The 101,481-nt window shown below is 50.1% G+C and overlaps 2 protein-coding genes across 12 annotated transcripts; both read left to right on the forward strand.

Annotated features, from left to right (window-relative positions):
* The first annotated feature begins 10,407 nt into the window (after window positions 1–10,407).
* On the forward strand, window positions 10,408–21,673 carry LOC122366548 (S-methyl-5'-thioadenosine phosphorylase-like). 9 transcript variants are annotated; one of them, XM_043338928.1, is made up of 8 exons: window positions 10,408–10,658; window positions 18,370–18,428; window positions 18,581–18,732; window positions 18,993–19,160; window positions 19,309–19,460; window positions 19,834–19,937; window positions 20,527–20,736; window positions 21,009–21,673. In XM_043338928.1, exons 2-8 carry the CDS (start codon window positions 18,396–18,398, stop codon window positions 21,042–21,044), a joined length of 855 nt encoding a protein of 284 aa, XP_043194863.1. In that variant the 5' UTR covers window positions 10,408–10,658; window positions 18,370–18,395; the 3' UTR covers window positions 21,045–21,673. The 9 variants fall into 9 exon arrangements, with proteins under 9 accessions (XP_043194863.1, XP_043194862.1, XP_043194864.1 ...); XM_043338927.1 differs by lacking the exon at window positions 10,408–10,658 and adding an exon at window positions 14,356–14,487; XM_043338929.1 differs by lacking the exon at window positions 10,408–10,658 and adding an exon at window positions 14,364–14,470.
* Window positions 21,674–24,838: 3,165 nt separating this feature from the next.
* Window positions 24,839–101,253, forward strand: LOC122366542 (serine/threonine-protein phosphatase 6 regulatory ankyrin repeat subunit A-like). Of its 3 annotated transcripts, none has more exons than XM_043338915.1 (24): window positions 24,839–24,872; window positions 38,030–38,130; window positions 38,431–38,514; window positions 38,815–38,964; window positions 39,748–39,948; window positions 40,894–41,046; window positions 41,496–41,702; window positions 42,213–42,381; window positions 42,773–42,901; window positions 43,135–43,267; window positions 47,024–47,132; window positions 47,557–47,657; window positions 48,544–48,748; window positions 48,943–49,089; window positions 62,273–62,379; window positions 69,403–69,519; window positions 70,723–70,840; window positions 76,047–76,125; window positions 81,937–82,077; window positions 82,860–82,947; window positions 89,081–89,310; window positions 91,230–91,392; window positions 98,828–99,060; window positions 100,003–101,253. In XM_043338915.1, the coding sequence occupies exons 2-24, from the start codon at window positions 38,104–38,106 to the stop codon at window positions 100,092–100,094; spliced, it is 3,183 nt and encodes a 1,060-aa protein (XP_043194850.1). In that variant the 5' UTR covers window positions 24,839–24,872; window positions 38,030–38,103; the 3' UTR covers window positions 100,095–101,253. The 3 variants fall into 3 exon arrangements, with proteins under 3 accessions (XP_043194850.1, XP_043194849.1, XP_043194851.1); XM_043338914.1 differs by lacking the exon at window positions 24,839–24,872 and adding an exon at window positions 30,337–30,488; XM_043338916.1 differs by lacking the exon at window positions 24,839–24,872 and adding an exon at window positions 35,431–35,480.
* The last annotated feature ends 228 nt before the right edge of the window (window positions 101,254–101,481 follow it).

The following is a 101,481-nucleotide window of genomic DNA, read 5'->3' on the forward strand; positions in this document are numbered from 1 at the left end:
AGAGGAGAGAGGAGAGAGAGAGGAGAGACAGTACAAAAGATGTTGCGAATTTCAATTCATACCGAAATAACGACGTTTGACACGTTTGCCTGACAAAGATGACAGATTGAGATGGAATTAACAGCCAGCCTATAATAAAATGTATAAAACAAACAATGAGAGAGGCCTGTTCAAAAGTTAATATGTAGCTGTCTACACTAAATAGTCGGTGATTTTCCGTTGGAAATTTTGCGCAAACACCACCTTCATGGGCCTTCGAACAGAACCCCACAATTGAACAAAAGCGCCAAAAAACTCGAATGTTTGTTTTTTTCGCTCGGGAAAGATATATACGCTTGCATATTTACGTCTGGACAACGAGTTGCGGGGAAAAGTGCTGATTGTGTTGCAGTTTTAGGAGCCGGTAATTAGGCTGGATTTTTGGGTTACTTTTCGTACCGATTCATGTATTTCATAGTGTTTGGCTTTTGAATATTTTAGTTCTTTCAGATAAATATTACTTGCCTTACAACTTTTGTAAAAACGTTTCATTTTTTTATAAGCCGACGTTCAGAGTCCTAAAAATACATCAGCACTACAATCATTGTAAACAAACAAATGGAGCACCACTTGGCTCTGTTCCAAGGCCATTTTTTAGTTTATCTGGTGGTTTTCTTGCTCTTGTACGTCGTTTTGTTGGATGTTTTGAATCTTAAGATTGACTTATATCATATTTAAGAAGCATGTTGACTGAAAACAATCTGAAGTATCCAGGAGGCTGACAGAGAGAGGTCCTGACTACTGAGCAATATAAATATCAAGTTGAACAAGTTATGAAATTTTGGTTGATAAACGCAAGTTGATCGGGCTCATATATCACTCAGCAAGAAAAGGTAAAATTAAAAGAGCTTATTGTCCAAAAACAAGCTATAATATTGCAGACCTTGGAGCAATACTGAAGAGCACGCTGAGCAGGATCATGCCAGAAATGTTGACTGATGAGCGCATATTGATGTATTGGTATGAATATTGAATAATAACTTACAACAGCAAGATAAATTAGTGCTAACTATCAAGTTAAAATCTAGAATGAATGGACTTGGGCAGTTTTACTATGCTTAGATGCTATGCAGATTGTAATGTGCATCAGGTACTCAGTGTCTGGCAAATGAAACATGTGATCATTCCATTGCTACTGGAGGAGAAAGCTTGGATCACTAAATCCACTTTATGTTGATTTTGATGTTAATCATCATCACTGTATTTCTTGAAAAAGGATTGTCGTAAAATTGTCAATGTGACAATCCATGCAGCGATGTGATCATATTATGTGTTCATAGTCATTCGTGATAGTCATTATTGGTCCAATATACAATGGCAAAGCTCTCAGTTTCAGCATTTCTTCCTGTGGATGGCCAGCAGTGACTCCGAGCTTAGAAGCATTAGTTTTCTTCACAGGGCTGGGATAAAAAGTACTGAGGGTAATCTTCCACCAAGGAACTCTACTTTGACATGGTATGAGATGTAGGCACAATTAGGTAGGTGCTCAGTTCCTATAGTCAGTAGTTGTGTATGTTTAGTCGGGTTAGCTTAGATCAGATTGTTAGTTTTTTAATTTGCCAAATGTCCATAAAAATGTGACCTGAGCAATGAGCATACCTGAACCTGACTAACCTGACAGCTGACCTAACCTCAATCATCACACATATTTGCAGCCTACCCAAGACCTGCATGGCAGTAGCACCCAGTTATAGGTAGGTACTCACCCTAACTCAATCTTACCTGCTAACCTTCACCTTGCCAAAAGTTAGCTCAAATTGCCAAGCTGTGTCCAGGGAAACAGTCAACTGAGGAACTGGCTCATTGGGTGGCTGGTGTGAGTCTGTGCATTTTAAGTGTTTCTTCTCTGAAGCTGCTCTGCACTGCTGTATGTCATGTTAGATGCTCAGAAAATGTGGGAAATGATTACTAAGCTACTTTAGTGCTTTATTAATGCTCGAGACATGAACAAGTACAGATCCTGCAGGGTACAGCTATGAGTTAGGTGCTAGGTGAGTATGTTATGTGAATGTGCTGTTCCCTGTTTGACCGTAAGTATACAAACAAGCACAGGGTCACAGTTATATTCAATCTCCACATAAACATACAACAAAAACGGCCATATAGCCTAACTCCGATCACACCACAGATAACTTAAGCCTTTGAAGGCACAAAATGTTTTGATTGACAGGACAGGTTTACAATATATCCTCTGTCCTTGGGGGATCTTGCTGCCAAGTTGAGGTATGATGACTGAACTTCAGGATTGATCAACCTTTTCTTAGCCACTGCTTATACATATACGAGAAAGACCAAATGCTTGTTTGTTTTGATTTACAGGACATGTATACAATATATCCTCTGTCCTTGGGGGATCTTGCTGCCAAGTTGAGGTACGATGACTGAACTTCAGGATTGATCAACCTTTTCTTAGCCACTGCTTATAAACGAGAAAGACCAAATGCTTGTTTGTAAACTGCGTTGAAAATTTAATGATCCACCTTCAATTCTGACATGAAGGCACAAATGAAATAGTTCCCTCTCCTTTTGGAATACACAAAGCAAAATATTTAATAAATTTTAGTGGATGGACAAGAGCAATTCAGTAGGCGGAACTATGGTCAAGCGTACCCATTTTCGGGAACGCATTTTCGTTCCCATGTTTGGGAACGATAAACCCAAATATGGGAACGCCATGTAGGAATTATTTAAAACAAGAAAAAGAACCGTTAAATGACGTCCAAAAAATATTAAACGATCGTGAACCGCCTGATATTTGTCTCAATATTGTTGGGAAAGAGTTTGATATTGTAAGGCCCATCGTAGTTTCAAATTGTTCCCCTATTTCTAAAGCAGTCCATCATCCGGGCCGCGAGCCCAAATTTGGGAACGCTCTCGTACACTGGCGCTGCAAGCGTTCCTTATTATGGGAACGGCGTACCCAAAGTTGGGAACGATTTCACCGACGCCTTTCAGGGGCTCTTTTCATTAACAAGCATTACGTCCAACGCCGCAAATTATTGTTAACGCAACAATCATCAGATGACCTTTCCGGCAAGACCGTCGCATGTTTCGCCCGGTCTTCTGCGCTTTTATTCCCGTCGATCTCGCAGCGGGCACGCCCCCCTCTGCAGGATTACGTAATTCACAACGCTCAGCGATGTTCAACAAGGTCTTCCATACCTATATCCACCGTCCGCGCCGAGGGTGGAGACATGTCAAGCACCTGTCTGTTTATCACCGATAGTTGATGAGCACAAGGAAGTATCCAAAAATGGGAACGCTGAATATGTTACACCATCAAAACACCTAGTCCCAATGAAAATATAGTTTTTTCCTTTCTTAATGAGTGTAAGTGGCAAAAGGCCTGGTAGGATGGGCACGAGGAATGATCGAAATCAGCATAAAAATTATAAATAAGCCACACAGAGCGACCTATATAAGAGAAATTCCCCCAAAACGACCATGCTTAGAAACACGGAAGACAAAAACCACGCTCATGACGCTCCTTATAAAACAACGCTAAACAGCTAGCATCCAAATAAAATAGTCTTTCCGGGCTGATAAAATACAGCTGAATAATTTTAAACCACTCAAACTGAGTTTACAACAGTAGTTCGGTAAAATCACTGACGTTCCACGCGGTCGTGCGCCCCGACACCAAAAGTCAACAATATTACCTCGGGACTGTCCGCATGTTCGCTTGCATATGTCAGCATCTGGTGTCGCTAGTATGAAACTTCATAACCAGGCGAAAATTATTATACTTGACCTCAAAATTTAAAAAACGCTTCATTTTCCTTAAAATTGCATGTTAAATGTAGTATAACCCATGTTTTCACCATTCCGTCATTTCAAAAAATCATTAAAAATATCATTCCACGGTCAATTTCCTTGTTCGACGGTCAGATTAAAGATAATTTTATAGAGACTTAGTAGATACTTAAATTAGCGTGCACTTTTTTGAAACGTGATGCACTTATGAGTTTTAGTGGGCGAACGGCCGAAAAATTACCTTCCGTTCTCATAAATGGGAACGCCCGTTCCCATATTTGGGAACTCCGTTCCCAAAAATGGGAACGTTCCTATATGTGGGTACTCATGACCATAGTTCCACCTACTGAATTAGCACAGCTTTCCCTCAAGTTAACTTCTGGCACTGTTGTACATACACTGACGCTTATTCGCTTCATATTTTGTAACAAACGCGCTAAAACTGCAATATAACAGCACTATATGCTTCTTGACAAAATGCAAAAGTATTAAAGATTTAGCCCTGATGGCATTCATTCTTGGTGGAAACGTAATTAAAAAATATTTTGTAGTAACTATTAAATTCCGGCCGAAAACAGTGCACGGTTTAAAAAAGAATCATTCCAATGACGGTCCATTCTTGCGGTCCTGAAATCGCCACTATTTCCGGCCTCTCCAACGCAACTCGTTGTCCAGACGTAAATATGCTATACGCTTACGAACTAACTAGTGTAAACAAATACGTGGATTGGTTGAAGAAAAACGCTGCAAAACTATCAAGCAAGGTTATAAAACGATTTGAAAAACGTTTTCCAAATATTATATCATTGCAGTGTATTTCAAAAAATAAACTTAATTATTTCAGTAGCTGTAATGGTTTCATTAGGTTAAAGCAAGGCGGTAAAAGCCAAAAGGCATGTTTTAATGTTTATTGGAATTTTCGCAGTATCGCACCTTGGGCATTAGTACTTACCTACAGATCAATTTCGCCTTTCAAATACTTTCCTTGAACTTGATTGAATATTCCCTTGATTTTTTTTATAATTGTTTTCACTTAAACGTCGATTTTTTGGGGGAAATCTCATCTATTGAGCATAGGTGATATCAGGTGATATAGCATGGAAGTGTGATATGGCAGTGTTTTAACTAGGAGTTACACCCACTTGCACCTTGCACTTGATGGTATAGCTCACAGGGGAGCAATGCCGCTTCAACCCTATTGGCCGTAGTGTCTAACGGTGGCGGCCATATTGCGCAGACCAGAAACCGGCTGCCGCCTGTGTTGAGGAATAGGGAATTCGGGACCTCGATTTACGTTTGCGGCCGCCGTATCCGTTACGTTCAAGTTACGTAGATACGGAACCCGGCATCTTACGCAGAATTGAGTGGGGAACACGATCGTATCTTCAGAATTCCTCAAATTCACTCGCCTGACCTACATTTGCCCCGGCCGAGGAGGTTGATTGAACCCACCTCGCTAATGCACCGCTAATTAAACTAGAATTAAGCGGTAAAGTGGTCGTATGCGGCAAAGTATAATGCAGAGTGACTGATAGGAACCCGCTGTAAGGGTCTCAGGTCAACCGGTGACCTCTGAGGTCAGGTCAAGTGATATCCTTAGATATCTAAGGCACGGGTTCGGTTTTTGGTAAATAACTTCGCCAAAAATGGCCGTAGAGCCGCGATTTTGGCATCATCGTGTTCAGCTAGCTCAGGCGCATCGAGTGATATACTTTTTGTTCGGGTCAGGTCAACTTAGGGTGTTGACCTCAGGTCAAGGTCAGGTCAGCACCCCCAGGTCACGAAGTTGGTCGAAAGAGGTCATGTCGCATATCATTCGATTCGGCAGGTCTTCCTGAGTCCATTGGTGGCTTTCCCGACTCGCTAGCTCAATTTGATCGGGAGTTATTGAAGAAAAATGGTGACCCTTGTGACGTCACAAATGACGTCACGCAAGGGCAACAATGCAAATATGAAGCATAGAACCTTGCAAAGAGTGCATGAAATCATGATTTTATATGCTTGAGATAGTTTCAGATCATTCTGGGCGCCAAAATAACAATTTTCATATTTCCCCATTGACTTATAAGGGTTTAACGTATTAGTTCCTTATAGCTGATGATTTTTTAGGATTTCATCTTGTTCTCCACTCAATTCTGCGTAAGATGCCGGGTTCCGTGTCCACATAGCTTGAGCGTAACGGATTTCAGCGACCGCAAACGTAAATCGAGGTCCCGAATTCCCTATTCCCTAGCACAGGCGGCGGCCGCTTTCTGGTCTGCGCAACATGGCGGCACCGTTGGACACCATTTGGCGGCCGATGCGCATTCCACATTATATATCGGGGTTACATGAGCACAGTAAATACGTATTTAGCCGCTAATTCGAATTAGGAACGCATTACCGACTCATGTAGCCACCTGCTAGTACGAATCGGCGATCCGATCCGCGGTTACATGAGCAAAGCAAATACGTATCACGATCGGATTCACCGCTAATGCGAATCAGGAGCGTACTACCGACTCATGTATCCACCTGCTAATACGAATCGGCGGTCCGAACAAAATCCGCTGGGAAAGAGGCTTAGAAGCGAATAGGACCAAGATACGTATTACAGGAACTATTTCTTCGCAAAAAGAAACATTAAAATGCAAAATAATAGGTATTTTTTTCATTTTCTTCTTTTGAAATAATATTTAAAAAAATATGTTGGTATTTTGTCAAGTTTTCAACAATAAATATAGTGAAAACCAAATAGTAAATATCATCATAATTTCAGTTGAAACATTTTTCTGACAGCACTACAGACGGATCAAGAGAGGCAATTGCCCAATGAGTCAAAGCAAGACAATTTTATGTTCAACTTTTTTTTGTTAAGTTAATTGAGAATGTTTTGAGCAGATTTAATGCAAAAAAGACATAAGATAATAAATTTTTAATTTAGTCACCTCTATTGCTACGGAACTGCGCCACATTTGTATGCTATTCCGTTTGTAATGCGCATCGGGCCGGGCTCTGGTATTAACTGGATAATTCGCCAGCTGACGCCGTATGGTGGCGCTAGTGGAGCAGCACTGTATGACGTCAGCAGAAAACATCGTGAGCAGCTATGAAATGGGAGCGAGCACCACGGAAATATCGAAAGGTGATGGACATGTACTGACTTTGGTCATTCAAGTACCACCATTACCATACAAAAACCATATAATATCATCAAGACTGATTCTGGAATCGATTCGTTCGGGTATTTAAAACACATAAAAAATGTTTGCTACCGAATTCTGAAACAGTATAAGGATATTCTTGTTCCTTACTTTCACCTTGTGGAGTACTTCTACTTGCCTTCTAGTGCGCCCATCACTATCTTGAAATCTGGATTGCAACGCTGTAGGAAAACTTTTTTTCATTTGTCATTCCTTCCACTTTTGAGCAGTGATAATTTATTTGGTTTTATACATTAAATAATGAAGAAGGCTCCTAACTTTTTAGGGATCTGCAGTGGCCCAGAGAGCCAAATCAGATATTTTCTAGAAACTTGAGGCCACTATTTTCTTATTTGCTAGATAATATACAAATATTGACATGTAAAGAATGATACGGGTGTATAATTCTGCAGAAATATAAATTCAAAGTATTTAATTTTTCAAGAACCTTTTTAATATCTTCCATAATGACTTCTTTCAATACAAGGTGGAAGCAATTTCAGTTAACAATAAAGCAGCACAAGGCTGTACCTTGAGCTGCGATGATCCATAACCAATCGGCACCTGCAATTTGATTGATCTTCGAGATGTACCCTGCCTCTGTTCCCTGACTTTCCCTTTTCGTTGTACCGGGTGAAGTGAATATTCTGTGAATATTCTTCTGACAGTCAGTTTTTAGTCCTACATTATGTTGTCAATCAGATTTAATTGGTTCAAAAACCGTCGTATCATTCGCAGTCTACATCTCCACATGCGCACCCATACATGCTCAAAATTTTCACTACGTATGTACTATGTACGCTATGTACCCTGCAGCGTATCCTGATGAAAAATGTTTTGTTGAAATCAGAGACACTTCCCAAGGTAGGCCATAGTCCATGGCCATATATTTAAGTCAAAACAGATGAAACAGATAAACACGATTCCAATCATCAAGTCAACCAACATCGACAATCTGCACATAAGTTCTAAACCTATTGCAAGACTACTTTGTATTCAAACTTTGTATTGCAGAAGGGTGGAAGCTGCATGGAATTATGCGACAATTTCAGCGTGCATCCACGCTCGAAAGAGCAGGGTTAATTGTAACAATGTCAATACCATAACAATAACGTAATTGTAGGTGTTGTGATTCAGTTGTCTCTTGTCTGTGCTGGCCATTGCGCGGGCGGTCCAGCGGCGGAACTCGGCTTCGCCGCCGTGGCGCGCTGGCAGTTGCTTCTTCTTCTTCTTCTGCATCCCACCGCCAACCCGCTCAGGGGGCGGCGGCGCAGGCGGGTCGAGCGGCGGCTCGGTCCGCCCAACATCCTCGATGAAGGTAACGACCTTCGTCGCCGGGCCGCCGAGGACGTCGACCAGGCGAGGGTCGACACCCCAGCGGCGGCGGCGGGCCGCCTCATAGGCCGGACAATCGGTCAGTAGGTGCGCCGCGCTGTCGGGCTCCCCGCACGCGGGGCATTCGTCGTCGGCTTCCGGGCCAATCTTGTGGAGCGTGTCACGGGTCAGCGGTGATGTGCCGGTCCTCAGCTGGGACAGCGTCACCGACCCCAGCGCCAGGGAGTTGTGGCCAGGCGTGGGGTCCGGGTGCGGGTGGGCAGCGGTTGCCCTCTGTCGCGACAGCTCCCGGACATGGCGCGTGACGGCGGCCCGCGCACTCGACAGGTCGATCGGTGCGCTGTCTTGGTCGCCCGCCGTGGCCTCGCCAGCCAGGCGGTCGGCGGTTTCGTTGCCGTCCAGCCCGGCATGGCCTGGCACCCACTGGAGCACCGTCTCGGTGCCGTTCTCGGCGAGGGTGCTCAGCACTCAGCAGCCTCCACACCTCGGCGGCCAGGGCCATGGTCTGGTTAGCTGGGCCGCGGCCGAGTAGTTGGAGCCCAGACCTTGAGTCGGTGAGGAGGCGGACCGACTTGGTCGATGCCAACTCCCCGTCCTCCAGGCCGGCCACAGCCGCGAACGCCTCGCGCATGGCGGTCAGTTCTGCACTTAGGCTGGAGCAGACCGCCCCTGCAGGAGCGCGCACGGTCTCTTCTCTGTTGAGGTGGTGGAACTGGATCAGCGCATGCGCCGCCCTGTTCAGTCCGCCGCGAGCCGAGCCGTCCGACCAGATAGTGACGTCCGGATGCGGGAGCTCTGCAATGGCTCGCAGGGCAGCTTCCCTGCGGACTGCAGGCGGGTCCGACCGGCGGGTGGCCACGGGCAGGTCCACCCTGAAGGTGATGCCGCCGCGGTGGCCCAGCCATGGCGGGTCGCAGCTGTAGAACACCAAACCTGTAACACAATAGAATTGCAATTGTAACAAAGACCTGCATGGTCAGCACACATCTGCAGTGACTGTCATTCCAAGTTGGTATGAATTGGCACAAAGTTGGGTCATGGTAGCAGACGTAGCACAAGCTGTTGTGATATGCCATACCTTAGGACTTGTACTAGGTCGTAGGTTGTAAATTTTAGGTTTAAGGCTGTAGGTTGTAGGTCAGGTTAGGTAAGGTTTGGTTAGTAAGACGCATTCTCGTGCATCGGGCAGCTTGTGCTACATCTACCTTACCAATACCCAATTTGAATTCCCAAAATTGATGGATTGATGGCAAACAGGCTTTTTGTATAGGTAACAAGTGTGGTTAATTGTTCTAATCCCCGCTGCAATGTGAGGGTAACTGCTTTTCTACAATCACAATATTTGAATTCATATAGGTAGGTGTTTATATGTTCAGAAAATGATACAAAATATGACACAATTATAGCTGCAACTGGATAGTGGATACCAACCTCAACTAAAAGTTTCTGCAGCCTTATAACCTAACAAATGACTAAATTGCCAAAATAAATCCCTTAGTACAATAGCTTGACTCTAAAATAACAGAAATTTTGCATGCAGACCCTGAAATGGAGGGTTTATTAAAAATAACAAAAATAAACATTCACTAATATCAATATGTTGTTATAAATTTCATATGTAGCATAAGCGCCAATACTGCCTTCATTTACAATGTTGCTACTGTTTTCCACTCACAAACGCTGCCCTCCGTGGACAGCAGCAGCAGCAGTGAAACGTCACCCGTGGTGTGACATCATCACCCATGACGTAATGGAAATCCAGTTGTTACCAAGGCCCATCGGGCCGAGAGCCAAACTAAATCCGTTTGACGTCACTGATACGAATTTGCTCGTGTAGTCGGTGCACTGAATGCGTTCTTGGGGAGCTTATGCGAATTATCGTAGTGCGTATTTGGAACGGATCGCTTATGTAACCGAAACGTCCGAGGCACACGATTCGGGCCGTATTTCACAAGAACTATTCTTTGCTGACTGGAAGCGTCAAAATGCAAAATACTAAGCATTTTTTTTTTACTGGCTGCTTCGTAGAAAATAGCAAAAAAAATGTTGGTATTTTGGTTTAGTCTTTGCATGTGAAATAAAATGAATGAAATATTTTGATAGATAATTTTTTCTGACCACCCTGCTGTCGCTGCATGGCGAATCAGTGCCCACTGACTTAAAACAAGAAAACTTTGTTTTCATCTTTTGATTTCATGTTAATTTTAAATGTTTTTGAGCCTATCAAATGATATAAGTATTTAAAATTTAGCTCAGTCGTCCCGGTAAATGCCGCAACTGCGCCATGACTGTACGCTAATCCTATTCCGTTTGTGATGCGAATTACCGGCCGTCGAGGAGTCAGCCCGGGTGAGCCAAACAAGATCCGTTTGACGTAGATAAAACGAATTAGTCTCATGTCAGTCCCACGCACAAGGGGGAAAAGCTCAAATTATTGAGCGCTCAAAATATTGAGCGTGTGACGTCAGAGGCTCCCATAGGCGTAATGCTGAGGGCTCAAAAAATTGAGCCGTTTCAGGAACACGTTTTGCAAAAGCAACTCGCAACACCTAGGGAGAAATGGCAACACCCTAGGAGAATCACTAATGATGCAAAACAGATTAGGCTTTCATATTTTTCACTGCTCAAGCTTCAATGATTGGGGGAACACCAATTTATAGGTCGAAATCTTACGGCATACCAGGATGACTTAAAAACAGGCCAATATTTATGTCGAAATAAAAGTTATTTTTTGTCCATTCCCGTTTTTTACAAGGGTTCTGTTGGAAAGAGCATTTTTCATACTACCCAAAATGATTGCGATTCAATTTCACATTACCCATATCGGAGAATATTTTTCATTTGGCGGCGCCGTTTGTTTATTTCGTCGCGACGTCTCCGGTCGTGTGGTTGTTGTCGTCCTTGTGTTGAGGGTAAGTTTTTATCGTTTTAGTTGTACTTAGATGTTAAAAGGTACACTGAAAGGTTTGAATATGCTGTGATTTTAAATTTGGAAACACGTAAACGTCAATCAATTCACGTTTTCCTCGATTTGCGTGCAGATAAGTAACTGTCGACGAAAGTGGCGCCATCCGATATGATGTTTTGAAGGAAGGAGACACAACATATTTACGTGAAAATTTTTGTTTTTTAGTGGTCTAAGTGCTTCAAAGAGGCTGTGAATGTTTTCTTCACACAATTTTTTCATTAGTTATGATGAGGTAAAAGGTAGTTTCAGTCTTGACTTTCATATAATTGACATTAAAACATATGATAGTCCACTGCTATCAGTGATTGAGTACCTTGATATTTGGCATTTCTTATTAATTTGAATGTATTCTCTATCCATATGTCCTGATAGTAAGTGACAATACTCTGCCAATATGTTTCCATAGTTTTCACATTCATTTTCCAGTCCTTTACATAACATCACAATTTATAATCAACAAAACTCAACTCCTTCATTACTTCACAACACTGACAGCATGACAGACTGACAGTCAACTATTGTGTGGGTGAATGCTGAAACAGGATAGCTACTTTGCTGACTGGCTCGCTCATATGAAATAAGATAAAAATGATCCTTTATATCATTTCCATCTGGAGGATCGGAGTCAACGGAAAAGGAAGGCCACTTTCAAGCCTCAAGGTCTAGGCCACCAGACGCCAGTCGGCAGTCACCACCAAATTTATAATCGATTAATTCATTATTATACTTTGAGACCCTTAGGTCACTGGATCAGCATCACATTTTCAGTTTCAATATAGTAAAGGTTTTTATTTGTATGATGTGAAATATTTTCCTGAATCAGAATTTAATTATCCCTAGGTACCTGGTAGAGGTTTTGGATTTAATGCTCATTGTTGGTGTGCAGTCAGGATTTTTTGACAGGTCCAGATAGGGAATCCTGAGCAATTTTATAGTAAAGTGGTCTCCTTATTATCACCACACCAGTGTCCCAAAATCATATTTTTGCTTGGGTGTCAGAGGGGAAAATTGCTGACCAAAAAAAGGGTGAGAGTGAAAAATTGTCGGTCAGGTAAGGCCCAAAAAGAGTGGGAAAATGATCAAAAACATTAATCTATCTACAATTGTGACAGATGCAAAACAACCATTCACGCAATTGCTCCTTCTTGGTGGAATTGGGAGTGGAAAATTGGGCTTGAAAACTGGAGGTGAGAGTGGAAAATGATTTTCATTTGGATGTCATTTCCCACCCACATCTACAAATTTTGGGACATTGCACCACACATTTTATCAAAAGCATTTGCAGAATTCATTCAATGAAGATTTTATTAATGTTGCACCCATTTCTTAGACGACCTAGGCTGCATCTTTTTTTAGTTCCTGTTGTATGACGGTATTTTCCGTTCCACTGCATAAAGAAAAAAATCGTTTGAGATCACCAAACAGCTTTTCTTTTTCTGGCAGGTCTGCACAACCAAGCGGTCGCTGGCGAGGACGTCGGCCGTCTCTGTGGGTAAGGTCATCTGCTCAGCCTTTGTGGAGATCAGCAAGACGTCACTAAGATGAAGACTTCGCTGGAGCAGAAGCCGCTGACCCGTGTCCGATCGGGCAGGTCATGCTCGACGGCACGAGCCACAACTCGAACGACTCGGTGACATCAACAACATGGTGGAGCAGGTGAATGAGTTTGGCGACGTGTGCGACTGCAAGAAGGGTTGTCTGCGTGTTCTGGCCGGCGGAGCGGCGACGCTGCGCAGTCTGTGCTGGCGGTGAGCAGCTGGCCGTGGTGACCGCGCGCGCCCACATGCGCCGACAACCTGTGCGGCTTCATCGGCCCGGGACAGCCCGATGCCGCCCACTATGCGACGCCGACCGCGCACTGTCCGCACGGCCACATGGAGGTGTGCCCGCGCCTTTTGCCCGCACGCCGCTACCTCGCAGCTGGTCTGCAACCACGCCGTCGCCGCCTGTAGCCCGATAACAAAACGGCTGTCTGATAATGCCGCGTGTTCTTTGTGATGTTGCTACTGTGATCGTTGCTACTGCTGGTCTGAGACTCGATGTTTCCATTCGTCTTTTACATGTTAAGGATTTGATAATGATAAGCTTAGTCCGAGCTTAGGTCGTTTATATCATTTGTTATATGGCATATTTTGGATCAAAGCAGTACGACACTGCCTCCTGCTTTTGTGATGTATGCTGGCAAGACGCAGGTTCCGGTCGCAGGTCACCCGGGCCCGGTTCCAATGTGGTCGGGCTGGCATGCAATAATGTGATGTTGTTTTGCTCGTCTCTGTGTTCCACACTTGATGATGTTTGTGAATCTAACCCACATTGTATAGTATTTTTGTTTGTTTGCGGCCGATGGCCTTGTAAGTTGTAACCGTGGCAATACAGTTTTTCCTGCTATAATTCTCCAATATTCAAGGGTGGGTGCATATCTCTGTATTCACGTATTCCCTTCTCCCAGTACAGTCAGAGAATATCAATTACAGTATTCATACGGATTATTCAAGCCTTATATAATTATTTGAGGTGTGCCGAATCCGAAAGACCGATAAAACTACTAGCGGAAAATGTGACATGATGCCATGGGTTTGTGAAAAGTTTAGGTACCACGTAGCATTCAACTTCCTGCATTTCTGTTTCAACTCAGTTTAACGTATTTCAACGAACATAACATCAAAAATGGCAGCCAGTACCGGCTTCACCTGTCACGGAGAACGCTCAAAAAATTGAGTGTAGATGCTGGCCGGCACTCAATTTTTTGAGCGCCAGCTGACTGTCGTCTGTCGTGGCGCTCAATTTATTGAGTATCGCAGTCCCGAACGACAAGTGGCGCTCAAAAATTTGAGCGTCTTTAGGGCATTTTCTTTCCAAAAACACCGATATAAATTATCACGGCGAGTGTTCGAGAAGAAACCTTGTTGCTCTCTCTTGCCATTGATACCTTATTTGGATACGATATTTGCCGTAGTGTGACGCTAAAGGCATTGTAAAATACCATTGTTTCGCCTATTCCTTCATAATGGGGCCCGCTCAATTTTTTGAGCGCTCAATTTTTTGAGCTTTTCCCCCTTGTGCGTGGGACTGATGTAACCGGTGCCGTAGATCCGTTTGTGGGGAGCTGATGCGCATTAGCGTAGTGCGTATTTGGAACGGATCGCTCATGTAACCCCGGTAATAGAGTTCAGTGGTATAGCTGCAGAGTTTGGTGAGCTAACTTCACAGGTAATGGGATCAAGGGTGACTCTGACTGACATTGTCAAGATAAAGGACCATCCTGATTTGTGCAGGGCAAAAATCCTTGACTTAGACCAGAGAACTATCGTACTTGAAAAGGCAAAGTCACTGAAGGGATCACAGTTTGATCATGTCTATATTCGCAGAGACTTGACTTACAGTCAAAGGCAGGAGCTCAAAGCTAGAAGGGAAAATCAAAATCAAAATCAACACGTCCAGGCAGCCCCAGCGAGTGACCCTCAGACACTTGTAGCTGAGAGCACCAGGGCTAACGTCATTGAAGCCATTCAGGCAACTTCAGCACAGGATAGTGCAGGGACAGTGTCCCAGACCACCCCGGTAAACTAGGAAGCCAGTCTGCCAGCTCACGACACACGGCAGTTAGATGTTGCACTGTTAATTTAAATGGTGTTTGTAATAAACTGGGTTCGCTCATCAATTTTATAAACCAGCATGATTTGAAAGTTGTCTGTGTCACTGAATCTCATCTAACCTCAACTATCAGTAGCTCTTTCATAAATATACCCCATTTTCAACTTTTCCGGAAGGATGTCGTTGGTACGGTTGAGAAACATGGTGTTTGCATTTATGTACATGAGAATTTGTTAGTAGATATAATTTCTACCTCAATGGAAAATGCCCTTCTGTTTAAATTGACCAAATACAATGTGTATTTCCTGTGTGTTTATAGGCCACCATCAAATAGTGTAGCTGAAAACGAAATGCTCTTAGAAGACCTAAAACTCCAGATAAAGAATAGGGAAATTGTGATACTTGGGGATCTAAATCTCCCTAATATTCAGTGGTGCGAAGTTGGGAGTCGACCAGTGGGTTCCGTTCCTCCAATGGAGAGAGCATTTTTGGATGTATTTGAGTCTGCTGGCCTAATGCAATGGGTCTCAGAGCCCACTTTCCCCAGGTCTGGAAATATTCTAGATCTTGTACTGACTACTGAGCATGATAGAATGGGTAATTTAGTTGTCGAAGCTCCCATGCCAGCCTGTGATCATTGTCCCATAGTTTTTGACTATGTGTTCAGTGAAAGTAAAACAGAAGTGTTCTCAGGTCCTGAGAAGTTCGCCTGGCATAAAGGAAATTACACAAGATTGAATGAAGAGCTACGGGTAGTCGATTGGGATCACGAGTTAAGGTATTTGAATGCATCTGACTCATTTGATAAATTTAGGGATATAGTCACTGCTCATGTAGTTGAGAATGTGCCATTGCAAAACAAGAACAATCGCTGTGAACCTCCGTGGCCAACAAAACCGTCTAGAGGATTGCTTAAAGAAAGACATGAAGCTTGGTTGAAATATAAAAAGGTTCGGTCGGTGGTTGGTCGGACGTCCTCTGCGGCTCGTGATGCGTACAGTCAGTTTGCTGGTGTTAATAAGCGAGTGAGAAATTTTAATGTTTCATCTCAGGCGTCGTATGAATATTCTATGATTGAAAGATTTCGGGAATCGCCTAAGTCATTGCACTCCTACATAAGATCAAAGAAAGTAGGAACAATGTCGGTTGGTCCACTTCGGCAAGCGGATGGACATATTTCTTCGGACCCAAAAGTTATGAGCGAATTTCTGGTCTCTTCATTTGCTTCAGTGTTTGTCAAAGAAGTCCCTGTTTCGCAGGAGCCTCACCAGTGCTATGACGGTGAAATTGAAACATTGCGAATTACTGTTGAGGAGGTCCGCACATATCTACGCGCCTTAAACCCGAACTCCGCGATGGGTCCCGACTTCCTCCACCCACTGATCTTGAAAAACTGCTCAGATACCCTAAGTTACCCGATTTATGTGATTTTCACCCGATCGCTCTCGGAAGGTTTAGTTCCAAGCGCCTGGAAGAGATCCACTGTTGTTCCGCTGTTTAAGAAAGGTAGTCGCTATGACCCTCTCAATTATAGGCCAGTGAGTCTCACTGCTGTGTGTTGTAAAACGTTGGAGCGCCTTATTGTGAAGCACATCTACTCGTATTTAGAAGCCAACGAACTTCTGTCTGTTCACCAGTTCGGGTTTAGACAGGGTAGATCCACGATGGAGCAGCTTATTCTTGTATATGAGGATATCTCAGCCAAAGTAGATGCAGGGCAAACAGTGGATCTTGTGCTTTTTGATTATTCAAAGGCTTTCGATGTAGTATGCCACCAAGTTTTGCTTACAAAACTAGAACTCATAGGCATTAAAGGTCAACTTTTATCATGGATCTCTTCTTTTCTCTCTGACCGTCTGATGCAAGTGTGTGTTAATGGACTTAACAGTAGCACCAGAAATGTCTACAGCGGTGTTCCACAAGGCTCCGTGTTGGGACCTTTGTTGTTCTTAATTTATATTAACTTTATAGGTTCTAAACTGTCCTGTTGTTACAAAATATTCGCCGACGATTTAAAATTGTACGCTTCAGTTACTGTTACTGCTAACTCGATGTCGAATCCCCACACTGATGGAGTGTTACAGAATGACATTGATGTGCTGCACAAGACCTCTGTGTCTTGGGGCTTGAGGATGAACAAGGAAAAGTGCGTTGTGTTACGTTTTTCCCGCAAATCTAAAAATCAGACTGTTCCTATGTATACTATGGATGGAACTCCACTTCCTGTGTGCCGTTCACAACGCGATTTAGGTGTATTAGTTGATGTCTCGTTAAAGTTCCATGATCATATTGCTTCTGTGGCTCATAAGGCTTCTGGATTGTCTTATAATTTTGCTAAATCTACGGTATGTCGTTCTCGAGACTTTATGCTGTTTTTGCTTAAGACGCACATAAGACCTATACTGGAGTACGCTTCCTGTGTGTGGTGTACAGGCTTCATTGACGACATGCGTAGGCTTGAAGGCGTTCAGCGCAGATGGACAAAGCAGATAGAAGGCCTTGAGAATCTGACCTACTTGGAGAGGCTGAAGGAACTGGACCTATTCTCAGTGCAAGGGCGCCTTCTTCGTGCTGATCTCATTGAATACTGGAAAATTTTCCATGGGAAGAGTTCAATTGCCCCCGGGAATATGTTCGTTCAGCCTCTACATCGGGGAACGCGTGGACATAGTTTAAAGATTCATGTGTCGCGCACTCTATCTGACCTGCGTCAGCGCTCTTTCTCGCAACGTAGAGTCACTGTGTGGAACAGCCTGCCAGATGATGTCGTGACTTCAGTAGATGTATCCACATTCAAACGGCTGCTGGCCAGAGCGTTAGGCGATCTGCTATATGATTATGTTTAGTTACACCTACTAGAACTGATAATGCTATTGTGATATAAATGTAAACACTCCGTATTGATGCATTATTCCTGTATTACACACTGAGGACACACATTTCCAGTTTTGGAGTTGTGTAGTTGTATTTACCGTCTTGTTCATCTTGAAAACTGGCGTGTCCCTTTGTACACGGGTTTCCTTCTACCTCATCCCTTGCCTGACCTGAGCTGCGAGGTGGAGGAAACCCCACCAGGTAAGAATACCAGGTAAGCACCCTATTTTACACCCTTTGCTTTCTGTTTACACGTGTTACAGGTGCTTTTTTACCAGGGTATATTGAGTTTCTTTACGACATTTGGTTCACACGCCTGGGGATCACACCAATTTCACGCCAACTACTAAGGAAAACTTGCTTGTCGGTATCAGCCAAGGCTATATAAACCGTATCAGCATATCAGGTGTTTCTAACATTTGTATTTCAATTTGTGATTTGTGAATGGTTATTCTAATTTTGTCAATTTTAGATGTTGTGGTGTTGCTGTATCATTACTACTAGATATGTCATGTTCATTTTTATTTTATATCACATTCTATACAATGTCTTAGTGCTACTTGTATGATAAGGCCTGATGCATAAGCACTAGGCTGTGTAAACCATAAGCTTTTTGTCTTTCAGATCTTGGGCACTACATCTAACTCGAAATGGCAGGGGATGGAGCTCAAGCAAATATAATGGTGAGTTCTCCCCTGTGTGGTAAGCAACAAAGCATTTTGCAATGGGTGATGTGGATGGTACCCCAGGTATATGCTGTAGTGTGTAAGATTATTCAATATGGGCAAAATTCCGTTTCTTTGGCCTATCACTATTTGTTTCTGACTGTTGGCAGATCGGCATTATCGGCGGCTCTGGGTTCTCTGACCCTAGCGCGCTAGGAGTGGAGGACGCCAAGGACGTGGAGTATGACACGCCATTCGGGAAGCCTTCCAGTCCTCTGCTGACAGGCATGCTGTGTGGTGTACCTGTGGCCGTCCTGGCCAGGTGGGTGCTGGCACACATAAATGGATACCTATCCAATAGGCATTTGTTGATGATGGCAACATTGTGCATAAGGCAGTTGTCACAACAATGTATGGGTGCCACTCACTGCCAGGTGGTATTGCACAGCATTCACAGTACTTTTTTGTGGTTGGTGTTTTGTCTATTTGTGGTTGAAGAGGTAGCATGATTTGCCGATCAACTACTTTTCATGCATATTACTCAGCTCTCGCTCTCCTGTGACGGTCCACTGCGCCCCCCAGACACGGCCGGCGCCACACGATCCTGCCGAGCGCCGTCAACTACCGTGCCAACGTGTACGCCCTGCGCCGGCACGGCTGCACGCACGTGCTGGTCTCCACCGCGTGCGGCTCGCTGCGAGAGGAGTACCGTCCCGGCCAGCTGGTGCTGCTCGATCAGTTTATTGATAGGTCAGTCAGACAGACAGGCTGAATTCGAGAGGAGAAACACCTACATCGATAGATCAGATTCATCAGCGTATTCCCAGCTACACTCATCGCCCGCTGTTTTAGTGCCTACCTTCTAATCGGTGACCAAACGACCCGGTGCCCCTGCCAGGACGACCAAGCGTCCGCTGACGTTCTTTGACGGCTCGTGTGACGAGTTTGTCGGCATCTGCCACCTGCCGATGGCCGACCCGTTCTGTGGAGAGACCGGCGGCGTGCTGCGAGAGGCCGCCAAGGAGCTCGGCATCACCATGCACGATAAGGGTGAGCCGACCGCGCCGGCTCTCGTGGTCTTGGCCGTGGGATATTTTATCTAGATGTGAATCTCCATCGGTTATAAATATGACACCAATTTACCGGGTGACTCATGAACTGCACTGTTTTCTTCTACCAGGCACCAGCCATATACACTGATGCGTTTGGCAGAGAACCTGGTGTAATTCCTCGCCTTCGCTTTTTAGTTACCAGTGTACTGAAAGTAAATGTTTTTATTTGTGCTATTTTCAGCGAATGAAGAATGTATTGCGTCATTTTCTGATTAGCGTCTGTTTGTTCGTTTCTGCTCCCTGCACTGCCGTTCCTCCCTCCGTGTTGACCACTGACACCCTCTCACTCTCGTCCCGTCCCGTTCCGGCAGGCACCATAGTCACTATCGAGGGCTCCCGCTTCTCCACCCGCGCCGAGAGCCACATGTTCCGCAGCTGGGGCTGTGACGTCATCAACATGACCACCGTGCCGGAGGTGAGGTGCCCAATCCAACATTCACCAAGTCGGGAACATCATATAACATTTACTCCGTTTTTTTTTTCGCCTATTCGAGCACTGCGTCTTTCAATAATATCGAACCAGATTTCTAAAAAAAAAAACAAGTGTGACTTCCCTGCTGGTTAAATCTCTCTAAACCCAAATTCTCTAGTGAACCTCCATGCATGTATCCATGGCTTTAATTGGCTGTGTTTTGCGGTCGGACGTTAATACGACCTGCGCACGTGTCCCTAACATCTCCGCCCTGCTGTCCTACAGGTAAGATTAGCCAAGGAGGCCGGTCTATGCTACGGCTACCTGATATCCCTGCCCTCCCACAGGTGACCCTGGCCAAGGAGGCGGGTCTGTGTTACGGTACCCTGACATCCCCGCCGTCCCACAGGTAACCCTGGCCAAGGAGGCGGGCCTGTGTTACGGTACCCATGCCCTGTCCCACAGGTGACCCTGGCCAAGGAGGCGGGTCTGTGTTACGGTACCCATGCCCTGTCCCACAGGTGACCCTGGCCAAGGAGGCCGGCCTGTATTACGGTACCCTAACAGTTAACACCTCCGTCCTGTCATACAGGTAACCTTGGCCAAGGAGGCGGGTCTCTGTTACGCTGCCGTGGCCATGTGTACCGACTACGACTGCTGGAGGGAGGGCGAGGCCGGGGTCGGGGTCGGAGACGTGATGGCCACCTTCAGGGCCAACGTGTCCAGCGTGGTGCGTCTCTTCAAGGAGGCCGTGACCCGCGTGGCCGCCAGGGACTGGGCGGAGACGCTGCAGAAAAATCAGGTGGGTGTGGGGAACGGAAACTTGGAGCGTGTTTACATATATCGTCATTCGTCATTGAGTCGATGTTATCTTGTGTTCGGCTGTTGGCTTTGATGCTCTGTTGCACCATTTCGATGTTACGGTAGCTAGTCATAATAACCTCGATATAATTGTATCGATGTAATTATGAGTATGACCGGTGACCAGTGACCATCCGTAGCTGAGCTGAAAGTGTGCGGCGATTGCGGTCTTTATGAAGACTGCCCACTGACCGTCCGTTGTCCATTCCGCAGGAGACGGTCACTTCCAACGTGATGCTGCCCAGCTGAGTAGTGGAGCTGGGCCCAACCTGAACGGTCCCTGGCCGCAGCTGAGCGCTCAGTGACCTCGGCTGACCTCTCAGTGACCCCAGCTGTCCGCCGTCCCTGATACCTGACCTCTGGCTCATATCCGGCGGACTCGGTCGGCGGGACTGCGGCTGCCGATGTAGACGGGATAGATGACTCAGTGCTAGCGGCATTTGGCTGTGTTGGTACAGCCTTATTGGACGGGTTGCTATTTTACAGAGCTTTCGTAAAAATTTGGGTGGTATTGCCTAGTTGCGCGCTTATAAGCATTGGTACCTATGGAAGATTCATTCAGTCCAGTTTGTGACTTTGTGCTAATCGAGCGTAGTCTTTTTTCGGGTGATTATTTGCCGAATTGTATCATTGTGAAAGGAGAATCTCCATGTGAAGAGAAATATTGTTTTTGATTCCATTCCAGAACTTTGTTATTGTTACGCATACTCTTTCTACATGGAATATTTTGATACATTGCCGCTCGTGTAATATTTTTGGTGATTCAATATCACAACAGCATTCGCCATTACAAAGCTGTGCATTGTAAAACGTGTGTGAGGATCGCTTTTTGTTCAAATCTTTTCGCAGTGCTGTGGGAATAAACCTGCTTGCATTGAGATGGTTTCTTGCAGCGCTCTGCCTGTGTTATGCTTTTCTGGTTTTGCAGTGAGCTGCAGCGGAGATTCGGCGAAATAATGTCATTATGTAATCCGTTATGTCATTTCTCCCAATATTGTCTATGTGGCTGTGATAGGTCGTCGCCCGCCGGTACTTGGTACGGAGCTCTCCGTGAAACGGACGCCCGAAGTGTCGCGGCCTTGGCCACGTGGCCTTTCATAGGTGCTACTTTGCACAGTGCTGCTTTACTCAGTACTCTGCGTGACGCGAGCTACCGGCGTCGATGCTGCCCTTCATTTTCTCTTTAGGGGCTGGTATAGTGGTACACCTCGGCAGTCTAAATCGAGTCCTCAGCAATAAGATGATACCTGGCCTGGCCCTCTGTAATGAATGAGCTACCGCTATGGCTATTGATAGCCTGTGAGCTACCAGCAATGCCCTGTGCTATAGCTCATCGTATTCACACAGCCGTATGAGCCGTAGCAGGCGTGTACCCGGTATCAGGTATGGCTTTGATTTTGCCGGCCTGTCAGTTTTTTTCGGAACATATCTCATATGTTAGCTATAGGAAAAGGGGCATATCTTTCATTTGCAATATGCTATTCCAAAAAGCAATCCAAAATTCATGCAAAATTATCATAAAGGGGTATGTTTTGTAGAACGGCACTAAATCCTTCAACAAGTTAAAAATTCCTTCACGCTCATCTACCATCAAATGTGCTACCAAATTCACGCCTAGCTGCCGAGTTTCGCACTATCACGGATCACCTAACGGATCGGCAACTCTCCCCGCTTCCCATTGTTATCGGTGTACCCGCGGAGCGGGCTGCCATCTAGCGGCGCGGATATCTTCACTAAGGAGGGGAGCCGGCCGCCCGCCGCAACCAGTGTTAAAAGGCACGGGGAAACGGGTGTGAACGCAACACCCGTCCGTCGTTTACATCCTCAGGATGTTCAGATCAAGTTCAAATCCTTCTCCTCCACGCAGCAACTCTCGATCCGGACTGGACAGGCAACTTTATCTCATGCGGGCTGCTCCCTTGAAGCGCACCACTGCTCCCTAGGGAGCACACCCGTAGCCGGGTGCAGAGAGTGCTTGGGGGGCTGGTCGTCCTGTCCATTGGGACGGGCTCAGCCCCGGTGACTCTCTAGGGTGCCTGTCCATACCAATGTTTCCCCCAATTCCTATAATCCTTCCGGCTCTGCAATGGTCTCAATGGACCGAAAGGGCCTAACCCAACAAAACAAAAACAATCAAAGGTTGTGAACGGATTAAATTACAGAGTCTCTCTAACAGCTGGAATGTTACCATAACATGGAAATGTTACATACTTTATTCCCTAATCAGCTGGAGCATGCATAATGATACAAATGTTTCTAGTCATGCTTGAGTTGTATGAGCAAGAAGCACGTCCTCGCAACTTTAACGTCGTTTTTGGCCGTACACGAAGCCACCTTTCCTCATCCGTCTGCCCATAGTACGAGTTCATCCTCTGTTCCTATCTCGATGGTCACAGGCTACCAGTTGGAGTAGATAACATCGGAGCAAATCCAACGAGCTGGCCATTAACGTGACTATAGGTGGATCTCGGCCCCTGTTTCACGATACGACCCTCCCCGCCGCTACAAGGTATTGACACTTAGCCGGTTTCCATTAAGACGTTGGCAACATTGTGAAGTTTGCTTACGTTTCCATAGGAACGGAGGCACCCATACCTGATGATGCTAGGTACTGGGTAACAGCGTGCTGCTAAACAGTGCTCGTATAGCTTTGGCCCCGAGGCTGGTTTAGCCACGTGTTACATCAGACATCTCAAAATATCTGTGGCTTAGAGCCAGGTCAGGTCATTTTGCACCCTATATATTGCCGCATACTCAATACTCTCTCTCTCTATATGCATAATAATATGTGTAATACCAATAATAATTCAATAAGAGCAAATTGAAAGGCGTCTCATTTGGTCTGGGCGGGTCATCCTTAACACCCTCAAACATCGGGTTACATGTATGTAAACAGTGGAATAAAAACGTTCACCAGCAGTTTTTTACTATAACTTTTGATAGAGACGTGCTAGAGCGATGAAAACACGTCAGATGTGTTCAGCTCGACGATACGGATCGACTGATATGCAGAATGACCCTTTCCGGTCAGGTCATGACCTTCACCTGACGTAAGATTTTCAAAATGACCTTTCAAGGTCAACCTATAGTTCATTCGACGCGTCTCGACGAGAGGAACACGATGCTGGCAAAAGTAATGTCGTGGCTCGTTTGAGTCAAAAGATATTACCGAAAAAAACGTTTTTCGTAAACACGGCTATTTTTGGAGATTTTGCTCTCTGGACGCTAAACCGTTGACCTGAGGTTAAATCTGTGAATAAAACTCAGAAGGACCTGTGAAAGAGCTATCGAATGCGCTTTTCCGCGCCTCTGTAGTTCTGTTGGTTCCCAAGTTATGCGTCGGATGTTTCGAAAATTGTTGAAATAGACAAAATTTGCCTTTAATGACCTCTGGTGACCCGACCTTTGATCTGACCTAAAAAAATGACCGAAGTATTTCCGCCATTATTTTTACGCCCTTTGGAATGCCGCTTACCCCGTGTGGCTACGTAGCCCAGAAGCCGAGTTAGGAGGGGGCGGGGGTTTCATACACCCTCGGCCCGGCGCGGTTGGTACCGTGTACCGGCCCGGCGTGGGTTTATACTTTATGCAAGTAGGATATTTGTGAAAGTTATAGATTTAATTTAATCGGCAGATGAATATTTATCAAAAATGTACTCATGAAATATATGTAAGAGATGACAGCGATCGGAAAATTACCAATTTAGCGATGGACGCTAGGTCGCCCACGTGGGTATGAAAACAACGATTTTCATGACAAAGGATACGATCTCAAATACTTAACCTGTCTCTAACGATTCTTGCCATTCTCATTTATACCATAGGTATCTTCTGAGCTAGCTGAGAAACCATGTTCCGCAGAAAAATCACTTAATTAGCTCCGACACGACGCCCTCAACACGCACGAGGCCGGCCGCTTCCTTAGTGAAGATAGTTCACCTAAATGCCCACCAGGTGGCAGGGGAGACAGATCGCGGGGGGGAGTGGGGGAGTTGCCGATCCGTTATGTGATCCGTGGCACTATCTTCCTCTTTTTTTGTACCAAATTCATTCAAAAGGCACCTAAATGGCGCTGCGGTCCAGGTCGGACAGCATATTTACGTCTGGACAACGAGTTGCGTTGGAGAGGCCGGAAATAGTGGCGATTTCAGGACCGCAAAAATGGACCGTCATTGGAATGATTCTTTTTTAAACCGTGCACTGTTTTCGGCCGGAATTTAATAGTTACTACAAAATATTTTTTAATTACGTTTCCACCAAGAATGAATGCCATCAGGACTAAATTTTTACTACTAATGCATTTTATCAAGAAGCATATAGTGCTGTTATATTGCAGTTTTAGCGCGTTTGTTACAAAATATTAAGCGAATAAGCGTCAGTGTAATTATTCATCAGTTCAGTTCATCAGTGCCAGAAGTTAACTTGAGGGGGGGGGGGGCTATGCTAATTGCTCTTGTCCATCCACTAAAATTTATTAAATATTTTGCTTTGTGTATTCCAAAAGGTGACGGAACTATTTCATTTGTGCCTTCATGTCAGAATTGAAGGTGGATCATTAAATTTTCAACGCAGTTTACAAACAAGCATTTCAATTTGGTCTTTCTCGTATATACATAAGCAGTGGCTAAGAAAAGGTTGATCAATCCTGAAGTTCAGTCATCGTACCTCAACTTGGCAGCAAGATCCCCAAGGACAGAGGATGTATTGTACCTATACTGATACATGTCCTGTAAATCAAAACAAACAAGCATTTGGTCTTTCTTGTGTATAAGCAGTGGCTAAGAAAAGGTTGATCAATCCTGAAGTCCAGTCATTGTACCTCAACTTGGCAGCAAGATCCCCCAAGGACAGAGGATATATTGTATACCTGTCCTGTTAATCAAAACATTTTTGTGCCTGCAAATGAATATAACTGTGACCCTGTGCTTGTTTTTATACTTACTATGGTCAAACAGGGAACAGCACATGCACATAACATACTCACCTAGCATCTAACTCATAGCTGTACCCTGCAGGATCTGTACTTGTCTCGAGCATTAACAAAGCGCCAAAGTAGCTTAGTAATCATTTCCCACATTTTCTGAGCAGTAACATGACATACAGCAGTGCAGAGCAGCTTCAGAGAAGAAACACTTTAAATGCACAGACTAACACCAGCCACCCAATGAGCCAGTTCCTCAGTTGACTGTTTCCCTGGATGCAGCTTGGCAATGTGAGCTAACTTTTGGCAAGTTGAAGGTTAGCAGGTAAGATTGAGTTAGGGTGAGTACCTACCTATAACTGGGTGCTACTGCTATGCAGGTCTTGGGTAGGCTGCAAATATGTGTGATGATTGAGGTTAGGTCAGCTGTCAGGTTAGTCAGGTATGCTCATTGCTCAGGTCACATTTTTATGGACACTTGGCGAATTAAAAAACTAACAATCTAATCTAAGCTAACCCGACTAAGCATACACAACTACTGACTATGGGAACTAAGCACCTACCTACTTGTGCCTACATCTCATACCATGTCAAAGTAGAGTTCCTTGGTGGAAGATTACCCTCAGTACTTTTTATCCCAGCCCTGTGAAGAAAACTAATACCTCTAAGCTCTGAGTCACTGCTGGCCATCCACAGGAAGAAACACTGAGACTGAGAGCTTTGCCATTGTATATTGGACCAATAATCACTATCACGAATGACTATGAACACATTATATGATCATATCGTTGCATGGATTGTCACATTGACAATTTTACTACAATCCTTTTTTCGAGAAATACAGTGATGATTAACATCAAAATCAACATAAAGTGGATTTAGTGATCCAAGCTTTCTCCTCCAGTAGCAATGGAATGATCGCATGTTTCATTTGCCAGACACTGAGTAGGTACCTGATGCACATTACAATCTGCATAGCATCTAAGCATAGTAAAACTGCCCAAGTCCATTCACTGTAGATTTTTAACTTGATAGTTTGCACTAATTTATCTTGCTGTTGTAAGTTATTATTCAATATTCATACCAATACATCAATATGCGCTCATCAGTCAACATTTTCTGGCATGATCCTGCTCAGCGTGCTCTTCAGTATTGCTCCAAGGTCTGCAATATTATAGCTTGTTTTTGGCCAATAAGCTCTTTTAATTTTACTTTTTCTTGCTGACATATGAGCCCGATCAACTTGTGTTTATCAACCAAAATTTCATAACTTCAAGTTCAACTTGATATTGATATTGTTCAGGAGTCAGGACCTCTGTCAGCTTCCTGGATACTTCGGATTGTTTTCAGTCACATGCTTCTTAAATATGATGTAAGTCAATCTTAAAGGATTCAAAACATCCAACAAAACGACGTACAAGAGTACGGAAACAACCAGATAAACTTAAAAAGCGCCTTGGAACAGAGCCAAGTGGTGCTCCATTTGTTTGTTTACAATGATTGTAGTGCTGATGTATTTTTAGGACTCTGAATGTCGGCTTATAAAAAATGAAACGTTTTTACAAAAGTTGTAAGGTGATTAATATTTATCTGAAAGAACTAAAATATTCAAAAGCCAAACACTATGAAATACGTGAATCGGAACGAAAAAGTAACCCCAAAGTCCAGCCTAATCACCGGCTCCTAAAACTGCAACAGAATCAGCACTTTTCCCCGCAACTCGTTGTCCAGACGTAAATATGCGGTCGGACAGCGGTCTGTGTCGTAGTGTATTTCACTTGGGGGATTTTCTACCATACATCTGCCTGAGCTTAGGGTAATTACAATTTGTCGGCGACGTTAAAAAATGATGCACTTTTTTCGCAGTATAGGATATCGCATGTGCAATTTCTGCCTTTTTGGGTGCGCTTTATCGGTTTTTCGTGAGTAACTCGCGTAAAAACCGTCCGATCGCGACGAAACTTTCTATGCCCCCGATTTTATCAATTTTACACCTACCCTGAAAATTTAATGACCCTGACCCAAATGACCTTTGACCTGTGACATATTTCTCGAGACCATGTTTGGCCCGAATCGCGATTCGGCGTATGTCGGCTCGCATTAGCCGCGCGGTTGCAGTCTTCACGTGGCTTCAGGCGTTGAAACATTGTGATTTGATGCTGGTCCCATGCATTAGGGTGGGTGTCAAGGTCACCGGAAGGTCAGGTCAGCTCAATGACCTTTGATGACCTCGGTTCCTTTTTTCGAGTTTTACATGTTTTTAGGCTAGTTTTTGGAGCTGATTTAGAATTTAGCAACCATTTGAACATTACAAGGGGTGTAACAAAATTATCCGGACACCTTTCTTTCCGCTGTAATTAAAAAGCAAAACAATCTGGTACTTTTTCTTTTAACTGAGCTTGTAGCCACCTTTCATAAAAACACAGTGGTGAATGTTCTGGAGCATTTCAGCCAATGAATTCTCCAGCACACTGGCTTTGATGCAGACCAATGCCGTCTAAACCTGTGCCTGCGGTTGAGCAGTGCTTATGGCGGGTGGCTCTTCATATACCTCCTGCTGAACAAGAACCCACAGGTTTTCGATTGAATTGGGATCGCGACTTTTTCCAAGTCATAAGCGTTAGCCCAGAATGATTGAAGGTTCTATCGGCATCACTTCCCGTTCTTTTAGGGACTTCAAGTAGCGCGCCGCCCCGCATGAAGACAGCGTGGCTTGAATCAGGCATCAGTGCGCGTTCAGAAATCGTTCAGGCATCTATGCCGTCTGGTTGAGCGCCTCCAATCATGCTCCACCACCTTCCCTGGAAAAGCTCCACCCTGGCCTATGGGGCAAAATATAAGGGACAAAAACACAAAACAAGACAGATAAAAACAAAGCAAAATTAACTCATTACCTAATGAAATTCAGGCTGGAGCAAATACATACATAGGTAATAGGTATCTATGTCAAATTAGAATGAAAGATTAAAATCAACCTGACCAGGCCTTACGGTCTGACCTGGTCCCAACCACCTTACTTCGCCTAACTTAACCCAATTCAACCTTAGCCTACCACAACACCTGCAGAGGTACCTTCCTGGAAAAATGACGCCCAGGGAGGTGACTGTCCAACTTATTGGAATACTACCATGATTGCTTGTCAAAATGTGTGTCATCATGCTCTTGTTTGACAAGTGATGTATAATAAATGTGATATTCAATAATTATCTCCTGACTGTTGACTGTTGAGTGGTCAAAATATTCAAATAATTAGGGTACAATGCTGTGCATAGTGCACACTAATCATGTTGTTTTTGTGTAGGCCCTCTGCACATTGTTGTGTGCACTGCTAGCTATTGCAGGATCAGTGAGGGTTGTAGACATGCTACATACATTGTGCAATTTGAAGATATTGGCACAAAGTTCATCTGTAATTACTATGCTTAACACCTAATGTAAGAAGCGACATAAATGCCCACATGATAAAACTCTCTGGTCAACATCACACAAATTTATTGACATACTTTGCAGGTACATGTTTACATTCATGGCAAATACTTTCAATTTGATTCAGAAACTAGTTGCTAGTAAGCTTGCATTTTTGTAGGTACAACAACGACCATATATTAAGTGGTCATAAAAAACCTTCTCATAGCATTCATCACATACCTTTTTACCAAACAAGTACCTTATAGCTACCATGCAATGATTCTTAATTTTTCGCAATCCATCTATATCTCAACTGACACAATGAATTTGAAATACCCTAACAAAGCCTATAACTGTACATAAGAAGAATGCAATACTACAAGAACTATGAATTTCTGAAGTTATTCTCACATGCTGGAATGTTGAAACTCTACTTTTGTCGTCCATTTCCACGTTTGATTGAGCCATCATATCAAACTGTTTTCGTTCTTCAGTCACAAGCTTTCGCACAAATCTTGAATTTTAATGCATCATCTTGAATCATGCTCCAGTCTTTCCAACAAGGTACTATGTAACATCAAAACAATTTTGATTTGCTACAACAGCTTCAGATCATGATAGACTTGAGGTTTGTTACACCATTTGCCAGACAAATATCTACAAAATGTGTATCAATTTCCAAACTAAGTAGTTGATCATATCAGTATTTGCAGTTTCCACAAAATGTTTCATAATACTATTCTATGTTTATATAAAGAAACTCAAATAATCCACAAATTGTTATTGAAACACTCCCACTTTGACTTCAAGAGTTCACAGCAATAACAATACAAAGAAGCAAACAAACATTGCGCCAGATTTCGTATGAAACGCGCCATCGTCCTGAAGTTTCTACCACAGACCAGGGTATCCACAGACGGTAGTTCAACCGCAGCCGTAGTGCAAAAACCCCTGCCCATCTTACCCCACGGCGGAGCTCGGTTGCAATTTGTAAATACGCGTCGTGCTCGGATCAGTGTTGCCGTCCTGGTACTATAGTACCAGATCTGGTACTTTTTCGACCTTTCTGGTACGGAGGTACGCCTGAACGAAATCTGGTACTTTTTCGCCGAAATGCATTTTTTGGCATTTCAATATTTCTTTAAATTAAATCTAAGTAAAAAGAAAACACAATTCTTTTAGTCAGGAGGGATGGTGTTTCTAACTTTCTCATCATAATGTGTCATGCATCGGATTCGGAATTAGTGATACCTATTCCTGTGATAGTAGAAGTTAACAAGTGGAAAATTCGCGCGCCACGCCGGCTGCCAAGGACGGTCCGCCGGCTGCAGGCTGAGGCAGTTGTGTCCAAGGCAATATAAGAGGTTGTGTCGTGAGTTCGGAATTCACTGGGCCCAAATAGGTATAGGTATAGGTATATAGATAATGGACTTGGGGTAGCAGTATGCTATTTGTTGTCCATGTCATTGTTGGCAAGGAAACATGTCAGGGTACTCATTGAGGTTGGAGGTCACAGGTCACAGTTGGCTTTGAGCTGGAGGTGCTTATCTAGCTTAGCTTTAAATGTAGCAGTGGTGTCAGCAGACACAACATCATCTGGTAGCTTGTTCCAGTCATTAGCCACCCTCTGTGAGAAGAACCTTTGTCTGGCTTGATGGACTGACTGCTCCTTGTGTAATTTCATATGGTGACCTCTTGTGTTTGTCGTCCTCAGTTTGAAAAACTTCTCTCTCCTCACATTGAGCTTCCCTGACATGATTTTATACGTCTCAATCAAGTCGCCTCTTTTTATCCTGTCTTTAATAGATACGGTCTTCAGGACTTTTAGTCTTTCTTGGTATGGCCTGTGCTTTAACCCCCTCACCAATCTTGTAGCTCTGCGCTGGATGTTTTCGAGGAGACTGATATCTTGAACAGCTTGGGGACCCACAGCTTGTATACAGTAGTCCAGGTGTGGTCTCACATATGAGTTGAAGAGGCTGGTGAAGTTTGTTGCTGTGATTTGGTCAAAGGACCTCTTTATCATTCGGAGAGCTACCATTGCTTTGCTCGCAGCTCTTTGACAGTGACTAGTAGGTCGAAGGTCGTTTGTTATAGTCACCCCCAGGTCTCGCTCCTTATCTGTGACTTCTAGTTTGACTCCTCTAATACTGTAAGATCTTTTTGGGTTTTGTGGTCCACAGTGCATCACTTTACACTTTTGGGGGTTGAATTCAAGAAGCCATTGTTCAGTCCATTGCGAGAGTCTATCTAGGTCTGCCTGAAGTTGTTCTGAGTCCTCTGAATTTCTGACCTTGCGATAAATCTTCATGTCATCTGCAAACAGTTTTGCGTCGCACTGGACCAATGTGGGCAATTCGTTGACATATATCACAAACAGGATGGGTCCCAATACTGAGCCCTGCGGAACTCCGCTGGTCACAGCCTCTTCTCTAGATTCTTGGTCATGAACTACTACCTTCTGAGTCCTGTCCTGAAGAAAGTTTGTGATCCATTGAAGCACTCCTGCTTTGACACCATAGGCAGCCAGCTTCTTAACAAGTCTTCGGTGGGGCACAGAATCAAAGGCCTTTTTAAAGTCACAATAGATGATGTCCAGTCCACTGCTGCTGTCCAGTATGTGTGTCCAATCCTCCAGAGCCTCTAGAAGATTGGTCAAACATGATTTTCTGGGTACAAAGCCATGCTGTTCTTTGCAGATGAGATCTTTCTCTAATAGATGGTTGAGCAGGTGCCTTTTGATAATTCTTTCCATGACCTTACATGCGTGACTAGTCAGACTCACAGGCCTGTAGTTACTTGCCAGTTTTTTGGAGCCTCCCTTGAAGAGTGGTACCACTGCTGCTCTCTTCCAAGCTGTTGGTAGCTGTCCGCTTGTCATGGACTTTTGGAATATCTGCATGAGTGGGTATGCTAGCTCAGGTGCACAGTTTTTCAAGAGAAAGGGGGAAACATCATCCGGTCCTGATGCCTTGTCTTCAGTCAACGTTTGAAGTTCATGGAGTACTTCCTGAAAAGTAATGTTAATATCCTCGAGTGATTCTCCTTCTTCCACCTGACTTTCAAAAGCTGGCAAAACACCGCCTTGTTCTTTTACAAAAACTGAGCAAAAGAATGTTTGTAGTTCATCTGCAATCTCTTTCTTTGTTGCTATCACAGTGCCATCAGGTTTGACTAGTTCCATCACTTTGTCTCTTGTTTTGCTTTGCAGTCTTACATATTTGGCTATCTTCTTTGGCATTATCTTAGCTGACCTTGCCAGCTCTTCCTCATACAACCTTCTTGTCTGCCGGATGTGACTCGTGGTCTCGTTTCTGATCCTGGTAAACTTCTTCAGATTCTCTGCTGTTTGTTCTTTTCTGTACTGCTTGTAGGCTTTATATTTACGCTTCACTTGCTTATCTAGTGCTTTATTCCACCACGGTGGTGACAGTTTTGTTTTTCTTCTGCCTTTGAATAGAGGAACATACTTCTTTCTGCAATCGTGTAACTTATCAACAAAGAATGTCCATGCTGCTTCAACATCCATGTTTTCTATCACATCCCACTGCACCTGTGCTAGCTCATGACGGATAGAATCATAGTTACCAGCTCTGTAATTGTATCTGAGTTGTTCCTTGGCCTCCCTGTTTTCAGAGTGTATTCTGTAGTCCCATATTATCACACAGTGATCACTTTTTCCTATTGGAGCTTCATATTTGACTTCCTCAACATTGTTTTCCTGATTAGTGAGGATGAGGTCCAGGGTAGAGGGGGCTGTACCTGCTCTGTGCCTGGTGCTGGATTTCACATGCTGGGTTAAGTAACAGTCTTGTACTATGTTGTAAAACTGAGTGGCATCAGAGTTTGGTGGTCCTGAAATTGCACCAGTGTCCCAATCAATTTCTCTGTAATTAAAGTCTCCCATAACCAGGTAGTCTGTAGCACTAATTGTTTTCATTTTCTCTAGCAACTTCAGCAGTTCTTGATTATTTTCCCGATCACTGTTTGGTGGTCTGTAGCAGATGCCCACCACTATTGTGTTCCCAGGCCTTGTGTGAATTCTACACCATGCTGCTTCTTCAAAGTTTGAATTGTTCAAAATATCACACTCGCTGACCCTTAAATGATCTGCCACAAGAAGTAGAACACCTCCACCTTTACAACCATCAGGTCGGGACTTACTGGCTGCTACTTGATAGCCTTGAATGTGAATCTCATCCTTCTGCCACACTTCTGTCAGTCCTATAATGTCTGGCTTATGAATGTCCACCCTGTTCACAAACTCTTCCATCTTGTTTCCTAAGCTATTGACATTAGAGTAGAAGCATGACAAAACTTTGTTGAGAGTCACACTACTGTTCTCTTGGGACCACCTTGTTCTGAAAGATCCTGTGTGTCTCCTTGCCTTTTCTTTTGAGTTCGTCCCTCAGTTCTTTTTGCTTTGATCTTTCTTCTGGCGACAGATCCTTGGTGATGTACCTGTTCTTGAACCCTACATCTGTTAGTCTGAACCTCTTTTTGTACAGGTCCTCTAGTTGCTCTTTGTCTTTAAGTTTCACCAAAAGCAATCTCGGTTTGTCGGATGAAGTGTCTCTTCTGCCAAGACGGACCACGTCTAGCAAATCTATATGAGTGTCGTTGCCTCGCAGGGCCCTAGACATCTCTTGGATCCTTTCCTTGTCATATTCCTTCCTTACCTCTGTCTCGCTTGACTCTGACTCTGGCAGGTTGTGAATGATCAGGTTCATGTCCCTTTTCTCGTTGCTCGTTTGAACAGCTTTCTTTATCGTGTCCGAGCTCTGTAGGATAACCTTTTTCTGTTCGCTTAGTTTTTCTACTACTTTCTTCTCCATTTCATTTATTTTTTTCTCGATCCCTTTCTCTACAGTTTTCTCATCCTTGTCTTTGCCAATTGCTTCTATGACATTCTTTTCTACCTGCTCTACTCTAGAGATCACTTGTTGCAGTGAAACCGAGACCTTGAATTTCATTCTGCATGTTTCGCACACCCAGAAGAGGTCGTGTAGGTCGATGGCTTTAAAAGCCTCAACACTTAGGCCCTGACAGCTCGGGTGGAACCAGTCATTACAGCCTTCGCATTCTATAGAATCTTGTTTCTTCCCGATAGTTTTGCCACATGGTTTCCCAGTACTTCCTCTGCACTGGAATGCCTTACCTTTCTTTGATTTCTTTTTGCTTTGCACAGTCACAAACCCCTCCTCAGCACTTTCATTCCCGCCACTTTCATGTTCGCTTTCCTGGCCTTGAGACAATTGTGACGCAGGGGTCTCACGCGATGCAAGACCCTTTACCATTTTATGTCAGTTTCAAAAATGTTCTGACACTTGAAAACTTGCATGAACAAATTTCAATGCTAAGCTAGGCCTCCAAAAGTGGGAATAAAAGGAAAAAGCAGTTATTAAATGATCTAAGCGTAGGAGCAGTTCAGGAGCTGGCAGGAGCTAGTGAAACATCTGATGCAAAAAAAATGCAAAAATGCAACGATTTGTGCTGGCTCGTAAGCTGAGATGCCATGCCAATAACCAATAGTTGGGAATTGTAGTTGTATTATTGTAAACAGTGAAATGTGATCGTTCCGTCGACGGTCGAAGGGCTAAGGAAAGAGGCTAGTTTGAATCAGTGTCCCAAAATTGTGCGATTTCGTTGGAAAACTAAATAACAATCAAACATATAATTTTCCATTCTCACTGGCATTTGGCATACTGTGGCAATTTTCGGATTCTGGATGCAAGCTAGGATCCTGGGTGCAATCGCCAGTCTCAACTGCAGTGCCCCCTCTCGAAGGCAGGATTTCGATTTCTCTATTTTTTGGCCAATTTTAAGTAGGTATACAATTCGGGAGCTTTCAGAAGAGCGCATTTCTGCCTTTCAAGGGGAGACGCAGGGAGACGAATGGGTCAAACTACTGGGTCAAATGAGTCATAAATTACTCGCTGGCATGAACAAACCAAAATTTTGGCTATTTTTAAAGTAATGAATTAATAACAATTTGACCTACTACGATCTGGTACGGTACGCAGCCAGAAACAGCCAATCTGGTACGATTTGGATGCGATCCTGGTACGCTGTAAAATCTGGCCGCGGCAACACTGGCTCGGATTCTTTTTGCTTAGATTTTAATTGTTTTATGTCCACAGTAACTACAAAGACATTACATATCAAATTTGTAATAGGCTTTCATGATTTAGTACAATTGAACTCAATTTTGGATAAGCTTTTTGCAAATTTGACGGACATTCTATTCATCAGCATTCAGCCTCCGCCCAACCTCCGCCTGTTGAGCTTGAGCTAAAGCTCATTCTGAGGCTGCCTTGCTTGCATTTTTCTTTTCAGTACTTTTACATTTTACACTGGTAATGTGATAGAATGACTAATGGTAAATCTTGTTTTTGGTCATTTCCATAGCCCATGACAATGATTTTCTGACATGACCAGCGTCCGCTGTCCCGAAATTATATTTCAGCTTCAACTTGGACCGATGTTTCTCACCCAAATCTATAAATGTTGGGATTCAACTTGACTCAGAAGTCAGACTTGATTGGTTCAAAACAGAGCTCTGTTCGGTTGCTGTTTTTTAATCAGCATGCTGTCTGTTTTTTCCATATCAGTAGGCGGAAGTATGGTCAAGCGTGCCCATATTTGGGAACGCATTTTCGTTCCCATGTTTGGGAATGATAAACCTAAAAGCTTCAGCAGTGGGAAAGGCCTTCCGCACTTTGGGTCTGATACGACGCACTTTCCTGACCCTAGACGAAATCACACTGCCACTACTTTTCAAGGCGATGGTTAGACCGATACTGGAATATGGAAACTGTGTGTGGGGTCCTGTCTACTGCGGTGACCAAGACAAGGTTGAGAGAGTTCAGAGGCGGGCCACAAAAATGGTAGCATCAGTCAGGCATCTAGCATACAAGGAGCGGCTGGAGAAACTGAAGCTACCAAGCATGCACTACAGAAGAGAAAGAGGGAACATGATCATGGTGTATCAGATTCTAACAGGAGGAATTAGGATCGACCACACCCAGATCTTTCAGAGGGCTCCACCAGACGCCACCACAAGAGGACACTCACTTAAGCTGATTAAACCATCGGCAAATCGCGCGCAGAGGCAGAACGCGTTCTCGCACAGAGTTGTGAACAAGTGGTGTCTGAAAATGAACCCAAAGAAATGTGCAGTTCTCCGCTTTGCGAGGCCCCGCGCTAACTTGCCTTCACCGGTGTACTTCCTTGATGGACAGCAAATCCCACATGTAGATTCTCACTCTGATCTTGGTGTTACTGTCGACTCGCAGCTTAAATTTCACGAGCACATTAGGACTGTTGCACACAAGGCTAGCGGTCTGGCCCATAGTTTTCTTAAGTCTACCGTTTGCAGGTCTCGCGCATTTATGTTGTTCTTGCTCACTACTCATATCCGACCTGTTATAGAATACTGTTCATGCTTGTGGCATACAGGTTATCTGAAAGACTTGCGGGTCTTAGAAAATGTTCAGAGGAAGTGGACAAAGCGAGTGGATGGAATGAATGGATTAAGCTATGCAGATCGCCTACAGTCCTTGAACCTGTATTCTGTCCAAGGGAGGCTCATTCGTGCGGACTTGATACAATGTTGGAAGCTGTTTAACGGTAGATCGTGCCTGAGTCCAGATGACCTGTTCGACCGCCCTCCACAGGAGCGGACTAGGGGCCACTGCTTTAGGATTTTCCCCACTCTCACCCACACAGACACTAGAAAGCGCTTTTTCTCTGTCAGATGCATTGCTGTTTGGAACTCACTGCCTGAGGATGCTGTCCGTGCACCTAACATAGCTAGCTTTAAGAAAATGATTGAGGTACATGCACGTAATAGCCTGTTCAGATATGATTGAGGATGAGCAGTGCTGATTTTGTAAGTAGTTATAGGTATGTAGGTTACTTCCTCGTAGCTAAGCGTGTAGAAATGTGACTGTATTCATCTGACGAGCTTGTGGAAGACGCACAATACCAGTCAAAACTCCCAGGACTAATGGTCAAGAATATCACAACTGGGCTGGCGCGTCTGGCATTCAGGGTTCCTTCCAATTCCTTTCGGTCCTTCCACCTTGCCTTTTCTTTCCGACACAAATGGGAACCCAACCAGGTAAGAGACCAGGTAAGAGTGGAACAGTCTCCCTGAAGAAGTAGTAAATGCCAGGACAGTCAACAGATTCAAAAATGCTCTAGACAAACACTGGAAGAACTTGCTGTACCAAACCAGAACCGACTAAACTACAAGCCAATGAGCAGGAAATCCACAGGCTTCCTTTTCCTAGCCTATCACCTTTCCTGTAATTCAGTAAGTAAGTAAGTAAGTAAGTAAATATGGGAACGCCATGTAGGCATTGTTTAAAACAAGAAGAAGAACTGTTAAATGACGTCCAAAAAATATAAAACGATCGTGAACCGCCTGATATTTGTCTCAATATTGTTGGGAAAGAGTTTGATATTGTAAGGCCCATCGTATCTTCAAATCGTTCCTGTTTTTCTAAAGCAGTCCACCACCCGGGCCGCGAGCCCAAATTTGGGAACGCTCTCGTACACTGGTGCTGCAAGCGTTCCTTATTATAGGAACGGCATACCCAAAATTGGGAACGATTTCACCGACGCCTTTCACAGGCTCTTTTCATTAACAAGCATCACATCCAACGCCGCAAGTTATTGTTAACGCAACAATCTAAGATGACCTTTCCGGCAAGACCGCCGCATGTTTCGCATAATTAGAATTGAATGGACTGTAGGTTGAGGTAGTTGAATAGTTGAGATGTGCAGTAAACTATTAGTCTAATATTTTCATTAAGAAGGTCAGTACCTAGTTACTTACTTGTATCATGAATCATGACTTATTTACCTACAGGCATCCATTTACATATACTTTCAATTTCAGGTGAATATGTGTGTCTATTTTGAAGCTTGACATATTTTTAGTTGTTTGCACTTTCTTCCACTTCAAAAATTAAAATGGTCTTCCTTGAATTTGATGATGAGGTAAGTCAAACCTTCCAAAACTGTTACTTTAAATCATTTGTAAAATCAATGATATTATTTATGTGCCTGAGTTCTGCAACTGTTAGTGATTGTCAATCACTAACAGTGGCAGCACTCAATGTTTGTAGCATGCTGAGCTCTGTCTTACACTATTCACGTTTGTCAAAAAGCAGTGTTACTTATTGGTTATTAGCAGCTGTGTTTCTGGATAATCACAGGTTTAAATTGGTTTGTGCATCTGTACTTTTAGTTGCCCTAAGCACAACATCATTGACTCAAACACCCTCACTGCCTCCCCAGCCGGAGCTTATGCAGAGTGTGTTCCGCGGCGACCTGGGGGAGGTCCTGCAGGTCCTGCTCGATGGTGGGGACGCCAACTATCAGGTGAGACAGATGGCTGTACCAAGATATGCCAGCTGGGTGGCATACCTGTCAGCCAGCTAGGGAACTGGTGTACCTAATGGAATGATATTGGGAAGAGATTGAGTGCAGAGCAGAACAAAGTTAATGGATGTGACACTGAAAACCAGCATCCTCACCACCCACTTGCTTAACTCACAGACTCATTAGGCTGTCATCTCTGTATATGTTAGCCTCCCCTCTCACTCAGAACTAGGGCCAAGTTCCCCTGCAGCAACGACATTACCAACCCCTCTCATCTAACAGTGTCCCTGTCCTCTCCAGGACGCGGAGCAGCGCACCCCGCTGCACGCGGCCGCGTTCTGCGGGCACGCTGAGATTGCCGAGGCGCTCCTTCTGAACGGGGCGCGCGTCAACGCCAAGGACAGCAAGTGGGCCACCCCGCTGCACTGGGCCTGCCTCCAGGGACAGTCGGTCAGTGTTGGATTGTCGGAGACACTGCTTCGGTTGCTTGACAGTTTTCTCAGTTGGAGACGCCACTCCATGACTGTCTTCTGTAACAAATTATGGTTGTCAATCGATTCTGTCAATTATTTCATCGTCGTCATTTAAATGAGGGAGCGTTTGGACGCTCCTTCGGATCTTTTGCATCAGTGTCCCAAAATTGAGTTTTGTCTGGGGTGTCAGAGGGGAAAATTACCCACCAAAAAGAGGGGAGAGAGTGGAAAACTGCTGATTCGATTAGATCCAAAAAGAGTGAGAAACGGCATAAAACATGCATTTTATTCTAGGGTGTAGAATGTTTGATGCTAAACTGGGCATCCACACAACTGCTCTTTCTATAGGTAAAAAATCTAGGTTTTCTTGGCTGAGAGTGGAAAATTGTTCCTAAAAATTGGTGGTGAGAGTGGAAAATGAATTTCAATTGGATGTCGTTTCCCACCCAAATCAACAAATTTTGGGACATTGTTTTGCATTCTCTGAAGATTATACAGGCTCTGGGTCGTTGTTTGGTGTCGTTTGCCGGACTGGATGACGTTTTTTTTTCTTCTAGTCTCTGGTATGTGGAGTTGTCACTTGTCAGCATATTCTCTCCAAACACCGTCGCAGTGTGTCGGGCTGATCAGACGACTGTCTGTGCAGCCTGTACTGGTCGGTCTACGTAATGTTACTACACACAGACATCTGTGACAGGTAGCTGTGTGTGTGGTCCGCCGTGAGCCGCCGATCTGACTCCCCCCGTCTCGACCTCGGCAGGGGGCGGCTCTGATGCTGCTGCAGCACGAGAGCGACATCACGGTGCGCGACAAGCTGTGGCAGACGCCGCTGCACAAGTGCGCCATCTCGGGCGCCGTGGAGATTGCCGAGCTGCTGGCCGACCTGCTGAGTACCGTCAGCACCACGGACCGCGCCGGCTGGACGCCGCTCCACCACGCCGCCTACCACGGACGGGTCGAGGTCAGTAACCCACCTAGGCACCTACCCACCCACCCCACCTCGCCTGCTGGACGCTGCTCCACCACGCCGCCTACCACGGGCGGGTCGAGGTCAGTAGCCCACCTAGGCACCTACCCACCCACCCCACCTCGCCTGCTGGACGCTGCTCCACCACGCCGCCTACCACGGGCGGGTCGAGGTCAGTAGCCCACCTAGGCACCTAGGCACCTACCCACCCACCCACCCACCCACCCCACCGCGCCGGCTGGATGCCGCTCCACCACGCCGCCTACCACGGGCGGGTCGAGGTCAGTAGCCCACCTAGGCACCCACCCACCCACCCCACCGCTCCACCACGCCGCCTACCACGGGCGGGTCGAGGTCAGTAACCCACCTAGGCACCTCACCTAGGCACCTACCCACCCACCCACCCACCGCGCCGACTGGACGCCGCTCCACCACGCCGCCTACCACGGGCGGGTCGAGGTCAGTAACCCACCTAGGCACCTACCCACCCACCCACCCACCCCGCCGCGCCGGCTGGACGCCGCTCCACCACGCCGCCTACCACGGGCGGGTCGAGGTTGGTAAAGGGCTCTCGCAATCACCGTCGGTACTGGGGAAATGGGACTCAATGTACGCTTCGAGGTCGGTACTCTCCGACGTGGTTTAGGGAGGTTGAGGGAGATTGTGGCGCGGGGACAGTGACTCACGCCCCTTATCCTCTCTGCCGTCAAGCCGCGTGCCTCCCCTTACCCACCTCTTAGCCGTCGAGGCTACCTCATGCCTCGTCTCTGACCGTATGTAGTAACAATGTACGGCGCACGACCATGCCTGCCTCACTGTGTGCCGACCCTGACCCGCCTCCGTCTCGCCTCCTCCCCGCCTCCTCCCCGCCTCCGTCCCGCCTCTGCCCCGCCTCCTCCCCGCCTCCGCCCCGCCTCTGACCCGTCTCCCCGCCCACAGATGGTGCAGCTTCTGCTGGATCGCGGCGCGGCCGTGAACGCGCACGACAAGCGCGGCCGGCGCGCGCTCCACCTGGCCGCCAGCCAGGACCGCGAGCGGGTCGTCAGACTGCTGCTCGACCGCAACGCGGACGTCAACGTCGGAGATAAAAAGGTCCGACTGCCGGAGACGGTGTCGTGCTTGGAGAGACGTGTGTCATGCTGGGAGAGACGTGGGTAATTTCAGAGCCCAGAAACGACAGCAGCGGAACTGAAGTGACAGTTTAGACAATGATACGAACTGATGTTTCGGTCGCTTTGATTTGATGTTCATAAAGCATCGACATTGATAGAGGCTAAAAGGAGGCTGAAATACTTACATAACGTGCAAAAACACAAAAATACTGAAGTGACTTGGACAATCATTTTTCGGTTGGGAAGCCACTGTGAAATTGCTGTTCAGTCAGATTCCTTGTTTCGATATTGCGACGCTCTCTGCTGAGCTTATTCAGACTGGGCCTGCATCACAACCTGCTTGTCAATGTATCATTACTCATACCGATTGTATGTAGCTCTGTGTGCTGCCACTTCTCTGACCGCCGTCCTGTGTCCGTCCGTGTTCAGATGTGCACCCCGCTGCACTGTGCGGCGGCCGCCGGCCACGGCTCCTCCCTGGACCTGCTGCTGGCGGCGCCCGGCGTGGACACGGAGGCGGCCTGCGCGTCCGGCGGCACCCCGCTCCACACGGCGGCCGTACACGGACAGCTGGATACTCTGCGGTGTCTGCTGGCGGCCGGCGCCAACGTGCAGGCCACCGACCGCCGCGGACAGGTGAGGGAGGGAGGGAGGACCGGCGGGGGCTGGTGAGGGGGAGAGGGAGGGAGGGAGGGAGGGAGGCGGGGACAGGTGAGGGAGGTCCACCGACCGCCGGGGACAGGTGAGAGGAGGGAGGCGGGGACAGGTGAGGGAGGTCCACCGACCGCCGGGGACAGGTGAGGGGGAGAGCATAGATGGAGGGGGAGGGAGGGAGGCGGGGACAGGTGAGGGAGGGAGGGAGGCGGGAGGTGGGGGTAGGTCAGAGGGGAGAGGGAGGGAGGGACAGGGGAGAGAGGAGGAAGGACAGAGAGAAATGGACAGACCACCGACTGGAGGTCATATGTTAGGGAGGATAGGGATCAGGTTATCGACTGAGTGGAACAAGCTCGACGGGAGACGAACATGGTCAGAGTCTCGGCTGACCTGGTGACCCGATTTCCCGCTCTGTGACCTGCCGCTCCCCTGTATCCGCTGCCTGCTGTCCGGGTGACCTGACCTGCCCCTCCGCCCTTCGCTGCGCCTCAGACGGCACTGCACCTGGCCGCTGCCACCACCCGTTGTCTGGACTGCGTGAAGCTGCTGCTGAGCCGCGGCGCCGACCCCCGCTCGGCCGCCGCGCCGGCCGGACTGACACCGCTGCACATGACGGCCATGCACGGCCGGTTCCAGCGGGCCCGGCTGCTGCTCAACAGAGGTGGGTCCGCCCAGAGGGACCGTTGGAAGTAGTGCAGCGTTGTGGTGGGAGAGATTCTCTCTCCAGAGGCGGTTATCGGTCTGAGGAAAGCGGAGGGCGATATCGTACGTAAGGCGTCTAAGACCTTAAGGGAAAATTGTATGGAATCATGATCCATAGGTCGCCGTCTGTTTTCCATTGGTGTGCTTTCTGCTTAGTCATTTTTCGATGACATAGCGTCAAACTGCTAACCACTTTGCAAGGGCTGTTACACAGTGCCCATTTTTATTCATGCTCGGCAAACAATGCTCAGCTTGCATTCATGCTCAATTAGTGATTTCTGTGTAGCTTTCTTCCCATCGCTCCCCTTTCACGTTGGACTGCCGATTTCTACCTCCCCGCTCGCCACCAGGTGCCGAGGTGGACGCTCTGGACGCCCGCAGCTGCTCCCCGCTCCACCTGGCCGCCGCCTGCGGGCACGACGTCCTCGTGAAGACGCTGTTCCAGCACGGTGCCGACGTCAACAGAGCCGGACCGGACGGTAAGTGGCAGTTCTAAGGACGCCGAACGGCGGCTTCAGCTCGGCCGAGCGAATGGCGCGTCTTAAGTGTAGATCTATCAGTTCATGCGATCGTCGGGGAAATTAACATTGCTGTGACCGCTTCAGTCCGTTAGAAGATCAGCTATGAAACCTTGTATGAAACCTTGCTTGTAGTTATGACTGCTTCTGCATGAATATATGTTGTGGAACCACTGTCCACCTCCCTCCGTCAGGTATGACCCCGCTGCACCTGGGCGCACTAAACGGGTTCACCGCCTGCGTGAAACAGCTGCTGGAGCTCGGCGTGGACATCCGGGCCACCGACAGCCTGGGACGCACAGCACTCCACCTCTCCGCGCACAAAGGGTATGTACCGAGTGCTGCATGAGACACGGGCCAGACCGGCGATATTCTCAGTGTGTTCATGGGGTAGTCGGCCCATATTCAGAGCCTCCCATTCTGATAAGTATTGTCTTACCCTTTTCCGCGCTTCTTCCATATTCGTTTTGCTGATCGCCTCCCGTCAATGGTTGGGTTTGATCTAGGCGGTAATTTGGACCTGGCTAAATGAGAGCCTTCTTCTGGTACTTGTTTTTGTCAGCTACCTAAATTGCTAGCTTACAAGCACCGTTTCCGGCTGCATTCCTTTTTACCAATCCCGCATTTCCGGTGATTTGGGCGAGTTCCCACCAGTGCTGTCACCGGCGGACCCGGGGACCTCTCTGTACGGCCGGCCGGTCGCGGAACTTTGCCCGCCCGCGGGGCCCGGGTGGCGCCGAGGACAGGCAGTTCCGGGTCGGTCCAGCCACCCGCTGTGAGCCGCCGGACTGGACTGGCGCCCCCCGGGGGTACGAAACCATCGAAAGGTGCCGGGCGACGACAAACTTGGTGATGGAGAGGGCGGCCCGCTGGACATTAGGACCGGGAATGGGGACTCTTTGCCGCGGCACGATCCCGAAACCAACTCAAACGGTTTGTACCCAGCGGCGGCCGGCTCACGAACGGGCGCCGAGCTACTCATGGGGTAACCTTGGATATAGGTTGTCAGCAGCTGTCACACTACCACACCTCGGCTCCCCCGTGGGTAGTTCCCGGGCATGAGCGGTGACCTCTGGTAGCGCTGAACGCCCGCCTGATTGGTGCTGTCAGCGGCCTGGCTGCGCTGTCAGCACGGTGAGTGTGACGGACGGCCCGTGACGGTGCTGCTCCACTGCCAGTAACGGCCGTATATGACCCGCGGCCTCCCTGGCCGACCGTGCCGCTACTCCGAACCACGCTGCGCCATGAATACATACTCCGCGGAGTTGTGAGGTAGAGTAGCTGACGAAGCGCCGTACGATTGCGCTGTGGGTATTTCTAGAGTTCGGCTCGGTGTGTGTAGGGGGGGGGGGGCGGACGGGCCAGGGCATGACACACTGATGGATTTTAGGTGTTTGGGTTCGGTCCCAAAAATGTAAATTGTTTAGGCTACCCAGGTAGTGAAATGTTTGTGCGCTTGTGTTTTGCTTGAGCACAGTGTCTGGTGTTGTTGGGCGTTTGTTCACAAGCGGATGCTCCGCTTGATGCTTCCTTCGAGTTAAAAATGATATTTGTGTTCTCTGAAGCATAATGGATGGTTGTTGCGACCTCTGGAGTAAAATAGGTGAACTTTGCGATCTAGTAGGTAAATTAGATTAATCTGTTCTGTTCCGTATGTTGCGGACTGTCAGGTAAAAGTGTATGATAGGTACGGGCTCTGAGGTAAAACAGACAATTGTCGCGGTCCGTGACACCATCAGGATGTGACCGCCCTCCGGTCCCAGGGCGCTCCGCGCGACCGGCCGCCGCGCGGCACCTGGCCACTCCGCCGGCGGCTGCCCGATTTATGGTCACTGCCAATCCGGAACGGATATTGGCCGCCGGCCTATTGCGGCCGGGGGACCCGGCGACCGAGCTGGCGACGTACCGCGGGCCGATATACCATAATACGGCGGCCGGTCACACCGCACACAGGTAGCAGTGGTGGCCCCCTGAACGGTCGCGTGATGAAACTGGATTAGATGGCTGTCAAATTACGTTATGATATAGACCGTGGCCTCTTGTGAATTAGTCACAGGAAGAAATGGGAGGTCATCAAACGTCGTGTGCTGCAGGGATCCGATGGCGGCGCCGACTGCCCACTGCCGCTCTCACCAGGCCGTATCTACCTAATTTCGAGTGAGATGCAGTGTGTGCCTTTTCTGTGTGACTGTTTGCTGTGACCGAGTGTTATCCCTACCCGACCTTCCCTTTCTAGTCCCGGTGTAGTCATATTCTGTAGCAGCCCAGTGTTGAACGCATCGCTAGCGATCCTCGATGGTAGTTGCAGGCTGCAGCCGACCACCTTCTGTCGCCCTGCTTTCACAGATAATATGTTTTCTGGTACGAAAATCAACACAGTTTGCCTCAGAATGTCTATGTGATCGGTTTACACATGTTGTCTTAGGCAGGTGATTAGTAACATGTTTCCCGCAACCTTTTACAATGGTCGCACTTCCAGACTGCACGGTTCCCAGATGCACTCCTCTTTGTCTATTTTTGTCATAGCCTTTGCCTGTTACGAACCACAAGCCAAAGCCAGCGACTTGAACTGGAACCGGGCGCTAAATAAACATCTGCCTTTTCGCTAGGTGTGGTCTATGTATAATTTATGCTCCTACCCACCCCACCCATATTTGAACGACCTTTCCTATTTGGTTTGATGTGCTTAGCGATTTCACTCCGCACGAGTCTAGCTAGAGGCTGCATCTTCTGGCCATGGTTTTCATCGCTGTTTTGTGATGTGCCCTTACACTGTTCTTTCAGTTAAGTTCCGCACAATGAAGCGTGTTTGATGGATGGCTATGGCTAACATTAACGCGTTCTCACGTACGGTTGGTGTTTTACCCATGTTGCTGCCTGACTGGCCTTGTGACAGCTATAAGTAGTGTGCCAAAATGGAAGGTTATCTTAAATTGTAGACATAGAATGCTGTTTTGATCATGAATTGCACCTGCCTATCATACAACATGAGAAACTGACGCTCCGGTTCGTTTCAAGCGTACCGTTTTCTTACAATTGCTTTCCAATTTTGTATCACGCGATAACCAAGTAACACAATTCGGTGCATTCTAACTCCGTTATTGGACTTCTTTTTTCCTTGCCTTGCCTTTTCTTTGTCTGATGCGGAAAGTTATAGTCTGCCTTCAACCCTGTTTATATGGAAATTGTCGTGAAGTTCCTCATGGTTGGGTTTTTAGTTTTATTTTCATCCCGACTCCGAATCTATGCATTGCTTTCGTGTTATCCGAGCAGTTTGACCATATTTCGTTGGTTTCGAGCCGAATTAAACCCGATCGCAAGTCGCAACTGATATCGATTTGCATAAGATTAAAGATAATTACCTGTTTTGTTTCATTACCTTACCCTCGATTTTTTTATGCTCTAAAAGCAGCGGCATTTCTGTGAGAACTGGGCTGTTTACTAACACGCAGTCAACACGCAGCTTTGAACACTGAGCCTATTGATGTCATTTACCAATCGACGGACTTGTTTGCTTTTAACCACAGACCCTCTTCATGCCGCATCCTGTTTCATTATCTGTGTGTTTATGCCTTTTTTATAACTCCTGCTTTAATCACCATTCATGTGTAGTGAACACTGAATGGGTGCCATATACTGAATGGGACTTGAGACCGGGTAATCGGGAATGCCGAAGAGGGACGGTAGCGCTGTTTAGGGGAGGGCTCCTGTCCCGACTCCGCTGACTGGTACTGCTGCCTGGGTAGCTCCAGCGGTGCTGCCGGCTGCTGCTCGGACGCTGTATGTACGACCTGGGGTAGCGTCTCAGTCGTACTTCGCCCGGACTGATGAGGAGACTCCGCTATGCTTCGTCGGATTATCCGACGTCGGATTATCCGACGGAGCATAGCGACCGTTCACAGTGCATGTTGTTTATCCTCTATGTATAGCTCATTGTGTAGCTCGTTGTGTGCGCCGCCCTCTAGTTTTTTTTTTTGTGTGTGTGTTATGTATCCTTTACACACCCGCATTTCTCTGCCTCAGTTTGTGGTGTGTTTATACAAATGTTTGTGTTGTCTGACTGTGTATGTTCCCGTCCCCCAGGAACCAGGACAGCACGAGCCTTCTGCTGGCTCGGGGAGCCGACCTCAGTGCCGCCGATAAACAGGGCCGTCTGCCGCTGCACTACGCGGCCGCGCGCGCCAACTATGAGGTCAGTCGCAGTCCCACAGTCAGTCACAGTCCGACAGTCGGTCAGTCAGTCAGTCAGTCAGTCAGTCAGTCAGTCAGTCAGTCAGTCAGTCAGTCAGTCAGTCAGTCAGTCAGTCAGTCAGTCAGTCAGTCAGTCAGTCAGTCAGTCAGTCAGTCAGTCAGTCAGTCAGTCAGTCAGTCAGTCAGTCAGTCAGTCAGTCAGTCAGTCAGTCAGTCAGTCAGTCAGTCAGTCAGTCAGTCAGTCAGTCAGTCAGTCAGTCAGTCAGTCAGTCACAGTCCGGCAGTCAGAGTACGACTTAAAACGTCCGTCTGTCGGACAATAGCTAGATCGGCCTGTCCTACTGTCTGTTCTGCTGTAATATCTGTCTCTGTATGTTTGTATGTGCTTCTCTGTTGGTGACGTTAACCGACTGCCTCACCTCCAGGTGGCTGTGACGCTGGTGGTGGCCGGTGCCGACGTCTCGTGTACAGACAGCCACGGCCGGACGCCGCTCTACTGCGCCGCGGCCGCCGACGCCGACGGAAGGTCCGTGTCCGCCGGCCGGGGTCTGGGGCTGGGTCTGTCTCAAAAGCGAAGGTGTACATAGGTCCGCCTGCTATAATCTGGATTCGGGTCCGCCTCTCGGGGTCAGTGTGGACACGGGCTCCTAGTCTGTTCAAGGTCAGGATCTTCCCCATGGTCAGGTTCTGCCTCCTGGAATATGGGTCTGGTGACCAGGGTCTGGGACCATGTTCGCCATCCACAACCAGGGTCAGGCTTATTGATGGATGGGTCGTCCTAGGTCAGGGTCTGGCCTTTGGGTCTGAGCCCAATGTGTCTGGGGCTATGCCCTCCATCCTTTGCCAGGGTCAGGGACTACATAATCATCCACAGCCAGGGTCAAGGTTATGGATGTGTCCTCCGGGGGCAGGCTGGAACCTAGAAGGTGTGATGGTATGTTGTGATGACATTCACGGGCCCATCCACGTCTCTGGCTCATTGTGTGAGCACCGCACGCATCGGAGGCCATTCAACACTGAGCGCGCATTGTGAATGGTAATGCCGCGCCCAGTGCTGTGTTTTCATACGAGGGGGTGGTCTTTGATGTTTAGTAGCTCTCTTTACTAAATTTGACTGTGACTCTCACACAGTCAGTGAGGTTATTTAGATGAGCAGAGAGCTGCAACTGTAACTTAAACTGGCTCTGTGACTGTGTCTGTGACCGTGTGACTGTCACAGGACGGCGCAACTGCTGCTTTGTGTTTGTGACATTGTGACTGTAACTGTGTGCCTAGGACGGTGCAGCTGCTGCTCTGTGTTTGTGACTATGTGACTGTGACTGTGACTCTGTGACTGTGTTACCTGTCACAGGACGGTGCAGCTACTACTGTATCGGCTGTGACTGTGTTTGTGACTGTGTTACCTGTCTCAGGACGGTACAGCTGCTGCTGCAGCGCGGCACCGACCCGCTCCAGCCCGACTCGGAGGGACGCTCCCCTCTCCATCTGGCGGCCGCCGCCGGCCACCGCGCCGCGCTGGACCTTCTGCTCGACTCGCGCGGTGTGTGCTCCGTGCTGGGGCCGCCGGCCGGCGAGGAGCGCTGCCCGCCGGCGGCGCCCAGTCCCCTGCATCTGGCTGTGAGTACCGCACCTCCGTCTACACATGCATACAGACACACACCTGACGGGGACCCATCCTACCGGGCTGGACAGCTCGTGTGGCTGTCCGCACTCTCGGGGTTTCTCCCTTGTCAAGTGTCCGCGGTGTAGCCACCGTTGCCCTCCGTCATTATACTATCACCACTGATCGCAACCCCTCGGCGTGTCCGCAGGCGTTCCACGGCCACCAGGCCAACCTGATGAACCTCATGGCCGTGATGGATAACGTCAACCTGCTGGAGGGACGCGGACGGACGGCGCTGCACCTGGCGGCGGCGCGCGGCAACCTGCCCTGCCTGCTGTCGCTGCTGGAACAGAAGGTAAGGACCGGGGATAGTTGCCCTGCCTGCTGTCACTGCTGGAACAAAAGGTTAGGAGGACCCGCGGCAACGTGTGCCTGCTGTCACTACTGGAACAAAAAGTAAAATCCGAGGTGCCCGATGGTGCGTAGTTTTTAATCCGCCCCTACGCCTGTTTGCTGAAAAAGAACTAAGCTCATAGCGTTCCGTGTTCGGTCTTACTGTGCTAGCTCTAAATTTGTCCTTATTGCTATCTATCTCCAAACCAAGACCACAGATCCTGAAAACAAATAATCCATGCATTGTCTGATACAGTCTAATGCAGCTCACAATAGACACCGACGCATCTTATGGTCTCTGGTGGCCGCATGATCAGACGGAATGCATTCCTGGTCGCCTATATCAGCTCAGTCGGCACGGTCCCCGACACGGTACGTATGCTATGATAGTCTGGAACGTCAGGTATCTTACCCAGCCGGAGCTCGGTACATACAGCTTTGCTGTGGTAATCGGGAACGGTACCTTCCCGTACCGGAGCTCGGCGAAACAGGTGCAATGCTCGACCGTCTATTGTCAGTTGGACCGTCTATTGTCTGTTGGGCCGTCCATTATCAGTTCGCCAAGTATGCGGAACACCGATTCAGTACGACAACCGTGTGCCTCTTTGACTGGTGCGGCTCTGTCTCGGTCATCCGTGTGTCGCTGTCCGTGGTCGTATTGAGCGCTGCTGAGCGCTGACTCGTTGCGCCGGTACTGACAGATGCACTGAACAGGGTGATGTGCAGAGTGCGCCCTGTCGGCCGATTAACCGCTATAGACTAGCCGGTCATCGGATGGACAGCGTGCGTCACTGAACATTACTTAGTGACGGGGCGGTATGATATTGGTTTTTGTTTTAAACTGTCCCTTCAAGTTTGGTATTGGGTTCTTTTTGTTGGTTTACCTTGTTTTGGACATCAATTATAACATCCGTTTGTGGTTTGAAGTGGAAACAGCGGACTAAGATCTAACGACACCGACCAGCGTTTTACCCAGTGTATTTACCTGAGATCACCGACCGAACGTTCACGACCCTCCTATACACACCAACCAGCAGTGACAGCGCGCATTGGGACGGTCACAGCGGCTTTACCGGGTCACTGGGCTTTGTCGGCGGCCGCCTGTTCTCTGAGCGGCCTGCGGTGTGTAACAGGATTCACTGAACCCATTGCGAGGCAGGGCTGCTGACTTGCCGTAGTGACAGGCGGGGACCGTAGCGACAGGCGGGGTCGATTTGCCTGCCCCTTGTTCCCGATATTTTATATATTTTTTACTGCGTCGCCTCCGTCCAGTTATTTGTGGTGGCGGTTTCATGGCATGATTTTGGCTAACGCCACGTCAAAAAGTCGGGCACCGATCGTTCGTGGAGGATAGGAGAGGAGGATCACTACTTCTCTCTCTCTCACACTCAGTCAAGCATTAGGCTACTCGGACGGCTTTTATGTGACGGTCCTTTCGGCCCAACACTGGTCGGTCTTCCGCAACTGGTCGGTCTTCCGCAATTTGCCGGGCCCATACAGGCTGCGGCGGCAGACCGCGAGGCGAGGAGACGACCCCATCCGTCCCCTGTGATCGATATACACGGCTGGTGAAGTTCCGTCAACCGAGTTGATCGAGCCGTACAAGTTATCCCCTAGTTGGAACCCGTGTTGTCGCCCAACTAGCGGGCCGGGACTTGGTGTGCTCCTCCGGGAGTAGTCCAAATCTGCCTCTCCACGGCCTCTCTCTCTCTCTCTCTCTCTCTCTCTCTCTCTCTCTCTCTCTCTCTCTCTCTCTCTCTCTCTCTCTCTCTCTCTCTCTCTCTCTCTCTCTCTCTCTCTCTCTCTCTCTCTCTCTCTCTCTCTCTCTCTCTCTCTCTCTCTCTCTCTCTCTCTCTCTCTCTCTCTCTCTCTCTCTCTCTCTCTCTCTCTCTCTCTCTCTCTCTCTCTCTCTCTCTCTCTCTCTCTCTCTCTCTCTCTCTCTCTCTCTCTCTCTCTCTCTCTCTCTCTCTCTCTCTCTCTCTCTTTCTCTCTCTCTCTCTCTCTCTCTCTCTCTCTCTCTCTCTCTCTCTCTCTCTCTCTCTCTCTCTCTCTCTCTCTCTCTCTCTCTCTCACTCGCTCTCTATCTCTCTTCTCTTCTCTCCCTCGCTCTCTTTCTTTTCTCTCTATCTCTCTCCTCTTCTCTTGCTTTCTGTCTTTCTCTTTTCTCATCCGTTTGTGATGTCTGTGCATTCCCTTTCGGACATCATGCTCGCTGCAAACATCTCTTCGATCTGCGGCTGCCCTCTCTTATCCGCCCTTTAGTTTGTATTTGGAACCCTTTGCTGCAAACGAATTCGACCACATAATGTCGCGCTATAATCAACCCAACTGGCATTCAATCTCTGTGCTCTGCTCGCCCCGCCGGATCGCGGCCGCGGCGCCCCGCCCAGTTGCGGTCGTCATGTGCCGCCAGCAATGGCAGCGCTCGGGTACCGGTGAACCTTGTGTCACCCCCGCGTCCCGGTACGGGTCAAGCGATCGGTGCATTAGTTAATTAATATTTGATCGGTGGACCAGTCAGCCGTAGTGGGGCTTACCACGGAAGGGCTTTGAATAAGGTCAACGGTAGAGCTTTACACAGGATTCTCTTTGATTTCAGTTAACCAGCAGCCTGCCGACTACGTCCGGATAATATGATCCATTCATTCAGACATCAGGGGTGCCGATGGCTTTCTTTGCCATCTCTTATCGACGACGCCCCGTTACTGTAATCCGGTTATTCGCCGGGAGGCGGGCAGCAGAGCAGAGCTCCCTGCTGGCTCCGTTCGATCCGCCATCGCGGTCCCCGTGTTTTCATTTCCGCCGCGCGGCCGTATCCCCGGCGTGGCTCTGGGGTGTTTGGAGCGGCACCAGCCGCCTCAGAGGCCGCCTCCGACGCACACAGACGCACCCATTGTTATTCGACCGCCGCTTGGGCCGCCGGGAGTCGAATCGTACCCGGCGGGGTCGGCCGGCGCCGCCCCGTCAGTCCCGGCCGCCTCGGGGCGTGGGGCTACTCGGCAGTCCGTGCGACCGCCGCCCGGGGCCAGAGATGTTACACAACAGGTAGCCACTCTATATATCACCGCCTGAGTCCTTTATCGCGAGGTGTATGTATGCGGTAGCGTTTCCACTGAATGGTTCTCCGAGCTGGCGTGCTAAGTGTGCCGCGGGGTGTGATTCCGTCCCATTTTATCACCCGTGAAATTTTGCATGGCCCCTGGCTGTGGCCGGTCGACTGTGTTAACTTGGTTAGTCGGCAAAGGTCGCCCATTTGGGCGGCCATTTACTGCTGTGGTAACCATCAGGAAGCGCTGTCAACGCCGTCGGTCCGTTTGGACTGCGGTGGCGGCCAGTTAACGCTTCAGTTCAACTCAGCAATCGATCGCTTCTCCGTATCGGGACATATTGAACTGAATTTTAATTGAATCAGCTCCTGTTTTGTGTTAGGTGTAGCAGACCTTGCCGGTTTTGCAATGTCGCTGTTCTTCATTCTTCTCCCCTCCATTTCGGCACGAGCCAGCTGACAGTGTGGCCTGTTCCATTCGCGGCGGCATTGTCTGCCGTCACCCTTCATTAACTCCCGCCTCCCCTGTGACCCGTCTAAAGACACAGCGCCTCCCCCTGGGGCTGTCTAGAGGAGGAGCGGAGCAGTGTGCTGCTGTTGTCATATCGCGTCCCAGCACAGCACAGTGAGGCACAGCCACACACCGATTACCCGTCTAAATGGGCGCAAAATGACCTTAGTAGTCGGCGCGCCCTAAAGCCCCAATTAGCAACAACGATTAGGTACCCGCCTAACACACCGAGTCTTTGCGGTCGGCCAGCCCTTCAAAACCCTCTGACGTGCCGGTTTTCTGAGTAGACAGGCGGCGGTATGCGTGCGTCAGATTACCCGTGAAATGGACGGCCCAAAGTTAGCGACGCCGGAGCGCACCAACTTGCGTTATTAGGTGGCCTCTCGTGGTGATGGGCGCTAGTTTAGTCGCTTGTTGGTTGTGATTCAGGCTGGCACAGCGCGGCCTGTTCGCTGGAGAGCTGAGATGACAGAATCTGGCCAACTTGTGTGCTGCTGATTGCGCCTTGTGCCGAGCCTTGCCGACGCCGACGCGACGCTCTTCTCCCCGTCGCCGTCTCAGCTCTGTATCTGCCCACGGACTGACTGACGCGGAAGTGGGCCGGGCGGTGGGGTTCAGGGGATTCCGTCAAACTTATCCCGGCGATCTGCACTTATCGAGCTCGGAGCGGCTGCTAACTTGGCCAATGTAACCTTTCGCGTATAGTGTTATCTCGTGTACCTCGTCCCCCATCCCGCCTCCAAAGCATGCCGATCATGTGGGCTCTAAGGGCATTGCGCAGAAATATTGCAAGGATATCGCTCCGTTCTAGCAACATTCTCAATTATACCAAGCTCGTAACTCTCTCCTGAGTACGGCATTATTGGATTTAACGTTCTTTACGGCCGATCTCTAAACACCCTGATTCCATTTTAGCTCCCTGCAGTTCTGCGTCTTTGAATGCAATATTAGTATCAATCTGGGCCTTTGTTTGCAAGTTTTATCATTGTGTTTGTCAGGCGTATCCGTCTTTTTCCGCATGTGTTATTCCGCTGAGCGTCCGCCCCGTCAGTTGAGGGATTGTTTTACCGGAATAGGATTCCTCTCTCCCTCTCCCTCTCCCTCTCCCTCTCTCTCTCCCTCTCCCTCCTCCCTTCCCTCTCCTTCTTTATTACTCTCCCTTCTTTTCTCATTGTTTCTCTGCTCCTCTCTCTGTCTTCCCACTCTCTCTCCTCTCTTTTCTCTGTTCCTCCCTCTCTCTCTCTCTCTCTCTCTCTCTCTCTCTCTCTCTCTCTCTCTCTCTCTCTCTCTCTCTCTCTCTCTCTCTCTTCTCTTTTTCTCCTAACACTTTTCTTTCTCTTCCCTTGTATGTTTCACTACACTACCCTCGAACAGCAGACAGATTGTCGCCGTTTCTCAGTTTCACTTTGTGTATTTTTTCTGACGTCTCGCGACCGCCCTTGTGGCTTTAATTGACCTCTGACGGATGGCCCACTTGGGTTAGTGCCCGGTCTCTGCTCTCCAGAGGAAATGTATGAAAAGAGCAGCGGGAGGGGAAGCTCTACTTTATCTGACGGTGGATAATGGGGCGACCTGGCTATGCGAATAGACCTCTGCCGCCGCGGTGCAGGGCAGAGGGTGAGAGGGACTCGCCCTAGTGCGGTGTATGGAGGAAAGGTCGGACTTATCACACAGAGAGGAGGTGGCGCAGGGATGGGGGATGGGCCGCTCATCTGGATGAAAGGCGAGGGGAGAGTGGGGAAGTGGTGAGCAGACTGTGCTGCTCAAAGTGTGTGCGACCACCGCCTGTTTGCCTCCGAAAAACAATCAGACTTACTAATACGGACAGGTGATACGATACGATAATTTGCGCCTTTACTTTAGCTTATGGACTAATGCTGTTTGGCTCGCTAAAAAGTAGTAGGGGAGACCCGGGAGGTATGGGCCGGTTTTGTGAAAAGGCAATTTTCTTCCAGTGGGCAGTGGCTAGACTCGGTTTTACACTCTGTGTACGTGATATTGCCTTTCGCCTGCAACGTGTGCCTGATATTAGGCATCTGGGATCAACTATTTTGTCTCGAGATAACTTTCAATAAATCATGTGCTTTTCCGGTCCATCAAAATACACCGGGAGGTATGGGCCATGGCCCGGGAGGTATGGGCCCGTGCCATGTTTCATGTTCTTTTCTCGACAATGAGAATAATACTCGTGGCTGGTATCTACCTTGATCTCTCTTAGAGCCCAGGAACCGCATAAGCGGCCAACAGCTTGCTTCATGGAGGTCACTGGGGCCCATATGTATTTTGGTAAACTCAATCATGTACCATGAAACAAGATCAATAATATTTTGTCTGTTCGAATGAAATTTGAAGTTAAATTTTCGACCTTGCGCGACAAAAATAAAACTTATTGACGGGGATATTCAATGAAAGCATCTTTTTATTTATTTAGGATCACCGGGGGTGGGTGGCCCGAACCTCCCGGTTAGGACGTCATAATGTGCATAGCATCTCAGCTCATAATATTGCAAGAAAGCTTCATATTGTCTATCCAGTCTTCATTTGCATGCTTTAAACTTTATGTTAGCGATGGTCTGACATCATAAAACGAGCCTGGTTCAAATTTATTACGAATTTTCTGTATGTACCGTATTTTACTCGAAGAGGGCAAAAACGCTTTTTCACCGCTCATTGCCAAAAAAGACTGAGGAAGGTTTTGAAAATCACGTGGGATGTATAACGGATTGGCTGCTACCAGTTAACGCCGTCAAATGTGTAAAAATACGCAACACTTCTTCAAAAATGCGATGGCCCATACCTCCAGGGGCCCATACCTCCCGGGTCTCCCCTACTTATATCCGACTTATTTCGGAAGAATGTGCCCATTTATTTCACCCCATTCAAAGTTGCAGCTTGAATTAATAGTTGTTCTGCCAGAGGTGTTCAACTATGTGTCCGTGTTTGTTCTATACCTGGAATCTATAAAAGGTACACGGGAGTTTTCGACCATCGATGCTGCTAAGTTTGCCAATGCTGCCGAGTTTCCCAACTTTCGGACACTTGTTGCCAAAGTTTTCAGAGCGTGGTGTCGGAGCGCTAACTGGTTTTGTTTCAGCGAAATGCAGTAGACGTCGCCAATAATTTACTCTGGGCCACAGTGCTGGGGTCAACCAGTGTCTCTTATCTCAGCTGAACCAGCCATCTGTTCGCACATTACGAATCCCGTTATAGTTGCCTGAAACCGAGAAACATGCTTTTCAAGAACCGAAATGTTCTTAAACGCTTGCCCTCTGATTCTCATTTGTGGAGTGATCTTGCAAGAATATTTTGCTGAGAGTAACGTCGCCGCCATGTATCGGTACCAAAACCACAAATATCCAGAGCGGTGCCGCCAAGTGTCGACCTGACCTCCATTCTCTGGGCTACACCGGCCGTTGGCCTGGTGACTGCTGAACAGTGATTTTTCACGGCTCGCTGCAGTTTTTACAGCGGCCGTCCTTGGGTCTTTGCCGCCGTGTTTTTCCCTTGGTCGTCGACTGATCAGGTGAAGCGTCATCGTTCCTTGTAGATATCAATCGGCTCTGATTGGCCAGAAACCGCTGTATCGACGACTTGTGCCAACTCGGTAACTGAATCGGCTCGTATGAGACTTCATTAGCCATACTCGTGACTGAATCAATTTTAATCAGTGGCTGAAGCTCAAGATTGGTATGGGGAGCTGTTCCAAGCCTATGGAGATTTGCTTTCAGCGGGGCTTTAATTTCGTAGTTTTAACGTTACTTGTAATTGATTTCGATCGTCTTCGTCTTCCGAATGGACTGGGCTGCTCCATACGTGTTTTTTTTTTTGCATTTTGTTTCGTCCTAGATTGATTTTTATTTAACCGGCTGTAGGTAACACGATTTATTTCTTTCCATCTGACGTTTTGCTGACTTCATTGCGAATTTCCACCTTTCAGCGCATTTGTAATCGATTGTAAACAAGTCGTCCCATTACTACCGCTCGATCCAAATCACCCTCTCACTTCTGCAGCTCTATGCAAACTCGCACCCGTCCCCACCCATCTCTGGCAGCCCGGGGCGGAGAACAACATCGTTAGCCCCCCTGGCGGTGCCGGCCCGGCGGGCGGCGGAGAGTAAGATTGATTCGGTGACGGTCGGCTCCGCGGCCGATCGGCTGCCAGTCACTGGGGCAGGGAGTTATACGGGGAGGTGCGCGGGTGACGACGGCCGTGGGACAGGGACAGGTGATGGTGCCGGGAACGGGGGGGGGGATGTAATGCTGCCCGCGGGGAGGGTGGGGTGGTGCGTGCTGGTGGTGCGGCAATGTCAATGTCAATGGCTGGACGGTTGCCGATATGAGTTGTCGATATTCTATATTTGTCGGCTTCTTTTGGGAGTTAGATGTTTCTAACTGACAAGTGGCTGTCAAGTTTATGCTGGTAGCATTTTATTACGACCAGATTTTTTGGGCACGATTACATAGCTTGAGTCCTGATGTATGCGCAAGGAAGACCTGAGTTACATTTTCCTGCTTTTTCTTTTACTTTTGTCAAGCTATGACGTCGGTCTCATTTTCGGAGGAGTATTTGACGAAGCTTGACTCCTTTCTCTCTGAGCTCTCTGGCAAGCTGCTGCAGGCGACCTGTTGACCCGAGATGTCTGGTGAAATGAAATTTACATGCTAATGAATTAAACCGGGACATCACAATATTCATGCAAATGAAAATTTAGGAATGAAATGAAATGGTGAGAATAGGGCGTTCATAGAATTGTTAGAGAGCGTGTTCGTGTTTTCCTGGTTCACGGGATTATTTGACCACGGCCAACAACTGGTAAATGATATTGCTTCTTGCTAGCCATCACTGGCTGGTTTTCCACCAGACCTTACAGCGGCTTATGTGAAATCATTGTGGACATGCCGGACCTGGCATTGGTAGGAGGGACACACTTGCCATCCCTCAGACCTTGGTATCGCTGGCGATCTTGTGAGCGATGGGAGGCGGATGGCGGGTCCTACCTCGCCCCTGTGTGCCTCGCAAGTAGGGGAGAGTGGGGTAATTTGGCCGGTGGTGTAAATTGGCCGCCCCCACCTGGACGATGTCTAATAAAAGTGAGTGAAATAACTCTAGTCTCTATTCATTTGTCATGGGTAGAAATAACTGGAGGACAAATGTCAAAACTTTGCCCCTCGTAGTTTTATTTAAAATTAATAAAACGTTAATTTCATCAGAAAATGGTAACTTTTACTTCTGTTCACAAAGTTGTATAATATGTAGTATTTGGGCTAAAAACGAATTCAGACATTATAGCGCCATTCTTGGGGGTGTTCAGCGGTTCCAAGAGCAATTTCATCTAATTCCGTATAGCCGTGATGACTTTATACACAAAAATTTTCAGAATGGCAATATGGGGTAATTTGGCCGGGACTAGCGGGGCAACTTGGCCGGTGCGCTCATGGTCACTATGCTGGGACGGCCGAGTTTTCATGGTCCAATTGTACAGTCGTGTACAGGTTGATGGTCCCCTACTCTTTTTCCACCGGGTTCCTATGGCTCAGCATTGGCAGCAGCCGCCTGGTACCGGTAGGCTGTGCCGCATGACCGGAGAGTGAAGCGGAACAGTCTACCCACGCCGTTTGACATCGGCTCGGGTCGCCGGGTGGAGCGCTTTGTAGACCAGCTGTCACGTCAGACCAGCGCGGGGGGAGGGGCTCGTCTCGGTGGTTGGCGTGGGCTGGGGAGTGGTGTGGGGCGTGTTGGTGGACCATGGGGGCTGGGCGGGTTGTGTGGCCACCTGCTGCATTGCACATTTTGCGTCGCTTAACAATTGCATTCCTGTTTTTGCTAAGCACAATGCACGGAAGACCCAGCGAATATAATTTACTTGTGCATTGCGCAAAACGTGATTTGGCACGGTATCGAGGCAACCATAGGTCTTGTGCCACATATATGCATGATATTTAGGCAATACGCTTATGAAAATGGTCGATTGATCGGATTGATCCTGGATGTCAATTCGTATGCTAAATGTCGACATGTAATAAATGAACGAATGAATGAATCAATCAATCAATCGACAATCGACATGTAGATATAAAACCGTATAAATGGCTCGCAGTCGCAACCAATAAAATCAAACCAGATCCTAACTCGGAAAAGTAGCCGGAGCCCCGATGAGGCTCGAACCGGGACTCCGCGTTGAAAGTTTTGCCAATGATCCATCATCATTCCACCAAGCTAGAGCGACCGGCACCCGGAACCACAAAAACATTCATTGACTTTGCTGCCGACCTCCCGGCCCCGCCGCCCGCCCGGCCAGACTTTGCCCCAACCGTGGCCACTGCTCACCATCCGGTGTAGCTCAGCGTAGGAGTGCTAGACTGTCAAACTGACCGGTAGTGAGAGGCCCGGTTCGAGACGCTTCGCGTGCTGGATGTTTATTTCTGTGTCCGAGGCTATGCGATTAGTCCACTTTTCAGAAAGATTATTTGGTGACAGGTCTGTTTTCTTTCTTTGCTGCAATTCATGAGGAGACCGTATGGACCCTTATCTGTCCTTCCGCACCCCACTTGGGAGATGGGTGTTTGAACCCCCCTGGGTTTTGTGAATATCTCTAAAGCGAATTTTTGGAGGGTGGATTACGATCGGTTCTACGCGACAAGTGACCACACACACCCAGCCCCAGGTCCGCTCACTCCCTCCCCACATCACCCCCGCCCCACACCACACTCCAGCCCGCCTCATCCACCGACCCGAGCTAAATAGACAGGCCTGACCTTTACCCCCCCCCCCCCCTCCCCCAGCCGGTGTAACGCAGCGTTCGGTCAAATCGCTCTACCAGGCGACCCGAGCCGGTGTCATACAGTGTGGGTAGGCTGTGCCGCTTCACTCTCGGGTCATGCGGCACAGCCTACCGGTACCAGGCGGCTGCTGCCAATGCTGAGCCATAGGAACCCGGTGGATAAAGAGTAGGGGACCATCAACCTGTACACGACTGTACCATAAATGGCATAATTCATGACGAACTTTGACTACTTTGATGCCTTACTTCCGATTGGTCAACTGTAAGAGCATGTGACGTCATCAAAGGTTACCAAACGTTTTTTGCTAATAAATCCTTACATAAAAATGGTACAGCCGCACAAATGAATGGTCTCATTCTGTTCAGCTCGCCAAGGCGCATCGAATGACATGCATGATGACCTTGAAATCACGTGACCTTGAGGTCAAGCGACCTGAGGTAACGTGACCTGAGGTCAACCTTTGACCTTGACTTCTCGAGGTCAACACATATATGTTTTGATGCGGAATGACGAGAGAATTACGATGGTACTCGAAGTTTTGGCCTAGCTTGATTACTTCAAAAGTTATTCGTATAAAACTGCCTTCGCATCTAGAGCCGCTAATTTGGCTATTTTGACCCCTGTGACCCCATGAGTCAACCTCCAAAATGTGGTAAATGCGTCATAGGACACACGTCATTGCTGAATCTGAAGCTGACTCGCAATATAACAGAAAATCCTGACCGCAAACTAACACCGGCCAAATTGCCCCACACCCCCGGCCAAATAACCCTGCTAGTGGGGCAATTTGGCCGCCTTGCAGACCTTTGTAATACGTCACAATTTCAATATAAGTAATTACTCTATCATTTCAAGTTCACTGTCCAGTAAAGTAAAATGAATGCGACACCTGCCAGCGTTGAGAAAATGCAGAAATGTGTCGTCAATTTTAAGTTACATCGTTTTCTAAAAAAAGCGGCCAAATTACCCCACTCTCCCCTACACGTGCAAAGAGGGAGACTGACCAGTGACCACTGACCACTGACCATAGGTCACGCCACCGTCCTTATTATCCCACCATCCCCACCTATCCGCACTACCGCCATCCCCTCCCCTCCGGCGATGGATACAGCTCAAACCAAACACGCGTGTCGTCCGCCGTCACCGGGCGTCACGTCACGCCGTCACCGGGCGTCACGTGACACCTCCGATAGCGGCGGCCCGGCCCGGTGACGGAGCGGCTCGTCTCTCACTGCCGCCGTGACTGCAGCGGAGGGTGTGAGGGACGCGGCGCCGCTGCGCGCTACATACACAGCCGGTGGTCTGATCAAAGGGAGAGTCGGCACGCCGCCCCTAATCACAGACACACCGCTGTCAGTGCAGTTGGGCTTCTCAGGGCGGACACCGGCGGGAAATTGAGTCTGTGTGCCCCGGACCGTAATGGAAAATGGAGAAATAACTTAGCGTGAATGGGTGTCTTTATTGCGACGGAGGAGTTCGGAGAACGGCTATGCGAGGCACACTGCGAGTTATTTCATATATGAACCGAGCTGTGTCAGGTCTCTCTCGCACAGTGGAAGGTAGTTATTAGTTATGACACAGCGGAAGATATTACTTATGACACACGTGGCGAGTGATGGGTGGAGGCTAATTCAGTCGCATCTGGGGACGGGTTGTGCACTGAGCAGCAGCAGCAGACACGTTCGCAAACCCGGTATGAACGTTTGTTGTCTTATACAACATTACAACAGCAACAGTCAGCGCGCTGTGGTGTGAAGGGTGACCACTAATAGTGTCACGGCCAATAACTTGAAATCTGAATCCTTCTGTATGCGTTAGAGTCGCTAGATAGAGGACCGCCTCATGTTGTGTGTTTTCGCGTGTGACCGGCTGGCGACCGCAGCCTGTTGCAGTGGGCGGCAGCTCGGCAGGCGGATCTGGGACGGGTGGCCGCCGTCCGGTGGCGGGCGGTTTAATATACCGGGGTATCCATCACGGCAGCCGGCCTGCCGGGCGGCAGTGGCAGCAGGTGCCGCCGGAAGCACCGTCCATCTGTTCCACTCCAGTGGGTACTGGGTGTGGCAACTGTTCCGCCCGCCGTCTGCAGCACAGATACCCGGGCATCAGTGTGCGTCAACTGATCTCAGGTCCTCAGAATCACTCCAGATAGGCCCTATTGCCCCTCAGATGTACTCCGCAGTCCCTTTAGGTCCACCCGACTGCCCTGTGCCCAGTTTCCCGTCTCCTTGAACTGAACGAGCCGCCTTTGCTGTGCTCCCAATACCATCTACCTCTTCTACTAATTTCATTATTCCTTCCCTTCGGCCGTCGCCGTCTTGTCAGCCTCTGACCAACATCTTCTCCCACTCCTCCCCTCTGCCGCTACCGCCGACCCTCCCACCCCTCTCTCCGCCTCTCTGCCGTGTCCCTCCCCGTCCTCCGTGAATGTGTTTACCCGCTCCGGTCCCCGGGTCAGCCGGCTGGGCTCCCCCGATAGCCGCAGCCACCAGCCGCCGCCGCGCCGCCGGCGTTAGGCCCCAGATCAGCGCCGTGCGCCCAGCTGCGGCGTCAGCCCTTATTGATGCACCGCGCCGGAGAAAGGCTCGGTCGTGATTTGTGTGAAACGAAGCTGCGAAAATAGTCGTACATCCATCAAGTGGGGATGGAGTCAAACGGGTTCCAACGATCATATGCAGGTCTCGTAAGAGGTACTGACCTACCATTATCATGTTATTTACAGGTATTGACCGTGACCCAGATCCTGTGACCGTTAGCCTGTGACCCTGACCCTGTGACCTGACCGCGTCGTCCTCTGTGTGTCGACAGGCCGACATCGATATATCTGATGACGAGGGTCGTACGCCTCTTCACGCTGCCGTGGAGCGGGGTCACAAAGAGTGTGTGAGAGCGCTGCTCACCGAACTACTCAACAGGTGATGTTATAAACCTACCCCCAATCACCCCAGATACACACAGATACACACAGACACTCAGCACTCAGAGGGGCAGCTCTCCGTCATGTCGGGGCGGGCCTGGCAATCACTCCCACTCTCCTAATACCGTCCCTGGAGGCCGGGATAATGCGCCGATGGCGACTCATTGAGACAGATTGCCGCGCACTTGTGTACGGCGCTGTACAGTAGGTCTATTAAAAAAGTCCCCAGCACCAGTGGGCGCTGCCTTCGCTGAGCCGAACCCCCGTATGCCTGTCCCGTATCGCGCCGGTATCAGGTCAGTTAGGGTCAGCGGGACCGCTCGGTCCGGCCCGCGGGCGGCGGACGGGCGGCCGGTAACGCTTTCCGCCAGCCAGCTGTAGAATCCAACAAACGAGACGGCCACCGCTCAGCGCAGCGAAACCGGTGTTAAAGAATGGCAGTAGATGTTCATTGTTCATGGCCACAATGATTATGAGATAGTCATTGTTAGCCCGTGCCCTACAGGAATGCCTAGACTCTCACGTCCTGTTGGAGGGGAAATGGGGATTTAGCATCATTCTTACAACTCAGCTTTGGGCATTTAAGTGGTATTCGAAGTAGCGTCGAAAGTAGCAAAAAGAAGAAAAATACTTCAGCCAATTTTAGATCGGTTCAGAGCAAAAGGTCATGTCACCAGAGGTCATCGATGGTAAAATTTTGCTTGGACAGGATGCGTTGTGCGCGCCGGTGCATTGGGTTTCCAATTTCCATGGAAACATCAACAGACTCGGAAGCTCGTAACGCTTGCGTGGAGCCGAATTCATATCAACCGCCGCTACAATGCATGGCAGCGCAGCGCAGCGTGCTGCAGCGCGGGGCCGTGAAACACCGCCCAGGGCTATCCATGTATCAGGGCAATCCAACCCACGTGATGGGCTCGGCCCCAGCGGAGCATGAGGCTCAGGACTCCCGCCCAGGCCCCCTGTCTCCCCCTAATTCCTGTCATCCTTCCCACTCTGAAATCGACCGAAAGAGCCTAACCTAACACAACAAGCAGCTCGTTTACCGCTATGTCTGAATAATATTGTCAGATTTAATTAAGGTCAACGGCTTAGCACGTAAATAACAGCAACTGCCACCATCGGTATTATGAGAAAACCAATTGCTTTTCCACAAACACTAAAAGTTTTAAGCTAAACCTACATGAAATTAATTTTACCAGCCTCGTGTTCCTCCTATCAAAACGCTTCGAATGAATCAAAAGTTGATCTTTAAGCCTCACCGGCACAGGCCATTTTGCATCCTTCGACGGCGCAAGGGGGGGGGGGGTTGCACGACCCCCCCCCCTCGCGCTTGGCCCCTGATTGAGCTAGAGCTTCACGGAAAAAACGAGCGTGCTGCCCGTCACGAGAGGAAGCCGATGATACCCAATTTTAAGGTCCTAGGTCATCGGGTGACCTTCCAGGTCAGGTCAATGACCCGAAAATCGGGAAAATGGGGACCTGTTAGAAAGTCGTAAAGTGTGGCTGCTATGGGGTTTTCCGGGGTGCTGATCACGAATATCGTTTTAGTTTTGAGCACAGATGATGTCTTAAAGCATTTAGACCAGGTCGGGTCAGGTCAGGTCAGGTCAACCGGTAGGGGGGGCATTCCACGATAGATCGTACCAGGCCCGTCACCCTCATCTCTCAGATTTGAATGAAAATTGGTATAAGGGATAATCATAGGCTCCCAAAACACCTGCCAAAATATTAGACTTCTCAGATGAAAACTTTTTGAGTTACATTGCATAATATTTTTTCAACTTCAGATTGTAAGGGTGAGTTTGATGAGCTATAACTCAAAAACGAGCTAAGCAAGCAACAAACGGTAAACAGCTTTGAACTAACGATGAATCAAAGATTAATACAGTATTTTTAGAATTGGAAAGAAAAGCCTTACATATTGAAAAAAGTCGTAGTATTTTTTTAAATTGTCTATAATGGCCCTTGGGACCAAAATTTTTGCCATTTTTATTTCTTCAAAATAAACCTCGGGTCATTTAAAATCGACATGCAAAAAATTAGAAAGGTGTTCTTTCTATAAGTTCCTCATTTAAATGTATACAAAATGGGTTTCCGGGGGGTCGGTACGACCCCAGCTCACCGTTTCGCCTCTAATGGAGCTAGAACCTTGCGGAAAAAACGAGCATGTGCGCCGTTACAAGATGCATCGAATGATACCACATTTTAAGGTCTCGGGTTCATTGGTGACCCCTGAGGTCATTTCAAGTGACCCAAATTACGGGTCCGGTTTTTGGTAGATAACTTAGCAACAAATGGTCGCAGAGCCGCGATTTTAGCATCTTTGTGTTTGCCTAGCTCCGGCGCGTCGAATGGTATACTGTTTGTTCTCGTGAGGTCAGCTTAAGTCGCTGACCTCGGGTCAGCACACTGCCGTGTATTTGGCTCCGCGCCCCGACCGGGCGGCCCAGCCGGCAGCCAGCCCCCGGGCATCACGTGACCGCCCCGAGTCCGCGGCAAAACCAACCAGCGCGGCGCTGGACAAACAGCGCCGCTACAGAGATGGTTAACAGTCGGGTCAGGCCACGAAGCTGGGTGAATGACATCATATTGCACATCATTCGATTTGCAAGGTCTTCCCGAGTCCATTGGTAGCTTTCCCGTCACTCTAGCTCAATTTGATCGAGAGTTATTGACGAAAAACTCTTATGACCCTAGTGACGAACGAATGACGTCACTCAAGGTCAACAATGCAAAAGTGAGGCAAAAATGACTTCAATTGAACTTTCAGTAATCAGTGATGTCACTAGGCAGCTTTACCACGCCATTTGTAGGCTCTCTTCCGAAATCACTATTCGAGACCATTACGGTGACGTAAAATAAGTACATTTATAGAAAGAACACCTTCCTAATTTTTTTGCATACTACTTAATAATGATCCAAAAATGTTTTTAAGCAAATAAAAATTCATAAAAATTTGGTCCCAAAGGCATAAAAATGCAAATGAAAGGGAACTCGAGGTGTTATATATCAAAAATAGTTTATATTTCAAAATTTTAAAAATGCATATTATTCTTTGCTTCAATGCAAGTTCAATGCCGTATAGCATATGGCATTTGGATTATCCGTCTTAGAGTTGCAGCCCGCCAAACTTGGCGTTGCAACGCAAGATCCAAAACATGTTTTACACTATAACTCAAAAACTACTCATCTGATGAGCCTGAAATTGTTACAGGAGGATTCAGAGCCCCTGATTACCCCTTAGACCAATTATCGTTAAAATCCGAGAGATGAGGGTGTCAAATTGGAAAAAATTGGTACGATCTATCGTGGAATGCCCCAGGGGTCATGACGGGCATTCGTAATACCTGTCATCCGCCTCTGACAGCTTCGTAACATGTTACGAAGGCACCAAAACTAGCTTCGTAAATGTTCAAATGGTTGCTAAATTCGAATTCAGCTCCAAAAACTGGCATAGAAACATGTAAAACTCGAAAAAGTGAACCGAGGTCACCAAAGGTCAATGACCTGACCTGACCTTCAGGTGATCTTGACACCCACCCTAATGCATCGGAGCAACATCAAATCACATGTTTGAACGCTTGAAACCACGAAAAGCTTGCAAACGCGCGGCTAATGCGAGCCGACATACGCCGAATCGCGATTCCGGCCAAACATGGTCTCGGAAAAGAGGTCACAGGTCAAAGGTCATTTGGGTCAGGGTCATGAAATTTTCAGGGTAGGTGTAAGATTGATCAATGCAAGGGTACTGAAAGTTTAGTCGCGATCGGCCGCTTTTTACGCGAGTTATTCGCGAAAAAACTTGGAGGGGGGTTGCATCAACCCTCCCTCCCTCCCTGTGCCGGCGAGGGAGGTCATTTGAAGAATTTGGCCTATGTTCAAAGACATGCCTATGTTAAAAGACATGACCTGACCAGAAATGGTCATGATGGATAGCAGGATATTAGATCCGTATCGTGAAACTTTACTAACACTTTAGATGATTTCATAACTTAAGCATGTCTATCAAAAATATTTATTACATGGCTCATGTGTAAGCTGGGTATGTGATCATGCTTACGAGTACCTATGTTGAACGCAACTGATAATGTTCTGTTGGCCACAATTTCTATATTTAATTTATCCTCCCGGATTTCATATTTTTATTAATGGCACCTTGACGATGTCGAGAAAAAAAACGCTTAGAAGATTTAAAAACCTGAGATACATTCAGTATAAGGAAGGGTCAAGTGTGCTAGATTCCTTCCATCCTCGCTATCCTCAGGAAAAACAATTCGCATCGCCCCTAGTCTTCATGCTTCCCTCTCTGGACTGGAGGTCACCCCACCAGCCAACCTGTAGTTGATGTCGGTTCCATTCCAAGACACATAACCCTCTTCGGGTGACCGTTGGGGAGACGGCTGGACCGCCCGACAGGGCAATCGTCCCACGGGAACAGTCACGCTTCCGGAGTCCGCAGATCACTGTCGCTGGCTCGCACAACCAAATTACTACACCAGAGCATAGTTATGTCATAGCTCTGCAAGGACCTTCTCAGGCCGAAAAAGATGGCTCCCAACAAAACAAACAATTTTCTCATTCAGTACCTATTGTATCTCATCAGGCACCACATGTTTTCAGAGTGTTTATTATGCGTTCCGTCCAAAAAAAGCGCAGTTCAACTTTCTCCCATTGACTTTAGCGATCTCAAAATTGACCCGACCTTTCTGTCAGCAATGTCAAACTTGCAAAGTAAACGTTTCAAATACATATACTGTTGCCCATTGAAATCACTGAAGGTTCTAAAGCGATCGGTTAGTCGATGTATTTAGATATGATGAGCACAGGAACTTTCCTTGAGGTAAGGTCACTTGACGTGACCTGGTGTTATGACCTTAAATTGAAAGACTTGGGCGGGAAAAATGGATCATTTGAAATCTTAAAATGTTAGATTTTAACAATAATTGCAAACACTATCCCGGCCAAATAGTGAGTGAGAAGGGAGCGATTCCCCATCCCCATGTTTAGCTCCTATAATTGAGCTAATTGCTAGAGCCTCGCGGAAAAAAACGAGCGCTTGCGTCGTTACGTGACGCAGCGACTGTCACCCCATTTTAAAATATCAGTGACCTCTTAGGGCAGGTCAAGGGCCCTAAGGCATTGGATCGGTTTTTGGTGAATAACTTCGCAAAAAAGGTCGCATTATCGTCATTTCGATACAATCGTGTTTTCTGTTCAGTGTTCTCAGACGCGTCGATTTATATGCTTTTTTGCTTAGGTGAAGCAGTTTAGGATGTTTAGGTCAATGTCATGTTAGGGCAACACAGGTCACGAAGCTGTTGAAAGGAGGACATGCTGCGTAACATTTGATTCGGTAAGTCTTGCAGAGTCCATTGATGGCTGTCCCGACTGGCTAGCTCATTTTGATCGGGAGTTATTGACGAAGCACTCCTATTGACGAGCACTCCGATACGCAAGGTGAACAATGCAAAAGTGAAGCATTAAACCTTGCCAAGAATGTATGAAGTCACGATTTCATGTGCATGAGGTATAGTTTTAGCTCATTTCCGACGCCAAATTAACAGTTTCCATACTTTCCCATTATGCTTATATCATGACACTAAGTGCATTATGGATTTGCATCATTTTATAACCGACAACCGTGCAGTTTACAGAGGTTAGACGTCATAGTTAAGTGACCTGACATGAAAACGTGGTTAAATGATCCGGCTTGAATCAAATGTAAGGCATATGAAATGTCAGCCTTCTATCATCAGTGTGCTTTGAGCTACCGCAAAAAAAAAATGCATGGTGGCGGCATCCACCCCTTCTTCTCGGCTGGCGAGGGTTAAACCTCGCTTCGAATTATTGCAGATAATGATGCGACCGAAAACAAAGCATTTGTCTGTGTCTAGAACGGCCGCTGACTTGTTGGACAAGATCCCCAATCTTAATTTGCTAGATGGAAATAAAATACTCGGCATATGATACATATATACCCCTCGATTTGCCCTCGCGCAAAGTCAATTCTAATCATCACTGTCGCTTTTTTATCTGAGATGATGTCGCCACTAAACGGGTTGTTTTGTTTGCTTGCTTGCGTTGAATGGTCATTACGGATTATTGAAGGATTACGATATAATAGGAATGGGGCAAGGGAGGATATGCACTACAGTGCAGGTGTTTAATTTAGATCACAAAGGCATCGTTTCCGGCATCGTTTCCGGCATCGTGCAGAGTCACTATCTTCCCCTCCTCTGCACTGCGGCATCTCTGCGCCCCACACACCGCGTCCTCGCTCCACGGCCGGCCGCCGCCAACTGACCCACTCGCCGGGCGCCGCGACCTGACCCGTGTTACTGCCGCGGCCTGCGCAATAGAGTCGGGGCTGGAATCCGGGGGTTCGGCCGGCCGGCCGCCTCTGGAGCGGGGGACTTTTTTAGTAGACCTACTGTACAGATCCATTCACTCGCTCGCCGGAGGATGGGCGCCGCTCTGCCCCCGCTGACGTCATCGGAGGCTAACGCGCGCCCGTGTGGACGGCGGTATTGTTGTCCAGGGGGGGGGGGGGGGCTATAATACACGAGGGCGGTTATAACGATGGATCGTCAGCGTTTGTTGCCAAGGCAGGATTTTTCATGGTGAGGTGTGATGATGCTTAGCGCTGTTGTGGTAGCTGCAATGTAAATGAGAAGCGTTACTGTGTTTTAACGTCACTGGTAAGATATGTTTCACTGGTGTCACTGGTAAGATGTTTTTTTCATATGAGATTAATGTTTAGGAAATTCGATGACATTCGTCGGCTGGACCTTCAACTACACATAAGTGGTCCGACGAGCCGGTGGCTGTGAATTTCAGCAGTGTTACCTGCACTGCTCCTGTGACCGCTGTCTGACTGAGTATGACCGCCGTCCGGCAGGTTCCAGCTGTCTGCCCCGGCGTCTGTGGAGTTCAGTAACCTGGCGGCCGAGTCCAGTCCGGTGTTACCTGCACTGCTCCTGTGACCGCTGTCTGACGGAGTGGGACCGCCGTCCGGCAGGTTCCAGCTGTCTGCCCCGGCGTCTGTGGAGTTCAGTAACCTGGCGGCCGAGTCCAGTCCGGCCCACGCCTGTCCCAAGTTCGGGGCCATCATCAACCGGGCAGACACCAGCGGCAGGTGAGGAAGAGACCATAGTTCAGCGACAGGGACACGGGGCTGGGGCACCGGGCTTCGGTAAGTACGGGGAAAGAGGCTGTGGACTCTGTGGGGAAGGGAGAGGGCAGTAACGATAGGTTCAATCAAATCAAAATGAAACTGAAATGGATGTTGGAAGGTTGAAGAATTTTCATTTCATTTCATCTCAAGATTAAAGCAGACAAATCAACGGCTATTCGTAGCAAGTGACATGCCCTTCGCTCATCGGCACCACGCCCGTACCTAATGCATCACGGTGGGCCCATACAAGGAGCGGCGCTGGGGGAGGGGCCGGTCCACCACCGTGTAATGACCTCAGCAGTGGCTGGTGGGGCTTCCTATGTCTGCCGGCCCCGATAGTCGGCTGACCATGACGGACCATCCCCTCCCTCCTCTCTCCCTCCTCACTCCTCCCTCCTCTCCCTAAGTCTCTGTCTCCGCCGGACATGTGTGGATATGTGTGTGTGTTCCGCGGGAGTACCACACACCGACACCGGATCCTGCGCGGACACCGCCGGCCCTCTGCCGACACCGAGCGCCGCACCGGCCGGGCGCCGCGGCCCGTAATGGATGGCGCTGGGACACCGAGCCGCTAATGAAACACCGCCGGCTTGGTACCCGCCGGACGTACAGCCGACGTGCGGCAACGCCCTGTGGGGCGACTGCTTGACGTTGGTGACCGGAAGGTGGGGTTTTGGGAATCTGGGCAGGCGCCACGCCTGTTTGAACGTGAGAGCACAGTTATATAGGGTTACCTTGTGAGAACATTGAGCTGGGAGTGACCAGAGTGGGATCCATGCCGACTGCTGATCGTGGGCTGCTGACTCGATCTGACCGTAGGTCAGCATAGGTGACCCGCACTGACGGGAACTGACCATGAGGGTGGTACTGTAGACTCGTAGAGATTCACAAGACCACCCTTGGCGCTGATGACTCTTGCTAACCCTTTCTGTCCCGCAGGACGACTGGTGTCCTGAACTGGCCCTTCCTGTCCGTCAGGATGGATTTCGTGATCGATCACTGATGCCTGCTGACTCTGGGGGTGACTACTAATCTATCCTGTCCCGCAGGACGACTCGGATGACCCGTACCGACCCGTCCTGACCGGTAGGACGGTACTGAACCCGTACTGACCTTCCCCGTCCTTCAGGATGGCTCTGATGTTGTCCCTTCCTTCCCCCACAGGACGGCTCTGATGCTGGCTGCCGAGGTGGGCAGCTCAGAGCTGGTGATGCTGCTACTGATGCACGGCGCCCAGCCCGGTCTGACGGACCAGCAGGGACGGACGGCGCTCTATTACGGGGTGAGTACGGACGGGGACGCACTGTACAATGGGTTTAGTACGGACAAAGACGCACGGCGCTCTTTTACGGGGTGAGTACGGACGGGGACGCACGTAGCCTAGCCGGTACTGACGGACGGACACGGACGCACGGCCTTAGATTACGGGTTAAGTACGGAGAGTAAGGCACCGCGCTTGGCCCGCTATGGGGCAAGTAAGAGGAGACGCTGGGCTCTATATTTTTGGGGACGCACGGCGCTTCATTACGGGGTGAGCACGAACTACAGACTGACGTGATTACGCCAGTAAGTACGAGGGACATCAGTGTAGTGTCAGACCCCTTCAGTACAGTGTCATTACGAGCAGCGCAGACGGCACAGTGTCAGTCTGACATTTGCTGGGAGCGTGCTTCTGGGAACGAGATTCTAATATTCCCCGTGTGGCCAGGACGCAGACAAGGCCGAAATTCACGGCTGCCGCTGTGGGCGTCTTCTCTGTGCCTGCATTTTCTGGGCAATGACGTCTTTCGTGTTTGTTGGAACTGGTTTACTGAAGTCAAATGCCCAGGCTACTCTTTTTTCTAGCAATGCTTGCGAATATGTTTGGCATTGCCTATGGTATATGCAATGCAATATCGGAAAGCAACTTTGTCATCAATTTGGACTGTGGTCTGTTTATTCAAAGACTCAAGGTTCTTTGACATCCGCCTCATTTTTCTTTTCTTTTTCTTTTACCGCACCGTTTTTCGTGAACGATGTCTACCTGTTGGTCCCCAAGGTCGTTCGACTCGGCAATTGGAGCCTCCTCCGGCTGGAACGGCTGTTTGTCCGGACTGGAGCGGGCGACTTTGGGAGTGGCGACACCGTTTACATATGGCGCGGCTCGTTTATATTCGAGCTGCCTCTCGACGTCAGAGCCGCTAGAACTGTGTGTTCTTTGCTGTCTTCAATTCGCTGTCTGAATAGTGAATTTCTGACGAAGGTGGTGTGATAAAGTCGCATTGAATTTCAAATACCATGTACGGTTTTCACAAACTATCCTGTGCTGTAAATTAACTGCCTAATCAATCGTTAAATTGCAGTTCCTCCATGGCAGCGAGCCGTGTCTTCTCATGGGCTATCTTCCTGGTCATTTACGAGCTGGAATGGGGTGCCGAACTAATCAATTTCAGTTTCTGGTGATTTCTCGCTGTCGCCTGCCTCCCTCGTTAAATATGGCCGCGGCTGCTGACAAGTACGAGCCGAGCGGGATATGAGTGTGAGAGATAATTTACGGCGTACAGGAGAACCGGAGACCCCAGACGCTGTGCCCGCTTTAGTTCGGGAATTTGCTCTGTGGACTTCGCTCCAAATTTGTGATGCCTTGATGGTTGAATGAGACTGACGCAGTCAATTCCTATCAAATTGGCATTCAGCTGTTGTCATATATGGACGCAAAATTGTCAGCGCATGATTTGGTATTTCGTTAACTCTGTTTATTGCATTCCATTTCTTCTGCTTTTCCAATTCCGTCTGAACTTGTTCAATTTAATTACGTTTTTGCCGGTCGTGTTTGTTGACGCCGGCCTGAATCTCGTCGGGGAGCTGTGTGAGCCGGCTCCGACTCCGGACTACAGACGCCGGCTGCAGCTCCGCGTCCTGAACGAGACCCAATTAGCATTTACATGTCTCATCCATCGAATTTGCCGCCCGGCTGTGATCTCGGGGTGGTACACCGTGCGAGCTGTGTTTGGCGGGAGGCTGACACGACAGCCACCCGGGCTGTCCTTGGATTCAGGAGGTGTCTACGGGGCAGGAGATGTGGCGCCTATGGGCAGGGGCGGTGTCTGGGGGTCTGGAAGGAACAAGAAGGTCGCCTGTCGCCTGTGCTGTCCTGAGAGGTGTTGTGGAACAAAAAACGTCACATCTATGTATTTGCTACGAACTATGCTGCGGTGCATCTGCGGCACTCTATCGCGTGGTTATGCAACACCATAACCGTTATGATTACGTCCATAATGTTAACTTCCGCGTCCTAAAATAGACCACTCTCCTGCACGTGCCCTGACCCCCCCCCCCCCCCCCACCCATACGGCGGGCCTTTAATGTCCGCGGCGACCTGAACTCGGTGGCGATTGGTCTAATCTCCGCGCCGGCGGCCTCATCAGCCGTGAACCGTGACCGGCGGCCGGACCGCTCCGCCCGTGAGCCCGTGACCCGACCGCCCCGGCTGCCCAGTCTGGTCAGGTGCGGGAGTAATTTGACCGGCTGTTCACGGCCAAAACTGGACGTGGTGCTTGTGGAGGTAATCCGCCTATCAACGTTCTAACGTCACTGGCCGATATCCTTAGAAGTGCTGTCCGTGACAGTGAGATGTCGATGTTTGGTGACCGACGGCATGTGCTGCTGTTTAAACAGAGTGGTGCCTAACTCGGCGTTCGTGTGTTCGATGATCGGTGGTCAATGGTCATTGGTCAATTGATATAGGATAGTCAGTCGGTGATTTTGATCGTCAATGGGTATTATTACGAGCGAGCGAGCGCAGCGAGTGAAGTGAGTCTTTTCAATATAACGGAAAAATCTCAGTATGAGCGGCCCGGCCCGGCCCGGCCTGTAACGCTTTTGAGAGGCTTATATCTCAGCAACCGCTGGACCGATTGGTCTGCGGTCTCTTTTGTTGGGTAGCCCCATCCCTTCTACCCCGTAATTGACTACTTTTGATACATCTCAGTGACCGTCGTGGCACGTGCCACGTGAAAAGTCAAGGGTGTTCAAGCTGTTTTGCAAAAGTAGTGATTTTGAGAGGCTCATATCTCAGCAGCCGCTTGGGCGGTTGACTTGCGGTAATTTTTGTAGGGTAGCAGCATCCCTTCTACCCAAAATAGGATACTCTCGATGCATGTGGGTCACCCCCAGTGCACGTGCAAAATACAACAATAAGAGGTGCCAAATTTGTTCCCATTTCAGTAACTCGGTAATTACTGGGGCGATTTCGCTGAAACTTGGCATACAGGTAGGCACCCACCAGGCAATGCATTCGCATGTGTTGCGGTTAGGGTGCTACTGCACGTGCGCACGTGCAGGGGGCGTTTCCAGATCTCGAGAACGGCTGGGCCGATTGCGCTCAAATTTGGTACACGGTTGGGGACCAGTTAGTAGGGTGCCGTGCAAAAGTCATTTTGGACCCCGTTTGCACGTGCACACGTGCAGAATGCCGCTTCCAGATCTCAGGAACGGCTGGGCCGATTGCGTTCAAATTTGGCACACCGCTAGTGGGTATATTGTATGATTGCCGCTACTTGTTTGAATAAAGAGATGCTATTTCTTAAAACGATCCACCACCAGCAGCTGCCTGCCTCACGGATGAAGATCGCTCACTACCTTACCCCCTGACCGACTGGCCATCCGTCGGACCTCCCCCGGTGAGGTGATGACTCCCGTTCCCCGTCAGTGAGCCGAGCAGTCCTCACTGGCGGTGACAGCCGTCCTATTACCCCGGCGCGGCGCCGGCACAAATGGAGCCCCTCCAAACCGGCCCGCCGGACGCCCGTTTGAATACGCTCGCCGCCGGCTGCCAATGCAGCGACGAGCTGCTGTTGACGTGCACCATCCAGATGTATTTAGAATGAGCCGGTTATTTCGCAGGCCCGGAGTCACTCGGGAAATGGAATCCTTCGCGGCGCCGGAAAATGCAGTTATTTATGGCCGACTCCGTGGCATATCGCTCAAACAAAAGTAGTTATTTAGTGTTCATCGCAATATTTATAGCGTGGTTTATTTTGTGTTTGTTATGCTGTATATTTACGACGGCATGCTCTTGGGATAGTCCGAAGCGTGCCGTTGTATCCGAGCAGCAGCGTCTTTAAACCTGCCTGGGCTCTGAGCGCCTCTCTACCTCTCGGTCATCGGGGCTCGTTCGGAGGCTGTCAGGGTGGCCAGAGGAGCCGGCTCACGGCGCGGCTAATCCGCCGGCCCGGTGGCAATTTCAGCGGCCAGACGGTGATCATCACGGGGTGATACATGGGACTGACCAGGTCAGACGGGGAGCGGTGGGCGGGTGTGAACGCCATGATGCAGGCGGGCGCCCAGCAACCGCTGTTAGCCGAGGTAGGGATTCGGGTGGAGACTTGGTTGCTTGGTTGGCGATCTAGCGCGTTTTCTTTCTGTTGTAGATATCCAGATCATCCAGATAAAAAGGCCTTATTCGTATGCAGGATTCGGAAGATGATATACTCGTACGTTTTCACGAAGTGCGTAGTAGCTGGTAGATCCGCACGGCAACAGCGGAACTGATTACAGCGCAAATACAGCAAACTTAGAAAGTTCCGGCAATTTCGAAACTTTTTCGTAGTATTTAATCCGTACGTGTAGAAGGTACGGGTAGTTTACCGGCCAGTGTAGTTACATTGGAGTCTATTCGCTCTCATTTCCACCCAGTTATTTGCAGAGGTGATACTGGGTCCGCGGACTCTGTGTGCCGCATAATGAACCGTCTGCCGCCATTGTGATCGCCCTGATCACGGCTCGTCACTGTGCCATTGAGGGTGATAGATTCCCGCTATTGACACGCCCTTTGATGATGTATTGGATCTTTACCACTGGCAGTTCGTCCCGGGTCGGTTCCCCTGACGACTGGAGCGGCTCACGGGCTGTCCGTCGCCGATCTGCGCTAATCACCCGGCCCCCGTCTGATTAATGAGCCCCCGCCGGCCGACCCGGTCAGGTCGGAGGGTCAGTTGCCATCGGGCTGATGGCTGCCTCTCGGCGGCGGCCGCTCCACTGGCGACCACCGCTGAGCCGGCGGCCGGGCGGCCGTTGGCGCGGCAGTTTTACGCTCTCTGACCCCGGAGGTTCTCTCAGACGGCGCTCAGTGCCCGCTGTGACGGAGGACCCTCAGTCGAGAATGGGCCGTCAAATGAGACTCTATAACAGGCGCCAGGTCAGCAGTCATTTAGAGCTTTTTCAATTCAGATGAAAATAAAAGTGTGGTTTAAAAGTTGGAGGCACGAAAAGGTGTCATGCTTCCTCAGGCAAACCTGTGTACGCGCATACGTGCTTCTCACGGCTTGACAGGCATGGAGTGCGCTGACCTGCTATGACCTGATCTGGCGATGCATGACTTCATAACCTGACCTGAGCTCTGTGACCGGTAGGCGGTGGGCTTGGCACTGTATGACCTGACCTGTCTGCCCGACAGGCGGTGAGCGGTACTGTTTGACCTGACCTGACCTGACCTTTGTGACCGGCAGGCGGTGGGCGGTGCTGAAGAGAGTGTGGACGCCCTGCTGTGTTTTGCCGACTGTCAGCCGCTGGCCGCTGACACCACTGGTGAGTCCCCTGTCAGTGGTGACTCCCCCCTCCCCCGGTCGCCGCTGACACCACTGGTGAGTCCCCTGTCAGTGGTGCCCCCCTCGACCCTCCCCCGGTCGTGGGAGGCTCAGCAGTCAGCTCCGTCAGAGCTTTGTGGCGTGGGCTTATCAGCTTGACTGACAAAGCCAGGCTAAATATGGATTGCAAAGAAAGCCTCCATAGAAACTGGCAGTACAAAGTCTTCGTGATGAATGAAGAAAACCCGGGCAAATATCATTCGAATGCGGTGTAATACGTTTGTGTAATATACTGCCATGAAATGTCGGTTCAACTTATTACTAAGATGTCATGAATAATGAATTGTGAAAAACTAGCAAACAAGTTTCTAGTGATCCCTGGTTAGACTCCGGTATTATCGCTACTTTACTGACGATACTTTGCCACTGTGTCTGTCTGGACGTGGGGAGGGGCGGCTGGCGGAGGACTGCAGTGCCGGATCTCGCCCCGCCCGCCGGGCCGCCGTATGTCTGTCTGTCTGCCGGTGCAGCCCTCTGCCGCCGGAGGATTGCTCGGCCCGGTATTGGCCGCCGCGCCGACCCGTGTCCGCCGGCCGGGCGCCGCAGCGATTAACTCCAATGATTTAATTGGTGCCGGCGTGCCGGTCGCCTGGTCCGGGGGGACTGATTTCATTTGCTGCCGCCGCCTACCAGGCCCGCCACTTGGCTAATGCGTCTGCCGCCGGCGGCTGCTGCGCCTGCTGTCGGTCGGAGGGGAGGACTGAGGGGGGGGGAGGTGTCCCGGGGAAGGAGCGGCGCCCAGGTACCCCCCAGTGGTATACTCTGCCTGAGCCTCCCCGTGAGCTTAGCAGTACTGACACCTCTGGTGTCTTGGAGAGAGATGAGTTACTTCGAGGGGATGAAAATCCTAGGAGTGGAAATTAAGAGTTAGCAAGTTGCAGCGACAAGAAGCTGGGAAGTAGTTCTCAAGGTCGCGTGGTATCTATGATTTATGGGATGTTACGTGGGAAAATGCGAAGAACGTTCAGCGAGCGCTTCACAATCTCCTGAAATGCCAGTCACGATATTGCGTCCTGAATTGGCTTTCCGCGTGATCTACCTTCGAAAACACCACATGAAGTTAGACAACGCTGCAGAATATAGATCAGTTTCACCGAAATGCATCGGGGTGCATGTTGACATCGGTTAGGAATATTTCGATGTGCTTAACCCGGTGTCTTTCTTGAAAACCAATTAGGTGGCAAGTGCTCAACCTTCTTTAGCGAGAGGGTTTCTGAAGTCGCCTCTTCCACCTGCAGTTGACTGAATTGTTTCTACTTAATTGCATTTCCAGAACTTTTTTTCGGAGAACTCCTGAAGTACGAAGTGCTTTCGTTTGAAATGCCTTCAGACTATTATTTGCCCACACGACATGTATAGCTGGCAGTGACAACGCAGCTTTGCTTTGAAGGGAATTTTCTGTCGGCACACCGAGTCTATGCATCTATCATTGTCGGATGTGGCTGCGTGACGCGCTGGTAATAGACGGAAAGGCTTCCGACTTCTGAACTGTGTGCTTACTTGATTAAAACGTTTTACTTTTGTATTCTCTACACACTGGTCTCCCTTCTGTGTGATGTTTCTACGAAAGGTATGATGAAGTCACATTTCCCTTGGATGGCAATAATAAACGCCCTGGACTGGTCCTGGCCCACTCTTGTGGCTGAGATCCACTCCGCTGCCCACCCCCGGCCTCATCCGACTCTCCCCAGTAATGGTCCTGTCGGAGGGCTGCTGTTTCGTTATCCCCGCGAGTCTGACCAGCCCCACTCCACCGCCCATGGCTAGATATCGCGGCGCTCAATTTGCCGATGGGAAGTGCTTTGTCAGCTTTAGATAAGAGAAGTGACAGCGTAAGGAAGCAAAAAGTATCAGAGCCCGAGGGAGCTTTTGGTAACTGACGATGTTTTTTTTTGGCGTCTAGAGTGGCTAATAGCCTGGACAATGGGGCCGTGAAAGAAATATGTGGTTATTGCTGCTCCGTAAGAGCCTACTTCCTGTGCGATCTGACTTGATGGAGTGTTGCACGCAGCGTGGGCCATTTTCCTGTCGATTTGCTATTTTTTTCAGTTGTCTACTCTTCATTTATCTCGCCGGTATCTTTCGTTACATAACGCACATTTGTCTGTCCTGTGGCTCTTCTGAATGTTGATCACTTCCCTCACTTGTGCTACATCCGCAGGAATTGTGCTTAATTGGGGGTTTGTGGGGCACACAATCTGCAGGGATTAGTGTGCTGCGTTCGCAGTCGGCCCCGTTGTTTTCTGTGTCAGGAGCGCCGCTCGCCCCCCTCCGTCGGCCGCTCAATGGCGCAGTCTTGTCGTCATCATCAGCCACTTACCGCTGCTGCTGCTGCGGCCTGCTGACGGGGCTGATCCTTTGAGGCGGGAGAGGAGACGACCACTCGTCTCCGACCCTGGAAACACAGGGACGGAAGAGCTGCGCAATCGTGACAGTTGCTGTGAGGCAACTGTGGGGCCTGACGCGCCTGTCGGCGAGTGGGATCTGCCTGCCGTGTCGGTGTGGAGTGTTGAGTTACCACTCCCTGACGGTAGGAGCTCCCACCGCAGACCATCTCCCTGGGACAGCGCATTACCGTGTCCCCGGGGACGCCGTATCGACACCAAGGCCGCGGATTTACCGCCGCCCATCCGTAATGCGGCATTAGCCTGTCCTCGGCCCAGACCAGTCTATATATTCACGGCGAGTCCGCTAAATCACCGTCAATAAATGCTGCTGGAAATTTATTCCGATGTCCCCCAAATGTGGTCCATACATTCGCAGATAACAGACAGCTGCGATGTTATCGGTTGAGAGCCTATGCTTCATTCGAGCCGGCACAAATTAGGTTGTTACGAGAAAAATTGAAAAGGAAAAAGCAGCGCTGATGACGTCACTCGACGGGCCGACGAATTCAACGCTCATTTCGCGTCGGTCGGCCCTCGCGTCGCGGCTGATGTCGCTCGCTCCGGAGGCGCTGACGTGGGGCCTCGCCCGCCCTGTGTGTGTGCCTCCGCCTTAGTGCTTGGGCCTGTCACCCTGCCGGAGCTGTCTGAGGCTATCAGCTCCATGAGCTCCTCGCGCGCCGTCGGTGTGGACGGCGTGCCGCTATTCGCGATTGTGCGTAGTTTTGCTGTGATAGGACCCCATCTTCTTCACTTCATCAATCACTCCATCTCTTCCTCCGTCTTCCCATCCGCTTGGAAACTCGCCCGCGTCATCCCCGTCCACAAATCTGGCGACACCTCAGACCCCAGCAACTACAGGCCCATCTCCATTTTATCCGCACTATCCAAGATCATGGAAAAGGTCGTTTCTCGCCAACTCGTGTCTTATCTTGTGAAAAACAATGTTTTGTCTCCGCACCAGTACGCGTATCGTCCGTGTCATTCCACGGAGGACGCCGTGCTCGACGCTGTCCACTGGATATCAACGCAGATCGACGCTGGACGAGTCGCGTCGCTGACGACGCTTGACCTCAGCAAGGCGTTCGACAGCGTTGACCACGGCGTCCTCCTGGACAAACTGGAGTGGTATGGTGTGAGCTCGATGTGGTTCAGGAGCTACCTGCACGATCGGAGACAGGTAGTGACCGGCGGCTCCTCCGATCCCCTCCCGCTGACCCATGGCGTGGCCCAGGGGTCCATCCTCGGCCCAATCCTCTTCCTCATCCTCATCAACGACCTTCCCTGTTTCCTCACCCATGGCCGACTCCTCTCCTACGCAGACGACACCCAACTCCTCGACCACTCACTTCCAACAACCCCAGATCTCTCTCAGCTCAGATGTCGTGTCGAGCAGTCTATCTTCGATCTCCAGCTGTGGTTCCAGGCCAACAGTCTAAAAATGAACCAAAACAAAACCTTTGTCACTCTCATCGGAACCCAGCAAACTCTAAAAAAGACTGAGTCATTCTACGTCTCACTCTCCGGTAACGACATTCGGCCAAGTCAGACCGTCAAAATTTTGGGTGTGCTGCTCGACCGACACCTGACGTGGGATCCCCACATAACCATGGTTGTGCGTCGCTGCAACTCCATCCTCGCATCCCTCCACAAAATCCGGCACCACCTCACACCTGACGTCCTTAAACTCTTAGTCCAAGCCCACGTGTTCCCACACATTCAGTATTGCCTGTCCGTCTGGGGAGGAGCCGCCAAGTGTCAAATGCAGCGCGTCCAAAAGACGATGAACTTCGCCGCCAGACTTGTGACCGGGACACGACGGTCCGAGCATATATCGCCGGCGTTGGAGTCGCTTGGTTGGGAGAGGGTGGATGTGATGCTGCGCCGCCATGATCATGTTCACGTCCAGAGAGCCCTGTATAATGACCAATGTCCCCCAGCGATGTCGGCCATGTTCACCCGCCGGGCCGAAGTGTCGTCACGTGACACTCGCGCGGTAGCAGCCGGGAAGTTGCAGCTCCCGAAGTGGCGGCTCGCAAGAACTCAGCGGGAGTTTGCATATAGAGCGGCAGCATCGTGGAATGCGAAGGACACCGCCATAGGCACCTGATTTTAGAATGTCAACCTGCTGATGTCAACTTCTTACATGCGGATGATGCGTTTGCGAGTGTTTTAATGTAATCGTCGATGTGTTTTAACGTAGCTTTTGCCATTGTATCAGCATCATATATTTTTAATTGGGTCTCACTTAGCTCCTATGTCACCATGTCACATTCCTGACCGGATTCTTAATACCCACCCCGTGGAAGAATTCTAATAAATGACTTTGACTTTGACTTTGACTTTGAAAATAAACTATTGGTAATGCTGCTGTTTTAGCTTAATGCATAAGGAGGTTGTTTCACTTTGGTTTCACTGGCGTTCATCAGTCTGCTACAGTTTGAATCATGAATATATTTGCGTCGGAAAACTGTTAGACTATCATCTCTGTCGTTGCCTTTTCAGGACACACAATTCGAAAAGCTGTATATCACTATTCACTTGCTCAGCTGTTCTTTGTTGCCATGTCTCGATTCAGCGCGTGGGGCAGCGAGTATTGCAATTCAGCTCTGCTGTGATTACTGATTATGGCACCCCGATGCCAGTCTCGCACGATCCGAGTATTTCGGGTGGATCATCTCGGCCTGTCCCGGCGGCTCGGCGGTGTCTCATGGCGGCCCACCAGCTATGCCCCTGCCCCTCCCTCTGATTCCGGCGGCCGCCTGCCGCAGCACTAATCCCCCGGACTGCGGGGGCTGACCGCGCCGGTCCGAGTCGGCACAATTAGGCAGCGCCGGGTCTCCCCAGGATACACTGGGATTAGCCGGCGCCGAGTGCTGCCGGGGCAACTCAGCCGGGTGTGCGGAGAGGACAGCCGGCCCTGGGCACCGGCCGGGTGCCTGTTGACCCACGGGAGACGTATGTAAATGGAGCGTAAATATCCGGGACAGTAAGGGAATGGCGGCGGCACACAGGCACCTGTTGGTGCTGTAGAAGACTGCTGGTTGTCTGGCGTGCTGCATAGGGGCTCTTTCTAGACCGGGCAGTGTTGGAACAGGTGGTGGGTGTTCTTTCAGCCGGTGCTATCAGGTAACGAATAGAAGACAATGCGACTTGTTTATATAACAGTCAACACATGTGTCGTTTGATTAGCGTACAGTGTGCTAAGTGGCGTGCTATTCTGGTGTTGCTATGCTAGCCATGTCTCAGTAACCCTATCTGCGTGTGTATTCCAGTCCATGTGTGTTCATGTGACCTTGTGTGTACCATGTTAAGCGTGAGTGCCTCTGCACCGTTAACCCCGCCTCTCCCCCTCCTCCCATGGCCAGGTCGGACGGCGCTGCACGTGGCGGCGGCCGCCGGCCACGTGGGCGTCATGGGCTCCCTGCTGCAGGCGGTGGGACGCGGCAAGGTGGACGCGCTGCTCGACAGACAGCACCGCTCGCCGCTCCACTACGCCTGCCACAACAGTACGTAACTAGCCCGTCCCACGCCTGCCACAACAGTACGTAACTGGCCCGTCCCACGCCTGCCACAACAGTACGTAACTAACTCGTCCTACGCCTGCCACAACAGTACATAACTAGCTCGTCCTACGCCTGCCACAACAGTGCGTAACTAGCTCGTCCTACGCCTGCCACAACAGTACATAGCTAGCTCGTCCTACGCCTGCCACAACAGTACGTAACTAACTCGTCCTACGCCTGCCACAACAGTAAGTAACTAGCTCGTCCTACGCCTGCTACAACAGTACGTAACTAGCTCGTCCCACGCTCGCCAGAACAGTACGTAACTAGCTCGTCCTACGCCTGCCACAACAGTACGTAACTAGCTCGTCCTACGCCTGCCACAACAGTACGTAACTAACTCGTCCCACGCTCGCCACAACAGTACGTAAATCCTTCACCAGCTTTTACCGGGCGCGGCAGACAGGATGGTAACCGGAAGCGGGTCGTAGCCGGGAGCTGGGCAGACCAGACTGACAAAATCCTCCAAACGGACGGATAGAGCTGGCTGCTTGGTGAACATAGTTGACGGGGCTGCAAATGCACATCAATGTGGTTAACGTTTTATTCTTATTTTCGCATTGCAACGCTAAATGTGTCTGACATGTTGATGGATAGTGACTTCACTCTGCCTTTGTTTTTGCCTTCCTGCGGGCTGTATTTGAGCAGATGTGACATCCTTCGGCTGTATCTGTGTCTCCGCGGTCAATAAACCTCTTATCTGACCTGCGTCCGTGTCCCGCCAGGTCACGAGGCGTGTGTCGAGCTGCTGCTCCAGTACACCGACTCCAAGACGCTGGTCGGCGCACCCTTCTCGCCCTTCCACGCCGCCGCGTAAGTACCGCTGAGGACGGGGAACCTAGGGGAACCTATGTGGATAGATAATTGACGGTGGGGACGTATGGCCACCGCGTCGGATTCAGGGATACTGTTTGGTACAGGGGCGGGACAATGTTTGGCGCAGCGAATGGATATTGTTGGATGCAGGTACTACTGGATACGGGGACCGTACACTGCTTGCTGGATACATCGACTGTACTCGTATACCATGTGGTGCGGAGACGTCACTGCTGGGTGGGTGGTAACAGCGCGATCTCCGTCCGGCCCGCCTGTAGTGGAGAGGGCCGATATTGGCCGTCGGGCCATCGGTCTGAACGGGACACCACTCTCCGTGACGTGATCGCTGCAATCTGGCCACACTCGGAGCTCGCCACCGAACAGGATATCTCGATGGACGGGCTATTCTGGGGTCGGTTTCCGCCGCCGATCTTTATATAACGGTGGTACTATTCTCACATGCGTGCGTCATTTTGAAATGTGGTCGCTGATCGTCCGGTGAATGTCTGTAGCAGCTGGAGTAATGTGGTGAGAGCTGAATCCCGGGCTTTAACTTGGTTTTGTTCTATTTATTGGAGTTGTGATGTCCACTAGTCCACCCAGTGACAGTGACCACAGTAGGCGTGTTGAGCTAGGCGACTTAAGCGGCGGCAGCGGTTGTCACTTTATTCACGCAGTGTAGGTGCCAGTTATCCCACCACTCTGGTCCCGGCGACTCTTCAGCGTTCAATTGGTGATGCTGAAACGTGGCAAAAACGGGAGTTTGCCACAAAGCGAGGCGCCCATTCGGTAGACTGGGTCTGAGAAGCGCCACTGGAGACCCGAGACTTACGGATGATTTCGTTTGTACAGAAGTTGAACAACGAGCGTTGGAGTTTGAAGTAACTTGGAGACTTATCCCGAAAATTTAACTTAAAGTGCTGTTACTAGGTATAATGCATGTTTGCAAGAAAACCGTTTTCTGGCGAAGATTTGGCTAGGCTTTACTAGTGCTGAAATTCGTATTCGTTAGGGGTGATGTTTGCGCCTTTTAAAGAGAGCATTTGTTGTGAAGTGTGGACTTATCGTTCTGTATCCATGCCAGGCTGTTGTCGATGCTTACGTGTGCTCGATCACGTTTGTAGCGTCAGGCTCGCGTTTTTATCAAGGAGACACTGCCGCTACCGAACTTCTATCCCAAAATCCGCTCCTGATCCCAGCTGGTTACATGCATACGTCGCTGGGCTAAATTTATTTTCATTTTCTGTGTAACCCTATCCTACAGAGCCCTAATTTACATAGCTATCAAGGTGATGCCCTTTGTTGTCTGAACTTCAAACGTGGCTGCAGTCTAGCCGGACTCATTCAGATGCGACACTTTTCGCTGTGTATGCGCTGCGTTTTAGCAAGGCTTCCGCTTTTCTGAAGTGCAAGACTTGGTGGTAAAAATGTGGCTGCCGGCAGCTGTGACAACCTAATGATTTTTACAGGGATGTAGGTTAGGACATATTTATATACACATAAAACTTAAAAGGGATAATGATGTCCACCAACGCTTGGTGAGGCAGTTCAACTATGACTCGGCCGTTGCTGTAACTTTGCTGTTATGACGTCAGCTGGTGGAAGAAGACCAACTTCCAAGATGCGTAATCATCATCATCATCATTTATTCTTATGTCCATCCATGGTAAATGGCTTTTCGGGACAAGTGTCAAAGTACATACAAAGATAAAATACACATACGAAAGCTAATAGTAACACTAAAATGCACAACACCCATACGGAAGCACAAAGTATATGTTTGAAGACACATTAGTGACACATTCATATCAGTCGCGTTCCCTCAGCCAGTCTCTCGCTCTTTTGCGACACAGCGCTGCTGAGCGAGCCCCTGTCACACCGGCAGGGGCGCGATTCCATTGGGCGGGCGCGCGGGAAAAGAAAAACTTCCGCGCATGTTCACTGTTTACCCTGGGAATCTGCAGGGCACCAGCCACAGCGGCTCTGGTGTCCCTGGTGGAGACATCGGATCGGTGCACAATGCCCTGGGTTACGTTGGACGGCGCTTGGGGGTGATAAAGCAAATAATGCACCTGTGCAACATCACGCTCAGTGATCAATGAGTCAATGGATGGCCAGTTCAGGTCTACCATCAGTGGTGATACATGGGCAGACCGTCTGGTGCCCTTCACCACCTGCGCACAGTGGTTGATAACCTTTTGTAAACGGTGGCGCTGGATCTTGGTACACCCGGCCCACACCGTGGAACAATACGAAATGTGTGGAAAGATCAGCGTTTCTACTATCATTTTTTTCACCATCTCGGGCAATTTGCCGGTCATTTTTGAGAGACCACCGAGTGTGGCATAGCAGCGCCGCACCACGCTCGAGACGTGAGCTTCGAATGTGAGTCCTCCATCTACTGTCATCCCCAACACTTTGACTGTTGGAGAAGGTTTGATAGTTGCATTGCCAAAACGAACAGATAATTGAGACGGAGATCGTCTTCTGGTAGATTTGATAAGAGTTAGATCAGCTTTGTTGGGATTGATTTTCAAACAATTTTCATCAAACCAACTATGCGCAGTGGCCACGGTGCTCTCAACAGTCGCTTGGAGTTCCGTCAAATTATTGGACTATCCCTGGTGCAAGAACTGCACATCATCGGCGTACATCACAATTTTTGAGCCATCCATATAAGACACCAAGTCATTTGTAAATACTAAAAATAAAATTGGTCCTAACAATGACCCCTGAACCACCCCATGAGTAATGGGTAGCGTACCTCCAGTTCCACCTCTCACAGACTGCCTGCGACCGCCCAGCCAATTTTCAAACCAATGAGTGTCAATCCCGTACCAGCCGAGCTTCTCCAGGAGCCGGCGATGCTGGACGCTGTCGAAGGCCTTGGATGTATCAGCTGTGGTAAGGCAACCAATGAACCCACGGTCCATACCATCCATTAGATAGCCAACAGCATCCAGCATCGCCGACTCCGTGGATCGTCCCGGCCGGAAACCATGCTGTTCATCGCAGAGAACATTATGAGTCAGCAAGAATGACATTAGCTGTGTACACACGACGCTCTCTACTAGCTTCGCAACGGTCGGCAAAACAGACACCGGTCGGTAATTGTTAGGGTCCTCTGTGTTTCCTGCCTTATGTATCGGTACTACAGTCGCGAGTTTCCACTCCGGCGGCAATAATACTGATTGGTTCTTTGGGCGGACTGGACTAACGACCCACGTTTCCGTTTTACTGGTTTCTTGATTCGATTTCATCTCATCTGGACGAGTTAAGCTGATGTCCGTTTTGTTCCCTTCTTCTGTGTGTGCTTTGTGAGGGCTGGTTTCCATTGGTCGAACTAACCGGTGGCTATCTTTCCTCGTACAATTTTGAGTGAGAAGGAAAAAAACAGAGCCTTTATCAGTCAAAGAAAAAAAATCGAATGATGCGGTGATAAACCAGTTGGATTGTTGTATCCATCAATTCGAGCTGTTTGAATAATCAGTTTACATTGCCTTGTTTTCCTAGAGGAAAACGGGTAGAGGTAACCGCCAGAGCTGGCGGCGCGATGCCACTGGAGGAACAGTACCGAGAGCATTGGATGCTGTTCCGCGCGACAGGCATGCACTGCGGCACAGTATCGCTCCAGACGTGACGGCCGGCCCTCCACCCAGCCGCCCGGTCTGGCGGTACGGTCCGTCCGATTCTGGGCAGCGATGACCGTGTCAATACGGGTAATCCCTTCTGCCGATGGGGAGTACTCCCCGGCAGTGACCGCTGTCAGTATGTGGCCTGGCGGTGACGGTCAGCGATCGGTCAGCGCTGCTGTGTGACAGGCGCGGATACAAGGGGGGGGCCATGGGGGCCATGGCCCCCCCCTTGGCCGATTTTTTTTTCAAAAATAAAATAAAAAGTTAAAAAGTTAAAAAGCTGAAAAGGGGGCCTCCTGAAAATAAAGTGGCCGAAATCCGATGAGTTTTTTTTTAACCTACCCACTTAGTTATTTCTTAGAAGACTAGCTGAGAAGACTTCTTTGTTAGAAGATTGGTAAAGCTTTTCATAACTTGGAGGTCTCTTATACTCACAGAGATGACCACTTTTACAGGGCCTCCTAACCTGCACAGAGGGCCTCCAAGCCTGCACAGATGTTGAGATGTTGCCTGAACAGCTAGATAAGCTCAATAGACGCAGTTTTTTTTTTGGGGGGGGGCCAACAAGTGGGAAGATGGGGCCTCCAACAGGTGGGATTATGGGGGGGCCTCCTGGTTTCTAATGGCCCCTCCCTTGGAGATTTTCTGGATCCGCCCCTGCTGTGTGAAGGTCAGCGGTCGGTGGCGCTGATCGCTCCGGCCGTCTCCGGGTGAACTGGCGCCGATGGGCCGTCAGCGCCAGTCAGCTGGACCTCACACTGAGCCCAACCGGGGCGGAAACCGGCGGCTACCTACCGACGGTAACAGGACGGCGGTGGGCCGGGTCACTGCTCCACACAGATTACAGACACACACGGGGCGCGGTAGGCTGTCGGTCTGATCGGTGGTGTGTCTCTCCCTATACCCGAGGCCGCTGTTACTCTGTAACGGCGGCTTTTATTTATTTGTTATGCCATTTATTTGTTATGCTGATCGATTGACTATCATGAAAAATGGCTGAAAACAGATTGAGCTAATCAGTGATTCGATGCTGTCTGGGAGTGTTTTATTAGAAAGCGTGCCTACCTCATGCCTGGGTGGTTATTTTTATTTCCCCTGGCGTTGCCAGCTCGATTGGTAGCGCCCGCCCCCGCCCTGGTCGGCTCCCGCCGTCCATTCGTCTGTGTCGGCTGCCGACCACACCGGCCGCTCTCCAGCAACAGGCTGTTTACTCTATCAGCCCGGTAAACCGATACAGAGCGACGGCGGCAGAGAGAGGCTCTGATAAATGAATCAAATCAGACGTCAAATCATGTCGCCAGAGCTCAAAGGTCCAGTCGGATTGCAGTTCATACAACGCCCGTTAAAATAGGATTGACACATTTGGTTGATGAGCTGGAAGCTAAGTTTGTCGTGTATCATCGATTTGATTTACAAATGCGATTCGCTTTCAGTTCTCATAGACATCGCTTGTTTTCGATGTACCCGATTGTCTGTGACAGTAACGATGCTGTGTACGATATACCTACCTAGGTACATTAGCATCTTAGTTGGATTAAGAACTTCCTGATAAGTCTTACGTCAAAGGCGCTAAGCTTTATTGTGTAACACGTTGTCACCCAAAACAAAACTCGACATTTTCCCAACTCATGAATCATTCTCCCGATCAACTGAAGACCTCGGTATCAATCGCTGCGTCTTGGAACGAACATTCCCTTGAGAAAAAAAAACAGCTCACATTGACACCACGCCCCCCTCTGGGCCGGTCCGTGTGTAGAACTCCGGTCCGGGTGCGCCGCGGGCTAATGAACTGCGCAGTGCGAGCTCAGTATGTGACGTCACTGTCTGTCGGCGAGCAGACGCTAATTGGACGGCGGTTAATGACGTGCCGATGGACCCCCCCCCCCTCACACCCCACGGCTCGGTGTCATAATTATCTGCCCGCGGGCGGAGGTCGCCCGGACGACTCGCCGGGGTAGTCTCTCTCCTTTCCTGTCTGTGGCTGGTCAGCGGTGCTATTAGCCAGAGCTCCTGTAATTAACTCCCGCCTAGCTGGAACTGGGACTGGCGCGAGAAAATGAACGTCGGAGTGTTAACAAAAGCTCCCAGAGAGTAATGCATTTCTTATAAATGGAACTTTTTTAGAATAGCAATATAGTTATCAGCGTGGTATAGGTGTATAAAATAGCGGAACCTGTCGCACTGTCTTTCCTGACTTTACGAACTGCGTGTTCAGAGAATGTTTTCAGGGACAAGTTTTACCCACACACTTCAAACTGAACGATGATCAACTTTTTCCTATTCGAGATGGGAATTGGTCGACTAACGAAGCCTCGGCGCTGAGTGTTTTTAACGACGAAGTCTGCTCGAAATAGCGTGATTACTAGCGGCATTACTAGCGTGAATTCATCGAACACCAATTTACGAACGCATTTATGCGTGACATGCACGCCTCGCCTATACCCTCACCAGTGAGAGTGCCTCCTACAGTGACCTCCCTCCGTTTGCGCCGCCAGGTACCAGGGTAACGAGCACTGTCTGTCCGCGCTGCTCACCCACTTCGGCTCGGCTCCTCTGGGCGGCGCCGACGGCCGCGGCCGGACGCCGCTGCACGTGGCCGCCGAGCGCGGCCGGCGCGACTGTGTGCCGCTGCTGGTGACCTGTCGGGAGCCGCTGACCGCCGGCGACAGACAGGGACGGACCCCGCTGCAGACGGCAGCGAGACACGGACACCTCAGCACCGTCGGTGAGCGGCGCGGGAGACCGGGAAGAGGCGGGAAACTTAGCGCGGAGTTGGAGAGTCTGAGGCACGCGCAACTTTAGTAGTCTGTGTCATTCAGGTGGTCCTACCTTTGCTAGGTGACAAACAAGGGAACTTGTTTGCCCCCAACATTTTCCTCTGTGTCTGTCCCTGACGTTTGATGTGAATGTCACCTTGTCAGTCCAATAGTGTGACGCTTTGTCCCTGCTGTTCACAGTGTGATTGTCGTCTTACCTGTCTAGGAGTGTGTTGTTCTGTCCCCACCGTTCCCTACTCTGACTGCGACTCCCCGCCGCCCCCAGAGTGTCTGCTGGACGCCGGCTCCCCGTAGGCTACCATTCTGACTGCGACTCCCCGCCGTTCCCAGAGTGTCTGCTGGACGCCGGCTCCCCGTAGGCTACCATTCTGACTGCGACTCCCCGCCGTCCCCAGAGTGTCTGCTGGACGCCGGCTCCCCGTAGGCTACCATTCTGACTGCGACTCTCCGCCGCCCCCAGAGTGTCTGCTGGACGCCGGCTCCCCGTAGGCTACCATTCTGACTGCGACTCCCCGCCGCCCCCAGAGTGTCTGCTGGACGCCGGCTCCCCATTCTGACTGCGACTCCCCGCCGTTCCCAGAGTGTCTGCTGGACGCCGGCTCCCCGTAGGCTACCATTCTGACTGCGACTCCCCGCCGTTCCCAGAGTGTCTGCTGGACGCCGGCTCCCCGTAGGCTACCATTCTGACGGCGACTCCCCGCCATTCTCCAGTGTCTGCTGGACGCCGGCTCCCCATAGGCTACCATTCTGACTGCGACTCCCCGCCGTTCCCAGAGTGTCTGCTGGACGCCGGCTCCCCGTAGGCTACCATTCTGACTGCGACTCCCCGCCGCCCCCAGAGTGTCTGCTGGACGCCGGCTCCCCATTCTGACTGCGACTCCCCGCCGTTCCCAGAGTGTCTGCTGGACGCCGGCTCCCCGTAGGCTACCATTCTGACTGCGACTCCCCGCCGTTCCCAGAGTGTCTGCTGGACGCCGGCTCCCCGTAGGCTACCATTCTGACGGCGACTCCCCGCCATTCTCCAGTGTCTGCTGGACGCCGGCTCCCCATAGGCTACCATTCTGACTGCGACTCCCCGCCGTTCCCAGAGTGTCTGCTGGACGCCGGCTCCCCGTAGGCTACCTTTCTGACTGCGACTCCCCGCCGTTCCCAGAGTGTCTGCTGGACGCCGGCTCCCCGTAGGCTACCATTCTGACGGCGACTCCCCGCCATTCTCCAGTGTCTGCTGGACGCCGGCTCCCCATAGGCTACCATTCTGACTGCGACTCCCCGCCGTTCCCAGAGTGTCTGCTGGACGCCGGCTCCCCGTAGGCTACCATTCTGACTGCGACTCCCCGCCGTTCCCAGAGTGTCTGCTGGACGCCGGCTCCCCGTAGGCTACCATTCTGACTGCGACTCCCCGCCGCCCCCAGAGTGTCTGCTGGACGCCGGCTCCCCGTAGGCTACCATTCTGACTGCGACTCCCCGCCGCCCCCAGAGTGTCTGCTGGACGCCGGCTCGCCGTAGGCTACCATTCTGACTGCGACTCCCCGCCGCCCCCAGAGTGTCTGCTGGACGCCGGCTCCCCGTAGGCTACCATTCTGACTGCGACTCCCCGCCGTTCCCAGAGTGTCTGCTGGACGCCGGCTCCCCGTAGGCTACCATTCTGACTGCGACTCCCCGCCGTTCCCAGAGTGTCTGCTGGACGCCGGCTCCCCGTAGGCTACCATTCTGACTGCGACTCCCCGCCGTTCCCAGAGTGTCTGCTGGACGCCGGCTCCCCGTAGGCTACCATTCTGACTGCGACTCCCCGCCGCCCCCAGAGTGTCTGCTGGACGCCGGCTCGCCGTAGGCTACCATTCTGACTGCGACTCCCCGCCGCCCTCAGAGTGTCTGCTGGACGCCGGCTCGCCGGCCGGCCACCGGGACCGCGGCGGCCGAACGGCGCTCCACCTGGCCTGTGAGGCCGAGCACAGCCGCGTGGCCGTGCGACTGGTGGAGCGAGTCGGTAGGCCGGCACTGCTCAACATCACGGACAAGGCCGGGCAGACGTGAGTATCAGACTAACACAGACAGGGCCGGGCAGACGTGACCAAGTACAGTGCAATCATAGACAAGATCGTAAAGACGTGAGTACGGGAAAGTAACACAGATAGGCCGAACATATGTGAGTACGAGACAATTTCACAGACACTTTATGATGAGTGCGGGGACGTGTAGTATCACCCCAGTCTCCCCCCCCCCCCCCCCGAGAGGTCCCCCAGCATTGTAAACCGGCGGTGTTTTCAGCAGTGCTATGCCACAAGGGAAATATCCGGTCAACTTTGCGTCATACTGATCCCCGTCCCAAAGAGAAATGGTGTTTTGCTGTCCGAAGCACAGAGGTAACGTAATGTATGTAAAGTAAGCACCAATTACTGTTAAACATTGCGAGCTGTTTCGGTAACCGCTCGTAGCCATAAACATTCAAGTGAAAGCATTTTGTGTCGGAGAGTATGTTTTGGCAGCCAAGGCGTCTCTTTCCGCGGCGGTGAGTTATTCTAAGCTCCAGCGCGAAGCGCAGTTAACGCTGCAACGCCATAGTACGTCGCTACATCGTCTCGACATCGTGAATCTATCAATTGGACGTGCGCCGTCGAGCTGCAATTTGATAGATTGGCGGCCAAAAGAACGGCGGAGCTTAACGAGTGCTCCCGGCGTAATTTCTGACCAAATTGACTCTTGTTGGTTTTCAACGCTGCGCAATAAATTTTGTGATTACAGGGAGCATCATTGGCACTGTTGGAAAATAAGAGTGGAACTCGTACAGTGGAACCAAGTTTTCATGTAACTGGGTAAGCTCGTAGACTGTTGCTCAGACTTGGTATTAATCGAATTGCTTTTAGGTTCCATATTACGCAATCTTGCCAACTATGTATGAAGCGTTTGCATATGTATTTATGTAACTTGCCTGGACGGTCTTCCATAGTGAAAGGAGGGATATCCCATCGGTTCATTCAGTTCAATATTTCAGCTGTGGTCAGGAGCGTGACCGAACTACTTCGCTAGCCTCCCTCTCGTCTATCGGAGTGTATCCCGACAGTGGGAATCGACGGCGCCGTCCACCGTGTGACAGACAGACAGACATACGCCGCCGTCGGCCCCCGGTCGCTGAATATCGTCCGGCCGGTGAACGGGACACGCTCTGCCCGCTCCCAGGGGAGGCTCGTGATTGGACTGCTCTGTGGTCGGCAGTAGTTCGGTCACGCCACAGAGGCAGACGGAGGAGCGACCACTCTGAACGGGCGGGGCGGCCCCGACGGCGACTAGCTGAATGGCGCGCAGATATTTGAAGGCACTTTATTCAGAGAACACGGCAGCGAGATATAACAGAGGTACAGCGAACAAATTAAGTAGGTATATGAAGCATACAGAGTGATGGCACACAAGACTATGGAGTCGGCTTGCCAGAGGAAATTACGAAGTACATTATGAACACAGCTTTATTCGCAGCCCATGTATAACAGAAGCAGTGATGCCCCACCCATCCTCAGCTCGGTACTCTATTCCGGCTCCCCTCCCACTGCTCTCCTCTCTCCGTCCGTCCGTCCGGTACTATAATGTCTGTAGGCAGGCCGTCCCCCCGTCCGGTACTGTAATGTCTGTGGACGGGCCGTCCGTCCGTCCGGTACTGTAATGTCTGGTGGACGGGCCGTCCACCGTCCGACGGTCGCCCGTCGGCGCCGCGCCTCTGCTGGATCAACCCGGACGGATTGGGTTAGGTCGGCCGGCGGCGTCTGTCGACGGGAGGACCGTCCCCGCGCGGCCCGGTGGTGGTGAACGCTGGGAGAGGTGGGGACACGCAGAGGTGTCCCCGGCGTGAGATATAGCCAACGCTCGAGAGTGAATGTTGGGCAAGAATTTATCAGGAAGTCTTACCTTGGTGGTCGAGTTTTTTTCTTTCTCGAGTGAATTGTATCCTAACCATGCATGCCATGTTATCCATTATTCATCAATTTGTTTTAGTCGAGCAGCACCATGTGTGCCGCCTAAATATGCGTTGCGGTGAAAAATCACGAGTCCCGCCCGCCCACCCATCCCTGCCTGTCAGCAGGAGCTGGACCGAAACCAATTTCCAGTCGCTCACGACGTTTAATCCCTCAACGGGCCCCACCGGTGAATTCCTGTTACCCTATTTCGGTGTCCAATCTCGCGCCGTTGACCGTGATGTATGACCACTTATCCTGAAACTCTGGGAAAAATGTGGTTATTTACATTTCAAGATATCCACGCGGACTACGCCAACAGCCAAACAAAGAGCGGGGATTCCGCTACCTTTGTGGTCCGACTCGTGGCTGGCCGGACGGCCGTTTCATCTTGCTGTCTCGGTTACGAGGGCTAGCTGTGACGGCACGGAGTAGGGAGAACTGACTGCGACACGTGCCAGCCAGCGGTGGCTGCGATATACTCGTGTAATGGGGGTAGCGAGGGGATGGGTCGCCTGTTGAGGCCGTAGGAAGGGAGGGACGGCGGAAGGCTGTTGATTTGGAGAGAGGGGTGTAGCACTTTACCTGTTGGTTTGGGTGGGACGTGGACCAGCTACCCGTTTGTTTTCTGTCTGTGCTTCAGTCACGTGTTGGTTTCGGCCGCTGAGCAGTCACCTGTTGGTTTTGGTTCTGCCGCGGACCTTAGTAATTGGTTTGGTTTATCTGCGGACCTGTCGCATGTTGGTTTGGTTTATTTTGGTTTTGCTGTGGTCCGGTATACCGTGTTGCGGTGGCCGACGGACCCCGCCGCCGGCCCGCTGCCAGTCACCATCCGCCGGCCGCTAATCGCGTTACTGCTCGGCGCTCCGCCTGCCACCGTCTGGGAGGGGAGGCCCGGCCCGGCGGTCGACAGACCGCGCTTCCTATAAACGTCCGCGGGCCATCGCACGGCGAACCGGTCACAGACGAGCCAGACGAGTCTCAGATAGAACTGACCCACCACAGGCGGATCTACTCACACTCGGCTGGACACAACGACTCCGTATCGCACGTCCCCGTGAACCCTAATTAACTAACAACCAACTCACACCGAGCTTTGAAGCACACGAGTCCTAAACCTAGTGCGGTTACCGCATACGGCATGCTCATAATCCACCAACTTGGAGCGATTTTAGCACTGAAATAGCCGGTTCGTTTCCACTAATGCACCAACTGGGATCCTTTGTGACCTGACAGCGTCAGTGCTGGCTGTGGCCCGCCGCGTCACGTTACATCACCGTGTGATATCATTCCATGACGTGCGGGATATTTAGTGATCACACACCGCGCTGCCACATATCTCCCGTGTGTTGGATTGAGTGACGGCTGCTTCGAGAACGGCTTTTCTGTTATCTCTCCCCCCCCCCCCTTCAGCATAGAAGGGCATTCTTTTACACAGGGCTTGTATCCACACACGAAAGTCCCTCCCGTACTCACGCGGGCGCACCTGCTCTCTCGTAGTGCGCCCTTCCTCTTGCCCCGGTGCCGTGTCCGTCCAGACTGTGACGGAGCGCTGTTTTGATTGCCGACGCCTTCTGGTGACGGTAACTGGTGTGTTTTGCGCTGCCGCAGATGAGCAGGCGCCCCAGCAATCCGCTATCGGGCTGCACTGAGCTGGTGCCCTTCCTCAGCATTTGAGCGGGGGGGGGGCAGGGTCGGCGTGGTAACCTTGGGGGGGGGCGTCAATTTATGTCAGTGATGCATGTTTGGAAAACACGTGGTAAACCTTACCGCAAGCCGCTCTATCATTTGTGGTAGTGTAATTTGCCACTAAGTAGACGTTTCACGAGCTGTTTTGTGATATGATTGATGCAGAGGAGTACGCCGGTTAGTTTGTTCAGATCTTCACGCTGGCACACTCATCCTGCCTGAGATTTCCCTCGGTAAAACTGGATCTCCACTTCTCATAAAAGAATTCACGTTCACATAAATCGTGTGGACGCGCAATAGCTCACCGGGAAACATTTGCAGCTCCGGACCATCCACATTACCGTGGCAGGGAGACAGAGCAGGAAGACTGATCTCCTCTGTTCTCAGTCCGTTGAGCATTCTTCCCCGAGACTTATCATGGTTTGGGTGACGGCAAAATATGTATGTGCACCACTCGGCTCTCTCGGACGTTACATTACAGCAGTGAGTGGTGGTTTTACTTAAGATATTCATCTATATCTGTGTCGGATATCGGTGTAGCTGTATGAGATATTAGATAGGAAGCTGTATCTATCGGCGCGTCTCCAGTAGTGCGATTCCGCTGTCGTGATCACTCCAGCTGGGTGCCAGGAGATTCGGCGAAAATGGCTCGGATCGGCCCCAGGGGAGATGGGACCAACGAGGCGGGACGAGACCAGAGGAGAGACGAGGCGAGACCAGAGGAGAGACGAGGCGAGATTGGATGAGACTGGACGAAATCGGCCCAGACGGGACGAGACTAGAGGGAGAGACCAGACGAGGCTGGAGGAGCCGAGAACCAAAGGAGACCAGATGAGAGACCGATCGAGGCTGGTCGAAATGCTGAGACGTTAGAAACGAGACCGATCGAGACGGAACCGACCCGGACCAGATGATATAGGCTGGATGAGACGGGACAGGTGGCGTCGGACGAGGTAGAACTTGTGTGACAAGATTAAGTACAGGGATGTTCACAAACAACTGACATATTTTATTTCCGAATAACGAGAGAACACTTGCCCTCAGCACGGTGATCATGGTATGTGTAAATAGAGTGGACTTCTAAGTTTTTTATTGAGGTATTTTGGGGACTTATCATTTTCGTTTCTAAGAAGTTACAGCGTATTTTGCAGATGACGAGTTTTTGGAACAGTGCACGACTCAGCCCGAAACAGGAAATTATCCCCCGTTTACGGGCACGTGCCTGGAGAATTGCAGCACCTCCCACCGCACTCGTCAGGAGTTTTGAAGTCCTTTGGGCCGCTGCTACAGACCATGTCACTCACTGAACTCACAGGACAAGACCACGGTGTTGAGGTAGAGAGAAATGGCCGGCTATGGGTGAGAGGTGATGCGCGAGATAATACCCCCTCCCCCCTGTTCTCGTATGAGACCGATGATCGTTGTTACTGCACGTGGGGTGGTCCCGACGTGCCAGAACCACCGATTGGTGTAGGTGTCGGCGCATTTCCGCTGTAGCAGCTAACGGGAGCCGTTAAAGATGGTGCGGTAACACTCTGCAGCCACTGTCAGCCTGTGGCTATGATTTATGACAATAGCACTTCCATACCCACCAATCTTGGCGTTCCTTAGGAATTTGCCAACAATATGCAAATAGTATAAAAAATAATCCCCCGAAAAATTAATATGCCAAATTTTAGACGAATTCGTGGACTGGTTCAGTCTTGGTGGCAGATCGTCGCCGCGAAAACTTCATTGTTTTTCCGCTAAATTTCGTCGCCAAGTCAAATTTCCCTATTTTATTGTTTTCTTATTTGTTTGAAAACTCCTGGTATGCTACCTAAAGGAGTTATGCACATACAAAACTTTTTTCAACATGCTTTCGAATGGCATACAAATCAAGTCTCTATGAGCTCTCACTTGTTCACAAAGTCGTTCAAAAATGTGTCAGTTTTTCGTGAACATCCCTGTATGTGTTAGACCGGGACTCGAACAGACGGTATGAATGTGGGAGGACAGGACGCGGAAGGCTGAGACGAAACGAGAGGATACTGCCGAGAGTGAGACCATACAGGACAAGCCTGGACCAACCCCGACAGAGACAATCTAGGGCCGCAGCTCTATTTAGACGACACAATCCCGGTCACCGGCCAGCCTAACTGGCAGCGCCCTGTCACTGATACAGGATTGATGTCGTGTGATTATTGTCTGGGCCTGTCGTGCGGATTTATTCCCCGATATTTCTGTATTGTGTATCTGGTCGGGCGATAGGTTTATATAGGACAGCCTAGTTTGACTAAGCCCGCGCTGGCAGCTGGTGAAGTGTGGGGGTCGCGGCCGCTCCCGCAGGTGGGAAGCGCTCACCGCCGGTCTCCCTGTCCGCTGATGACCTCTGGGCGGCGGGCGGCGGGCGGGCAGCGGTGTGTCGGTGGCTGTGTATAGCCGATCGGCCCGAATCGCTCCCTCGGGGCCGGGACCAGTTCGGTAGTGTGATAGGAGTGTGCGAAGGGTGATTGCTTGCAGGCGGGAGATGACACAGCCCGCTTACGGGACTGGTTTATGGGCCGCGTATGCGACAGCTGGTCTGCAGTGTTTGTAATTGTGTTCCCTGGGCCACGCGGCTCCCTTTGTGACAGCTATTCTGTTTCATTTGTCGCTGTCATAAATGTTATCAGATGAACGATAACTAGGTCCGTTAATTCAGCTCGTCTTCAGTATGACTGCACGTTTATGGCAATAAACCGACAGCATCGCCAATCAAGCATTCAGCACCGTCTTCATTCGTAGTTGTCGATATTCAGGCCGACTCTTTCAGCGTTACCGTTGCTTCCAGCTAAGCTTCACTGGGGGATGGGAGGCGCTCTTTTGGATTGGTGGTTCGGAGCGTCGCTTCAGCTCGATAAATTTTGAAAGAACATTGAAGAACTTTGTCGATTTCCTTGTTTTTTATATAGGGGAAGAGGCTGTCATTTGTGTTATGTTTGGATGTTCGATTTATCAGACAATCTCTCCACGGGCTACAGATCAACAGCTGTGAGAACTGAGAACTTATCTGCTTTTTGTGTAATTTATCTTTTGGGATGTGTGAAATCCGCGAGCTTGCAGGTGAAAACGCACGCTTGGCATGCGTCTATAGCTTTACCACGAAAACGTTTAGCCCGCTCAGTTTTGAACGTTTCGTTTAGCGTAAAGCTGTTTTAGTTTCTGCAGTGAACAGTTTTGTATGCCGACCCTGGGGGCTGAGGCGCCGCTCGCCGCTGTTCTTGGTATGAAGTTGTCGTCATTGCCGGTCCCAGAGGCGGTCCCTGCTCCAGTCCTGGTGGTCCCGGTTCCGGTCCGCGGTGAAGTGATCCCCTATGTCCCTCCCAGCGGCCTGGCCGCCGGTCCCTGGCTCTCGTCACTGTCGATCAGCCGCCGCGGCCGGCCCGCGACTCTGGCTCCGACCCAAAGCAGACCTCCTGGGACCAGCGGAGACATTAATTATTGAATCAGATCAATTTATCAGCTAGTGATTGACCTGTGGACGTTGGGCTGCCGCGCGACTGACTGGTCCTGTGAGGCTGACCGGGCTGCCCTGGCGGGTGACCAACTGCTCAGCTGTATCCGGGTCGTGTGGGGTGACTAGTGACCTGACCTGACCCGACCTTCAGGTGGCTGGTGACCCGGACAGGTCTTACTCCGCCCCAGGGCGCAACACCTGGCCTGGCACTCCCTGTCCCGCCATGTCCCCCTTTTAACAGGACGCTGCACACGACTAGTGATCTGACCTGTACCCTTCCCCCTAGTGTGCTGCATACCTATACGGCTGCTGACCCTCTCTGACCTGGCCCGCTCTGCCGCTCTCCTCCCGCAGGGCGCTGCACGTGGCGGCCCGGCGCGGTCTGGTGGACGTCACGGACGCGCTGGTCAGTCACGGCGCCTCTGTGAGCTGTGTGGACGCGCGCGGCTACACGCCGGCGCTGGCCACCACGGTATCGGACGCGCACGCCGACTGTCTGTCGCTGATCCTGGCCGGAGACAGGGCCGACCGGATGGCGACGTCCGTCCGGCTCTCCAGCGGCTCCAGTCAGCGGCTCAGCGAGACGGGTTAGTGGGGAGGGAGGGAGGGAGGGAAGGTCCTCCAGCGGCTCCAGTCAGCGGCTCAGCGAGACGGGTTAGGGAGGGAGGACTGAGGGAGAGAGAGAGAGAGAGAGAGAGAGAGAGAGAGAGAGAGAGAGAGAGAGAGAGAGAGAGAGAGAGAGAGAGAGAGAGAGAGAGAGATAGAGAGGGGATTGAAGGAGAGAGAGAGAGTGATAGAGAGAGAGAGAGAGAGAGAGGGGGGAGCTGTCCAGCGGCTTCAGCTACCCGTCCAGCAGAGTCTAGATGTCTGGGTAGTCCCAACGGGTTTTCTATACCCGAGCTCGTCATCGCTCATCACCATAAATCATTGTATGTAACCCCTCGCTGTCCATTATCACATCAACCACACACCACCCGAGGCGTCCCCGCCCCGTCTGTGTGGCACGCTCTCCGTGTCCACCCCCTCCGGGTGGACGCTGTCGGTTGATGTGACTGGACCGGCCGCGACGGACCCCCCCCCCCCCCCCCCGGGCGGTCAGCCGACGGCGCGTGCCGGCCAGCCGGCAAATCTGACCCGACGGCCGCGACCTCACGGTGGTTTATTGCCGCCCAACCGGGCCCAGACGCGACACGCGACCGACGGGACGGCTGACATGTCGGGGGGGGGGGGGCGTTACGTGGTACGATGGCTGATTGTATGTGATCTTGGATTGCTTGCCTACTGTACCTACTGTGTGGTTGTGGTATGTGACACTTTCGGTGACAGACGTTAACAGTTGTGCCATCTACTGCTGTATGTGACAGGTTTAGTGAAAGATGTGTCCAATGTTGACAGTTTTCGTGACAGTTGTGTCAGTTGTTGAGTTTAGGCGACAGCTGTGTCAAATGGTGATAGCTGGGATGACAGCGGTGACAGACGTGTTGACGGTTGTGGGATTTGTCAACTGACGCGATGTTTTGTACCCCCAGGCTCCGCCATGAAGAGACTCTCTTTGGCGGCGCACCTGGAGTCTAGTCTGGAGGAACAGACTTACCAGAGCTCAGACTCCGAGTTCTACTAATAAACTCCAGTCTGGAGGAGCAGAATTACCAGAGCTCCGACCCCGAGTTCTACTGACCGACTAGACTCCAGTCTGGGGTCCAGCAGGCAAATCTGGAGGATCAGACGCATCGTAGCTCCGACTTTCAAGTTCAATTAACAGACTGAAGACGTTCTCCAGTGCCTCGAGAAGTGCCTGCCCGCGGCGGTCGGCCGGCCGGCTGGAGGCTGTGTCTGCTGCCGGCAGAGGGGGAGGGACTGAGGTGCCGGCCGCCCCTCGCTGCTGATTACGCGCTGTCCGGCCGCCGCTGACGCGATCAGCGGCCGTGCGCCGTATGTAGCGCGGGGCTCAGAGTCGTCCGTGCGTGTGACGGGATCTCATTGTACTGGGACGCCGCGGTCGTACCTGATGGGACCGCCGACTGGGGGTCTGTGGGGCCGGGGTGTCGGTGGCAGCCGCCGGGCAGGGTCGTACCTGATCGGACCACCGGCTGGGGGTCTCTGGGTCCGGGGTGTCCTGCCCAGCCGCCGGGGAGGGGCCGCACAGCAGCTGAGGACCGCTCCGTCCGTCCGCGCGGTCCGGGACCAAGTCTCGCGGGAGGTACGATATTAGTCTTCACAGACCATAACCGTATATACAGCTAGTGGGCCGACAATAATCCACGGGGAAGGTTTTGGCGGGAGTGGCGGGGTCGCTGCTGAGCAGTTGTAAGGTATTTGGGAGGGAGGGGAGAGAGAGTGGCGGAGGGAGAGCGGAGAGAGTAGCTGAGGAAGACCGCCATTTCACAATGCCGACGTTGGTACCTGTTGACTGAGCCCGTGTGCTCGGATATGATCTGCGCTTCCATTCCGTGCCAACTGGGCCTTGGCTGAAGGCCGGTCGTCCATAAGAGGCAGTGTTATTCGCTGAACTCCGTATATTCCGGTCGGGTCGCGCCGTGCCTTGGTGTACGTACTAAATGGTGCCTTACACAATACACACCCACACATACCATGTACTGTGATAGGTGCCGGGGTAGTGCGGGCAGGCGTGGCTCTCCGCACGGACCAGACTGTTAGTAGGTATGTTGACTGGCCGCCGGGACCGTGTCACAAGTTACAGTTCTGGGCTTCTGTGGCCTGTGCGCCTGTTGAACCCACTGCGGAGAGGAATGGTGCAGCAATATACAGACGGTCCCGTTTAATTTTGTGTCGGACGGGCTGGGAGTGCGTGAGGAAGATTTAGTTGTACTGACGGCGACACTTCGGATCGGAGCCTGTGCTTAGCACGGGGTCGTAGATGGTAAGCAAACACTGACGGTGTCTATTGTCTAACTAAAATGCATGCAATGCTTTGCCGTACCTGCAGTATCTACACACAATCTACGTAACCTACAAATTGTTTTTTTTTTATTAATTTTTCGATTAGC

The sequence above is a fragment of the Amphibalanus amphitrite genome, unplaced genomic scaffold (assembly GCF_019059575.1).
Source record: "Amphibalanus amphitrite isolate SeventyFive unplaced genomic scaffold, NRLGWU_Aamphi_draft 000815F_arrow, whole genome shotgun sequence".
In the NCBI taxonomy this organism is placed as follows: Eukaryota; Metazoa; Arthropoda; class Thecostraca; order Balanomorpha; family Balanidae; genus Amphibalanus; species Amphibalanus amphitrite.

Coding starts and splice junctions, on each gene's coding strand:
- LOC122366542 (XM_043338915.1), top strand. CDS start 38,104: ATGGTCTTCCTTGAATTTGATGATGAG. Junction 39,949..40,893: donor CCTACCACGGACGGGTCGAG/GTCAGTAACCCA, acceptor CCCCGCCCACAG/ATGGTGCAGCTTCTGCTGGA. Junction 82,948..89,080: donor TCGCCCTTCCACGCCGCCGC/GTAAGTACCGCT, acceptor TTGCGCCGCCAG/GTACCAGGGTAACGAGCACT.
- LOC122366548 (XM_043338928.1), top strand. CDS start 18,396: ATGGCAGGGGATGGAGCTCAAGCAAATATAATG. Junction 19,461..19,833: donor CATCACCATGCACGATAAGG/GTGAGCCGACCG, acceptor CCGTTCCGGCAG/GCACCATAGTCACTATCGAG. Junction 20,737..21,008: donor AGACGCTGCAGAAAAATCAG/GTGGGTGTGGGG, acceptor TCCATTCCGCAG/GAGACGGTCACTTCCAACGT.